Here is a 144,179-nt window from a genome sequence, read left to right as displayed (position 1 = left end):
TTTTTCTTCACTGTTTTCACACAGTCAGAGTGCGCAGGTATCAGCAATGAAATCAAAAAGCTGCGTCTATACACACTTTTAGGTGCATTTCACAAAATAGCAAGAATAATAATTGTTTTAAGGGCTTGGCTTGCAAAATAAGAATATGCAATTCCAGAGACCACATTGCTGGGAGTGGACAGTTTCCCCTGCCTTGGAAATCCAGTCCACATGCTACATCAGAACTGATCTGCAATCTCTATCTATTATTATTATTATCTACTATTGATTGTACAAGGAAAAAAAATACTATGTAGCATTTAAGAGAGAAGCAATTAAGATATAAAAAATAACCAGCAAACAGATCTTGGTATTTCACAGATTAAAGTATACCACCTTTATTTTTGGTCTGACTTGAAATTAATGAGCACCATACCTTATTCATGTCTAGACAAGGTTTCACGGAGACTATTTGAGACCACTGTTAAAAATGTTGGGAGCAGAAGAACAGAAAAACAACTCTTCTAGTATTTTTTTTAAGAAGTCTGATCGTGCCCATAAGCAGAATCCTCCAGCTATGGAAGAAAACAGAACAGTAGAGTTTGCTGGCAGGCAACAGAGACCTTGCGAGCTAGCTGCGTGCCCCCTCCAAATCACTCGCATCTCATAGCGAAGTTCCTCCGGGTGGGACCCAGAGGAAGCAATGTTGCCTGCTGCCTGCCCCCAACTCCCAGAATACCTAGGCCTCATGCTTGTTAGATGCATCGGTATTTCGGTGCCCAGCTGATATCATGACAGGGGCTGGCCACCTCACTTCCACCTCCTCTGCAGTCAGGTGAAAGAACCATGTCTGTGTAGGTAGGCTGAGAAATAGAGGCATGCACGGATAAGTGACTCAAAGGAAACCAACCTTCAGCACACGTGTCTGAGAGACATCTATCTTCCATCTAGAGAAACACGTTGAGAGCCACCAAAAAGAGAATTTATTCTCCTTATGGTTTGCACACAGTTCCGGGATAATCTGGTCCAAGAAAAGCAGCATTTAGGTTTTTGCTTCCCAGGTTAAGCTAGATGCTGTGTGGACCCATTCCCCTGCCTGTGCTTTCAGGCCGCTCCCTTCCTCCATCTCTCTAAATACAGTAAATACTGAACAAGTCACATTTACAATACAGCTACCTCCTGTTCAGAGGCTTTTACCATGAAAAACTCCTTCCATACACTGAATGAGTTAAATTTTACTCTCAGTTGTATTTTGAAAGTGCCTTGTGGTTTGGGCCAACTATCTGAAACACTACATTTCTTTGCCTATCACTACATCAAGTCAATACCTAACTAACTTGGGGAGTGGAAAAGGGACTCAAGACTTGGAAAAAAAAGAAAGCTACATACAGGTTTTCTTAGTAACTTTACTAAAGTTAGTTTAGTTAGTTACTTTAACTAAAGGTTACAGTGAATAGCAGCCTTTAGTCGCCAGTAACACATTGCCCTCACATCACTTTCAAGCATTCAGCAGCTATTTGTTTTTCAAAAAAACAAACAAAAAATACCCTTCTAATGCCTTTTCACGTTTTCTATGTGAAAGCTCTCTTGAGATTATGACACAATGGAACGCTGGCTATATCTAAGTTCACATTTAGTCTCCTCTTCCGTTCACCCACCATAAAAGCATTGCAGATTTTTGATCTCCAATCCTCTTCATTTATCCCTTATCTCCTAGTCTCATCATTTACATGATAACACCCTGCAGTCACAGCCCTCTTCCAACATCCAATTGTTCTTAAAAAGTCACTTAGAAGATCCTGATTTTTATTTAAGCAACTGAATGTCAGCCCTAATCTTCTCCTTACACTATTTATAAATACTTAACCTCAATTTTCAGCAGCAAGAGCAGAACCAGGCTGACGTGACTTACATTCCTCTCAATTTGGTGATGAAAATTAAACACAAACCCCAAGTACTTTTGAAAATACTACCAAAAACATTTTATAGCTAAGGAAAGGTCAGATAGGACAGGTCTTAAAGGTCAGAACTTTTAAGGACTGTAAGCTCTGATGACCAAGGCTCCCTGCTTTTCACTACCTGAAGGAGTCTTCCACTCAAGCTTAAGAATGACTCACAAGAAGCTGATTTAAACCTCATATTGACTTAGTTTTTGGTATTTTACACATTGACTTCCTGGTAGCGATCATTATACATTAGACACAGGACTGAGATATTTCAATGTTAATTATTATTACCATAATTATTAATATTTCAATGTTAATTATTATTTTTTATTTACAGTACTTTTGCCTCATGAATTTAAAGAAGAGTTTGCTAATACTTTTATTACTGTCTTGCCCTTAAGAATTCACGTCTGGCCCTTTATATGAAAATTATATACATCTTTTAATTGAGTTAAAGTAGTTTTAATTGGAAACAGAAATAAAGATTCTTCTCTTTCTTTATAACTTGCCTACATTCGTACATTATTTTCCACCTTAGAGGCAAAGCTTAAAGTTAACAAATTGACACAGCTCACTTACTGGAATTATTGATCCTGAACAACAGAGGGAGTTTTTATAATCATACATTTGAAGACTGCAGTATGCCATCAGGAATATTCAGTGAAGTATCCGCACAACTATGACTAAAGAATAGCTTATAGACATCTTTGAGGTCCTTTTGCTGGCCACAACAGGTGCTCCAGAAGTCAGAGCTATCAGAAAGGCTCCAAGAGCTGGCACCTCGGTGACTGTTACCAACAATTCCAAGGCCTTTTTCAACACCACTTCTTCCAGCAATCAAATTCACTCTGCCCAGGGCTGCCATATCATTCACTTGAACACTGGATTTCCCATACAGGTTGCTTTGATTGTGGCAGAACAGAAGACAGTCTAACATCGTATCAGAAGCACAAACAATGCAGCACCTCCAAACAAAATAAAGCGTACTCTGGTTCTCTTGTTCAGACACACTGAATCCATTTTTCAAACATTTTCTGGTTAACTGCATTATTTACAAGCTCTCATCATTTGGAGCAAAGTGAGTTAACCTCTCCCTATTTTTATACTCCGTGTTCCTGTCTCTCACATCTTCCCTACTATGCACACTGCTTGATGTGTTGACTTACTATAGTCCTTTAAAGGAGTTTGCCTAATATTAATTCAAACTTGACTGATTTTTGGAAAGGGTCAATGTACTCATTACAGGTTGTTCTATTCACAATTCTGTGGCCTTTATCTGCCCCTTGGGACTCGTTACCTGCATTTATGCAACTGTGAACACATTTACAATGTGCATTCTTTATAAGACTTAAAGCCCTGATCAAACAAGGACAAACTTTGTTCCAAGTCATCCAAATAACAATCAATGAAACTAAATATGAACATGACGTTAGGCGTATACCTAACTCTCCTCCTCTTCCCCCCAAAGAGTACAGCATAATCCCAGAACAGAAAAAAAAAGCTTTTATTCAATTACAGAACAATATTTGAGCCCCGTTTTGCCCTTAACTGCCTCTAAGAAAGAAAAGAAATGCAATTGCTGGCATAACTGTGTTATATAATAAAAGGAACAGCAAGTTTATTACCTGAAAGGGACTGGCTAACTATACCAACAAAGGAATTGATTTATTCTCTAAAGGGATAACATACTTAAATGCAATTACATCTTGCTGGTGCTTAGAACAATAGTAAAAAACAGAGAAAATTTATTCAACCTCCTTAGATCTGAAAAAAGAAAAGGAGGGGCAACTGTTCACAGAATAGTACCATAATCAAGTTGAGTTGAAAATATCACAAATAACAAAGCATCTTTACAGTACTACTTCTACAGCACACTGAAGCCTAGTATCTGTCATACACACTTTGAAAAGTGTCAGTTCTTGGTTTCGCTTGAAGTACTTGAGCGTATAATGTTCTGCGGGACCAACTTCTAAATTATGAAATCTGAATTTGAAAGGAACAAACTTCAAAGTAAAAGACCAGATTTAACAAACACATGTATTTCTGAAAACATCAAATCACAGTATGGATTTACACATGAAGTTTGGTCGCAGACTACAATTTGTTCACTGCATTTTATATTCCACTTGCGGTATGTGAAACCTTCCCTTTATCTTAGTTAGCATTTACATTAAGTGTGAAAATAAACAAAAAATAAATTGGACAGACAAGAAATCAAGTTCTATAACAATGCAATGAGGTCCCACCATCAGTGGTATACAATCCTGATGAGTTGTTTTTTAAAATTGATACAAATATTGGATGATACCAGACCATCCTTAGCAAGTTATTTTCTCCACAGAGAATGTCTACAAACTAAAGATCATAGAAAAAATAAAAAGAATTTAATTCAGAGCAATTTACCTTATAAAAACAAAATAACATTGTATGTATGTACAAATATATCATATTCAATAATATTTCATGTATGTATAGTAACAATGTATTGAGGTCTTTTCACAAAATTGTTGCACCAGATGCTTTAATAAATAGCTGCTTCAAATTTTCATTTAGCAAATGTGCATTTGCTGAAACCTGTTGTAGATATATTTCACTACTTTAATATACTTTCAACTGCATTAATTTTGTTTTAGAAATATATGAAATTTTAAAAAGAAGGAAATTCAGCTTAAAGCCCTGCAAAATAAAGCAAATGGAAAAAGCTGAAATATTTAAAATTGCAGGTATTTAAATATTTTTACAAAAAATGTTGCGTTAATGAGTTCTAAGACAAAAATTTTTCAAAACTCATAGAAGCACTTGGGAGATAAAAGTAAAATCTCTATAAGAATTTAAGCCACAAACACTGATTCACCAGAGGCTATGACTGGGACATAGAGACAAAACACAGTATGAACTGCTCCAGGGAGAAGTGACCCCAGGATGAATGCTTTTACCGTCCATTCAGGAAATGGAGAAGGAAAAACTATGTGGGAGAAAGAGAAGAATTTACAAAACAGGTAGCTTGAAAGATGAATTTGAAAGACAAAGTTGTATTTTTTGAAAAAGCATTAATCCAGAAAAAGTAAAAGCTCACTTGGAAGAAAGGAGTAAAGAGCCATTTATTTTTTCATTTGGTTGCTTGCTTACTAGGATTTTTCATAGCAACTGTAGATGAGTATGTGAAACCAGTTAATACAAACCATTGATTACAGGTGCTTTTTTAAAGACTAATAAATAATTTAGAAGTCTAAACCTGACTCAAGCTTGAGTTCTCACATACCGATCAATTTAGAAAACTGAATCAAGGTGTTTTTTCACATTATAGCCTGTCTTCATGTCTACATTTCAGGATGTATCTAATCTAAATGGGATCTGACAGAAGAATCCATCAATGCCACAGAAGAAACGACGAATTGTTACAGTCTCTCTAAACAGAGAAAATAAGTGATCTGTTCAAGAGATAGCACTATACAATAAAAGGTTTGCTGCCACGTTGCCAAGCCATCATATCTTACCTTCCCCTTAGCAAGCCTCTACTAAATGTTATGTATGAAAATCTGAAGCAGCCACTTCATTTCTAAAGGAAATACCTTGGCTCAAGTCAGGAAGATACAGAATTTATAGCAATAACGAAATCTAGGAACCACGTTTGGAAGCTACCGGTAAAATTTCATGTTCATACACCAGGATCATGAACAATGTCAGGCAATCCAGAAGAAGGGACCATTCTAAATTGCAATTTTAAAAAGTTCAACATCTTTAATAGCCAGAAATTTTGACCACCTCGTGTGTTTCACACCACATCTGCTCGTTCCATGAAGCCCTATATGAAACGTTCGGAGGCTGCCAGCAGTGTGTCCTACAGCATCATCAGGTATCTTCATAATCTCCAGACATAATCTCCTCCTGCCCAAGGGTATTCTCCCGGACCCACACCAGAGGCCCAGCCTACAAACAAGCTCTAGGTCCTCAGGCCTCTCAGACAAGTCCCCTGGATCTCACTGACTTCCCATGAGGTACTGAGGAAGAACTAGATTAAGTTTGTGTCTCTAGCTCCTAATTTTGTCAGCTGGGCAGAAAGCAAGTTCAGGGATAAAGCTCAATCGGTTCTGCCTAAAGCTCAGGGGCTGTTTTAGGTATTTGCCAGACAAGCTGCCCAAGAAGCTATGCCATGGAAGCTGAGACCCTAAGAAGTCAGAGCTGGTCCTTCCCTGCCACCACCTTCCCGAGTCCCACTGTGAGGCCTGGAGGGCAGCTCTAGAAAGGCCAGTTCTCCCGGCACTCTGCTGGAACTGCCTGTCTGCAGCTCAGCAGGCACCAAACTGCTTCAGAAATGCAAAACAGTAAAACTTCTTATACAGCAAGGCCTCCAGGCTTGATTTCAGACCAAACACAGCTGTCACACTTGAGGCACTGCTATGTCAGCTCCCTCCTGCCTGGGTCTGGCTGGGACAGATCATCAAACGAAGCAGCTTTGCCATAAATAGAGAGAGTAACTACTGGGAGTTTCAAGTGTCCACTCCAGTCTGAAGGAGGGAGACTTGAATCAAGAGCGTCTGGGCCCACTTAGCATTCGACTCAGTCTAGAAAGGCGTGAAACAAAGATGCGGCCTTACAGCACTGCTTCAAACCTGCTGTTCCTCTCCCGTCTCTAGTTTTCTATCCAGGATGTATTTTACAGTCTGCAAAGTCGAAGATCACAACTGGCCCTGGACACCTGTCTCCCCTGTGTCCGAAATACACCAGCCGTCATTTAAACCTACTCTCATGGCCACGAGAAAGGAAAGGATCAGAATCACGTGGGAAGTTACAGACCTGGAGAACAGAGACACAGGGATCAGCTAGTAAAGCAAAACTGCTTTGAATGTGTTACACGAGTGGGACGTGGTCAAATCTGGGTAACGTGCTTCCCTGCCTCGTGGATCACTGGGCAACATTGCCAGCACCTTGCATGCCTGACAATGCTTGGGTATCTTGAGGAGCCTACAGAGCTGCAGTAGCTTATAATGCAGGCCTGAGCATCCAGAGGACAAAGCTGTATATACAGGGAAATTAGTCCTATAATCAAGAGCAACTTCATCACAACTAAATTCAGACTCAGAGTTTTGGAGTGGCATCAAACTTTTCTCTGGGCAGGAAGATGAATCCCAGCCTTCGTGAGCAGTCACAGATGAAACTCTACGTGCTTAGACACAGTCACAACATCCCGCTTATCTAAATAGCATTTGTGCCTACTGCACAAAGTAATTAGAGGGTTATTGAAATTTGAATAAAATTATAAAGAAACAAACATTCTTTTTGCCTGAATCACATAGAAAATGTCCTCCTCCGCTCCTGCAACAGCAGATTCAGATTAACTGCATTTAACTGTATTGTAGAGAGGAAAGTAGAGCTTAGCACTTTTTCTTAGAGGTGAGGCCACAGTTTCTTCACACCTAAAAAAGTATTGGAAGTGTCCTTCAGCTTCTTTACTTCAGTTATGTAGCTGACTTCAAATTGTCTCCAGTGCTTATGCATTCAAAACCGTAATTGCCTTCTGGGTTAATATGAGAAAAGTGAAAATACGTCCCATTCTGTAACAAAATGGCAGATTTCACAGCCTTACACAGAATGGAGGGCTCTTCTGTTGATCCCTTTTTTGTTTCATGGATTATGCACTGAATATTAAATAAATTCTATTATATTATTAAATTGAATTTATTTTCATTGGGACATGAATGATGACTCTTTCCAATTAAAAGCTCAGGACCAAAACGGAGCGGGCCTTCAGAAATTCCAGGAACAATCAGGCTTTGCTATTATTTGATGCCATTGCCTATCCAGGTATAAGGTACTCAACTCTGTACATCTTATATATTTCCAGCATATGATGTGAATATGGTTATTTTACCAATGACAAAAATGCAGTGACTTTTTTTCCTTTGAGACCCAATTCAATGTTTAGCTGATTTGCTACATATTTATGAAAGGTTCTTTTTCCACCTGCAGTACGTAAGGTGTTGGTATGACTCTTGATATGACTCTTGACCAAGCGAGAAATTAAAGAAAAAAAAAAATGAAACTCGTGAACTGACCCAAAATACTGTGCAGTGAAGAACAGTTCTGTAGAGACCTCTTCTTGCAGTTTCTAGAGTGAGGTTGGAGGCAGAATGAAGATGAAGAATTCTTTGATTGCATATTCACTTCCTATTCCTCCTAGGTGATACCTCCCTGGCAGTAATGTTGGTTGGCTCCGAGTATTTTCTAGTCATCACCAACCACTGTGATCTAGACTAATCTAGTCGCTTGTTACAGCCTTTATATCCAATTCCAAAGCCTCTGTTTTCTTCCAGGAAACATTCACTTCTATTCAAATAGTTAAGATTTTACTGTTTTTATTCTTACATACAAATCTTAGAACAAAACTTGTTTTCTCCCTTTACTACAGAACTGCAGTAAAATCAGTAAAACTTCTATTAATTTTGGGATGCATTGCAAAAGAAAAAAAAAATCAATCAATGTTAAGTGAAATGACAGCTTTCCAATTTATTACCATCAGGAAATGGGAACCACAGCACTAAACAAAGTTGCAGTTACTAAAACAAAGAGCTTCCTCATCTGTTCCAGAGGATAAAAATAAAATATTTTTCATTCTCTAAAACTTCCCTTTATTTTTTCTAGCATCATTACTCTTAGTTTGTAAGCAATAAATTTTGCAAAGCTGGATGCAGAATGAAACATATCTGGTTTCAAGTACAATTTGTTATGTAGCATTAATGCTTACTGCCTTAAATTTTATCTACGTTTATAATTCTAGTGATGGTACAGCCAACGCTACGCTATCCAACAGTAAACCTACAGAATTCAGATGTAGATCATACTTCACAACAGAAACATTATGATTAGTACTTTTCATAACAAAAGGTGAAGCTTCTGTACTCCTATATTATATAATAAAGTTTTGTAATACATAATAAAACAGGTGAAAAACCTATAGTTACACACTGATTATTCACATTAATCAATTAACCACGGCTTTATTATTAGTTTCTGACAAAAGCTCTCTGATGAAAAAGGGAAATTTTATTTAAACAGTGCTTATTTTCCAGAAACATAAATTTTACAGGAAAATTTCCAGCAAATTTACATTATGCATCAGATTTTTACAATTACCCAAAGTATGAGAATCCAATTACTGTTAGAATTCTGAGGTCTGGATGACTACAAGGAGTTAGATTGAATTTAGTATAATTAGACTGAATCTCTAGCTAACACATTTTCAACCTGATACAAGTCAAATTCTGACTTTTATTTACCTTGATGTGTGTCAGTAATATCAACTCCATTAATACCAGTATAGTTAATTATTCCTTTGCTCACCTGAAACAACAATATTAGTGGAAAAAGTCTGCAGACATGAGAATAATTGCTTGCATAAGAAAATCTGTTTTCAGAATGAAAAGTCAGTGCCTTTGCTTTGATTTGTATGGGCATAGCGCATCGTTCAGATCACTTCCTGATGTAAAACTTTAACAAAAGGAAAAAAAGGCAAGTATGAACAAAATAAATTAAATAGATTAGACTTCACTTCTGGCCTTGGCAATCTGTATATACAGTTCCCCTACACTTTAGGATATGACTATACTCCATAAATGACAAATTTTGGTCCTTTTATTATCTTGATTTTAACACATCTAGAGCAGGAAGCTATGTAGTGTTCTCTTTCACAAAGAAGAACAATATAAAATCACAGTATACATATGACAGCAACAGGGACCCAAAGTGAAATACTTTAGCTTACAAATCACATAGCTAACCAATTTCATGCAAGAAAACCATCCTCCATCAGAGTAAGCAAGGAGAATTTAAAGTATTTTTTAATCTAGCTTCCTTCTCTTTTATTTCTGTAGCCTTAAAATATGAAAAATAAGCCTTACCATTTTCTCTCCTGAAGTATTTACACTGAAAACACTACAAAGGATACTTTTTTTTCTTAATATGACAATAAATTGATTACATTGCTTCATTATTTATACATAAATGTATTTTGATCTTTCTGACGTTTCTATGCACAAATCTTAAGTTATGGTCCAAACGTCACCTGAAAAAGGAAGAGGCTCAGTTGTGTCTCCTGTCCCCTCTCCAAGCACAGACAGCGATACAAACATTCCACAACAACGAAAGGAGCGATGAGAAATGATGTGTGCAGATTTCACAGGGAAAAAAAATCCCAGCAACTCTCTCCAGAAGTACAGAGGCCGTTCTGAGAATACGTAAGTGGAGAGGATCCATTGCAAATGACAAGGGTCAGAAATGAAACCCGATTTTTCACTACAAAGTCAATCAGTGCTTTCACGTTTCTCATACACAATGTAAACAGACTGCATAAAAACTGCAGTGAATTCTGGAAGCAGTTGTTTTGCTACTTTACGTCCTGGAAAAAAAAGGATTTAATTTGTCAGGTGCCCAAGAAAGTCTCCCATGTATACCACCAGCACACCCCATTTGCATGTAATCCGAACACACTGGAGCAGCTACAAGCTTGTGTTTAGGCAACAATAAGGAAAAGCAGTGATGGAACAGACAGAATCATGCACACGTTGATGTAGAGAAAATGGTCTTAAGAGCGCATACAAAAATCCTTCACCATTATTTGAAGGTAGTAATTGACAAAAGATAGGAAAGACCAATCATCATGAATTATTTTTATACGTTTTTGTAGCTCACGGGATCACAGAATGGCTGAGGTTGGAAGGGACCTCTGAAGACCATCTAGTACAACCCCCAAGCCCACTGCTTTGGTGGTCTGTCTAAATTAAATCGTTTCAACATTAAATCATTTAGCTAATGACCATATCAGCACTAATTGTCTCTTAACTGCTACTAGTTTCAATCCCAGCTTTTGTGCTCCCTGCCATTTCTGCTGGCGGTTGGGAAAGAGACGACCACACTACAGCCTTCCACAGCACATCTTAAGTCAGTCTGAACCACAAACAGAGCTTTCAGCAAGCATTCTGTGTTATCTTACCTATTTCTCCCCATACAAACATCTCTAGGAAAGATGAAAATTTCACGTGCAAAGGTGACATCCTGACCTCATTATAGTCAATGGCAAAACTCCTCATCCTTGCCCTTTACAATCAAAGTCCTAAGGCTGCTGTGTCCTGCTTAGCAAATCGTTTAGAAGATACCCCTTCCTACCGCCCTCTTTTGTAATGTGCATTTACCTAGTGATGTGAATCAGTATCAATGACATAGATTAGCATATGGGGAGAAAAAAGACTGGTTTATCAGCTCTAAGAAGTGCTAAAAGAAATCTCATCACAGTAAAAGGCTGGTACTGCTCCAGCGAGCACCTCACTGACATGCAGTAAAAACCTAGGCTTACACACCAATTCACCACATTAACCCTGCAGCTTTTTCAGTAGTTTCCGATGAAAGCTTCTTGACCAAAAAAGCAAATACTGACCTCATTTTCTAACCAAAGGGAAGCTCTGCAGTCTCATTCCAAATGATTAAAAGGTAGCAAAACAGCATTTTTGTACCAGGCCTCTAACTTCTTTCTTTCATGGGAAAAAAAAAAACACGTATAGCCAGACAGAGTGGGAGACAAGGCATATATGATAGCACACAATAAATACAGACTCTTTATGTTCTTCCAAGCGACTTTGTGTAAGAAACCTGGATTTACTGAGAGCAGTTGAATATTCCCTTTGATGTTTACGTCACTCACAGATCTTATTAAGAAACTACTATGTCTGAAATAGGAGAACTAACACCTCTAAAGGGTTTTACTCAGCTTTTCTTCATCGCATTACGTTCAACAGTGCTCTGTATTATGTGAAAATCGTCCACCTTTCAGCAACGAACAAGCACATGCGAGAGGAACAGACTGTCATGCTGCTACTGCAGGCTGTATCCGTTTACAAATGAAAATACCTTCCTCTGCCTTGGACCTTTGTTTGGACTCCTCTGACTGTCAGCTCTGCGGCCCAAAGGTTCAGGGTCCCAACTCGACATCTTCACTCTGGTCCTGTTGATGAGATTGAACTCCAGGTGCCCTTGGCTCCCTACCTACTCAGATTTTTATGCTAAGAAAAAACAGATACACAAAGGCCAAATCTAGCTGGCAACCTTCAGCTAGACCCCTGGTGAGGATGATGGAGGTCGGCTGAACAGACCTAAACCGCATTAGAGGACTTTCTAAAATGGAACTACCATTCCTCACAAAGGTCCTGTAAAGATTATTTTTGTGATATTCAGATACTTGCTGCAAAGAGTAAGAAATTATTTTATTATCTCAAATAGGTTGCTGAATTATTTAATGCTCGTGTTTTTGCTGTTTAGAATTTGCAGTGATGGTATATTCTGTCTTAAAACAACTTAGGGGGGACTTGGGAAGATTACACCAGCTGCACTTTGAAAAAGCAAGAAATTCTTTCCTGCCCATTCTATTATTTTCTGCTGAATATGATAAAACTCACTATTCTAATACCAGCTCCTACTCCTTAAGAGACCAAAACCGTAGATTCCATGTGTCCGAACACTGGGAAGCAAGCTGCAGCTCCTGGCGTGGACACTTGTCTTCCCCTGATCACGAATGCAGCAGCTTTCCTATCTTGTCTTCAGTTATGTTTGCAACCATCAATACGTGTAAAAACTAAACAACTTAAACATACATGCAGTTTTAGCTGCTGAATATTACTTCATCTCATCTTGCTGAACTTCCCATCTATAATACATTTTCATGAGATTATATACAGTACGTATTTATGTCCTAAATAAAACAGCTTGGGTTATTAAAGCTTATTGATTATACTGTCTATCAAAAGAGGAAACATGAAAGGTTATAGTTGTACCTGTACCTATTGTATATTGTCAGCAGTATGTACCCTCTATTTTTAAGCTATGAACAACTAAATAGCTATAAATCAGGCAAAATGCCAGTAAGTTGTACACTTTAAACAAAAAATATAGTTACTATGTGCATGCTGCTTAATTGCCATTTGGAATTTAGTGTTTCAAAGTTTTGCCTTGGAAAACTTACTTTCATGCCAGCAGTTCACCCACCTCTTGTTAAAGCAAGGTTTCAGCTCAATATTTAGGCACGCTAGAGACTTAATGATAAAGGTCAAAAATTCAAGTAATTAGAGTTTTGTATAATTGAAACCCTAGATATAGGCTGTTGGTGTCATTTTCTTCATACGTGGCTATAAAAAAAATATTTTAATACATGCAAGGTATGTTAGAGTAAAATTCCAATGTCACATTACTAAAATAACATGATTCAGGAACTTTTCTGATAAGAACTGTCAAATAAACTGTGTTTCTACTATGTAAGGTGTAATAATTTCTTCAAAGCATGTAATAGCTTGTATTAATTGTATAGTCTTAAGACAGCGGAGTTCTGCTCAGTGCCTTATTTGTACATTTTCAAGACCTTGTGCTATTTAGCAATTGGTACATTTACCACCATGGAGTTTTAGGAGTCCCCTTTACTCAAGCACTACACCTCATCTGGAACACTGCCCCCAGTTTTGGTGCTCCCAGTAAAAGACAGATGCTTGAGTCCAGCGGAAGCCACCACAACAGTCAGGGGCTGGAGAAGCTACCCTGTGAGAAGATGCTGAGGGAACTGGGTTTGTTCAGCCTGGGGAAGAGATGGTTTTGGGAGGACCTACGAGCAGCCTGCCAGTGCCTGTGAGGTTACCGAGAACATGGAGCCACGCTCTTCACAGGCGCTCATGACAGAAGAACATGAGACAACAATCATAAGTCTTCAGAATATTTGCAGGTTAGGGACACTGTGATCCAGAACTGGTATTGCTATGCTTTCTAACCCCTGCTGTTTTTCTTCTATGAATTTTTCTAAATAGCTTTTGAACTCATGTTAACTGCATAGATTTCCTCACGATCTTTTCAATTTCCCATGAAACTATAAAAATTTCCTCCTGATCTGTTCAAATTCCCTACTGCCTGTACCCACACATAATGCTGTTAGCACTGATTGGAGCAGTCTTTGATCATGGCCTCATCATAGCAACCTACCTGGCTGTTAAGCTTTGCATATATTACTGTGTAACACTTACCAGACACTCAGGTGACTTTCTCCTAACGTAAACTAAAAGCTGGAAAACAAGGTGCAAGAAAGCGATGGTGAAATGGGGTTGGTCTTACACCAGCAGGAATCACTTCCAGGGGAAAGCTGACAACAGTAGCGTCAGGGTCTGCAGGTCCAAGGCCATGAGAACAGCAGTGTAAGAGCAGCACAAAAAGAATGGGGAAAACCATTGCCGCAGCAGCTTCTGTGAAAACTTACAGAGCTCCAAGTGACAGGCAGAGTGCAGAGCTGCAAATGGAAGACCCTTATCAAACGGTTAAGGCACCTCAGACACTGTGCAGCACACCACCTACTTCATGAATAAGTTACAGCTCAAGTTTTCTCATACCTTGGATGCTCACAAGACTCTGACTTACTCTTCAGGATTGCCAGTTTCTCTGATGGATCTGCGCCGCCTTTTCAAGACACTCTAGATAAGGCTTTCCAGGTTAAAACAGCACAGAAACAAAAGCTGGACTCATGCAGCATGACTACAGAGGCTCATGATTGCTCAGCCTGAGCTAGACAGGGGACTCAATTCTGAGCAAAGCCCCCAAGTCATCCATTCTAGAGGAAGAGCGCTCCATATCTTGAACAGAAACAAACTTAAAACAAAGACCAAGTGCTTCAGAGAAGAAATCAACGGTGACATACAGAATCCAGCATCTTCTTCTCAAAGACTGAAGAACTGGGGGCACACAGAAAAAGTACTATAAGCAGTCATCTTTGTATAGGCACTTCTGAGTTACCTTTGCTGAAGACTCTTTCATTTCCTTGAACAAAAATAGTTTACAGCTATGCAATAACTGTGAAACCGAACTATTTTTATAGTTATTACACATTATAAAGAAACTTCAACAATGCATCATGATTTGCAGGAGATAAACATTAATATTTATATTGCAAAACACCACCACAAAGAAATTACTGGAAAATAAGAATAAATATTTGCTTCCTCCTATCCGCCCAGTTCATAAACTACATAACACATTGAATTAATGCCACAGACAAGTAAATTTCTGAGCTTGAAGGCTGTATAACAAAACTTTTCAGTCTCTTTTCCTCATAAAGAGATTTCTGAGTCGCACAATTTCATCTTGCCAATCTTGACTGTGTAAGAATGCGTGAACAGTAAAACCGAGCTCGTCAAGCCACAGATCTGTTCAGCCCCATGCCTTGCCCCCAGATGCCCAACAGCAGATGAGTGAGGAAGCAGTGGTACCTCCCTGGAATACACTGAAGTCTTCACAATATTTGCAGGTTAGGGACATTCTGATCCAGAACCATTACTGCTATGCTTTCTAACCCCTGCTATGTTTTTCTTCTATGATTTTTTCTAAATAGTTTCTGAACTCACGTTGACATTTTGCATTGACAAACTTCTCCGGCAAAAAGTTATGTAACTATGTTATATAAAAATGGAAAAGTTTGGATATGTGCTCCCAGGGAAGTTAGATCATACCTTAGAGTGCAAAGGATTTTAAGACAGACTCAAGGTATTAAAACAGTATTTTTGTACAGAAGTTAAGCACTACCTCATTTCAATTTTTAAGTTGTTTGAAGAGGAAGATACAGAGTAACATGTATTTACTTCATAATATTATAAATGTTGCTATAATAAAGTCAACACTAGAACAGTCCTAGCCAGCATGGGCCAAAGTTCACAATATAATGCATTCATTCCAGGTAAGTTACCTCAATCAGGAGACAAATTTTTCCATCATATATGATTATACTAATCCACAAACTCAAAACCAAATGGAATAAATGAAAGGTGATTTCATCAATAGATGTTAGCTCTAAAAATGCCTTACTTACATATCAATTCCAGTAAACAGTCTAACCTTAAGTGATTCAGTAATGCAACCTTCTCCGAGAAAATGCTTACTCCTTCAGAAATCATTACTGAAACTTCAAAGCATGACAATATATTTTATCATGGAATAGCCCAATGTTCTGTCTCTAAGTGTGAGTTATCCTTTTTATTTTTAATATAACTCATTGAATGTAATATGCGCCTTCCTACTTAAATGCAGCAACAGACAGAACATTTTCTTGTACAGACTTGGAGAGACTGGAAAACTCTGATACATACCGATTCTTTTAACTTGAATTTCTATTGAAATTCACGTACACCGTATGCATATAGGGAATAGCATACAATTCTCGGTAAATCCAGCCCAAACCTCTTCTCTAAAAGGGAAAAAACCCTCACTCCTGAGAAACAGTAAGCTCACTCAGCTTCATGATTCAGCCATGACTGTAAACCAGACGTACTTTGTATTGCAGCCTGCATACGCATATCCAAGACAGCTTTAAATTAGCTAGTTTGAATGTTGAGGAATATAAAACAATGGTAGTCTGCTAGGCAGTCTGGTCAATACGTGCTTAACTTACCATTTTGGAGATCACTCGGCTACATTCCAACTTTTTTGTCATTTCTCATCAGTTGTAATAGTTCACATACAACAAGATTTGCTTATTTTCAAAACTAAGTCTCTCCTACTAAGCTTTAGGCAAATATGAAGAAACTACATTTAGTCACTCTCAATATTCATGGTAATTCATACCAGGATTCATATCATTTTCATGATGGAAAAATCTGAATTTGATCTATATTTTCAGTGTCCAAATTACATTTTAACAGCAACTTCCATGGGAATATCTAGGGTAGTGAGACAAACAACTGAAAATTACTTTCTGCTTTAAATATCTTCTAGAAAGTAGATAGGTTTTATAACATAATCTCTTTTTAATGTTAGATTTTTTCATAATAGAAAATATACCATTCTATTATAGTATTATTATTTTCTTGTTTTGTTTGTTTGTTTTTTCAAAGAGGAATGGCTGCACAAAATTAAGCATGTATTGGGACTTTCGTAGTTGGGACACTATTTCACTTTTGTATTTGAACTGCTCTCAACACAGGAAGAGAGTGCCAAGGAGAAGACACACAACAGCTTACAAACTACTACTCCAGTTTCAGCACGCAGACTGTTCTTCATTTGTGGAAAAAAAAGGTTAATGGAAAACCAAACACCGCTGGTTTGAAAAGTGGCATTTTTATGTCAGGTTGAAAATATTTGTGTGTATTAAACACAGACTTTGATACCAAAATGAAAAGCAACCTGACACTGAGAGCTGTGTTTTGGGTAGTTTTAACTAACTATGGTGCTGCATTTGCATGAACTTGGTCACCATGAAGTATAATGGCATGGTTTCCTCTTTTAGGAATTCCCAGCTGACAATGCCAATTTCATACAAAGCAGAGCTATTGCAATATTTATATGAAGAAGCTGGCACCAGCACTAGGTAAATATGACTGACTAGCTTTCCTCTGGGGCCATGACATGTTTTTTTCCTAACATTTTGGGTCAGATCTCTGCCAGCATAATGAAAAAGAGGTGTCAAAATAGTGCATAATTGTATCATTGACTGTGGAAAGCTATATATAGTTGAGACTTATATACGTTATACATATAATGATGCAACTAGAGTAGTATGAGGGGATGGAACTGCCTTCCCAGGGCACTCTGGTCCTATGACAGAGAACAAGCCCGCATTTCTCTCTGAACAAAGTGGGTGTTCTGGGTACAAAACAAACGTGGGCTGAGGCCACTGATCCAGGAATGCACTGGACACAAGAGAAGAATTTAGAAACAATAAATAAAAAAATAACTTCAAGTATCGAAAGATCTAGGGAAGCTGTTGGGGAACGGTGGGGGGGGAAGAGGGAGATGAGGGAGGGGAGACGGCAGAGGGCATCAGGAGAGGGCGTCTGAAAAACCTTAATGTTGAAATACCTTCCTTTTTTGTTCATGGAGTTCTCGGCAAAGCGCACAGGCCTTTGTACGCCTGCAAATTATACCCTGAATAACTGTCACAAAACTATTCTTCTGTCACAGAGACGAAATGTCACAGAACTACAGCTGACAATGTGGAAAGACAAATATGCTTTAAATTCCCTGTTTTCTATGCCCGTGCTTATTCCGCGCTGTTTATGACAAAGATTCCCAACAGCTTTGGGGTTAGAAAAGCACATTCATGCATTTTCACGTGTCAAAAGGTCTCCACGATTCGCCTCAGCACTTCATGCTCCGCGTCAGGCTCGTCTTAAATACTTCTTCCCTATTTCACCCCCGTGCAGCTTAAGGATGTTCTTAGACCTCTTCAGAGCACTTCGAACTGCAAACTGCAGCGGGCTCGGGGTGAGTCTCTCAAAGGCGAACACGTTCTGTGTGGTACAAGTAGCGTATTTCTATTTCCCTACAGTGCCGATAAGCACAAGCGATTAACTAACGCTGTGTTCCACCGCTGACTAAACCCAGCTGACTAAACCTCAGGCGAGCCACAGACCCCCCGACCGCCCCCCGACCACCCACCCCCGGCAGCTCCGGGGGGCACCGAGGGGCTGAGGGGAGCCGGGGCCGCCCCGCTCCCCGCCCGGCTCCGGCCCCTCACGGCCGGGGCTGCCCGAGGAGACCGGCCCCGGCCCCGGCCGCGGCCCCGCCGGGGGAAGGCAGCCCGGGCACGGGGAGCCTCGCAACTTCCCCAAAGCTGCCCGAAGCGCCGCGGGCAAAGCCGGGGGGCGCCGGCCGGGGGATCCCGGTGCCACTCACCTTCCCGCGCCGCCTCCTTCCTTATCTCTTCGCTCGCGGGCTGCAACTTCCAGTGCTTCCCCCTGCTGCCATCTTCCAGCGGGGAAGGGGCGGCGAGGAAAAGTTGGCGGTGGCGGTGGGGTCAGGGGGACATCGCCGCGCCGTGCCGGGGCAGGCGGGCGGGCAGGCAGGCAGGCAGGCAGGCAGGCGGGGCGGCGGCGGCGGCAGCTGGCGAGGGGCTGCGCGCTGCGATGGCAGCCCGTGGCGACACGGGGAGGATCGGCTAAAAATAGCCGCCCGGCAGCCGGAGGGGGGAGCCCGCCGGGATGCGCCGCGATCCCCAGCGCCGCCGCTGGGGGGGCCGGCGGGCCGGGCTGGGCTAACGCCGCGGGGAGCCGGCGGTGGGGGCAGCGCCTCGGCTCCGCGGGTACCGGGAGGCGCCCGGGCACCACGCCGGGGGAGGCGCGCTGTGGGGCGGCTGCACGGGGCGGGCGGGGTCCGGCCCCGCTGCGGCGGAGGAGGAGGAGGCGGCCGGGCTCCTCCTGGGCCCTGCTCCCCCCCGCACCCCGGGGCTTCTGTGTCCTCCCCCTGAGGCAGTGACCGGTTCTGGAGGGGTCTCTCGGCGTCTCAGGCCTCTCGGCAGCCTGCCCTTCCTGTCCGAAACTGCACCTGTGCCTCGCCCTGCGGTCTCGACCCTCCCGTCAGGCACGGCAGAGGTGTGCAGGGAAGGGTGACGAGGCGTGGTGGCGTGGCTCTGGGCTGGCATCGTCCGCGGGCTCCACCGCGACATTTGCCATGTGGAGAAAGTTGGCCCGTGTGGGCCTGGCGTGGTGGGTTTGGGCCCCTCGGGCGCTCAGAAACTGACAGTATTGCACATTTCTGCAGTGCCGCTCGGCTGTGTTCTGTTTGACCTCTTGCTTTTAGGTCTTTTTACCGGTCTTGATGTTTCTTGATGTCTTCTACTCGTGATGAGGATCCTCATCTTTCTGAGCCCACATTAGATCTCTTTGGTAATGACTGACAGCCTCCAGAATTCCCTTTTTCTAATACCATTTCATATGGCATTTGAAGCGCTTTAGTCTATTGTGTATTACCTGCATTTATTTGTAATCTACATTTATGGATGGATGTATCTTTGCGAGAGATAGGAGCGTCTCCGTTTATTTGTCCCCTTCCAGGAAAAAGTTAGCTCAACACAGTTTAGTTCTTGGAAACCTAAGCAAACCAAAAATTTGTTAGCTATCTTCTGCCTAGAGGCTTTGGAATTTGTATTTGTATTTATGTATTTCCACTTGCTACTATAGAAATTCCACAGTGTTTTACATAATGTTTTCAATTTTTTAAGACTGACTACATATTCTTTCCAATATAGTGCAATGTTAGGTACGATGTCAGATGTTAGGTTTTCTGAAACAAATGCTTTAAACTGTTGTTTCCAAGAGTGGTGAAGAACTAGCTAAGACTAAAAGGTAAAGCTGGTGGCTAAAGAAGGGGATTTGGAATTTGGGCCTGAATGTCATCAATTGCTCAAGGGACACAACAGGTGAAAACTCCAATGTGGACCGCAATGTCTTTTGTGAGCCTCAAAATAAGTCTCAGTTCTCAAAATTAGAAATAAATATGCGACTGTGTGTGTTTCAGCTTGGAGAAGAATCTCATTATTTTGCTTTGATTTGCATTTTAGCTTGGGGATCAGTTTTAAAGTTATTGCTAGATATGGAGTCATGGAGCACCACATGACAGGTCTGGGTCCAAACTGGCTGATGAAATCACACCACACTGTCTCTCTGACAAATGGATGCTCTTCAACCTGATACATACGTTTGTTTCATTATGTACTCTTGTCCTCTCTCTACTCAAAGGAAGCATAGGCATTATAATTATATTCTAGAGGAGTAGTCACTATTTTAATGCTTCATTGGAAACTCAGGAACATGAACTCAGGCTGGAAATGACAGGCTTATCTGAGACAACTTCAAGTTTTGGTGACTGATGTGCTTGCCCTACTCAGTTCCACTCAGTACTAAGTAATATAATAAAGTGTTGCATGGTAATATTCAGGCAGCCTTTATTTTGCTTTTGCTAGATCCAGTATTCCTATGCCATTCCTCCATTATCAACTCTTAATCCTACTGGCCAAAGATGATTTATGGGTTTGACTGATTTGCTGGAGTGGATATGTGTAACAGTTTTTTCATATGTAGAGTTCCCCATTTTATCACTGTCTTTCTGAGTTATTGCAAACATTTACTGGAAGTCAAGGGGGTGAGAAAAGGATGTGGCAAGCCTGCATTATAATTTGTAAGTTTAATTTATAAAACCCAAGGTGAGGTACTGAATTCCTTCAAACATTTTCATCCCTAAAATGAGACTTACATCATTCTTGTAGCTTCATCCCTGCTGGATTGTGAACTGGTGTCTGCCGACCATTAGAGCCTTGATGACCATCACGTACACCTTAATTTACAGTAACTGGGATTTGGGATAGAAAAAGCTTGTATATTTTTCACACAGAAGATGAGTAAGGTCATTTTTGAGAGGGCCACAAAGGTTTTGGAAACCACACAGAAACAGAAAATTCTCTTCCTCATGGTTCTTCATGAGATCAGAATACTTTTATATGAGACAGTGAAAGAAAATCCATAATAAAAACGTCACGCTTCATTTTACATTCAATTTTATGTTCTATCCAACTACTTCCTCACCTGAAAAGTTTGAAAGGCCTATGAGGAGAAAAAACATAAACATTTTTTTCAGTCAATTAGAAACATTGAAAATATTGAAAACAACGGAAAAGCTAATGTATACAAAATTCTGTAACATTCAGTAAACCATTTCTCACAATGATTTTTTAGTGTCGTTAGTACTATGGAAAAAATAGCTTTCTGAAGTTCCATGACTTCACTGGAAACTACCTTAGGTATTAAAAAGCCACTGAGGTACAACACTCATGAAGCAGTACTTAAAACCAGGAGAGAGATAACAAGCTAGTCTGACTCATTTATCTGATGTTGTTTGCCAGCTCTTTGCTGAAATAATTAGTCCTTTTTCATGTATTTCTTTTACTCAACTGTCAGACAGCAGATCATTTTCGTTATCTCTGGCAGTCAACAATTTTCAGTTGTTTTTCCCCTGGTGCAGTCTTGCAACACACCTATGTTGCTAGTCTCATCCAGAGCAGACTGTCAAGACGTACTTTAGAGAGATGACTTAAATTCATCTTCAAGTTCAAAGAAGCAACCACCTGCTTTCTGAGTAAGAAGAGTAAATACCTTAGACTTAGCTGATGTTCAGGCTTCAAGTTCCTTTCCAGTTTTAAATGGAACTCATGGCTCTCTGATTTTTGTCTTCAGAGTCCTGAGAAGTTCAAGTCATACTGCTGTCCTCTGTAGAAATCAATACCAGCTGCCTCTCATCTGGCCCGTTTTCAGCTGTATCAGTCAGATGCTTCGGGTCCCCCTTTTTTTTTTTTTTTCCAAAGGGATTTTGGTTCCTAAAAAAAAGAAATCAACTGGTGCCTCACATTTCGTAAAGAACATCCATGCACTATGTGCCTAAATTATGTGGTCCCTTCTAACCATCATCGTGCAATTCTTTGTATATGCTTTATATATATATACACTAATGCTTACAAGAGTATCTACTTTTGCAATTAGTTGTATTTTACTAGAAAAGTTTACATTAATTTTCTAAAATGTCAAGATTTTCTTTCTTCTCTAATAAAAATATTGGAATTTTGTTGGGGTCTAACTTACTTGTGGTATCTGTTAGTCTGTCTGAGAATTAGTTAAATGTCTTGTTTTGGGTAAGACTGCTTGCGTTTTAGTAAGTATCTTGCTCAGTGGCTCATAAAGATGAAAATCTTAGGTGTTTCAGATTGGATATACTTGTCGATTTCGTTTGCAGAAACTGTTTGCTTTTTTCCCGAAAAAAGAACATTGGTTTGGCTGATCAGACACTTTTATGCAGTTTGTAAATAACCACTCAACTGCTACAGAAGTAGGCAATGTAAAGAAATCAACGCAGACACCAACATTCTAAATATAATAGAGATACTTGTCCTATTATTAAAAATAATGGTTTTATATATACTTAGATATCTTTAAAAATATATTTCTTGTGCACTGGAGATAATTTAATGTGTGATTAGCTCTTTCAGTGCCTGGGCTTTCAGGAATGTATACACATACCTACATTCGATAGGACTATTCAGGTGGTTAAAATTAAACATGTTATTACCCTTTTTTTAGTGCCAGTGGTTAGCCAGTATTTGGAAATTTGTGGGTTGTTTCTTAGAAACACGATAGAGTCATGTATTTTTTGATCCAAACCTATTTGTATGCAGAGAATATAAACAAATCTTGTCTCCTTGGATGTATTAAGTATGAAATGAATGACAGGACCCAGCTACTTGCTCAGAATGCCAAGCCTTTACACTGCCTTTGCAGAGCAGCACTGTGCCCCCAAACTACTTCTTTCACTCCCATTAAGGAAAGGTTTTTAAGTGCCCCCTAATGCTGTGGGGAACTGGATAAAAAGAGGATCCAAGTCAAAGGCTTGGATGTCTGTTCGAAGATTTCCTGGTAGCTTTAGACTAACCAGAGCTGAGCCCTTTCCTCGCTTTTCTAGGCTGTCCTTCATTCTTGATCCCAAATCCTCTGTGCCCTATCTGCATAATCCTGTATTTTCTTGTTGTTCTAATTATTGTTCTAATTGTCTACTTAATTTTCTGATGTTCATGCTTCCTCCTAGCAAACAATGTACAGTTCCACCAAAGAAGTGCATCTGTATTCACATCTCATTGTACAAATCTTAGTTGACAGGTCTGAGCACCTATTTCAGCCTTGCCATGACTATCCACAATTTGGAAGGTAGTTTCTATTCCTTCTGCCATTACTAAGCTAGCAGGCATTAAAATAGTCCTTCACTTACCCTGAATAGAAAATGGATTTTATCCGAACAGGGATAGACTGTAACTATATCAAGAACTGCCCACAGCTCATAAATATATCTAGCTTAAAAAATTCCAGTATTCATCAGTCTTTCTAAAAATGCTAAATAAGTAAAAAAATAAAAATGCTTGGCCTTTGTACTTGGTAAGTCTTATTTGTTGCTTCATAGTCATTGTTAGAAGACAAAGAATGTTGTAAGTGAATATCTTTAGTTCCTAACTGAACTACTTTTTTTAAAAAAAACAAGCTGCATTTAATTTGAGAAGAGGAACTCTCTGAGGAGCACATTAAAACTGACGTAACCATGCTGGTTGGGGTGGACAATTACATCTGGTTTTGTCATGCACTTATTACAATTAACTGCGTTAGCAGATGTAATGGATTGGAGGAATGAATGAGCCTGAGATTACACAGACCTTTCTTACTGTAATGATTCATCAGGTAGGATTTGTTTCAGCTTTCTGCTGTATCATTATTTTTTTATTATCCCACGCTCTATAGTGCTGACAGCGTTGTGATGGAGAACGGGTGGAAGCTACTACTGGGAGCCTGTGTCAGTAAGCTTTGTGCATGGTGGTGATTCACCGATGTTCAAGCACATCAAACAGCTGCACGTGAACATCTGAGCAGGTCTTCCACCATTCTGGTTGAGGGGAACAAAACAATTCAGTGACATTATTATTTCTTGCTGTGGTTTCTTACCTCTTGTTCTGAAATGCCAATACCCAGTAGTTTTTCTTTCCTGAGATCCCATAGCTCAGCCATGAGGGCATTATGAACCAGGATGTCCATGGAAAGAGAGCTTTTCCTGCACAGTTCTCAGCCATGAAGAAAGATTATTGTTGACATGGTCTTGGCTTTTCCAGCTGGGGTAGGTGAACTGTGCTGTAGATGTTTCTGTTGTCTTGATTGACTGAAACGTTGTGGCCACCCTGTAGGATTTAGCTCCATTGTTAAACAGTTCCTCATAGATAATTATACGAACATTGGACAGTTTCGTAATAACACTTGATATTAACATTAAAGTATGTATTTCATATTATTGGTTGACTTCCATGGCTATGGAAGACTGTTAATGGAATAAAAATTGCCCTGTAACTCCTAGGCAGGTGGTGATGAAAGAGAGGGGCTTAGTTATCTGTTATGAACTTTTGCAAATGCAGTATATGCTCCCCCCCCAGGTATTGCTGTCAGGCTCTGCAGCTCCGCTTTCAATTTAAGATAGGGATGCAGGCAGCCTGCTGTTATCAGTTTCTACCTGGCGATAACCTTGTCAGCTCCCTTTTGGTATTCACATATTACCAACCAAATAACACTGGTTTCTGAAAATGACCAGTTCCACTTACATTTCATAATGTGTTGAAAGGAAAAACGTTTGTGACTGAGTAAGAGAAGGAAGGAGCTGTCAACCCTGTTTTGTGATTACTGCCCACAAATGTTCTCACATTTTACTTCAAAAAAGTGTTCTGACAAAAATATTAGCACTAATAGTACAGTATGCATATGCTCTCAGCATATAAATAGTGCAGCTTCATCTGATGAGATAGCTGAGGGCTCTATCCAATGACTTTAGTGAGATGTGAGGTTGCTAGCGCCGCACGGCAGGCACTGGGCACGCGTGAGGAAGGCAACATGCTACACTTGCAATCACATGAGGTACGGAGCACCATCAGTTCTTGTCAAAACCAACCAGTCACAGAGCCTCAGTGCCTGCAGCACTGAGTCTTTCCTTCTCCAACGGACGTCAAGAAATGTTTCTTTATCACGCTGTCTCAGCATCCTCCAACAGACACATCCTACAAACAGCAATCTGGATCAGCATCTTGCTTTCACACAAGAACTGGAACTCGTTTGCCCTCACTTAGACGACTGCATTACCCAAGGCTCCCTGTTCAGGCAGCAGAGAGAGACCTCAGCAGAGCAACGCTTCATTCAGTTGTAGGTGCCCAAAATGAGGTGAGGTAGATCCCACCTGAGGTGTCTGCTGCTTTTTATTCATTCCTTACAAGGTTTGGTTTTATTACATGAAGGGTTACAGGGGAATTTTTATCAGCCAGGTTGACAGGAAATAGCCCTTCTCATTCATAGGCTGTCAAGGAGAGACATCTCTACTCTGATTCTGAATTACTAAAGTTAATATCCAATTAAAAATGCATATGCCATCAAGGCAATGCATTGTGTTCAAAACTTTCAAATGGATACTCTTTCTATAATTGCATCATTTTGCAATTTTAACACTACAATATGGACGCTGACAATACTAATGCATTTGATTTTGTAACATTGACAGTCTCCTGATGAATCTAAATGGCCTAAGTTATTTCAGTGAAAAGACAAGGGGTGTCTTTTACATGCAAAACAACTCCCATTAGTGATTAGCCTATTTTAAATGTCCCACTCTAATTTTTTTGTGTTCACTACTGTGTATCATTCTTTTATTTTCGGTTGTTTGCCACAATTACTATTTCTCAGCTAAAGAAATCCAAGAAGTGGTGCTGACGAGAGGCCCACATTTAACTTTTATCAGCCTACCATTTCTTTCGCACATAGCCGAATAACTTTGTAGAGGTCACACGTACTTGCTGTACTGCATGAATGCCCAGTTTCTGAAAGATTTCACACAATGTACTGTACCCTGAAGAGAAAAATGTACTTGCTTCCTGAATACCACCTATTCTGTAGAGGTAAAACATTCAGGGGTTTGGAGGTGTAGTTACTCCTTTGTGCTAATGATTATTAAAGAGAATATTTATGAATTGTGCAGTGTAGCATCTTACAAGATCTGTGTCATGTTTATACACAAATATATATTATATCCATATGGTCTGCATCATAGAGGTATATTGTGTATATGTTTGTATATATCATATTTATACATAAGTATATATAACATGCACATAATATTCCAGGTTACAGCTGAGACCTGGAATGCGTGCATGTCTCTGTATGAAATGAGAAATTTTATCTCAACCTACTGCGGCCTTTTTCCTGGAAAAAGGAATTTAGGAGTATAATAAAACTCACCTGTACATAACCTCTGTAACTCCTCCTATTCCATTGAGGTACAGTACTAGAATTACAGAAGCAGAAGAAAAATAGAGAAAGCCTGTTCTTTCTGTATTTGTCTTTTGTATGTAAGGCAGAGGAACTATGATCTCTGCACTAAACCTTTTCTGCATGCAGTGTAGCTACTAGAGAATATTCAGGTCTGTTTGGAAATAAGGCCAATAAAATGGCAATAGCATTATTTGTTACAGAACTCATTTTACACATACATCTATTTGTGTAAGCTTGTTCGAATGTGAGAAATGTTATGTTTTGTTTGTGAGGAATACAACTGTGCCATTTAAGTAGTCACTCTAACTAAAACTCCAGAAAATCTTAAGCTCACCTGTAAAGTTTCATATTAAGCAGTGATTTCTTGATTGGCAAGTTTCTATTCATTTACTGTTATTTGTAAAAAATAAAAATAGAATAGAATAGAATAGAATAGAATAGAATAGAATAGAATAAAATAAAATAAAATAAAATAAAATAAAATAAAATAAAATAAAATAAAATAAAATAAAATAAAATAAATACAAATAAAAATATTTGTCTATGTGAAAAAGAGAAACTGATCAATAATAGTCCCTGTAAAAATATGCAGAATATGCCAGGTCTGCTTGTGACTCCTCAGACACTGACTGAAAAAAACAGGGCTCACTTTGACAACCATGAGGTCCCATTAGTTTGTGGGATTTTGGTGTTTTTTGTTTTTTTTTCCCCTGCTGTTCTGTCTAAAACCAAACTTCACAAATACATTTTTCCTGCGTTTTCTCTATTGCTCTTTATTGCACTGAGATCACCAAGCATCTTGATAAATTTAAGATGTCATCCTGTCCCAGCAAACTGCAAAGATAAGCAATGGCTGTTATATTTTCATCCAGAGCCTGTAGACTAACAAGCAACTCTTCAGGATTTAATTGCATACCGGGCATGAATATCCTCCAACCATGCTGCGCATTTTGGGGCCCACGCTGTGGGTAGCAGTGCAGAAGAAGATAGTATTTACCAGCAATTGCAGATAGTTTTCAATGGTAGGCTGAGAAGCTGAAATACAAAGCAACCTCCAAATCCAGCTGTGGGCAGCTGGAGGGTGAAGAGTTTCACAGTCATTTCTTCAGTGTAGAGTGCTGCTTTGGTTTACACCAAATCCTTTCAAATACAGGTTCACAGAATTAAGTATCCAAGTCTACAGTAACGTGTTTTTCCTCCTGATTTCAATGAAATACAGCAAGTCTCAATCAGATCTTTTTTTGCTCTTGGTTTCACAATGCGAACCTTGTAGGGCTTGCTGAGGAGCAGATGCGAATGCTGGAGATGTGATACCTCATGCTGCCAATTCCATTCAGATTCCTTCACCGAATGGATGGCAAAATCCAACCAAGAGGGCTGGAATGGGGTTCTGGGCAGGGTGGGGGAACCAGGGGAGGGAGGCAGGGGCAGTAGAGCCTGGCAGTGCCCCCAGGGTCCTGACAATGCAAAAGGGCTTCCAGACATCTGTGCCTTCACCTGCTTTAGCACTGACATCAAGGAATGAACTAGAGGGGTTAAATTTCTCCTTCTCATTGAATGCCTTTTTGACCCAGGTGGCCTCTGCCACCGCCCTGGCACTAGGAGCAGAAATAGTGATGGAATGGCATTGTAGCCTTTCCTTTCCCCAGCATCAAAGGCAGTGCCATCAGCTAGGACTTGTAAGTCTTTTTAATGTGAGAATTTGGCAGTCAAGATTTTGAACAGGTTGGGTATAGAAATACTGATATCCCTGGGCTTTAAAAAGATCTGTCTGCCCCGAAGGACAGACATTTATTGAAAGAAGGCTTAAAGTGCATCCATCTAAAGATGAATGTTTTGCTATTGCATTTTAGTTTTTGTCAAGTTCAGTTAATGGATCCATTACAAATATTATCCAAGAATACGCTGCTTATCTTTATGGAGGATATCTTTCTTCTTTATTTTTTTTCTGTAATTAGAAATGCATGAATACAAATAGGAGAACAAGTCTGACAAAGCCTCAAACAATTATAATCCTAAAAATTAGTTTCCTGACACTAAAAGGGGCTGAAATTGCTGGTATTTCTAATTTTCTGAGAGGTGCTATCACAATCAGGATTATTGCATAAAACTGTAAAATTAGATGGTGTGAAACCAATTACTTAAAGATTACCTTTTGAAGTAACTAACTCTTTTATTCTGAATGCATACATGCAAATATGACATTTCCTTGAAGTTAAAAATGCTCCAAAATACTTCTCAAACAGGCAAACTTTTTGTAATATTATCAAAAAGGTTTCACCGGTCAAGTGAGTGAGGAGAAAGACTGTCAGGTAGAATTTATTCACACACAGTAAGTTAACTTCTGAAATCAAGAGGAGACCTAAGAAGTCATCTCAGTTAGGAACTGAACGAATCAAAAAAAGCTGTGGCTGTCTTACATTTTAGCAGCTTGTGGGTAAATTAATTATGTATACCTGAGGCACCCCGTAATCTTTTGCCCCTTAGTATTTTTTAGGCAAGTGAATAGACGGGAGGATGCCTGGGAGTGTATGGCCCTATTCATGAAGAGCTCGGAGATGCAAGACACAGGTCCCTGTCTCAAAACAGTTTTCGTGTAGAGTATAAATGAGCCAAATAAGTCTGTTGTTTTCCCAAATGAGGCAATAAATGCTGATGTCTTGAAGCATAGAAACAGTACATTTATTTTCACATTTGTGCAATAGCAAGCTTTTATTTGGATGCATGTCATTAGGGCTAAGTGAACGGTCTGTAACCGGAAAGAAACAGGAGAGCTACCCATTCAGAATTCAAGGGCTTAAGCTGTGTTACTCAAGGCAGACTTTCACAAATATTTCTGAGTGTTTTATGATCTTTCGGAATGAGCACAAGTTCATCTATCTCTTAGTTACATAACACTGCCACTTTTATGAAAATAGAAAGTAGAAAAACTTCAGCTCTGCAAAAGGTATAGCTGCCCACAGTGTTCCAGTTTATGGGCTCAGTCCTCCAACGCAACGAGCACTTTGGTCCCAGTCCAGCAATCTCAAGTAGCTGCCTTGCAGTATGCACGTGATTAATTCTGCTATGCTACACTGCTACAGCTAAATGGAAGAGTCACAAGGTCCCGATACCGTAGATGACATCTCTTCTTTACTATCTCTCGGAAATGTTAGAATCACACTTACCGAACTCACTGGGATTTTATACGCCATCATTCATAAAAATTAGTCTACAGCCTGCCATATTCAAGTGTGGGAGGACTACAAAATGGGCAAACAGATTTTTTCCTTACAGGAGATGCTGCCAGAAGCTTCAAAGGATTATTAGAATTTGGAGCGGGGGCTAAAGGAGGTATAGTTCCCCTCTCTACTAGCTGCACATAGCGTAGCATACGCCGTACGTCACCTAGCTGGGAAATGCTGCCTAGCCCTTTCCCACCTCTTTACTGAGCTTTGCAGAAAGGGTGAATGCAAAGCTTGTCAATGTCAGTGCTGGTTAGCAGAGTGAGGCTGGTGCCGTCAAAAAGGCTTATGCTGCACTCGGAAAACCTGACATTTAGGCTGCTCCAGCACGCTCTCCCTCGGAGCTTCTAAAAAAGTTCTGTCTGACCCTGCCAGGACTCTTCCATGGCTCTGGGATTTCTCTTCTCTTTCTTCTCCCTATGCCATTGGAGCTGTTAACATCAGAAACACTTTAAAATCCATGTCAGGCTTGGCTTTAATGACACCTGTGTAGTCTATCATCATATGAATTGTGCTTTGTGATGCACATTATTATTACTAATACTTCATCAACATTTTATGCGTCTCACGATGAATGTGGGCTTCTGCATTATCCCATTTTCTGCGTGCATCATGAAGCGGCTCCCTTCAATCATTATTGTTACCATCTATGTTATTTGCTTTCTTACTATCTATCCATCCATGTATAATATGACACATTTCCAACCTTAATCTCAGTATGAAAACACCGAGAGCTTTAAAAATTTCATACATCTCCAGAGCACTGAAGGTTACATTTTACCTAAAACAATGTTCAGATGGCTGTCAAAAAGGAAAGTTAAAGTGAAATGTCAAAAGCTGTAAGGATGAAAAGCTGCACATGGTAGATACAAGATTCAGTGCACGGTAACTCCCTCTTAATAAACAAGCAAAGATCTATTGGAAGGAAAATTTCCTTGCATTTGAAATTTAACTGCCAACCATCCACATCCTACACATAACTGTCATAAAGGATGTCTAAATCTGTCCTCATTTATAACATGTGTTGTGACAAGATTTGACAGTCTCTGAAAGAGCTATAATTGCCACCTAAACATCCAGCATTTTGTCAACTGCGATCGTGTTTAGGGAAAGCATTTATTTCACTTAAAAAAAAAAAAAAAACTAGCATTTTTTCTTTCTGAATGAGATGACAGATTTTTTTTTCTCTTTTCTCATTAGGGGTTGCAAGTCAGATTTAAGGATTTTTGTTGTTGTTCCTTTTTTCTTTTCAGTATTTTTCCAGTGACAGAAGTTGGAACTTTTCGCACTGAAAGAATGATGATTAGCTTGAGGAAACCACAGAAATTGAACAGAAATATTGTAAGCACATCTACAAAGATACTGACACCACTGAAAATTTCAGAACATCAACCTGATGTTGATAGGCACTCGGCTGAATATCACTGCAGGAACCAAGGTGAAAGAGAGGAAAGAGGATCCAAAAGGATCCCAGTATTTGCCATTTTGTTACCCTGAAGAAATGCTATGTAATTTCTGTCCACTGCATATAGTCTTTCTGACGCGCACATAAACATCACTGCAGGATGGAGACAAGAGCTGTTCCTCTAAGAGCAGAAAGCAAGCTTTGGATGAGGGAAATGTGATGCTTTTGGGGCATTAACAGCCTGTACAGGAGGGGCTGCAACCTAAGCTCAACCTAAACTCTTACCAGGCCAGAGTTTGTGTCTTAATTGCTTTCCTGAAGTACTGAGCACTCAAAGTCACCACTACCACAGCAAACACTCCCCAGCAGCGTTGTTTTCATTCGCTCTGGCAGCACTCATGGTTCTTTTGTGTTTATTTTCCTAAAACAATCCAGCAGTCCAATTTGATTCACAGGAACGCTCACAAAAAGTAAACAGCGAGCTGTGCTTTTGTGAGCACTGGTACCAGAACTGGTAGTTTTTCACAGGTGATTGATGTCGCGGTGACACAGAAGCAGGACTGCATGCAAAGAGGTGTCCCCAAACCCTACATGTAGCCTTGCTTGCCTGGCCTGCCCTTCCCAAGTGCACTGGCACTAAGAAATGCGTGCTATGTGGCCTGTTTATACCGTGCTGCGATGGGGCTTTAAGGATGCGCAGGGCAAGCTCTTCCTCTGCCGGCTGCAGGGGTCAACAAATGTACTAAGTCTTTCCTCCTGACCGGAGTTTGACTTAGAACTGCACTGGGAAGCCAAAAGAAAAAGACGTGCTGTTTTGCTGTTGGCTTTGCATCTGTCTCAGATTATATATTCTGTATGTATGAAGAACTTTCCAATGTTCTTGATTCAGTGGTGTTGTGTGCTTAGCACAGCCCGTCTCCTACCCATGTGCTATTGCTCCTCTGTTGCAGATAACACAGTGGAACTTTTTACTTCTATCCTTAGGTGGCTACTGGGCTCAGTGGAAACTGGAAGAGAAAACATTAGCAATATAGGACAGAAGCAGGTGCTGACACTGTGGTCAGATATCCAGCAGCTTCGGGTGTCTGTAACTGAAGATAGACAAATGCCTCAGTTATTTGCCAATTAGTAACACCTTCTAGGGAAACAAGGGTTTCCTCATCTGGCTATTGATCTGCACTACGCAGTTTTTAAGCATTAGCATCCTGAATGGCCTAGAACCACATTGTTGGTAGAGAGAATCTGGAAAAGAGAAAGAGTAGCACAAGAGGAGGGACTGAAGGGACTTTCTGGGGGAGCGAGGATAAGGAAGAAAAACCCAGAACACATGCAGGAACCTTGGCAGGGAAACAAAAGGGATATTGGGCTGGGATTCTGCGAAAAAGGGCGGGGAGTTCTTGACAGGGCAGTAGACAGAAGGAAGCAGAAGATTTCAGGAAACCTTTAAAATGGAGGGGAACAAAAAATGGCATGCAAGGATACGAGGAGTCTCTGATAAATGCTCAGCACCTACCACAACTGGAAAGTGAATGACAGAACCCTTTTGATCTTAGAATTCAACCATTCAGATTTTATCATCATACTTATTGCCAAAAAGTACCCATAAGGAGAATTGATTAAAAAAATGAAAGATATTTTATGTATTCTAAACAGGTTGCCTTTCTCTGGAAGAGAAAGAATATTTCTGCCCTTTACTGGTAAACAACAAGCAATTTTAAAATATTATTTGAGTTTACATTTTTAAACAAGTGTAACAGCTGTGTAGTTATTAAACAAAGCATTGTTTCTTTCCCCATCTCCTTATGATTCCTTGCATTGTCTATTTTTTCAGGTAGAATCCCACCCTGCAATGGGAACAAATCCAGGAGACAACAGCCAGCAGAAGGAATTTTTGTGAGGTCCCTTCTGAGAGCATTTCCCACATGACTCTGTCAAGGTATGCAATTAATATAACACCATAGGTCATATTTCCAGCCTTTCCAGATAATCTGGCATTCTCCCTGGGGTACGTGTGTCTGGTTAGCTGAGTAGGGAGGAAGAGAAAGTCTTTGATGTGCGAACCCGAGCAGCCAGGTCAAGGAACACAGTTAAAAGAAATCCTGCTTGTCCTAAAACAATATCCTAATGACAGCTAAATAAAGGCTTTTGAATTTGTAATGGGAGCTTCCATTAAAAGAAAACTTAAAAAAAAATAATGGAAAATTCCATTCCCTACTCCGGTAGAGTTTTAATGGCTGAAGCCTTCACAGCGACAGAGGGTAAACTGTGTTCCAATGCTAATGTTTGCGTGCTTATTATTCCACTGTAAGAGACTGGTAATCACTATTTGCATTTAGCTTTCTGGATCGGAGGCATATTATGCCATTTCATCTGAGTGCACCTTTTTCTTAATACTGAACAGCAAGCATTTGGTTGTAAGAATAAGACTAAAATAGCTGTTTTTACGCTTAAATGGATGAAGTTGTGCAGCTCTGAATGCTAATCAGCTGCAGGTAAAAAATGTTTCCTCTTGTGAGAGTTTGCTAAATGTGCTAGCTCGAGCTAAAAATAACCAGCTGACCTGCCCTCATCACAATAACCTTGCAGAACTTGTTTCTCCTTGCATGACTGAAGAGCAGGTGTTATAGTCATATATTTTAAGGCAGAAAGAGGTCGTTTTGCTCATCTAGAAATGGGATTAATACCAGAACACGTTTCTGTACCTGATGTGGAAAACCTGCTTTATGAAGCAGCATTTGCACATAAAAATCATTCAGATGCAAGAGTCGATTGAGGAATTCTCTGATTGTTCTTTGTAACAAACCACCACTGTATTATTATATGTGCTTAGCATTCTTGTACGTTGCTATGATACAGAGACGCTACCTTGAGGCAAAATGGTGCCAGCAGGTTACTGACCATCCAAGCAGCAGAGGGCCTGACATTCACTATCTGCTAGGAAGCGATGGGAAGGAGTTTTGGTGCTTGTCAGAGGCTGCGTCCCTGCAACGAGGCTTCTCCATGCGAGGTAAAAGCTGGTCTTGATGGAAATGGAGAGAGGCTTGCTTTCCGATCCTCACAAAGGTGCTGCAGAAAAGCAAGAGTTGGGAAATACATAAAATACAATTAAGATTGTCAGATTCAGACATATACCCACTAGAATGGGCCAATAATGGATTAACAAAGAAGAAATTGCATTTAAACTAGAAAAAGGTTATCTGAAATCCCTGTTTCTCGAGTCCATTTGCCCCCCTTTCATTCCCTCATTACAGGATGACTTAGCTGCTATTTGAAAAAAGTTTCACCCTCTGTGTGCTCATTCTATTGCAGGGAATGCAGCTGCAGTTGTTTATTGCTCTTAAATACAGTGGAGATGGTACTTTGTGACTAGAAAGATGACTACACAAGAACACTGGCAACAGATTTGTTTTGAATCCTGCTCTGCAAATGATGTCTGTAAGGTGAAACTGCATTTCATTGAAAAATAGTGTCATGGATACAGGAGTACAATTTGTCTTTATCATGTTCTTTTTTTATGTGAAACTTGATAAACTTGGAAGTGAATATTTTCATACACATGTCAACAATATTAAGTGGAATGCAATTTCTTTTCAGTAAAATGCTGTGGATGCTGGAATTTAGGAAGTAAAAGATATGATCACAAAAACGGGGCTTCAAGAACCTCAAGATGTTATCTAGCCCATGCTCCTGTTAGATCCGCTGTGCCTTAGCATTGTTGAGAGAGGTTTTGCCTTGCTTTGCTCTCAGAAACATCTAATCACGATGGTTACACAATCTCCTATGACATCTGTTTGATTACTTAATAATCCCTACACTTAGAGTGGACTGGTCTAACTGAAGCTTTCCTCTGACGCCTTGCAGAAAGGCCTATGCAGTTTGGTGACCCCGCTGCAGTCTACAAGACAGACACTGCCCTACACCAAGCAGAAATATCTCAAAGCCCCTACCTGACAAAGTAGCCTCCAGGAGCTTCTGGGAATTATCAGTGAACACTGTGCAGATCCTCAGCTTACAAAGCATGACTTTTACAGCTTAGTCCGTCCAGAATGCCAGCACCCCATTTATATACTAATGTTCTGTCTTTGCAAAGACATAACACAAATAGTGTACTGCTTGCAACACAAGCCACCCACCACGTTACACAAAAAGAGACAAAGCTGATGGTAAAACCATTTAAATAATCACTTACCATTTTTAAAGAAATTGAGACTCAGACTGTGGTTTGAAGGACTGAAAATGAAGAAAAAAAAAGCATGTAAAATAAAAAATATATCTGACCATAAGCTTAAAACGAAATACTCTATTTGTCTTTTTGATTTCTGCATATTTCTCTGCATCACCTACAATCCTAACAGAATATTCTTTTGGAAAGCTGGATATATGTATTTCATTGCTTTCCTCAAGTAACTTCTTTATTCTCTAGATTCTTTCTCTCTGCTCTACATGCTGACATACAGAATGGAGACTCCCAATTCCCACTTTTCATAATATTTTGGATTCAGTCAAACTCTCAGAACAAATCTTAACATTCTTGATGTACTTAATATTCCACATATTAAATACTATAGAAAATATTAATTACAGATACATCTAATTAAGGCTGTCATCTCTAGTGTATTCTTTGCTAGAGAACAAACAGGTCTTGTTTGGCTCCTCTGTGATGAAGGGTATCAGAAAAAAAGAGATAGGCTTTACCAGGCACAACTGTGAAGAGATGCTCCTCTTTCCCGTCTTTCAGGTACATACATGTTCATGAGAGGTCCCTCTCCTACATTTTAAGTCCCAAACTATTTGTCCAATCACCAGTGCATGCGGAGAATAATGCATTCTTTCCTCTCCGTGAGTCTTCTACATCTTTGCAGAGTTAAGTGTCAGTGTATGAGCTTGTGGAGCACAACGATATCTGAACTCTTCCTACTTCTTTGCAGGTTTTAATAATTCTTAGACATTTTCCCCATAAGAGACCCTAAGCCTATTAAAGATCACATTCCCTAAAATCAAGTGTCTTGAACAGAGCAGCTGCTGAGTCTCTAAATACAAATCCCATGTAGATATAAACCCTCCTTCATATTTTCTAGAATTTTATCTGCCTCACAGAAAACTGCAAATTTTGATTAAAAATTACATGTTTGCTTAAGTTTGAAATTTCTGTTTTTTCAAGAGTGTTTAGGTACTCTTTTGAAGTTTGGGATTAAAGTTACTGGCATTTTCATTTTTTAAATTATAAAGGCAAATGACAGTCCTGACCTCTCAGTGGACATGACCTGTACTCCTTGATCCCTTCAGACTCAATAGTGGTTGCCTGTTGCCAAAGTTATTTGAGATTTCTTAGAAGAAATCTGGTATATAGCTTTGTTCAAGCGTGAACCTTCCGAGGAAAAAAGTAATATAATTCCCAGACTCAAACAGAAGCTTTCTGCAAACATGGCAAGTGTTAAAGAGATTGAATGGAAGAAAATAAAGGGTTGAAGATTTTGCAGCTCAAATTATAATTTCTTGAAAGAGAAGGGCACCTGGCCTTGGAAGTTCCATAGTCAGATACGATGGTGGTTCACATACAACATGGGGCTTAGTATGCTTTGATTTATTTCTGTGAAGAGAAACATTTTTTAAAAGCTGTAAACAAGTAACATGATAGACTAATTAGTCATGCAATACAGCACTGCTCTTCCGTAGTTTATTTTCAACAGTAATATTAATCACTACAGAGCAGATGTATTAAAGGTGACCTGAGGTTAAAACAGAGAATACAAAATAATGAAGTAGAGCAGTAGCTGATAACCTGGAGAACTTCCTGATTTATAATTCTGAGAGAGGTTGTTGTGGGTTTCTGCATCAACTTCACCCAAGTCTGTTTTCCCTTTCATCAGACGGTCTCTGATCATGGGGATGTTTACTTTGCATTAATTTTATCTGCCTTTGGAGGTAATGTAACTCTGATAAGAGTCAATTAGTTTTGCACCATCAAGAAGAACAATGAATTGTGACTTGGCAAAACAAAGATAAAATTAACCATTTGCCTAAATGGTGCTTTCTCATTGTTGTTTTCTCATAAGGCTTGTTCTGTAACGTTCAGCTCCATGAACAAAATAGCTCAGGATATGCAAGTTTACCTAAAGTAAAACATGTTCTGAAAGGAACACTACACTAATGTAGCACCACTGCCCAGTAATTCAATGCTAATTTTCCACAAGCCATTAGATCTGTCTACAGATTGTGTTTCACGCACATGAATAAGTGATGCAGTGAGAAATAAGCTAGCATTTCAGTTCTTGTGGCTAAAGCTTTTTAACTAAGAAGTAAAATGAGTTTGCTGGGAGATGCTTTTTCCATACAAATGTAACAATACTATTTTTTACAAAAATATTATTGCAAGTCTTTTGCAGAGGAGTAAGTCAAATTGCATGCTGGAGTGAAGCAAACTCAAATCAACGGACAGAAAAACTCGAAAACATTTTTGCAAAAACAACATTTATGGAGGAATCCAATATGCAACTAGATTCTCTGAATTATAACCACAGCTGTAATACAGGTAAGTTGTTATTCATATTTACAAGAACTATGAAAAGAACTAAGCATTTTAGATGTTAGTTTAGCATAGCGTCATATTTATAAATGGCATTGGGGGAGGCATACACCAAAACACAGATTTCCTAGCAAGTTATTGGAATGTGTGTCAACCATTTTATTTTTTTTAATAGAGAAAATGGAGAAGACAGATAAAGGGAGATTCTTCCAAATGTAATTAGGAGCAGTAAATGGTAACTAGTAAGAATAACACGGTTTCTGTCCTTGTCAAGTTGGATGAAAAAGGTGAAACTGGAGTTCACAATCCTTAGAAAGTAAAGGGTGGAAATTAACAATAACAGGTACACTTCAGTAGACTCAGAGATTTGGTTGATACAATCATAGTGGTGTACGGAAATCTAAGAAAAAAAAGATCAACCTAAGGAATAAATAAATAAATAATATAAAAAGACCCTGGGGGAAAAAAAGGGAAAAAAAATGTAAGCAGAAGACATACTTCCTCAGATAAATGATATTAAACAAATATATAAGCACACATATACATTATCCCAAAGCAGAGGAAATATAGTAAGAGTAGAAAGAAACATACCAGCCTAAATCATGAATTCCTCAATAAACTCAAAAATTTGAAGGAAATATATGATGAAAGAAAGGGAAGAAAATGGAAACTGGGTTAACTTGTAATTATCAGAATAAAAGAACACAGATATGCAGGGCAAAAAACAGGAACACAAAATAAATGTAAATAAAAGGAGAAACCAAAGGTAACAAGAAATAATTTCACAAGCAATAATAAGGTGATGAGCAAGCAAAATATTGGTCTGTTATTGAACAAAGAGGGTCAACATCCTTTAAGTCTTCTTTAATTAAATGTCTTTACTAAGAAAACCAACTGATAGAAAAGGCCTAGAAAATTAATACCAGGAACAGAGGAGTAAGTTTTCAATTTTAGATGAACTTCATCATCAAATACATAAAGACCTGAGCAACACAATTGAAAAACTTATCAAGTATATTTAGAAATTTATGAAAGACAGAGTACTTTCTACGAGACTGGAAAACAAAAAGTACACATAATGCCTATGTTCAAAAAATAATAACGAAAGAGAGCTGATAAACTCTAGAACTGTTATAAACTTTACTGTTCAGGATAATTATGATATAAAGCAAAGGAACAATCTTTAGGATACAGAACTGTATTTCTAAAAACAAATAAGCACAAACAAGATGCAGACAACTGAAGTTTTTACAAAGAACTTAGTGTCAAATGAATTTATTTTCCTTTATAAAAGGCCTTGCTCTTACAGGAAAATAAACTTTTTTTCCTAAACTTGGTGCAATGAAGAAATCCCACTGACCAGCATTATTTTACATGGAAGCAGGGCAAACATGGTCCAGCTGAAACTGCCATAAACGTGTGCAAACTGTTACACAATATACCTTAAAAAAATGTATTTTTCACTGGCAAAATAAAGGGACATAACAAATGTAAAGGTGGCCTGTCTCATATTCCAGTCAATGCTTTGTGCAGCCTGGATGGTTGAATAGAGAGTTATAAAGAGAATTACTGTACCTGAGGAAAAGACAGTCCTAGAAGGAACTGCCTGGAGGACAAGATCAGAACTCAGAAGGTGTTGACAAATTACCAGGAAAACCTGAGAAAAAGGTGAAATACAGTGGTGAAAGTGAAAACATCACGCTTCGGCAAAAAGAGTGCAAAAATACGCAATGTTTAGGTAATGTTACTTTGAAACAAGAGCTAAGAGATATATGCTATTAAAAGGTGAGTATGAGTTAGCAATATCACACTGCTATGAAAAGGCCAAACATCACACTGAAATCAATTAACAGCAACAGACTGCAGACCTGGCACAACATTCCTACTCTGCTCTGACGGATCGATTAACCCACCTCCCAAGGTTGCATCTTTATAACAGAGTACTACATAGTACTCTGTTATAATATTTGCATTAGTTCATCAGAACAACTATCCCTGTGAATCTTTGTGGTGTTGATTTAAGGCCAAAATTCTGAGAAAGGCCTAAATTATCCAACTACTGCAGAATTCAAACAGGTTTGGATGCTGATGGTTTCAGAGAAGTTCCTGGAATGCTGCTGCTTTGTATATCGACAACCCAGTGGAACCATAACTCAACAATAAAAAAAGTCACTTTTGAAAGTATCAGAATATTTTAGTAATTAATACTTGCATTAGCACAGATATTTTTTGCTTAATTACTTCTGTTTGCGATATATTCCTATAGCCCAATTCACAGTCCAGACTTTTTTCATTTGGGAATCTCCTTTTGTGTAACGATTACTACACTTTGGTCTAGTTTTTCTTTCATTAAAGCCTGCATTTCTCTGATAAATGCCACTGCTTCAATTAGACATTTCCTCCCCTTTATCTTCTGTATTTGTAACGAGTTTGGAAATGGCCAAGTCCATCATTATTAGAAGAGCCATTGTCTCTCATTTTTAGTGTGTTATTTTTCAAAAAAAAATAATATAGGAATTAAACTTATTTTTCACAAGTTCTTTGAATTTTTATGTATTAGAAACTTTCATATCTTCAAAATAGTCCTGAGAGCAGTAATAGCTTAAACTAGTAAAGAAAAGTTACATTGCATAGCAATTATTGAATACAACTAATTAATTCACTTTAGAAATGGTAGCTAAAAAAATGCAAAATTCACCCAAAAAACTATGACAGGCTTTATTTTGACATTAAATATTTCCATTTAATAGGCAGATTAGGTCTCTTACAGTTCCTTATTTCCATAATAGAGAACAGAGGATTACATGGAATGGATAGCCTAAGCTAAGAGCAGTGATCTGGGCAGAAGATAACGGTTTCGTAGAAGTCTTTCCATACTGAAGTTTCAGCATGAGAAGAGAAAGCTGTTCTTCTAGAACACAGACTAATTTTTGTTTTTGTTTTTGTTTTTTCCTAAATTTCAATCAGAGCCATGGAAAATGAGTCTGCTCAAAGAATGAGGCTTTTTATTAGAACATCTGGAAATCTATTTGAAGATGTGTGCCTCTGGAGGAAATCTGCAGTACGGGAAAAGGTAAGTACACAGGGAGAAAATTGGAAACCCATTTTGTTGATCTGAGCTGAATTTACCTTTTTGACGATTTCTGAGTATCGATGACAAGTTCCTAACACTTCTTAGAATCATTCTAGTGTGAAGCCAGAGAGTTTGCATGTTAACAGAATGACATTTAGGGGAAAAAGCAAGACAGAGGAAAAAACACAGTAGTATTTAAAATAACTTGGTAGTTATTTTTAAACAATTAGCTGTTCTATGGATATTTGTGCCTTCTCTAGCTAACCTAATTTTAAAAAAAAATCACTCTGTTCTTCATGTAGTAGAGAATATACTGCAACTTCAGCTGTGGAACCAGTAGAGTGTCATGTTGTTTTGAGGTGTCATAGTAGTGACAGAACAAAAAGAGTTGTTATTAATATTAATGTTAAAATAGTTACGACCTGTAACTGGAGTGCTTCATAATGAGAGTGCCTTAAACTACGGAGTCACCATCCCTGGGGGTGTTCAAGGAAAGGTTGGACGTGGTGCTTAGGGACATAGTTTAGTGGGTGACATTGGTGGTAGGGGGATGGTTGGACCAGGTGATCTTGGAGGTCTTTTCCAACCTTAATGATTCTATGAGAGGGCATTCGTGTAAGGGAATAACTAACTTTCTGAATCAGGAAAAGAGATGTTAGAAATGCTGGTAATGAAGCCCTTTTGAGCCAGAAGCCTGTGAGTTCAGGATTTTGAAATTTTCATGGGAAAAAATAAATAAATAAACAAACAAACAAACGAGTGAGTGAACTCAGGGGTGTGCTATTCTATACGGAAAGTCTTTAAAATGCATTGGAACCAAACTTGCTAACCTTGAGATTCCTCATGTTTTACAACACCACTGCAAAAGCCTGCAGCATAGAGTATGCAGTAGGATAGAGAACAGCCGCCGTGATTACTCTTGTTGGTCTCGCAGTCTAGTAGCTTAGTTGGTTGTAATGAAAAAAACAGAACTTTGAAGAGAAAGATATTTCATGATTGCACATAAGGAGTTAAGGACAAAAGCAGATGGCATAGCCTGACTTGACTTCAATTGCCTTAAGTGAGGTAAAAGGTAGGAAAGCAGAGCTTGTCTTAGGTCAAGTTGGTGGAAGACCTTCACCTCTTGGAAGAGATGTCTTTTCCCTTAACAGTCTTGTTTGAGACATGGTACATTTACATGCATTCTTAAGAACTGTTATGTGCCTATAACGAGTAAAGAAAGACCATTTTTAAGCATTCAGAGCTTAAGAATAAGAAGAATAGAGCATATTTTACAGAGCTGTCAGAATTTAGGCATCAATCCCCCACTGACCAGACTTTGGTAATGGAATACATCTAGCTAAATTTACAGAAACACCAAAAACTACGTAAGATTTTAGGAACCTAACGTGTTAGTTTGGTGCTCATGTTCCACTAGTCCACATAGATTGTGCACAGTCCGCTAGGCCTTTTTCAAAAGGAGTAATAATTAAAGTTAAAGCACATATTACTGTATTAACTTATTAAATAGAGAATGTCCTTACTTTATTTAAAGCATTTATATTCTGCGCCTGAGATGTGAGGATTTCAGTGGTCATCCACAGAGAATTTCTAACTCAAAATGGAAAAAAATTATGTAAATGGCTTGGGCTACTTGTATTCTCTTGGTCCTTGCATCAATCTGTAATACTCCTTAGAGTCATCATGAATCTCAATTAGACAAAGGTTTTGAGTTGGATACACAACACTGCATTTTGAAATGACAGATATAGCTTCCCCAAAAGCAGTCTTATGAAGATTACTAAAATGAAAAAAAAAAAAAAAGGAAAATCAGAGATTGTCAGTATTATCAGAAAAAAAAAAGTCACATAAAAGGATTGGATGCAATTGCAATGGAGACAGCGACACAGTTTCTTAGACTCTCAGCTAATCCCTAAACACTTAGTCCCCTCTGAAAGCAATATTATGCTTTCAAATATTTAGCTCTTTTTAGCAATACTGAACATCATTCAAAGTATATTAAGTCTGAATTACTGTCCCAAAAGGAGTCTATGAGTTGTGGCAAGTATCAGGCAAGTATCTCTCAAGCTTTTGGTGGCGCTATATCATCAAATTAATCTTCATCTCTATAAACACAGAATACAGGACTTCTTTCAAACTTTGTGACTGTCATGTATACTGATGTTTAGCTTTTATGTTGGCATAAAAATGTTGACATTGCCCTTTTTCTGCAAATACTTTTCTTTATTAGACATGGTCATGTTAAAAACAAACAAAGAAAACAAAACAAAACAAAACACTTTTGTTAGGCTGCCTCCAAGTAAAACAGTGCTCATGTTTTATTAGTTACTAACCAGAGCTCTGCCTTATCTTCAGTAGAATAGGCTGAGTACTTTGATGTAACCAAAAGTAGAGTCACAGTAATCCAATATCAAAAGTTATCCATAATGTCATCTGGGCTCACTGAGGAACTCCCAATTGAGATCTTTAGCATCAACAGTAAAAACACGCCAGCAGGTGGAAAACACTGCACAAGGAGAATGGTAAGCATGAAAATGACATTTAAGACTAAGCTGGGGACTTTTTCCAATCAACTCTAAACCAAACAGCTAGCATATGGTACACCCTGCATATGGATTAGACAGAGCATACAGACATCTGTTCCCACCTCACTTACAGGTGCTGGAGTTAGTGAGCCTGATCTGGCCACAGCTGAAGTCACTGAATGTGTTTTCACAGCCATTGATTACAGCAGGATGGGATTGTTTGCTATTGAATCAATTAAAAGCAACATTAAAAAGTTTACAGTTTCCTTCTTTTTAATTCCTTCTCTAGTCTCTGCTTTCAAAGTATAGTAAGTTAATACTCCTCAACCTAACTTTGAACATTTTCTTTTAGTTCTGCTTCTTGCCTTTCTATTCACTTGTATTTCTCAGCTACCTGCTTTGCATTTCTTATTTTTCCTCAGGTATCATCAACTTAGATTATTTCATAGAGTCACAGAGTAACAGAATGGTTTGGGTTGGAAGAGACCTTAAAGATCATCCAGTTCCAACCCCCTGCCATGGGCAGGGACACCTCCCACCAGACCAGGTTGCCCAAAGCCCCATCCAGCCTGGGCTTGGACACCTCCAGGGATGGGGCATCCACAGCTTCTCCTGGCATCCAGTTCCAGTGCTTCACCATCCTCTGAGTAAAGAATTTCTTCCTAATATCTAATCTAAATCTACCCTCTTTTAGTTTAAAGCCATTACTTCTTGTCCTATCCCTCCCTACACTCCCTGACAAAGTGTCCCTCCCCAGCTTTCCTGTAGGCACCTTTTAGGTACTGGAAGGCCGCTGTGAGGTCTCCCCAGAGCCTTCTTTTCTCCAGGCTGAACAGCCCCAGCTCCCTCAGCCTGTCCTTACAGGATGGGTGCTGCAGCCCACTGATCATCTTTGTGGCCCTCCTCTGGACTTGTTCTAATAGGCCTGCATCCTTCTTGTGCTGGGGGCCCCAAAACCTGAAGGCAGTGCTCCAGCTGGGGCCTCCAGAATAAACTCCAGAGCTCCAGAATAAACTGGAGTATAGCTTTCGACTAATGTGTTAGAGTAGTAGTCCTGCTTGTCTAATAATAGCATCATCTACCTGGTTGTATATAGGCTCTGAGGACTCTGTCTGTTAAATGACAACTGGTCACCACTGCCCTGCACAATCAAAAGGCAAAGGGCAAAACTGAGAGATCCAAAATGGTGCTGAAAACCCATTATCTTTTGCAATTCTAGTGACAGATAATAACTTTTGAAAGGCTTTGTACATTGGATCAGTCCTAGCTGCTCCAAAAGTTTATCTACTTTTTCACATGATATAAGCATCAAACTTCAATAAAACAGATTTGATCAGAGTTCCTGGAGAACTGCATTGGCTTATCTGTATCTAGGGCCAACGCAGCGTTACTACAACATCACTCACCCCTTATTAATTGTTTATAAATCCTCTGTATTGTGTCTGATTTATTTTTAAAGTCTATGGGGATGTCATATCCTTAAAGAGGAAGCAGTTTTACAAAGAGTTCAGCAAGTGCAAAAAGACAAGTCAGTTTGCTGTGTACACACCGTGTTGGTGCAGTTGGCTTGCAGAAAGCCAGAAGAAAAGGTTGCATCAGAACAGCAAATATCCTAGCAAGGGGCTGCAAGAACAGGTGCAGGCTGCTCAGGAGCAGCAACCAACATCAAGTACTTGAAGCAGCAGCAGCAAGAATATTAGAGAAGTTTTCAGTAGCTACCAATTGGTTTGAGCCCACATTTTTTTTTTTTTTTAAAAAGTGGTAGAGGGGCAGAGGGTTTTTAGAATCATGATCAGGCCATTCCCAGTCATCTCAGATTTATAGGAAAATCTTCAGAAAACAACATTTGCAAGTCATACCCTCTAAAACCCATTTACTCAGTGACCTGATTCTGGGAAAGAATATATAAAAATCATGAGAGTTGTTATGACTGTTTGACTTGCTTTTTCTTTCCGTGTTTATAGTGTTGCATTTATGAAAGCTTGCTAATCAATATGCTGCCGCTAAACCTACATTTAAAAAAATGATGGAATAAACTGCCACCTAGAGTTAAAGCCTTGATATTAATGCTGGTTATATTTATATTCAAGATAGAAAGCATTAGTATTTCAATATTCAGAACCTATGTACCACTAGTCAACATAGTCTTTGAACACTGCCAAAATGGGTACAGATTTGTCACAAATTACAAACTGAATGGGATGATACGCATGACTTCTTGACAGATAACAATCTATTTAAAAATCACTAAGGAACTACAGATCAGCATTAGCATGTTATTCTCACCCTATTTGACAGGAATATTCTAAATAATAACGGAGATCAATAGAATGAACAAGTATTATTGAAAATAAGGTGCTATTTTTCATTTTTTGACAGACTTTCAGTCTGTTGGGACCACATATTCACATATCATTAAGTTTCTATAATTTCATCAGCTGCTTTATTTTACCATCAAGACATTTTAAAGCCAAGAAATTTCTACTGCCCTTTATATTCTGAGTTGCATTTTGACATTTATAAACTAAACTATTACATAAGTAACTTACATGCTGAAAAATTGCATTAACCTGTAGAAAAGTAATCTCTACTTTAGAGCAGTTGTGACAGCCGAGGACAGCAGGTAATCTTGCTATTGAACGTTGTCCAGACAATGCAGAGTCCTGAATGAACAAGTTATCTCCCTGTTGGAGATGCAATAAGTACATTTGAGAGCCATACAAGCCTGTGGCAGAAATCAAAATGGAACTTGGATTAATTTGATACCTTCCCTTATACTAACACTTGTCTCCTTTCATGTAAGAGGCTTATTACATACCCTTTCTAGACTAGTCTTCTGATGCAGTAAGGTTGACTAAGTCATGCTGCATGCCCACAAGTCTGGAAGCCTGTCCCTCAGGAAGACCGGAACCCATTGGCCTCTACAAACTAAACTGGAAAGAAGATAGTTCAATGCCTGCAAGCTTTGTAGAAATCTATGATTGAGTTGAGGGGAGAAACCTAAGTTAATAGGCACTTCTACAGGAAAAGCTAACAAAATTTAGATATTTTAGTTGTTTTTTTTTTTTCTCCTCTTTCACACCCAAATGATCAGCTTTTGCATAACTCCAAATAAGAGCTAGTATGAGATATTTAACTCTAATCTGATTTGCTGTATGGACAGTGAGTTTCAAAAGAATGTAAGAGAACTGGGGCTATTGCAGCAGAGGGAGGCATTAGGGATAAAAAACAAATCCATAACAAACTAGAGAGAATTCTTTCTGCCCTTAGCAGGAATTTGTTTGCTAGTTATTTCCTAATCCTTACCCTCTTTTTAGTTAAGAGATTGTGACCACTCGAATGGCCTATTAAAATGAAATCCAGTCAAGAAAATAGTTGTAAATTATTAGAAAGTACATGAACTTTGAAAAACTGTGTGCATAATATTTTTCTAAATGAATAAACATCCAATAGTTATCTATAAATAGTTCACTTCAACAGAAAAAATCCAGAAATGTTGCACCAAAAATAATCAAAGGCTGAAAAAACAGCCAAGATTGTTTTGACATTCTAGAGAGAGCCTCCGAGAGCTCATTCCTAGCAAAGACAGGTTGGTATGCACCTAGGCTTGACAGCTGAACTGCAGCTGTTGATGCTTGGGTCAACAACTGGTTGTGCAGCCAGTGCTCATGACAGGGATTTGGCGTTTATGATGAGAGCCTTGCCTGTAGTGACCATGACATTAAAAATAAAGAAAGCAAGCCAAAGCCCATCTGGAGTTGAATCTTGCAAGGCACATGCAGCATATGGAGGGCAACAAGGTCTTCTACAGAGATATGAGACACAAAAGAAAGATTTCGGGAAATGTGTGCCTCCTGCTGAATGGAGCAGGGGCCTGGGGACAAAGGACATGAAAAAGGCCCAGGTACTCAAAGTCTTTTTCACAACTCTGTGTTTACTGCTAAGATTTGTCCACAGGAATCCCAAGTCCCTAAGACCAGTGGGAAAGTCTGGAGCAATGATGGCTGGCCATCTGTACAGGAGGAGTAGATGAGGATCAGTTTAGGGAACATTTCTGCAAATTGGACATTCACAAGTCCACAGAACCTGAAGAGATGAACTCAGGAGTGCTGAGGCAGCTGGACAGTGCTGAGGGGAGTGATCCTTCCCCTCTGTTTTGCAGTGGTGAGACATGTCTGCCTCCAGTCCTGGGGATAAATATCCCAGTACATCTCATGTGAGAGGCTGAGACAACCGGGACTGCTCAGCTTGGAGAAGAGAAAGGTCAGGCAAATCTCATTGGCACATGCTCTTGCTTAATGGCCTAATGGGAGTTAAACTGATTTATTTCTTGATAAAAGTGGAAGTCTAAGGTCTTATCTTGCATTTAAGTAAGCAGCAATGTACAGAGGCAGAGCTGTAGGAAGTGTAGTAAAGAAGCCTCAACTTTGTTGGCCTGTTCTGTCTTACTGGTGAAGACAGCCTACTACATTATTGTTAACTATCCCATTAATAAGCCTATTACACTTACCATAATCAGACAGAGGGTCCAAAATAATTATGTCACTTCTTCTAATTAGCAAGTTTGACTTTTTTGAATCTTCTTGGTGTTTGTCTTTGGGTCCTCCCCCCCAGAAAAGAAAATCAGGTTTGAGTGAGTGCTCTTGTGCAAGTCTGCTGGCATGCAATTTTACCATATCTGACTGGAACAGAAGTCTTCAAGGTTTTATTAGTTTCAGTAAGAATACTTAAGATTTTTCAGAACTGATGTCTTTGGAATGAATTTTATATTCAAACTTACTGAATTTGGCCTTTAGTCCACCACCCAAATCAAAACACAAGCAGCATTTATGTCACTGAAAACACTTTTTCCTCATATAAAAGTCTGTCAGTCTAATGTATTACTATATGAGACATTGATTTTTTTTAATAGGAAAAATAAAAAACATTCATTTAAAAGCTTTCATGTTCATATTGCGGAAGCATCTAACAGCCTTGCCACAAGGTATAAGCTCCACAGACAAAATAATATGATCCCTTTCTCAAATACATCTTTTTTTTTCCCCCTCCAGCTTCTTCTGAAGTCTGCTAAGTTCTGTCTGACTGTCTGTACCACTCTCCTTAGCACCTATCATCCTGACCAGCATTCTACGTTCCCCCTTTCAACAGTGGGAGTTAAACCACAGGGAGTTTGTTTCTACAGTTGGCTAAAGATAGCTATTAACTACTTTAAAGTAAGTTAATTTGTGCATATCCACTGTACGGTCACTGTATGCTGGAAGCACAACATCTCTCCTCTGTAATGGCTTACAGTGAACCTCAAAGCCACTTGTAAACTATTTTGTACAGTAGCTGACTTGTTATAACTGTGTTAATTCCTGTTAGAAAGCAGTTGTGCAGCATTATGTCCGTCACCAGCATTTCAGAAGCACTAGCATAAGACATGCTGTCACTGCTGCTGTATCAGTGATCATTGTTTGTGAAGACTTTTCATGTAATCAATATTAAAGCAGTAAAAAGAATGCACAAAGTTCACTACAAGCCCTTAGATGTTCAAAAAGTTGCATCTACTTTCAAGGTTGAAGGATTGAGGGCTAACAGCACAGGGAAACTGTGCAGTTCCACCTATATCATGTAATTATCGTTTATCAAGCTGTAGTTACACAGTAGTAATGGATGGCTTCTCTACTTTAAGCCCACTCTGCTTTTAAGCTCTTCCTGCCTCCCTCATACGCATTCCTTTCCTTTCAGTCCTCTTAATTTTGTATTAATCTGGTAACATTGAATAGACTTAGCGACATGCTAGCAGGTAGTTTTTTCACACATCTGGAAGTGTTTGCTGGGTTTCATTATCACTAGTATTTATTTATTTATTTTGTAAATATAGACAGAGACGCAGGATTAGCTCGGGTAAAGTCTTTGCTTAAGGGCAGAGGTTCTTCCATCTAGCTTCGCAAGCCCAGCTCTGCTTCTCCAGTCACCAGTCAACAAAGTGTGCTCGACTTCAGCGTTATCACCCGATAAAGCTGACCCCGTGCTGGAGGAGGAGAGGGCCGCGGTGCCGAGGCCTCGCAGCCCGGCTGCGAAGGCCAGGCCTGAGGCCGGGCCCCCGCGGTCGCGCCGCGCCTCGGCGCTAGGTGGTGCTGGCGGAGGCCGCAGCCCGGCCTCGGCTGGCAGCCGGGAGCCCGGCCTTTAAGGAGGGCGCTTAGCAATAATTAAGGCAGATTTCTTAGGAACGGAGCAATCGTGTCTCCCGGCCCTCGCCTGGCATTTCATGGGTTCAGAATCTCTCCACAAAGCAAACAAATAAAACACTGTGATCCGGACTTGCACGCTTCGGTGGAGATCAGATGTGTAAAACACCTTGTAGCTTATACTTCTTGGACATGCAGCTGCATTTCTCAGCTGCTCCCCATGAAGTAATTCCTTCCACATTTCCCAGGTCTTTCAACCTTTAGGTTTCACGCCGGAGTTGACCCTTCTTTGATAGGAATTAGTTTTGCTAACCCAAAATGTCCTTGGCACCTACGAGGCCCTTGCGCAGGAAGCAGCGCTCCACTCTCGGACTATTAGGTTCAGCCATTTCACTTGCTTTACTGAAATGGAAAATTCATCGTGTTCTAGAATATTCCACAACAAAACAGTGCCCTGTGTTTTCCAGCACTTCATGCTGAATTCCACATAGTAAACAAATCAGCAGTACAATTCACAGCCACAGTATAAAGCCAACATCATTTGTCAATGAGTGACAAAACACCCAAGACCTTTTAAAACACAAAGAAGCATCCAGTACCTTCGATTCTCCTAGCAAGGCAAGCTCTTGCTGATTTTACTCACACTGCTCCCTTCCCCCCACCTTTCTTGCATGCTCCTGTGGAAATTTAGATCAGGCAATAAATTAGTCGCAGACTTCTAGGTAGGGAGTTTGTTTTATTAGCTCTGTTCTGAGGTGTCAAGCAAGAAGGCTTCAGGAGAAATGGTTTGGTAGCACGCAGGGAGAACTGATGTTTTTGGCATACCTCTGCATCCATTACAGTCAATGACACAGGACTTAATTTTCAAATAAGAGACAAGACAAAGTTATGCCGAGTTTTTCCTTTAGTGTTATACACTTAATAAAATCAGCAGGCCAAAATGAACATTTGTTGTTTCTGGCATATAGAAGTTGTACATTATGTAATCCCTCCACTGCCAAATACTTTCCAGTTTGTTCAGTATAATAGGCTTGAAAAAAACCAACGCTCAGTAATATTAAGCTGATTCTTAAATAAAAAGATGACTAATTGTTACTAAGTCAGGAAAGAAAAGTAATTGGCTAAGTCTACTAAGACTTGTGTATATATCAGCAACTTCTCAGATAAGCAGAAAACTCCCAATACTCTTCCAGAATTAGAAGCATGCCCCTCTTCCTATTTTTAAGTGATATGATGGAGGACTTACTACCTTCTCCTTTTATAGGTGGACTTTGTATTCTAATAAAGAATAAAATCCAAGCCAGGAAGTTATGGTAGTCAGCAGACCGAGCTATAAGCTGTCAAAGAGCAGCAATAGCAGGGCTGCCCCAGGAGCAAGGGGAGCTGGGGATGAGTACAGCACAGGCAGGGCTTCACCCACAGGGCTTGGTCCCACCACACCACAGCAAGGCAAGCAGAGCAGTAAAAACAAACAAACGCCACCTCAACAAACAGGGCTGAAAACAAGTATACTTGCAGTATAGCTCAGGCAGAGAAATCAATAGCCTGGGCAAGAGCTGAAATGGAGGTCTGGGCCAGTAGCAGTGGCCATGTGGGTGAAGGTCCCAGGTGAGGCTTCTTGTGGCCATTGCACCTCTTAGGGCTCTCAGGGCCCAGGCTTGGAGCTTCTGCCTGCATTCACCAGGAGAACTGCCCTGGTTGCAGAATTACAGTTATCTTGCTGAAAAAAATGTAACTAAAAATATTCCCTTGAAATGCTTAACTGATATAATTAAAGAACCAGAGAGCCTGTGACATCCTTTCAGGAAGAGAATTATCCTAAAAAGATAAATGAACATAGGTATATTTGTAAACATTAGCAAGACCAGATGGGACAAAGACTGTAGAGAAAATAACACTTCTTTCCTGTTAGTTATTATCTGCCTTGCAGCAGAGAATGCAATTTTCAGGCTTTAAGAGAGTTCTTACCAAGCAATTCTAGTAACGGATAAAAGATATCAATCTTGAAAACATTTTGTCACAAAATTTATAATAATTGTGTTATTTTGTCATTGTTATCAGTTTAACAGCAACTCTACTAGGTATACTTTCTGACTTTTAAATAATTTTGTGAATTTATACACCTATTTGAAGCTTCCACATTTGATTGCACAGGTTTTTATTTTTAATTTTTAGTCAGTTCCTAAGCTAAGCATAAAGGTAGAGCCGTCACTGTGGAAGATATAATGTATTAAATTAGATCTCCTGGGGGTTGTATGGGAAAGAGAAAGAAGATAATATGATTAAGAAAGGACATTCAGATGGATTGTTATAAAGTTGGCAAAATAAAGAATCTTAAGGTATTTCTGCACTAACGTTAGAAGATTGGGAGAGCTGCAGAAAACACTACAGATTTTCATGAATAAACATAATTATAATTGGATGACAGAGACAATGTAGAATGAGCCTCACAAGTGAAATGCTCCTCACTGACACCCTGTACTCTAAATCCAGGGCCTGCATTACTGTGGAAAAGGCAAGTCTATTGTATTACATCCTTAGAGCCATACATTAACGGGTCATCCCTGAATACATATCCAGGGAATATGATCTGACTTCACATTAGAAATATTGATTCAGAGGCTTATTCTTCTTCAGCATTTGTTGGTCTTCCAATTTTGTACTAATTCAGAATCATAAAAGTAACCCAGTATCACTTTGGGAACCAACACATTATGCTGAAATGAATGAATTTTAAATAAAATATGCTCAGAATTATGTGGATATAATTGTTCGTGTTTTCTATATAAAACAGTATGAGAAAATGCTGAAGAGAGTCAAAAGGTAATTTGACTTTTTTAAACTTGATTTTGGCTCTTTTTTTCTGTGCTTTCCTCAGAAAAGGAGGGTTATGAAATTGTCCTGCTTCTGTAAGCTCCCCTTCTGGTAATTTGCATCTAGCAGCAGCAACTACAGCAAAAGCACTGAGGTTTCACAGTTGGTATATGTACTCAAGTTTAGTGGAAAAAAAAAAAAAAAAGAGAGACGCCTAGAGAGAGAAGACTGATGCTAGTAACGATTCCTTAAAGAGAAAATAATAATAATAATAAGAAGATGTGAAGAATGCAGACATTTTTCCTATGTAACAGAAGCTGCTTGGCTGATCTATGTACACTGGCCACCCAGTCAGGATGTGTAACTGCGCTAGTCATACCAGGTGCTTCATCTGGTACAGTACATAAATGCTAGTCTGCACAGCCAGAAGGTAAAATAAGAGAGATTTAGAATATGCTGGGTGTTTCGGCTACGTTTGCAAATGATGGTGGATTTTGTGTGATATTGATGCAGAGGAGGTTAGCAAAGGTCTTGGAGAAGACCACAGTTCTGCAGTGGGTGTGCTATAGGAACCTAGGGCAACATGAGCTTACTGAGAGAGCATAATATGCAGGACTAGGTCATAAGTCCAGAAGAAACCAAACATTTTCATTTCCACTGCTTTTAGGGCAGCTTATTTTGCTGCTTATCATTTATAACTATGGTTTGAAAGGTGTTCTTTATCAAAAATATCAAGAATATTAAGTTTTGTGATTCAAAGTTTTTAAGACAAGATAACTTTATCTTGAAACTCATACATTAAGTGAAATTGCAGCTAGCTGTATCTTTAGTAGGGTAACTTTTCTCCATTGTGAATTTAGTTATAATACAGCATGTCAATAAATATGTTTTTATGATTGCACTGTGAAATACATTCAAGAATCCTTGAAGTTTTGATTTGAACTCTGATTTATGTATCATTGGTGGTCTTCTGTATGCGATTCTACAGTAAAATACTTTAGAAATGCCAGCATCCCCCAGTAACTCCACAGAAGTTTTAAAATTCTTATATAGGTACATGACTATAGGCACAAAAGTGACCTAATCCACTTATTTTTGACTGCAGTTTACCTTTAAAGTGACATTTTGGTACGGGGATGATGATTATTTCCTAAAATGTCCTCCATAATAAATGTAAAAGAGGTAAATAGTTGGTCCTATCTTTTCTTAGTCCTTTAGAACCTGGAAAATCTATTGCCAAATCAAATGCTTGTCAATTAAAATAAGAACAACAATAAGCCAAACTCTTCTCCCACTTTCTACACTAAATAGTTTCACAGTGAAGAAAATTTTATTTCTTCATCACACATTCTCAATATATTTGTATACAGAATAACTAGAGAAGGCCACATTACAACTTAAAACATTTTTATTGTAGAGTTATTACAGTAATATGCTAATATGCACGTTTCATAGGCTACAGGAAGCAACAATATCTAAAAGTAGCATGTAACGGTATTACTGCCACTCCCATGGGTGTTCTGCATGCCTCTTTTGACTTCTTTGTCCAGTTAAGATACTGGACAATGTTAATATGCAAGGACAATACAAGGACATTCAAAATCATGACTCAAAACCATAAGACTGGTCTACAATCCGAGATTTTTCATGTGTTTTCCTTTTTTTATTTCCTTTGATTTACTTCTTGGTCATTGTATCACATTTTCAAAGTTTTATCTTCAAGCACAAAATTAAGATGCTTATGTCTTGTCTTTGTTGTTGTTGTTGTTGTTGTTTTTTAAGCAAAGATCACATAAGAATAAGTAAATTTAAGAACTTTGACAAAAGTTCCTGAGACTTGTGAGACTCATGAGACAGAACAAACTTTTATACTGCCATATAATATTTTGCTTGGAAGTGTCAGACAAATGAAAAAAAAAAGAAGTTGTAAAATGTCAGGTGGAGCACATCCTGTAGAATTTGATGCACTTTCAGTTCCTGTAAGCTATGCGCTCTGGTGCATTTGAGACTTTTGAAGGCAGCACTAGGTCTCTGCTAGTCCATGTAGATTGGCCTGTGACTTCAGAGTTGAAAATGGTGTGAGAAGCAAATCTTTCTGCTGACAAAGAGCTACACAGGCTGGATGCAAGCACCAGGTATCCTTTAAAACTCAACAAGTAGTTTTGTGAAGTTGAGTATTCTGGGGACTTAGGTCTTTAACGTAAAATGTTGCATCTGAATGGAGGACTCAGAAATACTCCTAGGGTTGGTAAAGAAAGAAGACATAAAACCAGACAGCTGTGAACATTGAATGTATCACAACACGCACCATACAATTTAGACATAGACCAAGAAAGCGCCTTTTTTCCAACATCCGAGACATTTATACAGGTTGTCCCTCCGGGAAGATTCTCTACCGTTGAATAACATGTGCACTTACACTACAACCTTTCCTTTAATCAGGACACTGATGAGATTTTCTTCTTTACTTGGCCATTTTCCAAGCCTTGTAGAAACATATTTATTTTTAGAACTCTAGTCCTAAGTTAATTTGGTTGGAATTAGCCAAAGGGCTCAAAGGTATTAATGAAAAACAGAGAGATAAACATGCATGTGTGGATGCATGCATACTCATACCCATATACATGTATCCATACACACACCTTTGGTACCATATAAAACTCAATCTAAAAATACAATTTAAAACAAACCATCAGTAATCTGCATGCTATACATCAGCAGGAACATAAAGAACAGCTTACTATTTGGTTTGGAAAAATTCCCTGCAGCTTATGAGAAACAAAGTTGAAATATAGCATTAAGCTTATATAGGAAAAAAGATTATTTTACAGTCCTAGTAAGATGGTTTGATTATGTGCAAGTCCTAGCATAATAAAAGACTCCTTGTTTGCCAGGTAACATCATGGTGGTCTGTAACGAACACTAACATGATACAGCATGTCAGGGATCAAAGCCTCATGGAATAACTCATGGAATCATAATTACTGTTTTGATTTAATACAAAAAGTTAATCTAAAGCATTTTTAAAGACATTCAAGCATTTTGAAGTAAATATTTTCTGAAAGCAAAACAGGAAGTCATCTGGTTCCTTGTCCTTTGTCCTTTACTTTGTGGCACACCTATTTTTGATATTGGATAAGAAGCATGTATACAACATACCAATCCCCTCATCACAGTTTACCTTCAGTACTACTACCAGCTGTATCATATTTAAGTGGAAATAAATTTATTTTCCATCAGCATCCTGTTTTGTCCTTAGTATCTTGTACATGATTATAGTTACAACAAGTTTAAAATGTGCAGTCTTTTAAGATGCCAGAGTTGAACTGACAGTTTTGCAGAATGAGGTCATCATTATGCCATCAGTTTAACACGATGAAATGCATGCTGCTGTCAAAAGGGTGGCCTGTGCTCCCAAACTTGCCTGACTGCACCCTGTTAAAAGCCTCAGTGGTTGTACCAGCACAAGGAAGACGATGAAAGTGAGCAATTGGGTGCACGGGAAGACAGTGTCAGGTTAATGTGAGCATGTAGCCTTCGCTGCAGGCCTCTTATTTGCAAGGTGTTAGCAAGAGGGATGTAGTTTCACTTGTTTCTGTGAAATGTTTCATACAGTTGGGGTACTCTTAAAAGTTGTATTTTCCTTATGACAGTTTTCTTTTTATTTACGAAAAAACTTACAAATATTTATCATAAGGAAAGTACATTGTATTAGTCTGACCGGTGGATTTTAATGAGAAAACTGTCAAATCAGTGCTGATGCCTACACACCTCGATACTGACCTGCAGACAATTTATGATCTGCATAACAAGCTGTGTTTTCCCTCCTTCTTCAAGGGGAAGACCTATCCCAAATATCTGTGAAGTCAGTGAAGAGCTAAAACCTACAGCATCTTCAATAATCTATACATATATAAAAATTGGAAGCATGAATAATTTTGGGGTTGTGTCACTCACAACAGTAAGTATTGTCTTACACATTAAAACTGGGAGCAGTTAGCCTACCCTGTGCCTAAACTCCTGAAAATTGTAGTTGGCAATCACAGGAGTAGGCATACGCAGCTGAGCCAACAAAATGTTATCTTAAAAACAGTTCAACTCTGAAAATTAAATGTCATTCCTAATTGGAAAACAAATCACAAAGTGCCACTCAAACTATTTCATTCTGTATGTTTAAAAAGATTTTTTCCACGTCCCTTTTGCAATCTTTTAATCAGCACCTGTGTACTTTACATACATGACAAGAATAGTAAGTACAAAGGAAAAAAAAAAAAGAAAATGTTCTGTGGGAACAGATATAATTCTGCTCTCTCTAGCTAGTGTGCAGCAATCCAATTCATTTCAGACTCATTCCAATTCATTGTAATTCATTCCACAATTGAGCTCTACCCAATGCAAAGATTAAAAAGGGGGTTACAAAAATACAACAGCTTCTGTATAACTATCCCAGTATCAGCTATGTGCATCTCTATGAATTAATGCAACTCTATTCACAACTCTTACCTGAGGTAAGAGAAGACAGGTATCTTTCTTTATTATCTCAGAAATAAATGTCTTGCGGAAACACAGCTCTGTGTGTCTATAGTTGGTTTTGGGTACAGAATGCTGAAGTAATAAAGAAGACTTCTGAGTTCTGGAAATCTCCAGATTTCTCAGAAGAATACTAATGGATTGTCCTTTGAAATACCAATGTGCTTCTGGAGCACTGTTGGAAATAGAGCTATCCAATCCCAATCAATAGGAAGATGATGTCTAAATATGTTTTTGTCACAACCCTACAGATGCTTAAACACATTTCTTTCAGTTCTGCTTGGAAAACAATTGCAGAAGTTATTCCAGTAGTAAATTTAACAGATACAAAGGTTTTGAAAACTCAAAGCTTTAGGAGTAGCAAAGAAATTTTTGTTCAAAGGGATTTCTGTATCACAAAACAGAGATGTATCTTCTGACCTTCCCTGGTTTCCTACGGCTTTAGGATTCACATGCGTAAGCAATTCTGTGTCAAGAGGAAGGAAGAAAACTTGCTTGCCTAAAGCAGAATCTTTTGTCATCACACAGCTTAGACACATGACTCCACAGACAGTGGCTTTCGGTACAAAAAGAAAACCAGCCACAGGACCTGCTTTAGTGATGAAGTGTATCATATATTTGGCATGTCTAATTAAAGCTACTTCGTATTATGAAAAAGCTATACAGGTTAAAGATGCATAGATGGCATTTACTGACCCCATTAGCAAGAGTGACTGACATATTAGATCCAGCAGTGCTTTGGGTAGCTAGCATCAGCCTTATCCCAGAGCACCTCTCCTCAGAAAGATAGAAGCCCTTTGGCTTGAAGGAGAGCCAGAAGATGGACAAGGCCTGGCAGCTTGCTCGCTCCCCTGGGATGGTTCTCTCCCCAGGAGCCAAGCAGGAGTCATGAGCCTGGATTCATGCTCAGCGGTGGGAATGAGAGATATTTCTGGAAGGAATAAGGAAACGTTGCTACACTGGAGGAGACATAGGAAGGAAGCATATTACTGGTATGAAAAGGGAGAAATAGAAGTAAAGAGAGCTTAAGTCTAGGTAAGGGTGAAGAACTCATCACAGGGTGAAGAATAAAAAAATGACAGTGAGTGAGCAGAGAGCATATGAATGATTGCAGGTGAATACCAGGAGACTTTGGAGGACAGATGTTTATTTTCCACAGCTGGATGTAGATGGACTGTGTTAAAAAATATATATTTTAAAATTATGTTACATTATTCTAACTTGATTTTGTTTCTTTCTCCTGAGATTTTTTTCTAAATGTGTTTATAGGGCTGCTCCTGAAAAGTGAAAAAAAAAAAAATCTAATGCAGTTGATTTATGTTTTGTTACTGGAAATTCTCTGTTCCAACCTTGCTCTTTGTCATTGTTGTCAGATACTCTGGAGCTTTAATTAGAGAACTAGCTGCTGTTTGGGTTTTAAATCTGGAAACACTTACAGATATTAAGTAAGTTCTTAACTGCCTCTTGCATTGAGGAAAAACTTCATGTAACTAATAATTTTCTGAACTGGCAAATTTTTAGTTGAATAGATGAAAAAAATCAAAATAACAGTGTTAAGACATCAGTCATATCGGAGTAGGACAGAACATTTTTTTATTTTTATTTTTTAATTTTTCTTCTGAGATTTTCTCTCTTTCCTTATTCTTCTGAGTTTGGAGTAAAATGGGCTTTTATTTATTTTTTTTTTTCTGGCAGCAGCAATTTCATCTCTCAAAAGTGAAATTGTGATCCTTGTAGGAATCTAGCAAAAACAGGTTTGTAGAAAGCTGTTAATCAATCTGTATCATTCCAACATCTCTTATCAGTATGATGACTAAGCAGATCTGAATTTCAGTGCAACGCTGCATTGCAGACTCCTGTGCACAGCTGCTTAAATGAATTTAGCTTAGTCTGTAACATTGCAATCTCAACTTTGACTCCAGAGTAGTCTGGGTCAAGTTATGTTTATATTCAGTGTTTCCAAATAAAATCTATGTGATCATATGGTAAGTTTAACGCAACACTATACTCTGACTGCAGCATCTGTACTGTTTGTAATATGAGGCATAAATAAGCCTGCAGAACTGTGTGCTTAGCCTGAAAAAATGAGATAGCCATTGTTAAACTAACTGACGTCATGGAGGAAGGGAAAGAGGAAACATATTTTAGGCTTACAAATCCTTTTTCAAGTTGGCATTTCAAGAGGATCTATTTCAAGAGAGAATGGAAATTATCAGGAAATTTTGGGATTTACTATGGAGAATTTTACCGTTCTACTTCGGGATATGCCTTTGCTGCAAGGATTAATACTTGAACCACTGTAAAAGCTCAGATTATGTTCTTAACTTCATGACCTTAGGTGTATTGCTGAAGTCATGGCAGCAGCAGTGAGATCATATGTTCCAATTCTTTCACAATAGACAGTGGGTAAACCTGTCTGTCTTTCTGGGAACTGGATGTAAATCATGAGAATGGACAAGTGGCAATTAGCCTTCATGGTAAAGTGAAGGAGAAACCCACACAGAAGAGAAGGCTCCACACCACACCTCCCTGAAGTGGCTCAGGTTGATAGATGAGACACTCTTAAGTGTTAAAGGGAAAGGAAATAATGGCAACATTTGAGTAAGAGTTGAAGATAACAACTCTTTGACTCTTATTTAATCCTAAGTAGCTTGCAGTGGCCTTGCAGTATGTTTACTAACTTGTAGAGGGAGTGTTACAATCAAAAGTAATGGTAAAATAAATAAAATAAATAAACATCTTGTGAAAATCTCGAGGAGAAAAACATGATCTCAATGATAAACCAAACAAACCATAGCACTAGCGAGAGGTATAAGATCTTTAGTCAAGGGCACATTTTGTATATAAAATACAGCCAGTGGAAGATTCTTCATAATGGCCTCTCTGACTATGCATGTAACTATGAGGAAGAGGAGTGCCCAAGGAACAGGTTTTTCTGGTGAAGGAGGGACCTGGTAGTCCTGGTACCACATGAAAAACCATTTGGAGTTGACGCAGGACCAGTTTTCAACCCTCCTTCAGGGGAGCAGCAACCAACTTGTGGTGTGAATTACATAGGAGAAAATATTCTGGGTCTGACTTTAACAGAACTGAGGGAAATGCTGTCATTCGAATAAGTAATGACGGTACTCCTTGGTATTGTCCTCTTGCTAATGTATTACCAGCAGCATTTCAATTTCGGGAATTTGGATTTCCTGAGGCTCTTTTTGATGATTAAATTAAATCTCTACATTTTGTGGTATTTTTTGCATCAGTCTTTGTTATGAAGAAACTGCCATAAGTGTGCAGCAAAACAAACGACTAGAAGAATGAAGCCAATCTGCAAAGTGACCTCAAGGGTCCGAGCAGTGAGAGCTTCAGCTGTGAGAGCATACACAATACTAATAAACTCCTTCACCCAGAGAGAAGACACAAATAGCAGTGACGCACAATGGAAAGCAAGTCTGATAAGCCCTCGAGTATCCTCACGGTATTTGCCAAGTCCTACAAATTTATCAAAACTTACAATATTTAGCTTCTTTCTTTGAGTTTGTGGAGCCATGTTATTAAATGCAAGTAGAAATAACCTTTAAAAAGAGTTTGCAGCCTTTATGATTGCACAGCAAAGTCTGAAAATATGACTTGACTGCTTCTTAAATGTTCAGGAAACAGGGAAAATATGAACAAATTTCGTTTCTATTGTCGTGATTCTTCAAGCCTGTCTAATGGCTCTGAACACCTAGGGTTGTGAGGCAACAGTCAGAAAACACCTCTTAAAGTAAAAAGAAAAAAGTTTTAAGGACAGTTCTAAACCCCTTCGTCCTCCCCAAGATAATGCATATTTATCCTCCACTCAGTTTTTATTTTTTAAATATATTTTCCAATTAAAGAACTCCTCGTGCCATGTGTTAACTGCTGTATAGTTGGGCAGATTTCTCAGACTTCTCAGATTTATAGCTTCATCTGGTTTTATGTAAAGTGGGCAGTTTCCACTTAAATGTCTTAGATATAACTCATTTTGTGTTCTCCACGGTATTCTCCGTGCTATCAGATACCTTCATTTTGATCTTGAGTCACTGGCAAAGTTCAGTATCACTGGGACACTATCACTGTATCAGTATCACTTTAATCACAATTAAAGCAGTATGTAACCTGAAAATTCAGGCCCAAACTCTATCTGATTGTGACATACGCCTGAATGCCTGGAAAGATAAGCATGATATAATGACACAAACGAATTCGTCTTACCAGAAAAGTAAACTGAGTCTCCAGCACTGAAAACAAAACAAAACAAAAACCTCACGTACACAAATTCTGTTTGCAATGTGTTTCAAAACTGGCCATATGCATGTTTGAGAAGATACCATGAGAAGATACTTTTCAGACCTGTGGGGCCTTTATCTAGACTGATCTACCTGCCAGACACATTCAGGTGTTCAAATATCAGAAGAGAAACCATCTAAACCCTTTTGCAAAAGGTAGTTGTTGTCATCAGGCCAAGCAAGGTAATAGCAAATACTTTGAAGAGCAACAGAGATATCTTCAAACCACAGAGATATGTTTTCATGACTTCTGACCCACTTGAAAGGAGGGAATGTGCTCATTTAACCTATTGCAGAACAAGCATTCAATTTAAGTTTTATGTTCAAATTAGTGTCGCTCAAACAATTGTATTGGTTGCTTCTAAAGGAATTTTATGAATTAAGGTGAATTTTCTAAAGATTTTTTTTTTGCTTCCCTCTGTAGCAGCAGTGTGCAAATAGCATCGGAAGCCTCCTGTTTGTGTGCACTGTTTTCACAGAACATCAATGGCCAGAAGCTAAGCAGCTGATGACTAAGTTCTATATTAAATTCTGAGATGATTCTAGACATGTCATTATAGACTTCTGAAAGAGACAACAGTATAATTTTGAGACAGTTTCCTTTGTATTAAGAAATATTGTTTATCTTTATTCTAACAGTTGCTTGGACAATTAAGATTAAGCTGCTAAGGCAAACAGTGTCTGATTTAGTCAGAGACGACTGTTGGAATAGCAGAAAGTTCACTACAACGAAGGAATGTAGGCTAGCAAAGGCTTTAAAAGAAATTTCAGACCCCAATAGACAATTCTGAGAACCTGAACAATGGGTAGATATTGCAAAAGAAGAAGCAGGAACTACACGTGATGCTTCTTCAGTAATTATTTATTTACTGACCAATATTCACATACTATTGTTTATATTGGCCCTTTTGCATGCGCCCTTGCATTTTCTGTCTGTGCTGGACCTAGGCAAATGCTGATAAACCAGAAAGTGAATAAGATCTTTAACTGGAGGTTGTAGAGCTGTGAGCCTGATCAGAAGCAAAACTTCTGGCAGCTCACACCAAAAAGCTTAGAATAGGCAACATCCTGCAATAACAGAATATTCAAATTTCACGCATCAAAGACACTCTGAGTTCCCCTTTCAATCATGTTGCTGTGTAGTCATTTGCTCTTATAGAATTCAACCATAAAGATACAACACTGCTTTTAAACAGTGAGACTGAACACTTGAAACGTTTAATGACAATAAAACACTCCTCAGACCTCCTGTGTCCTACCTTCTCTCCCCTCAAAAACCAATCACAAACCAAAAAACCCTAAGCAAATGCCAACCATACTGCCAGGCTAAGCTATGCAAAGCCAAAATTTGGTTTACATTAGTTGATTGTGGACAATGAAAGCTAATTTATAGTATATGGAAATGATGCTGTGAAAGATCTATTGTAGACTTTAGCAAAAGGTGTAAAACTTTAGGCTTGCTGATGAACCTAGAACAGTCTTGTAACCACTTTAATGAAGCTGCTTAGTAAAGTAAATTGGTCTGTTCACGCACTGTGTCCCTCCCCCAGTGCTGGCTATTGTTTCCCGTTTCCTTGGTCTTCATTTGTCTTCTAGTATAAGACAAGAGGACATATCCTTTTGCCCTCCAAATGCAGCTTACTGCTGTTTCAGAGGGTATCTTAATGGCAATTAGGTCATTGATTTCATTTTTCATTAGCTGGTGAGCTAGCAGTTATTTAGGTTGCGGGACTGCCCTCCTTTTAGTACTGGAAAATAATTTGTGTTCTTTTGCGCTTCCCTGCAAGTCAGCAGAGTTGCTCTTTTATTTCTAAATCTTGCCTGTGCCCCTTCTATATATGTTAAATCCGCCCCCTCACAATTATATTTTTGTCTCCAAGTTTGCCTTTCAACTTAGTGAACTCACTATGTTACACTTTACAAAAATCTTTATAAACTTCTAGCTGGAGAGACTGTCAGTAGTATCCCTATCTCCTCCTGTTCTATTTCTTATTTTAATTCTGCATTCACACATGGTAGATATGCATGCAGTTTCCAGTGTCTGCAGTGGGGTTTCAAAATGTGAATCCAGAACATCACAAGAACTAGGTGGGTTTATAGTCAGTGAAAACTGTAATCAATGTAAAGAACACCAAGAATTTTGGCAACAAGTAGGAGCTGTTTTATAAATATGAAACCCTTTATAGTCATTAGCCTTAAGGTACAACTGTCTCTGACTCCTTCCTTGAATTAAGCATTTATAGTCCTATGAGAAAGAAAATTCTCTGAATACTTTAAGGAGTGACTGGGAGCACAGTCTTTCTGCCAGGTTTGTATTTGATTAGAGATAAATATACTTGCCATAACACACTTCTTTGCAGAGTGCTTGCAGGTTTGTGGAAGTGACAATAAAAATAACAAGCGTACTGCTCTGCCTGGATGAGCACGGTACTCGTGTGGCTAAAAGCCTTCCGGTAAGTATGCAAGGTCATTGCAATGCTGATCCCATGGTATATCTGTAAAGAACGCACAAGGATAAAACGTGAGGAATATGCCTCTTACGGATGACTCATCAAGTTTAATAGCATTATTGTCACTTGAAGATAGTCTCAGGAAAACAAATAAGTGGTCAAGTGTTCCTGGCCCACCAAGTATTACTGATAATCCTTGAAATCATCACTGAAACCTTGTTTCCAGACCTTCTCATACTAATTTAGTAACACTCTCCTCCCCAGAAGAAAATAATTCATACCTGTGTTTTTTCAGTTTATTCCAAGAATGGAAGTAGACAATGTAACTGTTTAATGCCTCAGTGTTGGGCAGCTTCCTTTTCTCTTGCTCCTTTTTGCTACTCCCAGCAGACTACTCTCTCAAGAAATGTCTCATATCCTCTTTCCAAGCTGCTGCTCTCAGCTCTCCTCTTCTGCCTCGAGTCTACCTTTATGTGGTTCTGTCCTTCTTCGCAGCCTCATTCCTGCTGTTGCAATTACGCTACCTTTCCCTCTTGAAATTGATGGTGCTAACCTAAAGTTAAAACAATGGACTATACCATTAATATTTTGCAATGATATTAAGGCTATGCCAACATGTGTAAAAACGGGGAACAGTTTTCAGTACCACTGTCGGTAGGTTTATTCCAGCAACACAAGAATGGAAGGTGCTTCCCTGACTAGTAGGCTGTTGGGCTGCCAAATAGCAAGCAGAAGTAGCTGTGAATTCAAATTAGAGTACAAAGTATTAATTATAACCAAATCTTGGTCAGAAAAAAAAAATAATAGATAGTGCTGGATGTAAAACCATGATCTGGAAATCTATTTTTGGGGGGTGTAGGGGTAAAGGGTGCTGCTAAAGGGAAGGGATGGGATGTGACCCAGGCTTGAAACTGATGCTGAAGGGATGCTGATGCCTCTATGAGGAAAGGAAATATGTTGAAGGACCTCACAGAAACTGTGAATGAAGTTATGCCAGAACTTAACAGCACTGTAAGGCTGAGATAGGTCTCTTCCCATAAACTGATACGCCTTTTCAAAAGTATGTTTGTAAGGGAGTAGAAAGACCTTTGCGATATAAGAATTTTCTTAGTCCCCTCTCCCAAACTGTTTGAAATAACAGCATCAGAGTTTTACAGATTAACAAACTACGTGTTACATGCAACAATATCATTCCTATTATTTGTTCTTAGCTTGTAACCTTTAGAAAAACAAACAGTAACATTTTTGTGAGGTTTGCATAAGATTGTCCTCTTCTAGCATCTACCACACTTAGGACATACACAGTTTTGCAGTAAGTTTTAAAATGGGGTTATGTTTCTTCTGAATAACTCACCTTATGTGCTTAAACATAAAGGGTAAGAGACACTTTGTTTTGCTAGACCATCATCTTGGTTCAACTACAGAAAAGCTATCATTTATTTATATTCATGTAAGTCATGAGACTTTCACATCCTGTTTACCCCTTACATTTTATAAGCTAGGTAATTTATCTTATCACTGTTCCTTGCCCAGAGAATGCATTTATGACTAAGTGACATGGCAAACAGTAAGTGTTTTAAGTATTTTAATTCTATTCATACCTAAATGTGTTTTTGCATAATTACACAACTGATGATTTACTGAGCACTCTGCTATATTATGAGTCCCTTCGGGGTTTCCTCTACCACAGACTGGAGCACAGGGCGTTATTTGGCTGAATTGAAGTGTGATGAAAGCTGTGAATAGAGAACCATAGTAAGGTATGCAAGTGTCTTCCAAATAAGCATCTACAGCATGCTTTATTTCTGCATGTAAATAAATGTCAGGGGACCAAATCAATAAAGTAGATATTTCACAACTCTCATTGCTCAACGGTTTCAAACAATTTTTAATTTATCAAGATGGTGAAATATCATACGCAAGGCCATTGCATGGTTCTGTTATTGTTAAACATATTCCTGAAAAGAGATTTCTGTGTGCTGTGAGATTTGGATTTTCTCTAAGGAATACACTTGAAGAAGAGTAATGCTGACACCAAATATTTAAACATGCAGAAGAATTTCAGAAGTACATAGCTACAAAATACTTTAAAAGGTTAATATTTTGGATTATTTAGAAAAGGCAAATAAACCACAATGAATATCAGGAGACTGTTTTTTTGAAAGTTTGATTCACATGACTAACAGCTGGGTCTCTGCAGGGGAAAAACACTGTATGAGTAAAACTGAAACTTGGTAATACGAATAAAAGCAAGAAGTGGGCAACCTTGAGCTGCTAAGTATTCAAAAATCCCTGTGAAAACTTTTATAAAGCCCAGCAGCCGTAAGAGCACCCTGTCCCCCTTTCCACCTCTGCAATAAACAACACAGGGCCTTTGCTTTTACTTGGTGAGAAAAGCGACTGTAATTGAAGTGTTTCTTTTTTCTTTTTTCCTTTTTTTTTTTTTACCCCCTACATTATAGTAGTATTGCAGCTTTTCTTTCATCTTTTCTGGTAATCATTACTATTTCGTTTGTATGCATTTTCTCTTACTGGCAATGCAGAAGAAAACAAACACGTATCTCATTTCTATTCCTATCAAGCTAGCGCACCTGAAGTTAACTTAGTAACTCTGAAACCTAGTTAAACAAAACCAAAAAGACCATCAGAACAGTGTTTAATGGAAAAGCAACAAATTTCACACAGGAACCTTCACATGTATTTGAATACTGAGCTGCTGGAGTATGCTCTCACACGAGCAGAAGGAACTAGGCTGGCGGTATGTGAGGCGCAGGTTCTGATGTGTTTCAGTTCCACAATTTATGCCGCTACTTAACAATAATATCGGTAGCAAACATATAGAGGTTTCTTTGTAACATCTAGAGCAGGAAAAAGACATGCAATGCTGCATGCCCTACTGGAGTAGAAGTCGTGCTGTTCGGTCAGAAATGTGTAAAAGCGTTTAAATTAGCGACTGCTGCTTGGCACCGAAGAGCTCAGAGGAAAAGTAGAACCGCGTCTCGTCGGGGACGGGGCACAAAAACTGTAAAGTGCTTTTGGAAACAACGCCTCAAGTTCTCCTGCCCTCAACTTCTCCCTTGGGCTGCCGACTATTTGAGGCCGGAGCAGCCGAGGCCGGGCTCCCGCCGCCGCGAAGGCGCTGCCCGACCTGCGCCCTGCCCGGCCCCGCATTCACCGGCTTGCCCCGGGCCCCTGCGGGGCAGCCGGGCTGCCCATGGCCCCCCCTGCCCAGGTACGGACAGCGGCGGGCTGGGGAAGGAGGGAACGGAGGAGGGATCGGGCCCGGCCGGGGGCGGCCCCCATGGGCGGGCGGCGGCGGCGCACGGAGCCCTCGCAAGATGGCGGCCGCTCGGGGCCGAGCTACCGGGGCGGCTGCGGGGCTGGGGGCGGCGGGCGGCCGCTGAGGGAGGCGGCCCGGGGCTCGCCTGGCCGCAGGGTGGGGGGAACTTTCCGCGCGGCCGCCGGCCTTCACCATGCTGCGGGGCTAGAGCCGCGGAGACGCCGCAGCGGGGTAATAATGTTAGCAGAGGTAAGAGCCCTGCCCCGGCCCGCCGGGGTGCGGGGGGGACGGGAGGGCAGGGAGCGGCTCTCCGCTCGGCAGGGCGGGCAGCCCCGCGCCGCGGTCCCCGGGGGACGAGGGACTGCTGTCGGCCGGGGCCTCGGCTGCTCGCACCGGCCAGCGCCGGGCCCCTCTTAGCGCCCTGCCTCCGCCCCTCTCCTCCGCCAGGAGCCGGCAGGGCCCTCCCGGGCCCCTTCACCCTGCCCGGCGAGAGGCCGCGGGGCGGCGGCTCGGGGAGGCAGAGCCGCACCTGGCCGGGAGGCCTGCCTAGGCCGCGCCGGGGGGATGCGCCGCCCGGCCCCCGCCGAAGCCCCTCCGACCCGCCCCGCTGCGGTGGCTTTGCTTAGTCAAGGCTCCGCGTTGTCTTTCCCCTTCCAAAGGCTTAAGCCGAGCAGTTCTGCCCTGGCTGGAGTTTCTGGCTGTAGGCAGTTGGTAGAAGTGAGCTGCATCTCCCTGCTCGGGGGTCTCAGCCCAAAATCAGACAGACGGATATGAGACAAGTCTCTGTCTGAGGGTCTGTGTGGGTCAGGAGGGGCTCCCGTGCCAAAAGGTGATGCCCACGGGGGAGGCTCACGTTGTGTGTCAGTTGCACTAAGCGAGACTTTCCTCTGTACTTGGTTTTCTCTCCAAAGACGGATTGATTTTCTATTTTTAATCAGTCAACAAGGTGTCTGGCATACGGACGCTTCCCAAACGTGATGACTACGTTACGTGCATTATGTGTTTTGTAATTTATCGCTTGATCCTGCAGTGAAGGTTATTTGTCCAAAAATAAATTGTCTTAAAACTTAAGCATCTTACAGGATGAAGACTTGCCTTCTGACACCTGGAAAATTTAGCTTTGCTTTCCTCAGCGATAGCTAAGGAAGTACACTGAAGCTTTGAATTTGCATCAGAGTTTCAGGGCATTAGAAATGTGGCTCTGTGGAGTGATGAGCTCTCAAATCTCCCCAGGAGGGTAACATCTGCCAAGTGACTTAAACATGTAAAAATACATGACCTATTTTTGCACGCGGGGTATGTGATGGGTAGTTGGAGTTAGTGGTCTGCATGAAATAGCCCTGGTAGGGATGATGTGTACAAGCATTAATACTTGCAATTGAGATTATTTTAAGGGTGTCATAGAATGTTCTGGGTTGGTGCCTCACACCTGACTTTTTGTTCTGTTTGGTGATGGCTGTGTGTGCCTATTTCAGGATACTTTATTGTCTTGGACTTGAAAATTCTTGTCTCGTATCATCCACGCTGCTATACCAGTGCCACTTACTCCATTAGCTTTTGGAGGTAAAACCTGAAGCTTGTGTTTGTTATGACCGGTTATGATACTTAGCCTTGGTATCTGGAGGACTGGGTTCTGACGTGCTCTACTTCTTGTTCTCATTACAAAATCTTTGTAGACAAGATGCTTTGAAGCATTGCAGGCTTGGTGTCTTCCAAGAAAACAAATTTTTAAAATTTTGGGGGCGTCTAGCAAAGTTGTAGGCAGGCTTTGATTGCTTGCCTGAACAGCAGTTGTGGGGAGGAGTTATTTAAACAACCAGACAGCTCTGGAACGGCAACAGCAGTGTTTGCAATTTAGAAGCAAACAAGAAAACTCTTCTGACATACAAACTGGAAGGAGTCCTTCTCAGTGTGCTTTTTTTGGCTGCTCTGATGGTGACTTGAGTGACTTGGTAACTAAATCACCTTGTGAAAACTGCGTGCATGCCTGTGAACTGTTTCACACTTGGCAGGAAGATGCAGATTGCCTCAAGCCTACTGATGCATATACAGTATTCTATAAACACTTAAATCTCCTTTTTTTTGAAAAAACAAAAACACTTTATTAGTGAAAAGTTAGTTGGAATGTATGGTGGACTGGCATTAGAGTAGGACAATAGGGAGAACTGCATGCGTCTTTAGGCTGCCTAAATTTATCTGAATATCTGGATGCGGTATTTCCTGAACTATGAAGGCTGTACTAACTAACTTTAGGGAGGGTGAACGCCAGACAGCCAGTAGGTCTTTTTTTTCTGTCACAGAGTAACTGTTTATTTAAAAGCATACAGTGAAGTGAGATTAGAAAAAAATAAAAAACCTAATTTGGTGGATTTTTGTGGACGTGGGTAGTTTGCTATTGCCTAAAATGGCCAAGATCACCGTCAATTTTTGGGTCATTAAAAACTTGGAAAAAAGTCCTGCTATAACTGCTAGTTTTATGAATTCACTATAATTAAGCAAAATATTTAAGTTCGCATTTTTAAGTGCGAAGACGAGGCAGGATCTGGTTCTGCATGTGCTGTTATCATACGGTTAAAATGTAACTTAGTTTCTCAGAATCAGCTTCCTGCATCCTTTGACTGTATCCATATATGCAGACCGCAGCAGATTCAGGCCAGTTCTGATGTGGTTAGAATTAGGGCCTTGTAATCAGTAATTTCAGGGGAAGATCGCACTTCCTGTCAGGAAAAAAATACTGGGTAGTTGGTTGGATTTTTTTTTTTTCCCCTTACTGCAGGTCTTATTTTAGTTGCATCACAAATCGCATTGTTGGATGCCAGACACGTTCTTATTTACCTACCTAGCAAAGGCTGTTCCCCAACTTCTTGTCGTCTTTTTGGCCACTGGAACTCACTTTTGTGGTCGTGGCGATGCGTTCTGTCTGTAGGTGTTCGGAGTGCTGCTGCAACAGCTGTTTCTCTAGTTGACCTTTCTGTGTCTTTTCACTTGTTCCCTTTTTCTTACTCATCAGATGTCTCCTTTGCCATTCAAGACTCAGTGTGGCCTGTTCCCACGCAACTTACTGCTTCAGCACTCAGCGCTGGTTTTCTCCTCCGATGAAGCTGTGATGGACACGAGTTGCCCTTGTCCATCCCGTGTGTTTTCAGGTGGCTGCCTTCACCATTCTTGACTTCTGTGCAGTGGCAACTGTACAGCCCTTGGCACAGCAAGGCAGCTGGTGCTTAACAACTGTGTCTTATGCTGTTTAATTTTATCTTAAATTCAGATGGGGGCAAAACAGGATTTCAGTGAGACTTAGTTTACAAGAAGTTTCAGAGCTTATTTATAATTGACAACCCGCAATTGAGTTTGCAGTCAGTATTGCCTCTCTGGAAGCATAAACATGCTCCTCAATTTTTCGACAGCTTCTTCTCCAATGTTTTTCTTATTAAACTGGTTTGAGATTCTTAGTGATGGCATCCCTCTGAATTTATCAGCAGCTAAATTTTCAACAGTTCAATTCTCGTTTTAGCAGAGAGACTTTGCAGTCACTAGCTAGTGACAGTTGAGAAGCTTTTTGAAATTTGACAAAGTAGGAAAAGTTACTTTTTCTTGTCTGCAACTGAAAATAAGCAATGTAAAATGAGCTCTGATTTGTTGATATTTATTGCAACCAGTCAAGATAATTCACCAACCACAGATAAATTACCTTTCAGTTAAACTACTTTTTATTTATAAAAGATGTATAGCAAACTTTTATTCTTGTTAAACTCTGATGGCTGAGACCACTGAGAGCTGTTTTTGGGGAAAACCAAGGAAATTATCCTGACTTTAAGAACAAAGATTGACTTAGCAGCTTGTTTTAACTTGCTTTAGAATAATAATGAATTAGCCTTACTGAAACAGTAGTACATTGTAATGTACATGTTCCTCCAACCCTGAAAGATGCAGGACACAGTTAACTGCTAAACTGCTAAACACAGTTAACATCTAAACCCTCTGGACTTCATAGCGGCCTTCCAGTACCTAAAGGAGGCCTACATGAAAGCTGGGGAGGGACTCTTTGTCAGGGGGTATAGGGATGGGACAAGGAGTAATGGCTTTAAACTAAAAGAGGGTAGGTTTAGATTAGATGTTAGGAAGAAATTCTTCCCTCAGAGGGTGGTGAGGCACTGGCACAGGCTGCCCAGAGAAGCTGTGGATGCCCCATCCCTGGAGGTGTCCAAGCCCAGGCTGGATGGGGCTTTGGGCAACCTGGTCTGGTGGGAGGTGTCCCTGCCCATGGCAGGGGGTTGGAATTAGATGGTCTTTAAGATCCCTTCCAATCCAAACCATTCTGTGATTCTATGGCTCTTCCTATATAGGTGGTCATAAAGTGATTAGGTCTAATGGAGTTTTGCATCAGTTCTAAAATGTCAGTCTGTGCAGTTCCCCAAAACAGTGTGGAAGAGGAAAAGTGTGAAGCTTCTTAATTCAGTAAAAATCGTAATAGCTTGCCTGGTTAGATAGTTTAAGGAGCTTAAATGTTGATTTCCTCTGTTTGGTAGTGCTCTAGGGAATTATCTCTGGCTTAAATATGTTTGTCCCTTTATCCCCACCCTTACGGAGATGACAAAGCAGGTTTTCATCTGAACTAACATGAGGAGCATTGCTATTATTAGAAATGAGAAACCATTGGAGTTGTATGCGGGCTATTGGCAACACTTTTAAGAACTAATATTTTCAAGTCCCATTAACACCTTTCGCTGTCACTTGGCTGAAAGTACTAAGGCTGGAATAATAGAAAAATCAATTGTAATTGGCACTTTCAGTTACATGAGGGAGAAACTTCAAGAAGCGCAAGACATCATGATCTTGGGCTTAATTGCTTGTTCTCTTTTTTTTTTAATTATTATTCCATAAGTAATCAGTAATCTTTCATTTCTGAACTGAAAAAATGAGGCGTTACCTCATGACGTAACCATATTGGAATATTTTGACAAGATCACTACCCTTGTTTACATAATTTCTATTGTATTACACTTTAATTGGGTAATTGTGATTATGGGTATGAGGTGAAATAGACATTGGCTTATAATGTGAGTAAGCGTGGTTGGTGGGTATGTTCATCTAGGCGACTTCTTTTATAACTGTCATTTATTTTGGAAATAAGTCAATTTCTATCCTGCTAGAGTTCAGGAGTATCTGTCAAGCATTTTATTCTTGCTCAGAAACAGAAATAGCTCTGAAATCCTTAGAGAAGAGAAGTAGATTTCTGAAGGACTTAGTGTTGCTTGGTGTTTTGTATATTGCAGGGGATGTGATCTCAGTGAAAGCTCTCTAAGACAACTTTACTTGTGAATTTAATCAATTGGCATTTTAAAAGCCCCACAAATTTTCAGCTGGTTTTGTTCAAGGAGGATTTTCTAAAAGTGCTTCGTAAAACAGAATACAGAGTTTGACCGCAGTGGTTACTTCAGTAGTATTTTAGTTTGAGGCCATTTCATCAGTGGCCCTGAAACTTCTGGAGTCCTGCAGGTTTGTATAGTTTCTCAGACAGTGAGCATGAGATTTAAGACCCATTTGAACCTCAGTAGGAGTCAGTCTGCCAGGTGCCAGCAGGAGAAGAGAAACCTCTGCAATCTCTGCTTGCTCACTTTGCACTGAAATCCCTTCTTGCATCAAATGGCAAGCGTGATGCACATACTGCAGCTTGGCTTGGTTAGAAGAACTCTTGGTATTTAGAACTGTTATCTATCAAGAACTGATTTTTGTTTTACAGGTGGGAGTAGTGCTATGATTTTTTTTTTTTTCCCAAGAGAGGGGCGATATGGCCAAGCTAAAGGTTCACAGCTACCTGTTGAGAACATTGATGTCTAGAGCGTTCGGTTAAGTATTGCAATCTGAGTTTTGGGTCAGAAGATGGGCTGCACACATTTTCTTTCCAAGAATATTCATGAATTTGGGATCTGGCTTGCTTTGTACAGAATCAGCTGCTTTTATTACCATGTGATTCATATTTATCGTGTCTCTTCCTCTGCCTTTCTTGCCTCAGTTCTGTGTTTCTGGGAGGAACGGTGTGGTCTGAATTCCATTTTATTCAAGTCTGTCAGTGCTATTATTGCATAAATATTGCTATTTTAATATCATGTATTTCTGTTCTTCCATATATGTTTGCAACCCTGAGGGCTAGCTCTGCTCCGTGCTTCTGCTGGTGCCATATAAGGCACTCTAGGTTAGGCTCGAGCAGGAAGTTTGCATTGCTACACATCCTGTGGGATGCTCCGCGCTTCCACTCTTCCTGCTGATGCTGTCAGACGAGGGCCAAGCAGAAAATACTCTCGAAGTTCATCGTGAAATTCTTGTTACAGCTAACCAACTGGTTATGAAACAGTGCCTCAGACTTGGCATAACTCCTGTCATAGCTCATCATCAGCGCTGAAAGCATGGGCAGAACGTGCCTGATGTTCCCGGTCATCCTATGGTCAGAATCTGGCGCTCCAGACCGCGGGGATAAGCTAAAAACCTGGTGCTTGAGGAAAGAAGTATCCAGCCAGTGTAACTGTAGAAAGAATGTTTGTTTTAAAGTATTGCTGATCATAAAAATCATCTTGGAACTGTTTGACTTAAGGGCACGGTGAAACCTTGCTCATTGCTGTTCTAAGAACAGCTGCTGCAGGCTGACCAGAGCTGTCTTGGATCCTTTCTTCTTTGTGAGGCTGACACCTCTTCACTTACACCTCTGTATTCCATTATAACAACTCCAGACTTAGTTTATTTTCAGAGTTTTCCTGAGTGTTGTATTATGGCATCATACAGCATCTTTCTGAAGCATATCTAATGATTTTTGTGATGTCTTGAAAATAATATGATTGGTAATACTGCTAGTTCTTTTGGTAGATAAGGAAAATGTATGTGCTTGAAATTGCACCTGTATTTTTGTGTGCAATTTTTTCCTCAAATGCTATGCTGAGCATTTTTTCCAGCATATGTTGGCATATTTGTTAATAGTTTTTACTTTAATTTTTAATATTGCTACCTATTGTTTGAGGTAGCTAGCTTCTTTTAACATAATTGGAAGAAATACGCTTATTATATTTTGTATATTCAAACAAGCATTTCTGATCACAGTGCTAACAAATTGGAATTCATTTCTGTAAAGAAAAATGTTTTAATATGATGATCTTAAAGCTTGTGATTTAACATCTCATTTACAGATTTAATCTTAGGGTACATTGCAAAACAACGAAAAGGGGGCTTATTATGGTTCATCTATTGCTTATGTATAATTTTAAGATTATTGTGGGGGAGATTGTTTTGTGTGAAAGTGACTGTCATTGTTTTGATACAAAGATGTATCTTTATAGTGCTAGGCTGCTGGGAGAGTAAGTATTTTAAATTTTCATTCCTTTTTTTCTAAACTGAGTACTCAGTAGCTGTGCTAAACGTAATTTACTTGCACTGTTTGTGTACAAGCACTGAGTGCCTTGCTTTATGGCATGACGTTATCTCTTTTCTGCTTCATGCTTGCGTTAATTTGACTTTCTTGTGTTAATGATGAAATAAGTTTTATGTATTTACACTGTCTGGACTTTGGATAGTATTGGTCTTGTCTTTCAGTTGGCAATTGCCCTACTACAGCTTTTTAAAGAGTTCTTGAGAAGATGATGAGTTAGAAATAGAGACCAGAGGCAAACTTTGTTTATATAAATGCTCCAAAGCTCTTCCCTACTTTATTTGAGAATACAGTAAAGGAAAATAAATAACCAATTATTGATGGTTTGCTCTTGCCTATCACTTTCTTTTATTTTTGCTTTATTTTACTGATACCTTCTTTTCTCTTGTTTTCTATTCAAAATTGTTTTGCTGTAATAGTCTCAATATGTTAATGTTTTGCTTGCGTTCTTAATTTTTCTCTTGATTTCTAGAGATTTGGCCTTAACCCTGTTTTTTCGTGTTCTCTGGTTTTTTGATGCATTATGCAAGGTATTTTTCTGATTTCCAAGGATCAAAGTAACCATGCTGCTCTTGTGTGGAATAGTATGAGTTGGTCTGTGAATGCTGCCACTTTGTTATCTGTGTGGCTCTTCATTTATTTATTACTTGTCACTCTCATGTGTTTCCTTCCTCTTTGTTTTTCTTCCTTAAACGTTTATCTGTGTTTTCCTGCTGATGTCACGGGGTAGGGCATACATTTTTCTCTAGATGTGTTGCAGGCATAAAGGAATATAAGATACTGAGTGTCATTTCACGTTAGAATTAATGTGGAATGACACTCAGTATCTTATATATGAGTGGATCTAGTCTGGGCTGCTGCTAAAGGGGGTTTGTCCAGTCCCACCTGGTCCAGCTGGTGTGATGCTGCTTCTTGCATCAGGTCTAGCAGCCACCTGGGAACCATGTGAGGAATTTTTTGGCAGCCGCATGAGGAGTCAGTGGGAACACAGAAATTCCCCAATCAATGGCTACATGATCCAGTGTGAGTGAAGTGCACAGTGCCTTCCTGCATTTACTTCTATTTACATCTAAAATAGAGCTAATACCCAAAATAATTCCTATATTTTTGAAAATGGGGATCATCCTTGTTCCTTCTGTGACTTCTGAAAGCATCTGTGCCTCTAAAATAGTTATGAGTGAGGTGAGCTACATCCACTTTGGCAAGTTCTTTTTTTTTTTTTAGTGTTCTTGATGTTGATGATGGCTGAGGTTTTTAGATCTCTTCTGTAAACTTGCATCAAGAGCTGGGAGCTGGGTACTCAAATTACTCGGTTTCATCTGTTGGAAATATTCCATACTCAGGTGGTGGAAATGCTTGTTTGAGAATGAAGTGTTCCAGGGAGTTCATAAAACTATCTGTAAATTTTATTTGCAGATATTCATGCTTGCTGTCCCCTTCAGTGCCGTGGTGGGCAGTGTGTGCACCACAGAGCCATCCAGGATGTAGCTGGCACAGTAACTCTGGGCCCAGATTGTGCCCGAGAAAGGGGAGGAGGCTGCTGAGGCTGAAATATTCATCAGGATACTCAACAGGCTCTGTGCGTACATAGAGGCCAAGTGGACGGAGGTTATGGGGCAGAGACTTGGAAGAAATTACAGGAGGTCTCTCTCTACTTACACGTACCTTGGTTTCTGAGCTACACACTGCAGCCCACCAGCAGTGTTACATAGCAAATCACTCAGATAAACCCTGCGAAGCTTAAGCACTTCAGATGCAGCGGGCAAAGTGGGTTTGTTGATAACAGACAGCGCTCAGGAAAAAGTGAGAAGTGCACAGAAGACCAGGAAAGAAATGCTCAGAGTAACCATGGTTTACTGAAAGGAATGGTGAATCAAATGGGACTTGGAAGTAAGTGGGTAAAGCAGGCAAGCCATAAGGGTTGAAGGAGGGATTAGGAAAGGGGATTTTAAACACAGGAGGGGGAAAGATTGGGAATATTTGTAATTGATATTCCTCTTACATTTATCCCACTGAAAAAGGCTATAGTATTCAAAAATTCTTTTCCCCTTGTTAAATAGGGAGACTTTTTTTTTTTTTGTTCAGGCACTGTCCGTTCTGCAAAGAATTAGCAAATCTTTTGATGTTACGGACTACTGGAAAATTTGGACGTGCTGATCTCATTTTTTATTTATTTTTAATGCAGCTGGATGATATTCTGTCCGGAAAAACAGTTGTAATGAACTGGAAGTTTAGAGGATTGCTGTAGCTTTGTAAATGTTTTTGTTATTTTGTATAACATCAGTTTTCATGTTTGTCTTCATCTAGAAGCATCCTTCATATAAAATTTGGCTTTCTGAGAGCTCAGATGTAATCTCAGAGACTATTGAGAATTTGTAGTGAAAGCATTTGTATCAGTTTCTTTTTGGTATCTCGGCAAGAAAACTTAGTGCATTTAAAGAGCTGAAGTAAGTTTAAACATAAGAAGGGAATAGCAGAGTAGCAGCATAATTGTCAGAGAAAGGTTCTAGTATTCCTTCAGTGGATTTGAGCTGCTGCTTAAAATGCACTACCTTTGCAGCCTGGATCTGTTATTTGGCTACTGGAAACTGCTTCTTTGAGGTTCCTCTTTTCACATCCATTTAGTTTTGTAGTTGAAGCTAATTATCATCCTGGTTAAAAAGCACTACATATTTAAAAAAAAAGGTTGGAAAAGACCTTTAAGATCATCGAGTCCAACCGTTAACCTAGCACTGCCAAGTCTACCACCAAACCATGTCCCTAAGCACCACATCTACATGTCTTTTGAATACCTCCAGGGAGGGTGACTCAATTACTTCCCTGGGCAGCCTGTTCCAGTGCCTCACAACCCTTTCAGTGAAGAAAATTTTGCTGTTATCCAACCTAAACCTTCCCTGGTGCAACTTGAGGCCACTTGTCCTATCAGTTGAGAACTTCTTGTCCTACCACTTCTTGCTTGGGAGAAGAGACTGACCCCCATCCCTGCTATAAACCTCCTTTGCGGTAGTTGTAGGGGGCAATAAGGTCTCCCCTGAGCCTCCTTTTCTCCAGGCTAAACAACCCCAGTTCCCTCAGCTGCTTCTCATAAGACTTGTTTTCTAGACCCTTCACCAACTTCATTGCCCTTCCTTGGGCACACCCCAACACCTCGATGTCCTTGTAGTGAGGGGTCCAAAGCTGAACACAGTATTTGAGGTTTGGCTTCACTGGAGCTGAGTACAGGGGGACAGTCAGCTTCCTAGTCCTGCTGGCCACACTGCTTCTTATACAAGTCAGGATGCTGTTGGCCTTCTTGGCCACCTGAGCACACTGCTGGCTCATATTCGGCTGGCTATCTGTGAACGCTCCCAGGTCCCTTTGTGCCAGTCAGCTGTCCAGCCACTCGTCCCCCAGCCTGCAGCATTGCATGGGGTTGTTGCGCCCCAGATGCAGGACCCGGCACTCAGCCTTGTTGAACCTCATACAGTTGGCCTCAACCCATCGGTCCAGCCTATCCAGATCCCTTTGCAGAGCCCTCCTACACTTGAGCAGGTCAACACTCATGCCCAACTTGGTGTCGTCTGCAAACTTACCAAGGGTGCACTTGATCCCCTCGTGCAGATCACTGTTTGAAGAGAACTGGCCTCAGTGCTGAGCCCTGGGGGACACCACTACTGACAGGCCTCCGACTGGGTTTAACTCCATTCACCGCAACTCTTTGGGCCCAGCCACCGAGACAGTTTTTAACCCAATGAAGCGTATGCCCATACAGGCCTTGAGCAGCCGGCTTCTTCAGGAGAATGCTGTGGGAAGCCTTACTGGGTCAAAAGCTTTACTGAAGGCTGGGGAGACCACATCCACAGCCCTTCCCTTGTCCACTGAGTGCGTCACCTTGTTGTAGAAGGAGATCAGGTTTGTCAAGCAGGACCTGCCTTTGATAAACCCATGCTGACTGGGCCTGATCACCTGGTTGCCCTGTATGTGCGGTCAAATGCTGGGGGACTGTTAGTAATTTTTTAGGAACAGCAATTAGACATAGTGAAGGGGAGATCATTGCAAGCGGAAGTCCAAACTGGAACTAGATTCATGGTGCTGGCACTGGTTGAGGTTTTGGAGTCAAAAGAACAAAAGATCCCCCCCCCCCAAATTATTTAAAGCGGTCATTATAATGTTTGTAGCTGTTTCCTCAGATTCCAGTGTTTAGACAGTAAACATCCATTATTATATTGGTGGTAGTTGTTTAGGAGACTATTGCTCTTGCTCCTTTTTTATTTCTAAAGATCAAAGTGAGCACTGTTTGGAGGGGAGGATAGTTTCAAAGGTTGTGTTACTTCCCAGTCATATAAATAGGGGCTAGAATATTAATTAGGATCACCAATAAACTTTTAAATCTACCAATCCCATGATGGCTGGTAGAGTGAGTATGTGGCTTCGGTACATGGATGTACTTTGTTTTGGCAGAAAATCCCTTATGTTTGAATTAAATACTGTGTGTTGGTTTTCAAGTTAATTTGTATCTTAATGGAGAGGCCAAAATAGTACAGAGTACTCCAGATGTGGTCTCATGTCCAGATAGAGGATCACTTCCCTGGACCTGCTGGCAACACTTCTGTTTCTTTTCCATAAGGGCTGTCTGCCAACTCGCCTTACTGTCCGCAAGGACCCCTGGATCCCTTTCTGTAGAGTCCTTCCCAGAGAGTTGGCCTCCAGCCTGTATTATGGCATGGGGTTATTTCATCCCGGCAAGCCTACAGTTGTTTTTGTTGAATGTCATGAGGCTTTGTCAACCCATTTCTCTAGCCTGTAGATGTCCCTCTGAATGGCAGCTGTGCCCTCATCTGGTGTTGTATGCAGACTTACCGAGAGTGTACCCTGTCCCCTCATCCAGGTAGTTAATGAAGATATTAAACAGTGGTGGTTCCCATATAGGTCTCTGAAGGTGCCCACCTAGTTACTGGCTGCCCACTGAACTTTGCACTGCTGATGAAGTTTTTGCATCCCATCATCCAGTCATTTTTTTTTCTTTGCTTATCATCCACTTATCAACCCGTAGCTCACCAGTTAGGTGATAAGGAGAATGAGGTATTGTGCCTTGCTAAAGGGAAGATTAGCAACGTTTGAGGCCCTTTCCTTGTTCCCTGCATAATTCTCCTCATCATAAAAAGGAATGGGGTTGTCAGGCATGATCTGCCCTTGCTAAATCCATGTTGGTTGCTCGCAGCCTTCCCAGGGACCGCAATGAGGCTGATGGGCCTGTATCTTCCCTCTTGGCCTGGACTGACCTTCTTGAAGATACCCTTTTGCTGCCAATATAATTTGAGAAGGTGTCTGTGTTGGCCTTCAGCTGAGCTTTGACGTTCCTGATCCAGTACTGCCTGTAGTTAAGGTGCAATATGACATCACAGCTCAGAAATTCAAAGGTTTCCTTTCTGAGCCCTACATTATTGTTTGTAGTTTTCCTCATTTGTAATAAAGGAAAAATTACTTTTTTTTTTTTTTGGAATGGTGGTGGAGCATCTTTTAACCACAAAATAGTTCCACAAAGATGTGACATGAATGTCAGTAGTTAGAGATAACAGACTTGACCACTAGGGAGAATGTGGAAATTAATATTTGGTCTCGTTGAGGTGTCTATTTCTAGAGGAACCCTTCTGGCAATTATGGCAGCTAATATGAATTACCTTTTTTTGCTTATATTCCTTCAAGTCTATAGTCTGACCTAATAAGGCAATTAGAATATCTCATTATATTTAGCCCAGTCTCAGGTAAAATACTGTAAAGTTACATCGCTAATTTAATATTTTAAAGTAACTTTTTATCTAGATAAGGAGTGTTGATTATTTGGGAACCATTAGATTGTGTTACGTAATTTTAAAGTTAAGAAAAACCACAACTGGACAGTGAAATACTGCAGTGCATCCAGAGCAGCTTCATCTTAAAGTAAGAGTTGTAAATGAATGTATTTCAGGGGACTCTGACAATTGTGCTGCAAGTATCAAATAACAGATTTAATACATTACCAGTAGGTTAAAGAAACAAACAAAAAACTTGGGTGACTAATTTTATAGTCAGAGTACTAATAACTAAACCATTCTGGATTGTGTGTGTGTTTGTATATATACAAATTCTCAGTTACAATCATACACATCTACAGATAGGTCATTAAAGCATGGTTTATTAGTTACCTACTTGTTGTATGGAGTTTGCTTGAGAATAATTATATTGCTTAAAGGTGCTTCTATAAAATTGAAGGTATTGTCCATGCTGTGTTTCACACTTGATGTTTCTAGGACATTTTTCAGGAGTTATTTCGGAAAGAGCAAAACAGAAAAAGCACAGTTGGTGCCGTGGCGTATAGTTCCAAAATGTTCATCATCTTATGGAATTGAGCTTATTTTATCCTTCCGTCTTGTTGACAAATTCTGCATTTGTGGGGAAAAAAAAAAAAGCACTTTCACTTCATTTCACTTCCTGTTTTTATGGGCTATTGTTTAAAGTTTTTGAGGTTTCCTGAAGTATCAATTACATATAAACTTTTTGAAGACAATTTCGTCTAAGATTATGCAAAATATTTTCATTTAGGCACTGTTGTGAAACTGTGTGATAATTCCAGGGAAGAAATAAAATATTGGATTTATTTTAAGAAAAATAATCAGTGTTCATTTGATCTCTTATAACCCGTTTCTTTCCACTTTCTTCTCCATTCCTAAAGATCCCAGACAAGAATGGCCTTTGAACAGAAAGCCACATCCTGTGTCATTTTTGTATTAAAAAAAATATTAAATGTTACTTGATAAGAGTGATTGTGATTATCCCTCTTTTCCTTCTCCAGAGTCTTGCACTAGCAAGACCTGAAATAGATGTAATCTGTTTATCCAGAGGCTGAACGTAGAACAGTCTAGATTATCTCACTGGTTCGAATTCAAGCTTGAGTTAGAGGGATTACTTTGTTCTCACATTGGATCACCTAAGGTGATCCTGTCAAGCAATAAGCCTGGTCCTGTTTGTCTGGTCCTGTTGGATCCTTCGTCTGTTTTCCTTCTGGCCAAACTAAGTTAGATACAAGTCAGTAAGGATCACTTTTTTGAAATTAAGCTAAAAATGACTTTGTGTATGTCACCACTTCTTAGATTTAGGAAACTGGCTAAAAGTGGGCTTGCGTCTCCTATTTCTCATCATCATCCAAGATGCTGAACTGCTGCTTTTAAACCTGTGATTCCTTGTCCTTTTGAATTAGATTATGGTTTAGAATTAGGGTATTACCACAAGCCTGTGAACAGAAAGTGTGTCTGTGAAGGTGGCCTCTTGGTTTTCCTAGTTACATGCTAAATATTTATTCCACTTTCAAAATTTGGTTATGTGAAACAAGGCTTTCTGTCCTTTGTAGTTACTTCTGCTGTAGATAAAATAGATGTTAGCCCAGAGAATGAATGTTAGAAAAATGAAGGCTGGTTCAATTAAAATAATTAATTAAATCCACTTCCTAACTTCACATTGTCATCAGGAATGCTGGTGGAGCAGGTGTGAGAAAACAAACAAAAAACAAAAAAAACCCTTGACTCGTTAATCCAGACTGTTTCACTTTGCTTTTTCACTTGAAAAGAAAGTTTTGGGATAAATATTTATTCTTTCTGGTAGAACCAGTGTTAATCAGAAGACTGTTCTTTTTCTTAATCATCTTACGTGCACAAACAAATTTAATCAAAACATACAACATAATTTTGCTATTTTAACCAGTAATATTCAGCAATAAGGCAGTTTTTATTTTAGTAATTTTTCTGATAAAAATGAATTGCAATAACACACACGACAGCTTTTAAACTTTTTATTACATACTGTGTTTCTGTTGTATTGTTGTGTACTTTAAGGTGATGTTAGCATATATTTTCATTTAAAGGCTTTGCACTTTTAAAAATGAATGTCATAAATCACAGAAGCAGTGCAGTGATTGTGGTTTTAGGGTGTAGCAGAAGCTGTTACCTGTCCTGAAGCACTTTGCTAGACCAACTTGTGTAGCTGAGGGGACAGGGGAACACGATCCCCAAAGCTTTCCTGTCTCAGGCAGCGTGAGAAGCAGCGGGAAAATCCGAGCTAAACAGAGCTAGGCATGGCTGCTCTTGGATTAATCCAACTGTTAACCAATTAAACCATTTGACATACGAAGCATGCCGTAAGCAGAACAGGATGAGCTGAGGTGGAGCGGGGACAGATGGACTCTTGTTTAGTACGGAAGAGGGGAGCTTCCAGCCTGCGTAACCAGGAGGGATCAGCAAGAATATTGCACTTACCCAGAAGAAACTTCACGGGCCTAACTTTCTAAAACTTAACATTGTGTAATGTTCTTTATTTAAAAGATGATTTGTTTATATTTACATCCTCTAATATTTTAGGCTTACTTGGGTGAAGGAGGGGGAAAAAACTAAACTTAAAGTAATAAAAGGAGAACAGAGTATATGAAAATCCTTCTCTTTAAAATTTTCCCAAGAGTTTTCTTGTGAGTACTGCAGCAGTAAATTGTTGTATAGATTTCACTGCAATTAGTTTTTACATAGTTTGAGAGAGCCTTTTGGGCTAAGGAAGGAAAGGGCAAAAGGACGAGACAGAAGAGGTTAAAAGAGACCTTTAGTGATGTCAGGAAATAGGGATATGCAGACCTCTTTTCAAAACCCCACTTGATGTGTCTTTCACTTTGATTGCTGTAGATTTGGCATGTAGTAGGAATGTAACTACAAAGATATTAATGGTTTATTTTGTACTTGTTAAATGTTTCTCCTGGTAGTGTAACATAACAATTTCACTGCAGATGAAATTGGTACTCCAGTTGATACTGCTTTCCAATTCTACTTGTCATGCTAGTGAAGACACAGTAATTTGAATCCTAAAATAATGTTTTTAATCACTTGACAAAAATGACACTTGCCTTAATTATAGAAAGGTTTATACATGAACACATTCCATTTACACTTAAAATGGAAGTTGAGTGAAAACGCAGATGTGGAGAATTAACAGAAAATTAAACTTGACATCTACTGTATATGCAGTCTTTGACAATTTTTTTAATGTGAGCCCACAGGTGGCGTTGAATACATTTGGCAAATCATCATATTGAAAAAATACTAAAATAGCAAAGACTAGTTTGCTTATCTAGCTAGGTACTTGTCACCTACTGCCATTTAAAAAACACTAATCAGATATACACGGATATAATCAGATATACACAGTAAAATAATTGCAAGAAAGTGTTTTTGTTTTTAAATGACCCTGTTCTTTCAAAGTTCAGACTATTCTGTTGCAAGCCTTCAATTTGAAAGCGCTCAGAAGGGCAACCAGCAGTAGCGATACAGGCCTTTTGGATGTTACAGCTGTGTGATATGAGTGGTCTTCTGCCGAAGCTGTAGATGGACAAGTAGGTGTTTCCCGAGCCCAGCCTTTCCAGCCGTTTTGTCTGTCTGTTCTGCAAGACACAAACGTGGCTGCTGCCTGGTGGCAAAGGGGAAGGCAAGAAGAAAAGGAGCATCTGTCGGCTGGACACCTGGAGCTGTTTTTGCATGAAAGGAGAAGCACTTAGGTATCTGTCAGTTGCAGTTGCAAATGAAAATTGACCGCACCAGTTTAAATGCAAACTGAGCACAGCTGTACATTCCTCAGCAAATATTCAGTGAAAGCTGTGTCGGGGCTGAGGGTTTTGCTTAAAGATGGATTAGAAGCAAAGCTCTGAAAGCTTGTCCACTGGACTAAATGAACAAGAAACCCGCGGAAGCTACTTTAAAGTATAGTTAAAAAAAAAAAAAAAGCATAGTTACTAGTTACGTATGCTGTTGTAGTAACTCATTGCTGTTGTGGTTGGTACATTAAAACCTTGCCACGCTCCTGCTTGACTCGCTTGAAAAATAATCTAGCTAATTCGTAAGTAGTGAACTATCATATGCATAACTACTTGCATACTAAATTACAGTGGGATATTTATTCTCTTAAACTGTTTTTTTTAAGACTCTGTCTGTCTAGTCTATAAACTGTACATAGTTTCTAGGCGGTGAATCTTACGGATATACACAAAGTCCTGCATGGATGGTGACATAGTCAGGCTGAGCTCAGCTGTATCAGCTGTAGTTGTGCAACAGGAGCCATCGAAATGCTGCATTAATTAGAAATCAGAAGCCAAACAAAGGAAAAGCAGAGGTATATAAGAAAACAAGTTTGTGTACTTCTTTTAGTAGGTGTCTGTATTTTTTTTTGTGGTGCGGGGGACATTGAGTGGGAAAAATGAACAAAGCCCAGTCCAAAACAACAAAAAAAGTCAGGTGTCATTGATAGTGTTATCTGCATCAGCTGAATCAAATTTGTGAATATTCACCTGACTTGTAACTAATGAGTCTTTCTGGTGTGCAGTTTTGACTTGCAGGCAGCCCTTTACTGCATTTGATCTTTATTTTGCTGAAGCAATTCCAGTCCATGGAAGAAGACGACTGTGCCTTCTGTGGTGCTGCATTAGCCCCCTCATGGGTATGACCTTACAAATATGCTACAGAAGTCTTTCTTTGTAAAAGTTAAGACACGAAAGAGAGGGAGCGGTGATGGTGGGACAAGTGTACGGCATCTGTAGGGATGGTAAACTGGTGCGGGTCCAGCTGATGAGGTGGAAGCACTATTCATCTGGAGCAAAGAACCATCGTCTACGTGTGCCTGTGCGCGCACACAGCGTGCAGACATAACTGCATCCCACAGGATTAAGGCCGATATTATCTCTTCAGCCCCAGGCAGTTGACCGGAGTTGCTTGAAATTCAGTAGCTGCAACTTTGACAGTTCGGTTTGGAAGGGTGTGCTCCTGGCAGGGGTCATTTCAGCTTCTTTTAAGGGGTTTTGGGGAGCTGCTACTTAAATGCCATTGTTAAAGCATCTCTTCAGGAGACTGGCTTGTTCTTAATGTTAAGAGTGACAAATACCCTACAACCAGCTTCAGTAAGACTAGACAAAGCTTCATTAAATTTTATTTTTTTTTTGAATTGACATTATAAAAACAGCTTATTTGTGAAGAAGTTCTACGTAGGAGGGGTATGACTTTTTATTTTTTGAATACCCCAGCTAGTTTCACCTTACCTTTCTACTAAGGCAGTACGAGTTGCATAGTCATACTTGAGTAATATTAGGACTTTCTTTGCTTTTCATAGTTGCTTTCGATGTGGTAAAGGAAACTTAGATTTCAGTTTTGTTTGGGAGACATGCTGCTAATGGCCCTTTAAGAAGTGTGAGGTTACAGGAACCTTTATTTGCAGTCAGCCTGAATGGAACCTTTCTCATCGCTGCATCCTTTTGAATGTCTGTTTCAGAAATCCACAAGACTATACACCACGTGTCTAAAGTATATAAGAATTGGGCCAGTATCTGTTGTACTTACTGCAGTGTACTGAGTTGTACGAGTTTTAAGAAATCCTATTAAAATACCAAATGAGATTTGAATCTCTGTAGCCATATGCTAAATTGCAAAGCTAGGGTGTAGGACAAAAGGTCACTGTTCTATCTATTAGAGTTAGAGAACTTTCTTTGTTAATTATGCATTCATCCAACCCTGAATATGCACCCTTCTATCTAGTTTAATTAAGTTTTGTTAAGTCATTTAGAGTTCTTATCCCATATTTGGTACTTCAACTTTTTTGAATAATGCCATTAAGCATACTGATTTTTTGATATGAAGAGATCATGATTAAACGTTATCTTCTGCGTGCATATCTTCCTGTTGTGTGTAGTGCTGTGCAGAAGTTTTAGGATGTACGTATTTCTGAGGGCATGAATTGGAGGAATTGTCTTTGCGTATTAGAATGTAGATGCATAATGAGAATGTATGATGAGACCTCATGGCACTTTCATTGTTGTGTTTGCCATTTTTTTGTATTGGTGTCCCTTTTGTTGTCTCTGTCTTCTCAAAATACTGCTGCATTTCTTTCTTAGAAGTTAAAAGAATCTTCTACTCAGCTTTGGCCGAGATTTTTTTTTAGTTTAACACTGTTCTTTAGCATTTTAGCCGTTTGAATTACATGGTTAATATCACCTAATAAAGTCAACGCACTTTTTCAGCTGAAAGAGAATCGAATTGCTTTCAGTTCAGTTTTTGAGCAGCAACACTTTAATTTAAACAAATAAGTAAGTAGATGAGTGTAATTTTTTCCAGTCCCAAATTCCAAACAAAAAGCCACTATAACTTCTCCATCTCTTGCTAAAAAGCTTTAACTAGGAAGAAAACAGAATCCAATCTCAACTTTCTATTAAACTCGTAATAAAACAGGAAGAATTAAATAATTCTGGTGATTACCTTGTACATCCGTGAAACAATCTCTCCGTAGAGCTATGATTTTGCTTTTGGGCAGCCCGATGTCTTTCTTTCAGAAAAGAACTGAGGCTGCTTTATGTACGAATCTTATTTTTTATTACTGTTCATTGTTTATAGGATTCTGAAAACCTTTTTCCCCCCCCCTCAGGAAGTTTTTTTTTTTTTTTCTGAATTCTGTGCCTAAGAGAGAAAGGTGAAATCTGAATAGTCTTCAGAAAAATAAGAAACGTAGGCAAGCGTCCCCCATCTCTCCTATTAAAAGCTTTAAAAAAGGGCTCTCTGCAAATCTGGTGTTCAATTTCTGCTTGTTTTCTAAATGTCAAACTGCAAGACGAGTTTATTTAAGTGCTTTCTTAGTGTTACTTGTTGACATAGCAGTTGTCTGAGTTTCCATCAGGGTGTCATTTGATCACTGGTAGGAAAGGCGTAAATTAGACACCAGCAAAAAAAGAAAAGTTGAGAAACATAGAGCTGGAACAGTTTTGGTGGCCTATAAATACTTGTCATCATCAGTTTCACACTTTTGAGCCTTGGCTGAAACATGCTTTCCATACTGAACTGTAGACTAGGCTGAATTACATTTATACACTCTCCGGCTGCATTGCAGCACCGTGAGGGTCCAAAGCCGTTGTAGCGCCGCGCAGTCAGGTTTTCACTACCTTGCGTTTTGGACGTATACACACGCATACATTTATATATTTACAGGTATACATCTATATAGAGAGATAAAGATTGTGTGTATATACTTATGTGTGTGCATGTGCTTGCACAGTGTGTAGCAGCACAATGCCCCGTATCTCGCTGCAGGAGGAGTTTTGTCTGCTCAGTTATGGCAGGCACCGGCCCTAAGAAACCACCAAATCCACAGCTGCTCTTGTGGTTGACTTCAGCTGCACTGGGTGCTTTCAAAACAGCTTTTGTCTCCCCCCGCTGCCGATGAATCTGTCCTGCCATGGGATCTCTCTTCTTTTTGGTATTAAATTTCACTATTTCAAAACAAAATCCTTTTTAGATACTAGAGGATTGTTTGGATGCTCTTGATTTCTGTGCTAACAAAAATTGTCGATATAATGATCAGTTTCTTAAGTTTCCCTCTCTCTTTTCAAAAAAAGAGTAAAAGTAAATTTATATCCAATATTTGATGTACTGGCTGACCAGTGCATCATCTAATGAAGATACAGCATTGCTCGGCTGTGGAAAATTGCACGTTTTGTCATGTAAATGTGATTGTAGTGATATTTTCCTGTTCTGTTGCAAAGTCTGTATTTTTCTTGGAAGTAGTGGAGAATTTCACATGAAGAAGGTATTTCAAGAAACAAGTGTGTACAAAAAAAAATGTAGAGAAGAAAGTTGACACTTTATGCATAATAGTTGCATCTGAAGTGAGAGATGCCTAACAGTAGCTAATGGAAAAATGCTCTAATGCTGGCTAAAGCAGACTGCTGGCTCACAATGTAAGTTGGTAGCAATATGCACTTCTTACTTAGTGTTTTTATTTTATCAAGCAAAACGTCTATTTCCTACACAGTTAAAATGTATCAAGTTTTTAATAAACTACAAATATTGCTCTGGAGACTTTAAAGTTGTAAAAAATATCATATTAATAATACTTTTTCTGTGTGTTCTTGTTTACAGACCAGTCTTTCCATATGGGGATGGGGAAGTCTTGGTGTTGTGCTTTTTCTAATAACTTTTGGACCCTTTGCTATATTTTACTTTGCATTTTATATCCTCTGCTTCGTGGGTGGGTAAGTAGACTACTTACAGTTTTTTTTTATAATTGAGGTTAAATTTTAATGCGTGTATTAGCAGTTTGCTGTGAAAATCTGCAGTGACTTCTATTTAATTACATCCTCATTTAAAAAGCTCTTTGTGACCTGAGTTTTTTTCTTGATCTTAAATTTTACTTTTGATAATTTTTTTCTGCTGAATATTGCTTATACTATGTTTGCCAAGGCAAAAAAGATGACTGATTTAAAATAATAATAATAAAAAAAGCAAAAGAGCTATATATAAGAGATGTTAAGAGGACAAACATTCTTTCAGTTCATTACTTCCTATTTCTGTTCTTCTCCCAAGTAATTATGTCTCCTTTCCTTCTCACTATCTCTTTTTCCTACATAAGGTACTTCATTCATGAGGACAGTGAGCGGGTGTTTTTCTGGTTTATTGACATGTCTTGTAACACCTTCATCAAGTAAATCAGATTAGTAACTGTAGATACTTTATTCTATGGACAGGAAGGGAGCAAACAGAATGTATTTTAATTGTCCTTAGCACTACTTTTGCATTGTATATGTCTGCCTTATAACCTTTACTTCTAATGCCAGATCTAAATGAGAGGTGACGTATTCCCCCCTCCTCTCATTCATCTGTCTCTTCTGCAGGACAGCAATATTTCTTGGTTTTCCACAACCTGATTGGCTTCTAATGAGAGTGTTTGGGCTATCTTTATTCTTTTTCTTCGCTTTGAAACACCGTTTTAGCTTTCTTATTGGATACAGTAAAGAATATTAGTACATTTCTCTGTCATTCCAAAAAGTGCAATGGATTTAGTGTCTAGAACTGGAGATGCTATGCTTGGGTTTTAAACTTGGGTTAAACTTGGAATTCCCTGTCTGAGAATGCAGAGTAGTCAGTTTACGAGATTGGTGAGTTAAACTAGTTTTTAAGTAAATGCCTTTGTCTTGTTGAATCTTGATACGTGTATGACTGGCATATTTTGCTGGCTGTTTGTCCATCAATGCAACTTGGTTCATTTTTGTAGCTAGTCATTGAGCATTGATTTTAAAACTAAAATCATCTTGTGGTACTGTTAAATTTTGTTAAAGCAGAATTTGTATCCATTTTCCTATTACATGTTTATGTACTTAGACAGATATGAAGTCTTAGCCCTTCCAGTAGAGTGTTTAGCTTAAAATGCACACCTTCTTGGCTAAGGCTGCAGTCTGGTCTTTTTTTTACATCGTTTATCTTGTCAGACGTGTGATGCATCCTTTAACAGTCAGCATACAGAATCAGGAGTACCAACTAGGTCAAATAGGTTTATTTTAAAGTTATTCTTGCCTGCTTTTCTTTGTGAATTAATTCCCATGCAGAGTTATGCAAAACACTTGGTCCTGTTCCTCTTACCTTATAACATTAATATTTGTTTATAACTTTTTCACCTATGGTTAGCAATGATATAACATCAGTTATGTAAATTAAGATAATAATCTAATTTTGGTTCATGTGTAGCATGAGCATTAAGGAAGCTACTATACCCTTATGTGGAGCAAAGTAACAATTTTGGATGTGGCTTTTCACGCTGTAACTTTATCTTAATTTTTTGAATTGTTATCCAATTTGGCACACAGTTTTCTAGCTGTTTACACTTGTTCACAAATGGTGGCTTATATCAATGGTTTCAGACTTCCGCTAGCTGGGAGGCTACTTTTGTCCCATTTTGCAGTTCAAACAGAAAACATTGGTTGCATCCTTAATAATGACCTTAATGTTTATACTATGTGCCAGTGATTTGTGAAGGAAAATAAAGATGATGCCATAGCTGTATCAATGTTATCTGTTTCTACTGTTTCACTTCTGTTGTGTGCTATCTAGTTGTTTTTTTATATACTCCTAACTGTGTCTTTCCTCCTGCACAATTAGCCTGTAGTAAGCATGCTACTATGTTTGTATGGATAGAAGGATACTGTGTGTCCATACAAAAGCTTTAAATCAGAAGTCGTCTTTGTTTAATTTTGTTTTGTTTTAGGATTGATTTACAAAACAAAACAAAAAAGCTAGAGTTTGGGGTTTGATAACTCATCCCTAAGGCAACTGAGATCTTTCCACCCAAAACAGGAGGCAAGAGGTAGATACTGTCTCTTTAACCTGTATAGCCAAGACTATTACAAGGTGTTAAGCTTCATAAAATAATTGTTGCCTCTACTTCAAGTATTGGTGCAAATCCGTTAACCTGATGCTGGGCCTGTCTTTCACCCATCTTTTCTTTGTACTGTGTATGTTCCATGTGTGTTTCTTACCTTACTCTCTCTCCTTTTCTCTTTGCATTCTAAAGAAGTAAAATAGAAGTTATGTGATCTGTGGTTCTGCCAGCAGCCTTAAGCTTCTGATACTGTCATAACTAAAATTTCTTGGACCACCAATCACTATGACATGTAAAGGAATTTGCTGCATTGTGTAAAAAAAAAAAAAAAAAAATAAATCAATACTTAATAATATCCATGTATATGTGTCTGGCTGCCTACATTGATTATTCTAATTCCTACCAGATTGGTTCTGAAGCTAGCTGCTTATTGACTTCTACAAAGCCATTCAGCTGACGTTGTTACTTTTCAGACTTGATAGGAAAAAGATAAATCTGTAGTCCTCACTTTTCTGCCTTTCACCTTTGCTCTGTTGTTAATCCATCCCTGTGAAAAGCTGGTCTTCCGATAATCTTTGGAAAAAAATAACTGGTTAAATAAATTACAGTCTCGTTCTTTTTCTGTTCTATTCAATTTTAGAAAAGACTAAACTGATTTCTCATTTACTGAATTGAATATCCTCTTGATGAATTGGATAAGCATTTGCACTGGAAGCTTCTGATTAACTAACAGCTATACTGAATGATCATAATCTATAGCTAGTTACTTGCAAGGTTTTGATCCTTTTGAATTAAAGGAAGTAGCTCTCCCCTTCTTTCTGATACAAATTATTAATATATGGTTGAAGTTAAACCATTTTGGGAAAAAAAAGGCATTTTGGGAATACTGTTTTCTTTAAAAGCAGACTGAGATTTCTAATAGGAAATTGACAGATTATAAATAAAATAAACCCAAACATTTAAATGATTGAAACAAACAAACAACTTGGCATAGTGAAACTAATACTGTGGAGTTTTTTAAGCAAGTTTTTGTCCTTGAACTGAATTATGATGCTAAAAGCAGTGTTGGTGTTATGATTTTAAAGCTATCTGGAAGCATCTGGAGCAGAAAAGCAATTAGAGCTTTTAATTATTTTTTTAATTTGTTGTCCTTCATTCACATGTAGATGTAGAAAGTATTTGGGATTGGCAGATAAAGATGATGCTATAGGCTGTAAAGGAATCAGAATATCAAGTGAAATTTTCTTCTACCTTATCAAATTACCCATAATAATTTTGTGTGGCTTTTTTTTTTTTTTTTTCCTGTTCTGGAGTTATTACAGTATAAACGATCACCTCCCTACTTCTGAATTATTGAGCATTACAGTACTTGAAAAGAAAGGTTCCCAGCTTGGGAATTAAAGCTTTCAAATGGAATACTTCTGGCTAATTCAGATGTGTTGGTTAGGAACTAAATTCTAATCATAAGAGTAAGAATATAGTTTAGCAGGAGCAATCTATATTAAAAGAATGTATGATTTCAGCATGTTTCTAGCATGGAACAACCTTGTTAGATGCTGTGACCACAAGCATTGGTCAGTTGTCCTTTAAATGGAATACTTTGATATTTGCTTAAAAAGCCGTGCATGTTTAGCCGTCCCAAGACTAGTCTTAAGCAGCAGTAGCTTCTCATTGTTTTTCATGTTCAACTTTCAAAGGCTCCCTACTTCAGTTATGCTATAATTGGCACAGCCTTTAGGTTTTCATCTATTTCTTACTAAAACTAGCTTTGTTTTTGTTTTTGTGCCCTGTGTCATAAGCCATAAATTATTCCTGTTGCAGCAAAATTGAACTTCTTATAGTGGTTATTTTCCATTGTGCTTTCATTATATTACAAAGAAAACAATAATAAAAGTAGTTGCTGTCCTGCTTAACTACAAGTCATAATTTAAATATTATTGACGAATTTTGAGGGGGTAAAGTAATGAATTTCTAACGTAACATTTTTTTAAAAAATAAATGGTCCAGGAGTGTGCTTGTTTCTAGAATTTATATGCTGAATTAAATAACAAAACCGCAACACCTTGTGTTTAACTTACTTTTTCTTCTAGGAGAAGTTTGCCTCTCTGTTCTTACGTAGCTTGATAGGACTATTGATTTTTACTTTATTTTTCAGCTTAATATAAGTTCCAGATCGAAAACTTTTTACTTCTCATTTAAATCTATGTAATAATGTGTAATCAGTAGTTACTTTCTACACTTACTACATCAGTTTCTTTCTGGTGCTTTTGTGGCTATTACCACAATGTCATGGTCTAAATATCTCTGTAAAGAGGTTATTTCTGCATAGCGTTGAAGTAAAAGCATCTTTGTATAAATGCAACCAGAGTGGCCTACACATGTACCCCTTTTTCACTCTTCTAATACTTGTGAGCATAGGCAGCATGCTCTTAAAGGTTCTTCTACATAGCAGGCTCTGTAGTATAGACTATAGATATTTACCGTGTGATAACATTATATTAAGAATGAGAACAGAAGACTGGAAAACTTCATACTGTATTGTGTCAGTTTATTTGAGTAGCATACTACACTGAAAGAGCCCTGTCGTATGGTAGTCAATGGTGAGAGTCAAGTATTGGCATTTTGTAACTGTGCAATGTTTTCTAGAGGGTGGGGATTAGAAAGATCGTTCTAGCTTGTCTTTCTTTTTCAATTTTAGGGGTTTTGTGGTTACTCTTTTATTTGGAAAAAGCAACTCAGAAAAATACCTGGAGCAGTGTGAACATTCATTTCTTCCTTGTACATCAGTTGGGATCCCTAAGGTAAGGAGTCTTTACTGACCTTAACTTGTAAATCAGGCTTTATAGCTTTGAAACTTAGATTCAAACTGATTAGCATTGTTATTCTAAGAATTAGAAATATACCCGTTTCCCAAAACAAATGATCCTGCTTTTATGTTTTGAGTCAGCTATTACACTGGGTATGAATTTGCAATGCAAGATTTTTCTTTTTTGAAATATAAGCTTTTAAAGCATTTATGGAAAGTCTGTTTCAATTATTGTTTCTGAGTTCATTATGCAAAAAGAGTAAGATGCAACTGTCTAATGCTATATGTTAGAAATTACTAAACTATTCTTTTCTAGACTTCTTTTTTTGGGAGGTGGAGGTGGGGAGGTGTTAGCTCCTTCCGGCGTTTTCTTGCAAGATTGTTGTGACTACTTATGATTCTTCTGTCCTTGGGTCTGTAGTTTTGCCAGTTTTGATTCTTTGTGGTCAGTGAGTTTCTTGATGAAGTCTAGATTTAGAGTACTTAAGGGAGGTAGAAGCTCTTATCTTTGACCAAAATTTATGTAAGGCCAAGCAAAAATCACGAAAATGCATACACAAATGAAGGAGCAGTGTGATCTGGTGACACTTTCCAACTTTGTTGTCTTCTTTTCTGAAATGTTACCAGGTAGATAGACCTAGGCATCCTAGACTAGGTAGACCAGATAGACTTCAGGCATTCTAATTGGCTAAATCTGCATCTCTGTAGTACAGAATAAGTTCTTAATAGCCAAGATGTGGAATTCGTAGCAATTCCTGGTTTATGAATCTATATGTCTTGGCAGGTGCAACTTGGCCTAATTGGTTTGAACTCATTAGTATAGAGAAAACAAACCTAAAAATTGCTAGTTACATTAAGATGCTAAATCTCACAAATGTTTTGTTGAAACATCTTTCAACTGTCAGACTGTTGGTCACTGCACTTCATGTTGTCTGTGATGAGGAGGTTTCAACTTTCTTATCAGCAGCACATGTAAAGAAATGTGCTTTGTGATTCAGCAGCATGTTTTCTAATCACAATTTGTGTGTGCGTGTAACTGAGATGTCTGGGACTTAAGTAGATTCTAAGCTGAGAGTAAATTTATTGGTCCAAATGAAAAATTTAAGGCTTTATTGCCGCTATTGAAAAATGAGTCAGCAAACTAATGATTTGGTTCCATTAATGAAACATGATTTTAGGAGACTAAAGTTCTCGGCGCTATATGGATTACAGTGCTTATAGTGACTGTGAAGTGTTGCTTATGTCTTAACTTTTTTGAGAGCAGATTTACAAACAATTTTTTTTCTGTCTTTTAGACTTGCTCTGAACCTTTTTTTAATGTTTTTTTGACCCCTTTATGTATGTATGCTCCAGTTGCTTTATGAAAGAATAAAATGTCTTTTTCTGTACAATGGTTGCAAATATAGTACTTCTGGTTTTGAGTGTGGATTATTGGTGCATTGTTGTGGTTTAACCCGGCTGGCAGCTAAACACCACACAGCCGTTCGCTCACCCTCCCCCCTCCCTCTCTGGGATGGGGGAGAGAAACGGGAAAGTGAAGCCTGTGAGTTGAGATAAAGACAGTTTATTAAGACAGGAAAATAATAATAACAATAATAATAATAATGGTGATAATGGTAATAGTATTAACAATAATAATGTGTAAGAAAACAAGTGATGCACAATGCAATTGCTCACCACCCGCTGACCGATGCCCAGCCCAGCCCCGAGCAGCCGGCCCCCCACCCCGGCCAGCCACCCCTATATATTGTTTAGCATGACGTCAGATGGTATGGAATACCCCTTTGGCCAGTTTGGGTCAGCTGTCCTGGGTCTGTCCCCTCCCAGCTCCTGCTGCACCCCCAGCCTGCTCGCTGGCAGGACAGAGCGAGAAGCCGAAAAGTCCTTGGCCTGGTGTAAACACTGCTCTGCAACAATTAAAACATCAGCATGTTATCAGCGCTCTTCTCATCCTAATCCAAAACATAGCACCCTACCAGCTACTATGAGCTACTTAACTCTGTCCTAACTGGAACCAGGACATGCATGTATGTCACTTTTCTTAATTTACCAATGTTGACTGATGTATGGATTTTTTTGTAGTAAGTCAGAAAAAAAAAACCCTTCATACTAAATGCTATTTGAAGTTGTCCTCCAGTTAATGTTTATTTGTCGTCTACAGTAGTGTTCTGCGTGTCTTTTTTGTCACTCTGTTAATACAGCATTAGCTAGTTTAGTTGAGCTTTTCAGTTGGAAGAGTAATCTGAAGATGTGGATTCTTGATAGGAAGCTCTTTTTCTCAAAGGCAGTCAGGAAGGCTTTCAGCACTGTCTCCCATAATATCCTCATAGACAAGCTCAGGAAGTGTGGGATGGATGAGTGGACAGTGAGGAGGATTGAGAATTGGCTGGATGGCAGAGCTCAGAGGGTTGTGTTCAGCAGCACGGAGTCTAGTTGGAGGCCTGAAGCTAGCGGTGTCCCCTGGGGGTCAGTACTAGGTCCAGTCCTGTTCAATTTGTTCATCACTGACCTGGACGATGGAACGCAGTACAACCTCAGCGAGTTTGCTGATGGCACAAAACTGTGAGGAGTGGCTGATAACCCCAGAGGGCTGTGCTGCCATTCAGAGGGACCTCGACAGGCTGGAGGGTTGGGCCGAGAGGAACCTCGCGAAGTTCAACAAGGGTAAGTGTAGGGTCTTGCACCTAGGGAGGACTAACCCCAAGTACCAGTACAGGCTGGGGGCTGACCTGCTGGAAGGCAGCTCTGTAGAGAGAGACCTGGGAGTCCTGGTGGACAGCAGGCTGACCATAAGTCAGCAACAGGCCCTAGTGGCCGAGAAGGCCGATGGGATCCTGGGGTGCATTCAGAAGAGTGTTGCCAGTAGGTCAAGAGAGGTGATCCTGCCCCTCTACTCAGCCCTGGTGAGGCCACACCTGGAGTATTGTGTCCAGTCCTGGGCCCCCCAGTACAAGAGGGACATGGAGCTGCTGGAGCGGATCCAGAGGAGGGCTGCAAAGATGATGAGAGGACTGGAGCACCTGTTGTATGAGGACAGGCTGAGAGAGCTGGGCCTGTTTCTCCTGGAAAAGAGAAGACTGAGGGGAGACCTCATCAATGTGTATACATATCTGAGGGGAGGGTGTCAAGAGGATGGAGCCAGTCTCTTTTCAGTTGTGCCCAGTGACAAGACAAGAGGCAACAGGCACAAACTGAAGCACAGGAAGTGCCGGATGAATTTGAGAGGGCAGTTCTGTGAGGGTGACAGGGCACTGGCACAGGTTGCCCACAGAGGCTGTGGAGTCTCCTTCTCTGGAGATATTCAAAACCCGCCTGGATGCCATCCTGAGCAACATGCGCTAGGTGACCAAGTGTGGCACAGGGGCTGTACTAGATAACCTTCAGAGGTCCCTTCCAACCTCAACCATTCTGTGATTCTGTGATTTTGGTACTGTTTTTCTTTTGTTCTGTTTTGTTTTTCTTTAAGTGAAAATGAATGTTCAAATGCTTGATTTTAAAGAAAGAGGTTAAAATTCAGAGCACCAAAATGTGGATAAAGTAATGCGTAGAGTGCAGCAAGGTCTAGAGAACTTACAACACAGGATTTGGTACAGATATGTTTGCATAGATGCTGCTTGTTATATATATAGTGAACGCCGTGCATTAAGGGGAAATTATGTAAGTTTGATGGAAGATTATTTACCTAGTATTGCAAATACATAAAACTTTCACTGGAGAAAAAGGACTGTGTAAGAATGGTCTAACCTTGTAGTTGGCTCTGGTTTGAGCAGAAGGTTGGACTGACTTTCTGAGGACAAGACCCAAACATGAATCTTAAGCGCCTATAAGCATTCAGATTTTACCAACTAACCTTGCATATTCTGTTTCTCTCTTTTTTCCTCTTTCCTTCTGGCTGCTTTTTTTTTTTTTTTTCTGTTTTCCAAATGTGGTTTTGTGCATGCAATCCTCAAATTTCAAACTTCGCTTTTAAAACTATTTTGGCAATTATAACTGTTTAGTAGCAATATATAATCATTCCATTCTGTACTGTTCTGGCATTTTTGACACTGTCAAGACAAAAATGTTTTGCAAATTCATAAATACATAGCTGGAATATTGTTTGAATATGAGTCAACTTTTCACATATTGAAGTAGTATCAAACTGTTTCCTCACCTTTAAAAGTATGTAGAACTTTGCAACAGCAAATATGTCCTTGTTAGTTGAAAAGAGAGATGTTTTCTGGCCTTGTATTTCAGCACCATTCACTGAATGTGAACTTGTTTGAACGAGAGAGACTTAGGGGGAATCATGTAGAATAGAAACACTGGGCATATTGTTTATCTTTTTTTTTTTTTTATATATATATATATTTTTTGATGATTCTATGTCCCCAGTACAGCCATAACTCACTCTCTTCTCTAGAGAAAAGGGGGGAAAAAAAACTTGATTTTTTTTTTGAACAGTAATATAGGTTGTTGTGTTGCTATTTCTCATAAAATAACGGGGCTAGTTGCAGGTTTCACCAGCAGTTTATAGAAGGACACCGTATTAGTCCACTCAATGAAACACTGTCAACAAGTACTTCTTTCAGTCTGTTGCTTCCTGCAAGTTAGCTCTGATGAAGTAATACCTGGAGTAAACTGCTCTAAGTTGCAAGTCCTTCTATAAAGCAATTTTTTACATCCTCATCAATTACTTTTCTAAGACTCGCCTGTCCAATTGTGATGGTACCAAAGAGTAGTTTCTCTACTGGCATATATGATAACCTGAGATGTATAAAGAAACAGAGGGGGTTGGGGGGACAACCTGTACAATTACTTGGCAGAGGCTACACAGGAAGTTCATCATCAAGTATTAAGATGGAGTCTTACCCATGCTTGTGCTGCTGTCTATCTCTGCACTTTTACTGCTATTTATTTCCTTCTGATCTGTTATTTTAGCAAACTTGCTTCTGTACAGTAAGCAAGAAGTAATGCAAGTCATTTTTTGCCGTTATTTACCATATAAAGAAATGTGGATATTAGATCTTATGCACTACATAGATTGCAATCATAAAGTTTTACAGAGTTGCTACTGGAAGTATACAAGTATCATGAGCAGCTATACTTAGAATCCAGCTCTACTTAAACCTGCAGAGTTAAAATTTCCTAATCTCTTTCAAGTGCATAGAAGAAATGAAACGTGAAGCCAGACCTATTAAGATTGACAGAAGACTGACAGGTGCAAATATAATTGATGAGCCTTTGCAACAGGTAAGTTATAACCAGGACTATTTATTATTTTTATTTTTCCAAGTATTGAGCGTGTAATATCTAAGTAGTTGTGAGACAAATAGAAGTTGAGAAATTATAGCTGAGAGTGGTAAGTGGAAAACATCCAGGATGGACTAGGATATTGGGCAACATTTGAGTCCATTTTCTGTATGTTGTAGTTTCTTGGCATAGCAGTGGTGAATTCACATGAATCAATATGAGAAAGAGGTTTTAGCATGAGAGTTTTATTGTTTCACTCCCAGTTTTGTAATGGTAGAGTTCACTATGTGAACCTTTTAAGACTGCTGTTGCATTACCAGGCACAAGAAGCTGTTTTGTGTATTGTCCTGTTTTGTTCATTAGTTTGTCTTTCTTTTCCCTGTTCAATTTCAGGTAATCCAGTTTTCCCTGAGAGACTATGTGCAGTATTGGTATTACACACTAAGTGATGATGAATCGTTTCTTCTGGAAATCAGGCAGGCTCTTCAGTATGCACTTGTTCAGTTTTCTGCCAGGTAAGATTATTTGTATTTTTATCAATACACTGACTAAACAAATGGACAGTTACCTCTGTTGGTTCTATGGTAATAGTTAAACAATTTTTAATTTATCTGTTGGCATAGTTCACTGTATTTTACAGAAAGAACATTAATGTACTTTAAGATTATAATCCAAGAGAGTTACAGTCTTGTTGATCCCTTAAGGAATAAAAGAAGGTGAGGTTTATAGTCATGGTCTTTTCAAAATAGTCTTTTCAAGATTTCGATCAATGCCTAAGATTAGCAAATATTATTTTTCTGCAGTTTAGGCACTGAGCTGCATGAGTCATCACCTTTTTCTGTGCAGGTCTGTTTCATATAAACAGCAGAGCAATTCCCAAGACAAATCAATTTGAAAACCTTAATTCAAATATCTGTATCAACTCGGAAAACTTTTTTTAAAAGGTGTTGCTCTTCAATATGTAAGAGCAGTGAGTATTTTCAAAGGAGTAGTAATCTGGGGAATTAAATTATTGATTTCACGTAATTCTTCCTTAAAAAATGAGCTTACACGGTTCAGAACAAATGGATAGTTTGTTAATTGTCCAATATATTTCAGTTGTTGCTTAATCAAGTAGCAGGGAGTATGTCTAGGAAATTATTTATCTTTAGCATGGCTGATTTCTCAGCCCAGGAAGCCACGTGTGTTTATATCCATATTCTTCTTTACTAAGTAATGATTTCAAGTGTTCATCCCACTGTAGTGATCATCTGTTTTCTCTTTAGAAGCAGTTGTGGGTAACCTAAATAATAATAATAAACAACTTAGCAAGTTTTGAGATGTTGTCATCCACTTCTTCTGACCTTGAAAATGTAGATCAGTATGCTTTTCTGGCCAGAAAGGTCGAAGATGTAGAACTAGGTTTAATGCTAGGAGAAGTACATGATAACAAAATCTTACTGACTGTTTCCTAGGTTTTCCATTATGTCATAAACTTGGAAAGCATAAAAGATAAGCTGAATGAATAATACCATATGGGAAGCAATACTGTGCTTAACTGAAATTGATTTGGCTGTCCAATCACAATGTTTTTGTCTATTTCATGAAGTTAACTTTGAGCATTATCAAGCACTGGTTTTGTGTCAAAGCAGGTCAAGTTATAACTAATTTATTTTTTTTCCTTCAGCATTACCGCTTTTCAAAAATAGCCACCATTCCCGTGCAATTGTCTTTTCTTCCTGTACAAGTCATATCATCTTCATTGACCTGCAGCAATTTATTATTATTATTATTGAGAGAAAATGATATAGTGCATTTAAAATGACTGCAATTGGTTATAGCTGTAGCAGTTTTAAATTAGTTACATAATCTTTAATTTCATCTAGCCTGTGAATTTCTATAGAGAACGAGTAGCATAGGTTTTTCTTTTTTCTTTTGTAGCTGCTCTTACCGAAGAATGCTGCAAGGCTGCCACCTAGTGTTTTTGTGTGATTTGTTTGTTGTGCTGGTTGTGGATCTGGGTTATCGATGATTAACAGGTTAACTGCCTTTTGAGACAGCTCCGCTTAGGAAGGCATGGACAACACATCAGTATATCTGCATCTTTCTTAGACCAGTAATTAAATGGTTTTATGAAAATTAACGGTGACTATTTTCCAACACTTTGTACATTGTTGATTTAGAGATTCATGCCAACTACTTCTCATGTAAGGTATAGAATCAATTGTTGATAATATTAGGTTGTTGGTAGTTTCAAATGAAAGGTATGTTTTCTTGTGCATATCCTGCAAATTTGGAAGAAAATGATTTTATGTGCCTTCTAAAATGACAGAAACTGTGGGAGAAAAAGACCTGGGGAACATTTAGGTTGTAGATGCTTGTAGACAGTTTGTGTGAGGTTTTTTTTTTTTTTTTAAACTAATGATGAGAATCAGAATACCATACTGGATATCAGTGTTAACTTTAAGGTAATTCAAACATAAATAATGTGTAGATGTGGGTTGTAAAATGGTTTTTTACAATATTTGATTTGTTTTCAGTGAATAGGAGATCAGGAGGCTTTTTTATTTCTTTGCTTCTCCATGTTTGCTATCACTCTGGCTCTTGGCAGGGAGAAGTAAGTAGAAATTTATATTTGCTTTTTGTATTCAGGATAAAGTAATTAATTTTCATGGCTCCCCTTTTCTGATAGGTCAAAGGAAACAGACTGGCAGCCTTATTTCACTACACGACTTGTTGATGACTTTGGCACTCATCTTCGAGTTTTCAGAAAAGCTCAGCAAAGAATAGCAGAGAAAGGTGATCAGATGAAAGGTAACATAATGATGGAAATATATTTTTACTTTGAGTCTTAAGTTGGCAAGCGTCTTATATGTGTGAAATATTTGGCTTTTTTAATTAATCGTTTACTCTCAAATTTCTGATCTTTACAGAAAAGTTTTTTTTTCTTTTTTCTTTTGCGTAGACCAAGCTGAGGAACTTGTAGATACATTCTTTGAGGTTGAAGTTGAAATGGAAAAAGAAGTCTGTCGTGACCTAGTCTGCACTTCTCCCAAAGATGAAGAAGGTCTCTCAATATTCTTCTGAAGCTATTTTAGTATAGCAGACAGAATTAAAATGCTATCGAGTTACAAATATGAATAAATACTGAAGCCTTAGTATGTGACTTTCAAAGCACGATTATTTACAATACGTATATTTTTTTCTGATTTGTGCATATTAATATTTTAGGTGTGTATATATGGAGCTATCCATCTTTTCATTAGAGAAAAATACGTTCAAAATGTTTTCTGACAGGGAAGGGTGGCTTTGAAGATGTTTTTTTTTTTTTTTTTTTTTTCTTGTTAGATCTCTCATCTGTTTTACCACTCCATAATCTTCATTTCAGGGGAAATCAGTTTATTGGCAAAATATGCAGGACGGAAAAATAATCTATATATGTTAATGAAGGAAAATATATTGGAATTCCTTGTTTGGTTCTTGTAATTTGGCTCTTTTTTCATGGCTTTATGCCTCTGTAGAGCTACCTCGGTTGGATTTGATGTCACTGCTGCTTATATTCAGTCTGAAAGGTGTAACTATGATGCTTGGACTATAAGAACATATATAGCTGTATGTTTGAATTTTATTTTAAGGATTTATCAGTTGGTATTTATGTTATAAGGTAGGATGAAAAACAATATAATGCAAAATTATGCTGAGGAGTTCGTGTTTGTTTTTTGTTTTGTTCTCCCTCCCTAGGATTCCTAAGGGATCTGTGTGAGGTTTTACTGTATATATTGCTACCTCCTGGAGACTTCCAGAACAAGATCATGCGATACTTTGTCAGGGTAAATACAGTCATCCTAATTCTTCGGTTTAATGCCATAAGAATTTTTAAAGCTGCTCATTTTTTTACTTTATTTTTTAATTGTTCTAACTTAACATTGGATTATTTTAAATGAACAATTTTGAAAAGTATTTAATAGCAGGGAACTTGTCTGAAATGTTTCCCAAGTTTTCTGTAGCTCTAGCAACACTAGAAAAGCATGTTAAAATGGATATTTTTTTTCTTGAGGTATTATTATCTTCCCATTAAATGATAATTGTTATTACATGCTTTTTCTTTAGCATCGATACAGTGATTTTTAGATTGTCGCACTTAGTAATTTTATGAATAAATACATTAAAGTAATTATATTTTTTTCAGGAAATCCTCTCCCGAGGGATTCTTCTTCCATTAATAAACCAGCTCAGTGATCCTGATTATATTAATCAGTATGTCATATGGATGGTAAGATTTATCATGACTTTATATTTCCAGAATATTTTTATATAAGCCTTTACTTATGTTGTTCCCTGTGATCATGGCAGGTAGGTATTGAGTAGGAAAGTTAACCAATATTGGCAGAAGTACTGAAATTACGGCTGGTGTCTGTGTGTGTGTCGGTGTGGTGCGTGTGCATGCACTTATGCTTTATCTGTATTAACTGTACTCTGTATTGTTCTTTGGCAAAAGTTGTCTGTATTACTTAGCTGTTCTAAAAGTATGGTGGTAACTTTGAAAGTTTTTTTTTCCTTGACTTTTTTTTCTTTGTGCATGTTTTCTTTTTTTTAAAGCTGAAGAGACTCTAGAATGACAAGTAGTAAGGTGGCTTTTTGTGCATGTGTTTGTTTTTGGCTTCTGCTAAGGAGTCTCAGGATGTTTCCTAGAGATGTTTATGGCAATTCTTAATAATTTAACTAATGGGAAGAAACAAAACCTTTACTTTGACATCTCTCTAAATATACCTGCAGAAAAAAATGCATATATTAAAACAATGTAAATAGAACATTTACATTTTAATTAATGTTATTGTCTGATAATGCAAGTTAAAACTTTTGCTTAAAGTTCATTTTCCCTTGTTATGTCATTAGTCAAGTATCATTTTTTTTTTTACTTTCTGCAAGTTCTGTCTACTTTTATTTGTATATCTTACTCTTAATGTGTGCGTTCAGTGACTGTGCTGAAAACACCCTTGGATTTCAGAGTAAAAATTCTTATGTATGAAATTGCTTCACGTATACATATACAAAGTTTACTTTGGTCTGGCCACCTTCGTTTTTTGTAAAAGTTTTCATGTTTCTTCTAGAGGAATGTGAAATGGAAAAATTACATGTGCACCAAGCATTTCAATTTTTGTTTCCCCTTTCCTCCTACACATCTTCTTTTTTTGTAACTTGGCCTCTTTCTTTATTTACTGAGCACTGCCCCCGACTGCATCCAAAGATAGAAATCTGAAGCTTTTATAAAGTTTTTCTGTTATGATGATGGCCCAAATATTACTTTTCATAATTTCTTTGAGATGGGGAAGTAAATATTCAGGGAATATAAGGAAGAATAAACACTTTCAAAAATTAGTACAAGCCTTACAGAACGAAGATGATTGAAGAAAATCAAGGTCAGGAGTTGATATGACTGAAATTCTGAAGTTCGTATAGGAACTTTTGACATAAAATCAGATTCAAACAAATAAAAAAAAATATTCTTGAGAATGAGATGTTTAATACCACATTTCTAGGCGTACCATTCGTAGTCTGATACTATTTCTCTTAATATAAAACATAAAGCTTCAGTATAATATTAGAAGTTAAATAAAAATTCTGTCATTATATTCATTTAAAAAACAATTTTAAAGTTCTATTACTTATATTGTTACTTAAAAAAAAAAAAAAAAACATTTCTTAGAAGTTTTTCCATTAACTTAGACCAAAGATATCTGCATTACATTCTCTTTTCTCTGTGCAGCTCATGTCAATGCATTTTGGCAGTGCAGACAGGGTGCTGCATTTCCATACCAAAATGAGCATTTATAAAAGATGGGTGATGTGATTTCCCCCATCCCCCTTTAGATACTAAAGGCAGCATTAGACCTCAGCATTCTGCACCTGTGTGTGCATGCTGTAAAGCTGCTGGCCTTCCTGAAATCCCCATGCTGCATTCATAACACAGTTTCCAATGATGTGAACAGTACAGCAGGCTTCCTGCACTTGCACAAATTCCTGTGAGTCCCTGGAGCAGACTAGGTTCATCTTATGCCAATACTAGGACTGCAATCCTGGATATAATAGTATGCATTGAAATAACTTAATAATATTTACAAAGTATCAAAATTAGGGTTTCCGAGGGGATATTAGTTCAGACATTTCCTAATTTTTATTTCACTAGGTTGTGGTTACATTGTAGAATGTTTTAGTTGCTTTTGTAATTCTGTATCTTAAGAAACCCTTACATGGGGAACATGTATAGTTAGAGGGGCCCTTGGCAAAGTTGAAACATTTTCAGTGGTCTGGTCAATTTCTGCCTACTTGTTTTTATGGGAGTTGGGAAATAGCAGAAGAAGGTTAATGGGTTTGGGGCAGATCTTTAAGTACAATGACGCTTTCCAGGTGGCTTTGCTGTACTTCTTGAAAACAAGAGGAGTGAAACAGATTTTGACTGTACGCATGTTTCTTTTTCCTTGGTCCATTTATTCTACCAAGCGTGATTCTTTTGCCCTGTTCCTTCTAATTTATCCCTACCTTACCAACATTTTTATTGTGTCATTGACAACCTTTATTTAATTCTTCTTTTTTTTTTTTCAATTCCTTTTTATATTTTTTCCTCGTCCATCAATTTTAAAAAGCAGTTTTCCTGTGAGACATGGAAAAAAGTGAACCAGGTTACATTCAAGCTTTTACACTATTTGATGGGAAGGCTCTGAATTGAGTCTTGCTTTGAGCAGGACTTAGATGTCTGTCAGAGATAACTTCAAACTGAATTTTTTTAAAAATATTTTGATAACTTTTTTCTGTGTATTGGGAAAAAGCAGTCAGGTGCCTAGGTGATTGTATCCTAAAACTGGTTACAGAAGAGCAATGGAATGAAGGGCATGTGAGGTTTGGGATCATATTATATAGTGCAGGAAGGAGTCATCTGGTGGTGCTGACTCTTGCTTAGAGGCAGGTTGGTTGTGTTTGCAAGGCAGGGCTGCTCTGTGAGACGGAATGATACCATGAACCCACAGAAGTAGAGGGTATAAATATGTAGATAGCTTACAGATGTCCAGTCTCATTTATCATTTGAACTTCTGAAAAAATTGTGCTTCTCTCAGAGTTTATCTAATTTTGAAATACATAAAATTTTAGCACCAAAGGAAGATTTAGAAGCATCAAAATGTCTTCAAAATTCCACTTTGCAGTGTTGCATTGAAATAATTTATAATGATAATGTTGTGCTTTTACTGGTTTTACATTATTCACACTTTTTTTTTCAGATTCGGGATTCCAACTGTAACTATGAGGCCTTTATGAATATTATTAAATTAAGTGATAATATAGGAGAGTTGGAAGCAGTGAAAGATAAAGCAAGTGAAGAACTGCAATATCTTCGATCTCTAGATACAGCGGGAGATGGTTAGTACTGTATTATTTAACAAAATATTGAGTGTGTTTACCAGCATGAACCCTGAGGAATATTCCAAAATTTCAGAAAATGCAAACTGATAAAATATAGTATAAAATAGTTCGTTGTTAAATTGTTTTATATATTTGTGTATGTATATAAAAGTGGTAGACCTTGGATGCTATGTTTAAAAACAGGTCTCTTACCATCTGTATTTTATTTCTGTAGGACTTAGCTAGTACCTGTTTTTTTCATTTGTTTTTGGTTTTTCTTTTCTCGTCTCTTTTTAATGTAGACTAATTAGTTATATATGTATACTTCTGCTGAATTGAAACTTACCTGACAGATGGTTCTAAATTTCAGTAATACTTTGGTTATTAATGGGCAGTTACTTAACAGTTAATCTGAAAATGGAAAGAGAAGAATTCTTGTTCATTTCTATTGGTAAAGTAGTTAAACTGAAAAACCTTCTCTGCAAAGCTGATGTGTTTTGTATGTGATGTCATTGCTCTGTATGTTTTTTTTTTTTTTTTAAAGTAGGATCATAGAACCACAGAATGGTTTGGGTTGGAAGGGACCCTTAAGTATTGTCTAGTTCCAGCCCCCCTGCTATGGTCACCTTCCACTAGATCAGGTTGCTCGAAGCCCCATCCAACCTGAATTTTAAGTATTTTATGAAAGTATTTTAAGTATTTCAGGACAACAGTTTGTGTACTCATCTGCATTACTTTTTTTTTCTTTCTTTCAGATATCAACACTATAAAAAATCAAATAAACAGTTTATTATATGTTATTAAAGTATGTGATTCAAGAATTCAGAGGTTGCAGTCAGGAAAAGTAAGTATTTTAGAATGATTTTTGGTTCTGAAAGAGAGATGTTACAGATGACTTACCAGTTCTGTCTGGCTTTTTGCTTTTGGATTCCTGCTTTTTGAAACATGGCTTGAAGCATGCAATTACAGGCATACATTGTAAAACTCACTTTTTTTTTTATTTACAGTTTTAATATGGAGACATTTTCTAAAGGTTCACATGTTTAGGGAGCTTTAGATTCTGGCTTTAGTAGTTTAGATATGCCAGTACATCTTAAACTATTCCCATATATTCAGTATAAGAGTTGAATTGAAATGGTGTGTAGATGACAAATCTTTGTATTTCTACACCTATATTTAGTTCTTTTTTGCTGCTTCAGTGCATACCTCTTGTGTCTCAAGCTTAGTCTTTGCCAAAGTTATCTTAACTTGTTGATAAAGGTACCACTTCGTGATTATTCTGTGGTGCCTTATGGAGTCTACGTATTGTATTTTGTCAGACTTTAGGTTACAAAAAGCCTAAGGCAGATTGGATGTTAAATTTGAGAACCTAATCTTGTTCTGCTTACTTGTTTGTTTTGTTTTATATTTATTACAGAGTCAGTATGTTTGACTTTGCCTAGTTTCTTGACTCTCTTAGTTGGACCTCAGTGTGGCTCTGTGATAACATATCTTGTGCATATTGACTGTTAAAATGTTTAAAATATTTTATGGCTGGACCCTGAAATGCTACTATAATACCAAGAAATGTCAAATTAGCAAAAGAAAGTTGGACAGAGATGAGTTTAAGTTGTGGTGACCTTCACCCCATCAAATTCTGATATTAATTAATATCAATTCATTTACATTCTACCGTAACCAGTATGGAGATATTTGGGGTTAATTTGACTTGTATAGCATTACATGAATGTTACATTAATGTGTTAAAAACCAGCCCCTCATATAGCAGCAATCTCTCATGTTTTAGTTATGAGAAGTAGAATAGTTATGAGAAGATGACCTTCTTATTAGTGACGGTAAAAATAACTAAGCTTTGAGAGGCTGCTTTATTGTCTATAACATAGATAAGTTTTTTATTATGTCTGATTTATGGTAAGCTAATTTAAAAAAAAATGAACACACTGAACTGTGTTTTACAGGAAATAGATACTGTGAAACTGGCAGCAAACTTTGGAAAACTTTGCACAGTCCCTCTGGACCATATTCTGGTAGACAATGTTGCACTACAATTTTTTATGGGTAAGTATTAATTTTTTTCTGATCTTTCAATTTAGAAAGACCATCCTAACTCACAGGTTTGTATACTTGTACTTAAATAATAAGTATCTATTGAAAGCTAAATATATGTAAGCCAGAGGGAACACAAAACCTTTTTTGCAAATGGTTCTATAATTCAGAGCACCATACTCAGTGCTTCTGAATACTTGGATTAAGCTTATTTCAATACTGATATTTCCTTAAGACTGATCTTGCAATCGCTCTTGGTCTGTTAGTGAAGAAGTTTGTTCTGTTTAGAAAAGAATCACTGCAAGAATTGCACAGTTTCATAATTGGAATGAGTCTGAGTCTTAATCGCTATTGCTTGCCTTTCTCTGGCCTCAGTGAAACTAATGGAACGAATGACTAGACTGAAGTTCGATTACTGCTGTGTTTTAAGTTCTCGGAGAACCTTCAGCAGCCTTGTAATCAATGTACTTTTTTAACCATATACAAAAGAAATTGATGGCTTAAAGGTTGTGTAATTCGTATTTAATATTTTGTAGTGCTTTAGTGCTTGATGCTCTTCTGTAAATGAATAATGCTGCTGATGGTCATTGCTGAGAGTGTCAGTTTTTTTTTTGTTGTTGCTGATAGTCCTTTTAATGTAGTAGATGTATGTGATTGATTAGAATTCCTGTTTGAATTTCTTCTCAACTCCTGTCATGCTGCACAAGCCTGTTATATCCACATGATAATGATTGATTCGGTTTTTACGTGTGCATTTTAAGATTAGTTGCCTAGTTCTAGACTTTGTTCCCATTTTTTTTTAATTATTATCACCAATATCATCCATATAGTACTTTCTGTTTTTTTCACTCCAGATGACAACTATTCTAGATGTATAACCAGATCCTGGAGTCCAGTATTTTGTTCACATCTTAGAGAATTCTTCCTTTTAAGGTGTGAAATTATAACTATGCCTGTATGTTGCCTATTTTGTGTTCGTGTAGATTACATGCAGCAGACTGGTGGCCAAGCACATCTGTTTTTCTGGATGACGGTGGAAGGATACAGGGTTACGGCACAGCAGCAGCTGGAGGTACTTCAAAGCCGGCAAAAAGATGGAAAGCATCAAACTAATCAAACCAAGGGTCTATTAAGAGCAGCTGCGGTTGGAGTTTATGAGCAATATTTATCAGAAAAGGTAGGAATAATGTATTTCTGAATTGTTTGAAACTTTTTGTATGAATAGTTGTCTGGCTACATTAATGTGAAATGGATTTGATATAGTACAATTTGTTTACAAACTAAAACTTAAGGTATTACCTGCATATCTTCTCTTTTCTTATGTCAAGCGGTCAATGTCTTGCTTTTTTTTTTTTTTGACTCTCTTATAAATGCAATGTGTTCTAGAAAGTCTGCTTTTGAGGGACAATATAGAGGAAAAAAGAAAACGTGAAGACAGAATAGAAGATAAATTCTTAGAGTGTATGCTGTCCTCTCTCCCTTCCCATCCTTTTACCCTGCCCTCTCTCTCACCCTGCTGCCCCCATTCTCCCCAGATTAAGAAGAATTAAAAAATAAATAAGAGAAAGAAAGAAAGAAAAAAAAATAGTATGTGTACAAACACAGATTCAGGTTGGGTTTTGAAACAAAATAAATTCTTGTGCCTCTGCAAATACCTGTATATGTTGCACAAATATCACAAGTATCACAAATATCTTTTGACAGGCAAAGCTTTAATGTTCCCAATAGTATTGTAACATTGAAGTGTTCAGTAAAAGAAAACACTTGTCAACTTCTATGAACAAAGCGTCTTTTTCTGAATTTGTGTATGCATAAAAATCACCAGTCAGCTCATTTTAGAAGCTTCCCTCAGCAAATTATCCCTCAAATCTGTTGTAATGTTTCTCTTTCTTCATAATTTCTTTCACTTTGGTTTTTCACCTCAATAGCATATCAAGAGGGTCTTCTATGGGACTGTCCAGAACTTGCTCTACTGTTTTTGTGAGCTGACTGAACACACACCAGTTCAAAGTCAGAAGCCGCCTAATCCCAGAGTTTATTCTAAAGCCAACAAACTCAGCCTCTCAGCTGGGCTACATAGATCAGCTGAGCAGCTAGCTATATTGGGTCTGGTTCAGTGCTGGCTTCTGTGTCTGTTGCAGAAAATGGGAAAGTATGTGAGCTTGGACCAATCTAAAAGAATGCTTAATGGTCACTAGTTTGAAATGTGTCATATCAAAGGATGACTGAGAATCTGCTGGATGCTAATACGTTGTCTCTTCTGGTAGCTGTAATACAGTCTGTATAAGAAGCTACTTTGATTACAGTTCCTAGTAGTCTGCAGGAATTAGTAGAACTGGCAAGCTGTTAGTCTTTCCTTAGACACTTTAGAACTCCATCCATTTACCTTTTTTTTTTTCTTTAACTGTGTTGTTCTTCATTTCTGAATCTGGAGCTTTCTGTTCATGAATAAATAAAACTTGTGTTTAAGTCTGAGTAAATCTAGTTGGGATATTGCCTTGAACAATTAGGATGCACAGTTGGGATGTGCATAAATTGTTTTTGAAGTGTTTCTTAGTATTCTGAAAGTTCTGAGTTTTAATACACAATCCAAATTTTGTCTTTTTTTTCTTCTGACTCCTGTTTTGCGTTCTAGACAGTTCATGACCTGAATATACTCATCAAGCAGAAATGCATTTTGCTTAGAGAATTGCAGAATTGTATTGGATTTTGTTTGTGGGGAAAAAAATGCTTATTTTCATTATGTGAAAGTTGATTTAGATCTCTTGACAGGCATCTCCGAGAGTTAATATTGATGACAACTTAGTAGCAAAACTGGCAGAAACACTGAACCATGAGGATCCAACACCTGAAATCTTTGATGACATTCAAAGAAAGGTATACTCTATTCATCCTGTATTTCATAGGAGTTTTTAAGGCTATAGTGTGTTAAACTTCACTACAGCCATTCAAGAGGAGCAAGAAACTCGATCAGAAACCTAAAACCTGTTTTACCACTTTCATATTCTATAAAATCATATTCTAAATTGTCATCTTTTGCTTGGCCATATGTAGTCCGTGGTTTTCAAAGTAATGGGTAGGTTAAAAATTATGGGATGATTTGTGTTTATGCACCAATCTAAGAAAATGTGCCTATGCAGAATAACAGCTAAGTGGTACAATTTTGGTCTGCTTTGATAAAGCTTTCTTTTTCAAAGGAGGTATAAACATATTACTGTATTTGGTTTTATTTCTTTTAAGAAATTTGACTGCTCTGTTTCTGCCAGGCTACACAGTGTAGCACTCAAAAGCAGCGAGTATTGAAGATAAAATCATATCAATACCTTCACTGAATTATCACTCAAGTCTAATGTATATAGATATTAAAAAGTGAATGATTGATGTTCTTTCAGTAAATTACATATCCAGTCTAAGAGGTTTTTATGATTTTTAGGTCATTAACTTCATGTACTCATTTCTGTTAAAAATTAATGAAATGAGCTGTAGAACTTAGAATCACTTTGTTGTACTTCATTTAATAATAATGAAAACATGTTGTAAAAACTGCATTGCTCAAAGTAGATTATTATAAGGGCCTTGCATGTGATATCTGCTGAAGAGAACATAAAATTTTCATGTATCACAAAATCGACATCCTCAGACCTGCATGATTTTTTTTGCATTCTTACCAGGTGATTGTACTTGTACAAATTTGTTCCTACTACGCATAAATATGTCTGTATATGTGTATATATATACATTGATTGCTGCAAAGTACTGCTTAAAAAACAATGAGTGAAGAACATAGTCACTTAAGACAATTTTGTAGGGGATTAAGATATCATGTCCTATCTATTTCTCCTTTTAAAATTCATATGTACTTAAACTGCTAGTTACCTTCATGATAAAGCTTGTTTTAGTAACTGGTTGGGTAGGTAGTTGGGGGATTGGATATGATGACACTGAAAAAAAGAATATGTCAATATAGCAGGAAAGCAGTATGTTACTCTTCAAGCTACACAGATAAATTCTTGAGATGATGTGATTAAATCTTTGTGATGTACAATTATACAGTATTGGCTGAACTGGAAATCTTCAGGAAAGTAATATGTGGTGTCTTCCTTCCTCTTCTGTATTATTGATGAAAGCTTGTCTAATTAAAAAAAAAATAAAGTACATATATGTATTTCTAACCTTATTTTTATTTCAATAAGGTTTATGAATTGATGCTGCGGGATGAAAGATTCTACCCTTCGTTCAAACAGAACGTATTGTATGTGCGCATGTTAGCTGAGCTGGATATGCTGAAGGATCCTAGTTTCAGAGGATCAGATGATGGTGAAGGAGGTGAGCTCTCTACCTGTAAGGGAGATTTTCTGGGCATATTCTTTTTTCTCCTTTAAAATGAAATGAAGAACATTGTCCACACTGTTTTTGATAAATCAAAAGGTTTGTATAGGATTTTAAATTAGTGTTTTTTTTGTTTGTGTTTTTATGTAAATTGTTCTGGAAGTTAAACAAGTTTTTCTGTAGTAACTTTATTAGCTTTGTGTCAATTTTTTTTCCAAGTCTTAGTCACAATTGTGTCACTAAAATAAGTGTTCAACTCTTTCACTTGCAATTTTTTTTTTCCAAAATACTGAGGTACTTCAACTTTTACTGGGTTGTTTTAATATGTAACTATATTCTTCACCTGGAAATAGAAATAAGAAGTACATAGGAGATGTGGATTTTTAAAGCTTTCTGGAAAACTGAAAGTCTGTGAAGTCTTCTTGTTGTTGTGAAGAATTGAGCTTGAAACTTCAACTTCAAGATGTGTAGTTGCCCCCCCCTTGGTCTTACGTGCTACTAAGGAGCCTTCACTTCTGGAAGTTTCATTTTATACGTTTTTCTCCACGTTTTTTATCAACTCCTCTGAAATTTTTTATTATAAGAGCTTTCCTTCTTTTTTACTACTTTAAAGTAAAATCGTGGATCAAGAGTAATTGTAACGCAGAACCCTTTATAAATAAAATATTTTTTTCCTCTTTAAAGCACAGTTTTATATGAACTTAGTTATTCTTAAGAAAAATTTGGAAGATGGAAGGAGGATTGTGATCTTTACTACCCTCTAGCGATACATTTTGTTAACACCTGAAGAATCTAAATTAGAACTGTAAAGATCAGCTTTGTTCTTCTCACTTAAGTTACTTTCAATATAATGTGTATTTACTACACCATATTCTTTAAGTTTTGAAACAGTCCTGTTGATGGAACTCCCTCCAGTGTCTCTGCAAAACCTACATTAATATACAAAATATCTAATAACACTTCTACAGCCTGCTTTATTTGTTCCCAAATTGTTCTTATCTACTTGTTCTTTTGCCTTTTTTTTTGTTTAGTAGTTTTATTCTCTATAGTTATTTTAACCAACTTTTGTGAATATAACTATTAATTTTCATATGTTAGTTTTGTTCCATAATGTTTGATTTCTTCCTGTAATGTTGGGGTTTTTCTTGGTCTTCTAAGTTCTTTAACAAATCCCAGAGAACTCTGACAAAATCTATCTTGGATCAGATACAGGTCAGGTTATTCACAAATTAATACCCTTGAATGCATAATTTAATGAAGTAGTTAATATATTGGATGCAGTCCTGCCACTAGAAACAAGAAGCTGTGTAAATTGAATAATTGAATAAAAAACTAATTCACTCTTAGAGTGAGTAGGGATGAAAGCACCTGCATCTGTCCATCAGAGAGCATGGGCATTTTGATATTTTTTTTTTTTTTTTTTTAGATTAGGCAAACTTTGTGATGAAAGGAATTAAAAAAGTAAAAAAAAAAAAAAAAAAAACAAAAAAAAACAAACGTACAGGCTGCCTGGTGGTATTTTGGAATTTACTGCTAGCATCATTTACCAGCATTTGGTTGCTTGCTAGTATTCTGAAGAGCACCACTGACAACACAAACCACTATCTTTAACTATTTTTGTCCTGGTAGGGTGAGAATGATAGAAATACTAGCTTTATTTCACTTTGAGAATGTCAACATGGCTTGTCCTTCCTATCCATGTTATCCTGGAAGGGGAGAAGAAGAGTTTTTCTCCTCAGTGTCTACCACATTTTCTCAAAAGTTGCTGTGTATTTTGAATTAGTATGCTGTCTGGTTTTGTTAGACATAGTGGACAAGACATAGAATGCATCCTTTTTGAGCAAATTATTAGCGGTCTTATGTTAATTAAATTGGTTTTGTATAACTTGTTGCTACAGTTAGCTTAACTCTTGACCTTTTTTATTCTGTTTCCTTGAGCACTCTCAAGTCTTTGTGCTTTTTCTTATGAACACTTCTGGGTCAAAGAGCAACCAGGTTACAGTGCATATTGAATTGGACTACAGTTTTTTGGTTTTTTTTTTCTATTTTAAAAATCAGTTTAATAAAAGAACATTTTAATATTCAGCATGAATTATAACTATTTTTAAAATCTGATTTCTGACAAAACTAGGAACCATTTTGTCACTCCAGACTTGTTTTTAGTGGAGGTGGAGGGTATTTGAGTGTAGTGTGGTCCCAAAGAAGTCAGTAACTAAAATAGTTCTTTTCATTAACTGAAACATCAGTCTGATGGAAAATGTTCAACTATTACACTGACTCCTTAGTGAAGCAATTTCATGTGGTGATACAAGCTTAAAGTAAAAAAGAAATGTTCTCTGGAGTGTTTATTTCATATCTATAGTTGTATAAACTTCCATACATCTTCATTTAGATGTCATTTTGGGGAACTGAAAGTATTTATATGTCAGGTGCAACTGTTGTGCAGTATCACTTGTCTAATTTTCCATAAGGTTTTGGCTTCACATTTTTATTTCTTCTATATGGGCCCTGTATTGGAGAAAATTTTCTGACCTGTTTTTTCTTTTTTTCTCCCCTTCCTCGCTGCTTCTAGAATCCTTTAACGGGTCTCCTACTGGCAGCATAAATCTGGTACGTACTTTTTTTTCCCTCTTCCCAACAGTAGAGAAAGTGTTATAAAATAGTTTAAATTATGTTATTGTTAGGGGGTTTACTTCGTTGCAATTTATCTTCTGAAAAAGTCTGCCTTGCTCTTGAATCAAATTGAAAGACACATAAGGGATCAATTAACCTATAAGATAAAACTGTCCTTTTTGTACTTTTCCCTGAATTTAATGAATTGCTTACATAGTTTCTCACAGAAAGAATGTATTAGTAGACTATAGTAAACTTAAGAAAAACATACTTCCTTATACTTATTCTTTTTTTTAAATAGACATGAATTTCAGAGTTGGGTAACAATAGGTGAAAACAAATCCTTTGATACTGAAATCTCAAAGGATTAAATTCCAATAGACTGTAAAACAAGGCATTTCATTGCATTTTAAATATTTTTTTGAATTAAGACTTGATTTGGAAACATCCAAGTATTTGGATTTTAGCCATTCAAAATATGAATCTTTGTTTCCTATTCTGACCATTTTCAAGTTTGCATTTTGGTATTAATTTTTTAAACAATTTTTTAAGCATTTCCTTCCCTCCCTCTTACTTGTTTCTTCTTAACTGAGCCACAAGATAAACAAGGCTTGATGGTGCATGTGAGAGTATTTTTTCAAAGTCTTACAGTTTTAGAAAGGCTTGCAGTCTGCATGCAATTTCCTGCCTTATGTAATTCATAGGCCCTTCTAATTCGTTCTTGGAGGATTATGTAGCTCTTTAAGAGTTCCTGTGCATTAGCTAGATCATGCTTAGCATGCAGAGGAATATAACTAATTTTGTAATACAGTTTTGAATACATTTACTGTCAATCTAAACATGTTTCCATGTAGGGTTTTTTGTTGCTTGTTTTTTTTTAAGCTGGGATATTTTCTATTGTTTTTATCTTGTTTACGTTTTTGAAATATAAAGAGAAGATTCAGCAGATGGAACTTACACAAAATCCTGTTGATGCACAAGTAAAACTTATGTTTTTTAAATTTTTATAAATTTGCATACAATGCTGATAACATTTCACAAGAGATTGTTTCAATGGACTATTCTCTTAAAAAGATCTTTCAAACGTCTCAAGTATTTTTTCTAAAACTAGCCTGACATATCAGAATGCTATATTATGGGTAGGGATTTCTCTTTGTTATAGCTCATCTGGCAAGCGTTTATGGCCTGCTTAATTTCTTGGCTTTTCCAAACTAAACTAGAAAGTCTTAAAGCCTCTATCAAGTACTGTTGCAATATAAATAGGTATTTGCATACGATGCTTCCAAGTCTTGATTTTTGTTGTTATTGTTCTGAAAAGTATAGTTGCCTAATACAACATTTATTATTTTTATAAAGAGTGAAAAACATTCTAGCAGAAATGTCTAACAAAGCCCTGTTTATGCAGAAGAACTTTTCCTTTCTGTAGTCCTTATTCTTCAGGGCTGTTTGGGGTTTTCAGTGCTTTTACAGGTGTTTGAATACTGATAGATTAGTTTTTCCTGGCTGAATTCCACATCAAAAGTAAATTTCTGTACAAATAGTATAGCTCCCTTGTGTTAGTTAGTTACATGAAGAAAAATAGAACTTGGAAAGGTTACTTTAAAGGTCAGGGAATTTCTGTACTTTCACCTAATGACAGTGCATTAAGAAAGATTAGGTTGTCGTGTGATATTTTTGCATTTTAATTAACTTGTGTGCATTTAATATATGTGCATTTTAATTAAATTGTTCCTGCGAACGTACCTCATGTCAAAGATACTGGGGCACACTAAATGCAAACTGTCCATTGCTTTATCTCAAAAAAAGTCTCAACCATTTCAATTATTTGCAGTAATTATTTCTGTATAATGCTTTGCCACAGAAGTTGAGTGTTTGCTAAAGTTTCCATTTTAAAATTTATCTCCTGGACCTTCATTTAGGAATGCATTTGAAAGAGGCTGTTTTGAGGAAAAAGTTTAAAAACATCATCTTAATTTCTGTGTTTAATTTGACACATTCATCTACTAAACTAGACTAGTAGGGCACATTGTAGTATAAAATAATTGTAGAATATTTGCTCTTGCAGATTTCATCTAAGTGGATCCATAATGTGAATTTTACTTATTCTTTCTGCATTGAACAAATAGAAGCAGTTACACAGGTATTATACCCAAGACCCTGAATGGCAGCAGAAATGTCTGGGTTGAACTTCTGGAGGTCATTAATATCCATTAGCTTGAACCCTTGCAGTTTTCAGGAAAAAAAGTCAGGTTGGTAATGTAGGGAGGCAGGAAAACAATAACCAATGATGCTTTAAAAACAAAACAAAAAAAATAATTTAACATCAATATTTCATAGCAAGCAAAGTATTAGGGCAGTTGACTCTTACTTATCTTCTGTAATAACTCCTCTATCTTATAGAATCATAGAAATATCTAGGTTGGAAAAACCTTTGAGATCATCACGTCCAACTGTCAACCTGACCTACTGAGTCTCATCACTAAACCATGGCCCTTAGTGCAATGTCCACACGTCTCTTAAATACCTCCAGGGATGGGTACTCCACCACTTCCCTGGGCTGCCCATTTCCAGTACTTGGCCACACTCTCTGTGAAGAAATTCTTCCCAATATCCAATTGAAACCTCCTTTATTGCAAGTTGAGACAGTTTCCTTGTGTCCTTTCATTTTTCTTCTGGGAAAAGACATTGTCCTCATTGCAATCTCCTTTCAGGCAGTTGTAGAGAGTGATGAGGCCTCAGCCTCCTTTTCTCAAGACTAAACAACTCCAGTGCCCTCAGCTGCTCTTCATAAGTCTTGTTTTCTAGTCCCTTCACAAGGTTTGTTGCTCTTCTCTGCACACGCTTGAGCAACTCAATATCTTTCTTGTAGTGAGAGGCCTAAAACTGAACGCAATCTTCAACGTGTAGTCTCACCAGTGCTGAGTACAGAGGGACAGCATTTCCCTGGTCCTTCTGGCCATACTATTTCTGATGCAGGCCAGGATGACATTGGCCTTCTGGCCTCGTGGGCACACAAATGATCTGAAATAATTGCAGAACATGGAGACAGATGTTAACCTAAGGGTGTGCCTGTTTATTTGTCACATGGAAAAATATTTCTGAGGAAACTGCTGTTTTTTATGTAGAGTGGAGAATTTTTTGGACTTTTACTGCACTGTAGCTTTTGTGTAATTTCAAGTCAGTTGAAAGAAACAGAACAGTATAAAGATATAACCAAAAGATCTGTTATACAATATTTGCATCCCAGTAGCTGTTCTTTTTGCATTTTTTTTTTGTTAAATGTTCAGTGAAAGACTGTTTGCGTCTGTACTTCTATTAAAACTGAGATATCAAATGAAAGTAGTAAATATATTAGAGTGGTCCTCAGACTATGTGAAACTGTGTAGGGAGGGAAATGAAGGGCCCTAGTGGCTGTGGGAAAAAAAAAAAGGCTTTGGTAACCAGGTAATAAAAACTTAGTTTTATTATTACAGTGCATTAAGCTATTAGCGTATGCTGAACTGAAAGTTTGAAAATTAATTAAAGTAATCAGAAAAACCTCTCTCAAATGAGATGTGTCCATGATCTTATTCTCTCTTGCCCATTTCTTCCTTCTTCCCTGTCTTCCCCCACCATGCAGTCCTTAGATGACCTTTCAAATGTCCCTTCGGATGAGACAGTTCAACTCCATGCATACATCTCAGATACTGGTAAGTTAATCCATTACAATGGCTGCTTTTTTTCAACATTAATTTTGAGTTTTTTGGTATTGCAGGCCCTTGAAATCTGAAACTTTTTTTTTAACATCATAAACATTTGAATTCATATTTCCCATTAAGTCCTTGTAATGGAACTACATACAGAATTAGTGCAGTAGCTCATAGATGGTATATCCATACTTAAAATGTGATTTAATTCTTAATGTTTATAGCGTTATTATTTTTCCTGTCTGTGAATAAATGTTAAATTTAATACTGAGTAGTATTTATTTTGACAGTTATTTAAAGAACAAATTCTAAAAGTGGACTCTTTTTCTAGTCACATGATTTGAATTCTTGACTGTTTACTTCTCTTGCTATGTCACCCCATAATTCTCTATGATTTGTGAGTGACTTAGCTTAATTTAAGGTTGTGACTTCAGTTTTTACAGTGGTGGCACTTTTGGTTGTTTTTAACAAACTTTTGTTTAGAATTAAGTTAAAAAATGTATTACATGAGAGCAAATAATAAACGTTGGGTATTATTTACAAATATTCCAGTTCGACAAGATTCCACTAGGAAATTAATTTGTCAGTGGGTCTTCAAATAGTTGTTTTGTGGAGTTTAGACTCTTAAAACTCTGCATTTATATAGTGGACATAACCTGTGAATTCAACTCGTTGACATTTTAATTAAACTCTTATTACCCAAACCCAGTGTGAGAACATGGTGCAATCCACGTATTGTAGTCAGCCCTCAGAGAAGGGGAAAAATTATTTTAAAAGTTAAGAATCACAATTTTGCTTTTTTAATTAAAATTACAGTTAATGCTTGTTTTCTGAATTAAACTTAGAAGTTTCATTGTTTTGATCTCTTTAAGGGGAAAAAAAGAGAACCTAAACCCACAGAAATTGTTTTAAATTTATTATCTACTAGCAGCACATATTGATAACTATCAGCCTGACTGTCAATCCATAATACTCCAGTTGAACTGAGGGATTCGTACAGATTCATACTGTAAGATAGGATTAAAGTGGATGTCTCCTTTCTCTTCACTTTGTATTTGAGCAAGAAATATAAGTCCTTGCCTTCTGGACAGCAGGACTTACAGGCAGCATTCATATGCTGTTCATTACCTTTCACTGTGCTTGTTGATAGTACATGAGATCTCCTTAATTTTTGAGGAACTGATTTGCTTTGTGTTGTAAAATAAGTGCTGGTTTAGAAGAAACAATGTAAGGGGCAATCAGAGCTGCTGCTTTCTTTTTCTACCACTCCTGGCCTTGCTGTGTCCCTGTATGGTGGCTGCATGGCAGAGTGGTCAGTGTAAGTTTAGAGGATAAGGTTTGCTTAGTGCTTGTGGGGCCGTGGCTTCTTGTCTCTTTTCTCTTGGGTTTCAGCACTCATCATTCTTCTAGAGGGTAGATACCAAAGAAAAGGCTGATGATGCTACGTTCCTAGTGTGCATTTTATTAATGTGTAATTGCGTTGTCAGAAGCTGCCCCTATCCTAGGGATGCTCAATGTCTGCTTAGGCATCAGCCTTGCTCTTCAGAGAAGTCAAGAGATTAGAGTTGATGATTTGGCAGAAAAGTGTGTTTTATGGAGCACAAGTGCATTAAGAAATTCACAGAACTTAATCAAGAAGTATTTTCAACGAGCTACTGGCTGTTGGCTCAATAATTAGAGTTACGGCACATTAATTTAAATGTGTGCAGTGTATGCAGTGTTGGTTTTAGGTTAGTCTGTAGTTTAAACGGAAGTTTTTGAAACATTCTGTATGGGGGTGGGAGGAATGTGGGAGAGAATTTAAATACTCGATGAGGAAAAAAAAGATGTTTGTTTCTATTTCAGATAAGTGTCTCTTCTTTCGATTTATTTTATGGAGAAATCAAACTGAGTGCGCATGTGTACACATACACAGTACATATATGTACACACATGCAGAAGGCATGCATTTGTGTATGTTTGTGTGTATATAGTTCCTGTTGACGGAGAAATAGTGTGGGGAGGTTATTTTCTATCTTGTAGCCAATAACTGCTGATGTTAATAACAGAACTGAATGCTTACAGTGTTAGTACTTTTTTTTTGTATTTGCAGACTTTTAAAAATATAATTAGAGAGTACTTTGCAGACTGGAATTTCTTTTGGTTTCATGGTTGTCTTTCACCTGTATCTTGAATTCTTTAGAGTAAAATTATTCGTAAAAGATCTGTTCTCTATTCTTTAATGTTGAAACCTTTCCTGTTCTTTTTTTTTTTTTCCCTTCATGTTTTGCATGTGATAGACAAGTTCGAATCTTTAAGGCTGCTTAATATCTCTAAATTAAACTTAAGTTTCTGGAGGGTATCACTTATGCAGTGTTTTGAATAAAGGATTGGCTTACTCTTCTGCTTGCATGTCCATTTTAGTCTCTCAAGTCTGTCATTCCAGACATTTCTTTACTTCACGTTTGTGTCCTCTCGTCTTCCTTCTTTCTGTTTGTTCCTTTTTTTGTTTTTGTTTTTAAACTACTAGTCTATGCTGACTATGACCCATATGCTGTGGCAGGCGTGTGTAATGACCATGGCAAGACATACGCACTGTATGCTATCACAGTCCATCGGCGAAATCAAAACAGTGAAGAGACATGGAAGACGTATCGGCGTTACAGTGACTTCCATGACTTTCACATGAGGATCACTGAGCAGGTAATTTGTCTCACAGAAATCCTTTAAGGTTTCTTCGAAAGGTGTTTTTTCTGTGTGATGGTATGGCATAGGTATTGGCTTTCTCAAAGTGAGTTAAGATGCAGAGTTCCAGCACTATATTATTTTGCATTAAGGTATACTTTTAAATCATTAATGTAATAAATCATTTGTACCAAGCAGTTTACAGGTGCACCTGTTTAGTTCCTGATGCTGAGGCATTAGATTGCTTTAATAAAAGGATATGGTACTAAATAAACTTGTTTTCTTTCTTCCCTTTGCTCAGATTTACTGTGAAATGTTTGTATGGAAGTGCTATTGGCCTGGAACAGTGGCATAGTTCATCTGTTATATTTGTCACAGAGATTAAGAAATAAAAACTCAGTTTGGAAAATACATATTTAGGTTTTAAGCAAAATGTTACGGATTGGTGGGTTTCAGAAGGGACAGATGTTGGCATTTCAGTGTACTGGCAGACATTCTTTTATTTGATATACTTGTACACTCATGTTCTTAACTTATCCTTAAATGAAAGAAAAAAAAATGTGCAAGATGCTTGTAATTCACTGAAGTACAAAGTAAAACCTAAGATTTTTTCTCTTTCTTTTTTTTCAAAACTAAATTAAAATTAATAATAATCCCTGGCCTGGTGAAACAGGTATGGGTTACCTGATCTTATTTTTGTGCTTCATTGTAGCATCTCCGAAACTCCCAACCAATATTGCGCTGTTTTGAAAGTAAAATCGAAATTCTTACCGAGTTTGCAGACACAAGAATGTCACTAGTGTGGTGAACTTTCTTGTGTGCATGTCTGAGATACTTTTATTGACATCTTGTGGGTAAATGTTAAAATCTTTATATAAAATTTAATAGAAAGGACAGGGATTTTTTTTTTTTTGTGGGGTGGGGTGGGAAATAGGCACTCAATCCAAGATTAAATTGAAGTTGTCTCTGTTTATAGTATCTGTATGGGCTTTTTTTTTATTATTTTTTGTAGTACTGAATTCACAGAATCATAGAATGACTTGAGTTAGAAGGGATCTTAAAGATCACCTAGTTCCAACCCACCTGCCATGGGCAGAGACACCACCCCCTAGATCAGATTGCCCGGGTCCTTGTCCAACCTGGCCTTGAACACCTCCAGGGATGGGGCATCTGCAGTTTCTTTGGGCAACCTGTTTCAGTGCCTCACCACCCTCTAAGTGAAGAATTTCCTCCTAACATCTAATCTAAATCTCCCCTCTTTTAGTTTAAAACCATTCCCCCTTGTCCTATCGTTATCTGCCTGAGCAAAAAGTTGCTCTTCATCTTTTTTATAAGCCACCTTTAAGTACTGAAAAGCTCCAATGAAGACTCACCAGAGATCTTTTAGGAAGATGTACAAGTTATCTTGATGTATAGTCATAACCGTACCAACTTCCACCCAAATAATAACGATAAATCTTGAATCCAATGTTTTTGAGTGGGTGTGATGACATATGAATAACTTGTAGACTATTCTAGCATATGTCTGTATTTCAAAACTCAATATCACTTGGTATGTTTGGAAATTAAATTTTGCCCTTGACTGTCCTGAGAGTTTGCATGTACTTATTCTTGACAGCCTACCTTCATTTTGGCATCTCCAGGGAGCCTGAGTTCTAGTCTTGATGCAGAAATTATTTGCCAGGTATTATATGGTAGATGGGAACAGGTGATATGAAATAATGACCCCTATAATTTCTGAGGTTACATGGTCATTAGAACCTCCTTTGAACACAGAACGAAAATCTTTTTTTTTTTTTTTTTTTTCTAGTTTGAAAATCTGGCAAATATACTGAAACTTCCTGGCAAAAAGACATTTAACAATATGGACAGAGAATTCTTGGAAAAGAGGAAAAAAGATTTAAATGCATATTTGCAGGTAAGCTGTTACGTCTTTTGGTTGGCATTTTTTTTTTCCTAAGGTAGATAATTTGCTAGCATTTTTTGTTGGTGGTGTGTTTTTTCTTTTTTTTTTAAAGCACGAAACAAAATGCTGTTTTAAGTTTCCCAGCTGAAACTAAATGCCAAATTTAATTTTGAATAAACAGAAATTTCATAGAAACATCATCAGTACTTCCTGATATTACTACAGGAGGGTTCAGGAGTTCAGTTTTGAGATAATGCTAGCTAAAATTCAGATAATTTTCTAACAGAATTCATCCAAATAAGTAATGGAGATAAATACTCAATAGTATACCATAAGAAGTTTAAGCTTATTATTATCTAGTCAGTTGGCCATCTCTGTGCTCTTTTGGTTTATTCTCAGCTGTTTCTGCCCTCATTCCCCTTGAGCTGGTGAGGTTACCATTGTGTTGTTTGTTTGTTTGTTTGTTTTTAGCACTACACCACTTAATTTTCTTTCATTCACTCATTTTTGTGGTTACCTTCTCTTGTGCCATTGCGTAAGGATTGGCACAGCACCCACTCTGCTCTGTAGCAGACCCACACAACTTCTCCATTCAGATAAGGCCTAGCTTTGACTTCACAGGGACTTCCCGTTGACTGACTTGATGGACATGTTAATAAATAATGAAAGCGTATTTTTCTGTGAGATGTAATAATTAACATAAAAGTTAAAATTATAGAAATTACCAGGCAGCAGATTGTTTCCATCTTTAGAGTAGTGTTGGAATAAAATTTAGAGAATGAATGAAAAAATACATTGCAAGATACGGTGTTTTTGGGCATGGTAAACTTTTGCTAAACTGCATGAACTTTTTCATAATTAATTAAAAAGTGCCCTTCAACAATTATTTTACTCAGCTCCTGTTAAATCCTGAAATGATGAAAGCTTCTCCAGCTCTAGCCCATTATGTGTATGACTTCCTGGAGAATAAAGCCTACAGCAAAGGGAAGGGAGATTTTGCACGGAAGGTAAGAATGTTTTGCACTATTAGGGAAACTTTAGTAGAGCATTTATTAGTGTGACGACTGCATTAAATGGAGATATTTAACCAATATTAAGCAGCTTTATAGCACTTTCAAAAAAGATTTCAAGTGAGTTGTTTTAATATTTGTGAATAACAAAGTATTTCAGGGTACACAGAACCAAAAATGTACCATTTCTATAGCAGGTACATTTATTTGTATGACAATAAAATCAAAATTTTGAATTGGGCACCACAAATTGCACTAAGAGTTTATAAAACATGTTTTTGTTGCAAATTACTTTGTCAGTGACATCTGTGATTTTTTTTGTTAGTCTCATTCCTTCTAATATCCTTTTTCAAATCTTTGCTCTGTATTTGCTATTGTTACCATGCTGTCCACTCTTCAGCCGAAAAGATGAAATGCATTTCCCTTCAGAAGCAGCTGCTGTGTGTTTAATTGTTGTAAACATTCAGAGCCATTGATCATATTCAGAGCTCTGAGCTGTGCATCGTTTTTGTTAAGCTACCAGAAATATTCAGAGAACTGTTGGCCAGTCTCTGCATTTTGCTGCATTTTGTAATGAACTTAAGCAACTGGAGTTGTTCCTTATATTATTGTTCTCTAGAACAATGTGATACTTCTCATAGTGTATTAATTTACTAGTGTCCTCACAGATTATACAATTCTGGTTAAACATCTTCCCCTTCAGATGGACACATTTGTAAACCCACTGCGTAACTCTATGAGAAATGTATCAAATGCAGTCAAGTCTCTCCCTGACAGCCTGGCAGAGGGAATGACTAAAATGTCAGACAACATGGGTAAAATGTCAGAGAGATTGGGACAAGACATAAAGCAATCATTTTTCAAGGTAAGAAAATATTTGGTAGTTAATGCGTACCAGTGAATTAATAGGAGACTAGCTATCAAGTCATTTAAACTCACGTTGTGTGCTATAATGAAAAGTTACATCAACAGACAGGAAAGCAATCTGTTTTATACCTATGCACTTCTAATAAGCTTCAGCAGTCATTATAACACAAATGTAGAGTTCTCTTTGGTATTATGTAACATATTTGAAGATGGAATTTATGCAGGGACCCGTTAATTCAGGGCAGCCACTTGAGAAGAATATGGTTGGTAAAAATTGAATGCTCCTCCATTCTCATAAAACTAGGTTGTGGCATTTGCCTCTTTCAATAGCAAAAGAACATATGTATTGAAACTTAGAATAAGGAGAGAGCTTCTTTTCTGCTTATACCTTGCTGAATTCTGTTTTTAATCAAATTTTCTTTCTGCCTGTCCTGTCATCTACAGCTGTTATCTTTTCTTATCTGTTGTATTCCTAAAATACAACACCTTAAAGGTGTGGAGTAGTAGCAAGGCATGCTATCCAGAAGTCCCATAAAGTAGTAATCTTACCCTCTTTTCCCTCACCCTATTACTTGTCTTGCTGTACGGTCCTGTGGTCAGGAATCATTCCATTTTATAGTAACAAAACATTTATAGTAGATGTAGAACTGTAACCAAGATGAGTTAACCCTTAAACTATGAAAGGGAAGAACAAATCTGTGATGTATGGTTTTGTTGCTTTTTTTTTGTTTGTTTGTTTTTTTAAATGTTGCTTGTGAGAGAATGACCACCTCTGGACTTTCTCATTGCTGGTAGCTTCCCTGGTGTGTATGTCTGCAGTTATACTCACTGGGAATTCTTGTGATAAAAAGCAATTATCTAAAGAAACATCAGTCCAATATGGATTTATAGATGTTTTTCAGTTGAAGCGCTAGGCACTTGGGAAAATATGTGGACTGTCTGAATGGTATTGATAACTTCAGCAGCTACTGGAGAATACATGCAAGACTTGATTTGTTGGAAGACAAAAGGTCTGCTTTATGTTTATCCGCTTCACTATATAACTGACTTTTGGCCAGTTTGGTTTTCATTTTCATAATCATTTTGGTTAGAATGGCAATAAATCAGGTTTGTTTTCATACAGTATTTTCCTTCATAAACATTACATTTTTGATTTCATTGCAGGTGCCTCCTTTGATCCAGAAAACCTATTCAGACCCTGACCATTGCCGTGTTGCAGCACCAATTGATGACAATGTGAGTCTGACACTTGTCCCTTCAAAGATGAATCTTCTAAAACCAAATTAAAAATTTAGTTACTTTGTTAAGCAATGTATTTATCTTCTGACAAATAAACCACTTAAAAACTACTTATTTTTTAAAAAAGAAACTGATACACTCCCTTTTAAAATTAACATTTTTTAGTACTAAAATAGCTTGCATGACAGTGCAGTAACTTAAAATTCATGAGACACTGCTTTGGTGTTTTGTATTTTTTTTTATATATTTGCATTTTTTTTCTGTCTTCTTCCTATTTCTTTCTGTTCAATGGTAGTATGATACCAGACTGTTATATTGTATTACATTATTTCAGTTGTCTTTTTATAGAGTCTGGTTTCTGAGGTGACCTTTTAGGGAGCATTCATTTAATGGATCAGAAGTAGTGTTTGGTATGTTTTGAAGAGAGGGAAGAAAAAAAAAAAAACTTCATATATTCCTGAATAATAAACTTTCAGTATGTGGATACCTTGAATGTATGAGGTAATAATATTAGGAAACTTGATGGTGAAGTCTAAGCTCTTGATGTTATCATAACTATGGTATTTTGCTGTTGTTTTGATTGAAACATTGATCATATATGTGAAAACAGTTGGAGAGGGGAAAAAAAACAAAACCTTCATCTTTAAGTAGGACAGAAAGGCCATAAGATTACCAGTGATTATATGCAATTTGCTATGGTCATAAGTCTGCACCTGTTCTGCCTTTCACGTTTCATGTTTTTCAGTCACATCAAAGCATTCCAGTTTGTCTTCCTGTGCATAACTGCTATGATGGCTTGGTAGATGTATTTTTACTCAAATAACTTAGATTTGTTCTTCTGGGTTTTCTTTTTACCTCATTGTTTTTCATTAAATCAGACTATTTATCTGTAAATTTGTAATTACAAATGTGTATCTTCTAACACTCCTGAAGCTGCTATTTTTTGCATGGGAAAAATTAATATATTTCAAATATATGAGCAGCTTCTCCACAAATATTTCACTGATCTTCTGTAAAGTGAATAGAAGCTTCAATTCTTGATAGCTTCTAATTTAACATACCATGTGTTTCTGAAAGGCAGATTTCAAATGTTTTAAAACCCTTCAGTTCTGAACTGCTCTGAATTCTACACAGTCACTAAATCAGACAAAAATATGTTAATTTGAATAGAATTTTACATTTCTTATTTCTTAAGCTAGGGGAAACAATACTGTAAAAGTGAGGCATGGATCCATGACACCTTCAGCTGAATGATGAATCCGCTGCGTTCCATTTGTATATAAAAATGTTCTTGGTACTCTTAACCACAGTTCTAGCCTTAGAAACTCACTCTGAAGTGAGATGTACCTGTGTAGCCCACCAAGTAAAATAAAAATTCTCCGGTAGCAATGAGGTCTTGCTACTTCTTCTGTGGTAGCATTAACAGCGTAGTGCAAACATGAGTAAAATGCAGGTGAAGTTGCACCGCTTGCTGAAACCAGTCTTCCAGTTAGAGCATTTCAGATTTAAAATAAAACACCAAACCATGAAGGTTATATGTGGAATGTAAAAATCCTAATCCAAAACCACAGAAAAGGTATTGAGTCTTTATGTTTTTCTGAGGATATAAGATAATTTTAACTTTTAATTTGCTATTCTATAAAGTTTTAATAATGAATATAAAGTTTAGGTAATGACTGAGTCAAAAAATCACGTTCATTGTATTTGAGATAAACAACTGTGGTCTTTTGTGCAGTACTGTGCAATACAGTAACTCCAAATGCTATGTTTTTACATAATAGTTTAAGATATGCTATTAACATAAAGTTTAGATTGCTGTAGTTTGGCATATAAGCAGGCTTTGTTGTTAGCAGCTACTGTAGGATACAAAATAATAACAGGAAAAATTAATACTCTTACTAAAATTTAGTAAACTTCCTCAAACTTTAATATTTTAAAAATAATGTAGATGTTGACTGTCACTACAAATGTACACTATCCATCTTTAAAAACAATTTCACTTAGTTACTGAATCCCCTATATTAGGATTTCAATATTTTTTTTTGTCCTGTGAAGTAGCTACTAAAAACTGTACCTTTCTTGAGCTGAAGTAAGTTTACTAATTGATCCTATTTTTACTCGGTCAGGTGGATGACAATATCCCGCTTAGAGTAATGCTCCTTCTGATGGATGAAGTCTTTGATTTAAAGGAAAGAAATCAGTGGTTAAGAAGAAATATAAAAAATCTGCTTCAACAGCTTATTAGAGCAACATATGGTGACACAATTAACAGGTACTGTTTTTCTTGTAGAGAGCTATTGTGTAAGTGAAGCTATGTAGAATGTGTCTAGAAATCCTTTTTGGTATTGCTCAGCTACTGTGTTTTATATCTTCTTGCCTTCCCCTTTAAAGAGGATTGGGAAAGGAAGTGCAAACATGCTGTAAAAAGGTGATGCACACAATGTTGCTGAAAGACCAATTCTGGTCACTCTTACATGCCAGAGAACTTCCACAAAAGTTTTCACATATCCACAAGAGTTCATGGCTTTTGTGAATGGAACTTAATACTAATGGTATAAATTTTTTTCACCTGTGTTTTAACATTATGCTTTTTGCTGTTAATACTCTTCATTACTTTCTGCCATATTTCTGGTTTCATCTCTTTGGTGCTACAAATGATACACTAGCACTATCAAGTTGGGTGAACTGTATTTGTACTTAGTTGGTATGTTACCTTTTTCCTCTCACTTTAAAAGATGGAGGAGAGAAAGGTAAAACACTACTGTGGGATCCCACAATTACGTCTCTGTAATTCAGACATACCCCTTTCATTCATGTGCAAAGCAAATTAGTAGTGCTAAATAATTAATGTTTATTGTTAATCTACAGACTTAGAATTGTACTGCTTCCAAGTTTTTCCTTTCTAATCATTTATTTTTGAAAAGTAAGTCAAAATAAAGAACAAAGTCTTCTAGAAGCAATTTAATTGACATTAAGTTGTCGATTTGGTATGGGGCTGTGAATCAAAACTTGATTTCTCTCAGTGAGAAGTGCGCTTTCTATTACAATGAGGAAATTCCCAAAAGAGTACTTTGTACCATTCATGAGTATATTTGTAGTGTTTTTGTTATCACTATTTCAGATAAACAGTTCTCATGGTACCAGTAGTGGTGATGCCTTGTAATAATATAGCACCGGATTGCTTTCAAATACTTCCTAGTGGGAAGATGATAATTATGTTGAGACCTGTGCTTCTAAAATCATGCTAATCTATTGAACAGCTCTGTGAACAATTTTTGCTGTTTTCAGATTGTGATATAACAAACTAGCTGAGTTTGTACACAGACGACAGCTTTCTTAATGCAGAGATATGTGCAGAACTATTTTCCTTCTGCATTTGGGACTATTCCAGATGTTTACAGCTTCTTCTGGTTCAGCAGTCGGGCCTTGTTTTAGCAGATCCTTAAAATTTAATGACATTCTGCTGCAAAGTTCTGTTTTTACTTTTTTTTTTTGAAAATTAAATTCAAATTTTTTTTTAGGAAGTCAATCCTGGGATTTCGATGATGCACAGATGTTTATAGCATTTCTGTAAACATGCCAAATCTGAATATGGAGCTGTGTGTATGTATCGAAGAAAGAAGGTCAAACTTTATGATCAGTCAATTTGTGTTCAAGATTACAAAGTAACTTCATATATAAGTAGGATAATTTGAAATTTTAAGTCAGTTCTTTGCTTACAGAAGCAGAATTTGAAGTATACTTCATGAAGAGGAGAACTCTGCAAGCAGAACATCTATATAACGCCGAAGGGAGATGTAACGTCAGTTTTCCAACCTGCTTAGTCATCATGCATTTGCTCAAATGGAAAAAGTCTTTAATTTTAGCAGTGTTCAAAGAGTGATCAGTGAGCTTAGATTTTTATCTTGAGAATTGGTGTTTGCCTTCCTGATATGCAGCTTTATAGAACCTATGTACGGAGTTGGAGAAAAGCTGAAGTTACACTTTGTTTGCACCAGAATGCTTTTCAAAATGCTATGCTTTTTTTTTTCTTTATGTTGTAACAACAAAATGAGACTTTGTTGCTTTGATTTTAGGAAAATAGTTGATCATGTTGACTGGATGACATCTCCTGAACAAGTAGCAGATGCTGTAAAACGCTTCAGGTACATCTTTTATGACACATGTTAAATATAAAGTGCTTGTCAATTGATATCTAATATCTGCGTATCACTTCCATTCATTTTGTGTGAGGAAATTATTACCGTATAGAAATACAGTTTGAGTAAGTCCTGCTTCTTAATTGTTTTAAGTGAGTGAAAGTATTTGTGACGTGGAGAAAAATGTTTTACAGTTTTCTCCTTTTCCTTAAAGTTCTTTGTTAACTGGCCCTGAAGAGCTGTGGTGTTGTTATATCTCTGAATTCAGGATGTGACTGAATGAAGTGTCTTGTTTTCCTTGATGAAGGCATGTGCATGCCCAGTCTTAAAAGGCAAGCAGTTGTTAATACTAAAAACCCTAGCTCTATGCTAATACATATTCCATACAAGATGGAACAATTGAACTGAAGTCTGAGTTTGAATTTGTCAAAGAACCTCGTGCAACAATCTGCATGTTACATCATTTTCTTTCTAGAAGTCTTCATGGCTTCTGCAAAATTTGTTGAGCAATAGCACCCCCCCCCCTTGCCTTTTTCTTGGGGTGCGGGGTGGGGTGAAAGATGTACAGTAGGATAACCTATTAGCCAAAGGGTCATACTTTAGAGATACTCTGTTATTCTTTAATAAAGTTGAGTAAAAACACGTGTGTCTTACTCAGAAAAAGAATGCGTCATTCACTGAGGAAAAAATAGCTTTTCAGACAGAGGTATGTGTTTTGCATGGGGCATTATAGTATAATGAAATGACCTCATCTCAGATTTAGCGTGTTCATAGATTAACTTCTGTCAGAGATCTGTTGAAATAATTGATAGACCTAAGGCTACAGTCTGTCAGTGGCAATGGAGACTGATTGGTAAAAGCAAATTTTAGATATATGTTATGCAACAAGGTATGTGGTATTTGGATGTTCCTGCGCTAAAGTAGCGTGAAGTTAACCACGAATAGATTGAGTGCATCATACTTCCTGCTTTGGATTATTACTTTTTCACCTTTCTTTTCCCTTCTCTGATATTTAAAGTGTGTTAGGTTCTCTATAATTACTTTCTTGTATTTATTTTATGAGATAGCTTGGAAGGGATTAAAAAGAGCCTTTCACTTGATTAAAATGTTAATGTATTTTGACAGATTTGCTTTTGTTACAGAGATGCTTTTTGGCCCAATGGCATTTTAGCAGAGACTGTTCCACGGAGAGACAAAGCTATTAGAATGAGAACAAGAGTGGCAGGGAAGACCAAATTACTGGAGGTAATGCCAGGTAAGTGGGTTTGTGTTTGAAGCTAAATAATCCTTACCATCTAGTGGTGCTGGAGCTAATGTTAGTGTTCTTGTTGATTTACTGAAACGTTGACTTATTAACTGTGTCCAAATGAAAGTGGTTTTAATTATTAATGCACTGAAAATCTTCACATGTGGTACCTTTGCAACTGTAGTTCTTAGAACCAACCCTCTAGTTTCACTAGAGGATTTAAGCTTAGTACATTAAAAATATACATTCCAATGCAGCATGATTTCACCATAAAAAAGCATACTCATTTTTTGTATATTTTCCACATATACAGTGTGAAAGAGAAGTAATTTTCAGAGATCCTTTCTGCTGTAAGAGAACTGTTAGCTTAATCGTGTTATATATAACAGAGGTACTGTTACTTCAGATTTCAGGTGACATAATTTTTGAAAAATTTATACAAATTACTCAAAAAGACTTAATATTCAGTTTAAATTTGTTGTTATCAGGTAGAATTTAATTTAAACATGTAATTTTTATTTTTGTAGATGAGCTGAAGCACATCATAGGCGCTGAGACAACTCGAAAAGGCATTCTTCGGGTCTTTGAAATGTTCCAGCACACTCAACTGAATAAGAGAATGGTGTATGTCTTTCTGGAGAGATTCCTAGAAACCTTATTTCCACAAAATAAGTTCCATGAGCTCTTCAACAAACTGCATTCACGGTCAAAGCAGATGCAGAGGTACAAACAGAGACTACACACTACTCAAGCGCCTTCCTTGCAGAAAAGGTGACACTTCAAACCTATTAAGCTGGTGTATGTTTGTCCAGGACTAATTACTTGGGCAGATTCTCTGGGGCTTCAAACTCACATGCTGTTACTTCTGCACCAGTCTTTTAGTGTCACATATTAGATTATTAATGCATCTGTAAGACCTGTGGATCTTCTCATCTTCACTTGTAATTCAACCACTACCAGAAGGGTTCGTGTGTCTTAAATGATTTGGTGCGTCTTCATGCAACATTGAGAAGAATACTGGCCCATTATATAAGAATGCTGATTCCTTCCGTTCCTGAGTTGATGTTTGCCAGCAATGAAAAGTGCCAGACTGTCTGAGTGAAGCACAACAGCTATGGCGATACAGTGGAGGAAAAGAATGTTTTGGCACTGGGAGATAGTGCAATGTGTGAGAATCAGGTGGAATTGTTCTACCTTATGGCTGTTGAGACTCCGTAGGGCTTATTTAACATTCCTGTAAAGGCTGAGCTAACATGAAAAGCAGTCTCTGGAACAGCAGATTCATAGGGGAGGGGAGATACAGTTACGCCCCCATCATAAAAGTATATTTATTAAAGAAAAGTTGGGGTAATGTGGTTTTTATGCCACATAAAGTTTACCTTTTATGTTTTGAAAAATAAACTAACATCTATCGGGGGGTTTAGTAAAGGCAGAGGTGAAGTAGAAATAAACCCTTTATTCTGATTATTCTGTAGCTCTAAGGGCCATACTCTGCTCTTACAGCACCTGGCATACATTTTGCATGTAACTTCAGTGGAAAAGGGGCATCATATTTATGTTCAATTGGTGTATTTGAACATATGTCAAGTTGATAGTTGTAGAAGGAAGGGGGTACATGTTTCAAAGAGGACAGACATATCATGTTAGAAGATGAGGAAATGGCACGAAGAAACAGTTCTCACGCAACTCCCCTCTTAAAATCTGAAACACTTCGGGTGTAAAAGACTGTCCTACCCAATTGAAGGATTCCTTACCTTTGGGTGTGCAAGCCTCATGGAAAAATGTTCGAATTAGTTGGTTCCTTACAGATAAAAGATTTCATTAGTCATATGCAAACATTTGGAAATTCCTGAATGCATCTCAGTGTATATATGAAAATAAAAAGGAGATAAAACTACAATATTTTTTTAAATATTTTTTTTATTTTTTTGCATAGTGTAAAATTTTAATAAAAATTTGACATCAAGGCCCCACATCCATCTGTTTAGTTTCATCGAATAATTTATGTCCAACTAAAAATAAAGTAACATGAGTAATCCTGTTTGGCCACAGCATATCTCAGTTTGTGTTTTCTTTTTCATAGTCCCCTGCTGTTTATGAGCACCACTATCCAGGTGAATAGAAAGATCCTGCAGAGTCCATATTTTTTCTGAACACTAAATACAGGGTAAGATACAGCTATTGATCAAGGATCCTTATAGCAATTCGTGTCGAAATGGGAACAAATGATCCTTTTATGCAAGGGGGGAACACAGACTTTTTACGAAAGTGTTCTAAGAGAAGATAGAAAGCTCTTAAAGGACTTAGTTAAATTGACTGAAGCCTCTATATAGATATTTTTTTCTTACGGACTCTATTCACACAATGTAGCCTTTTATCATACTACTTAATGGTGATCATATTGTACTGTTAACATTCTCATACAGTATGCATGGGCTCAAGTGCACTTGTTTTTTTTCTTTATTGCAGAACTAAATACTGTAAATTAAATCCCTTTCTTTTATAATTTCTAGGAAGACAAGTTGGCAAATATGTACGAATCCTTCCCCCTTCCTCTCTGCAGGTTTTGTAGAAACGTGATGATTAAGTGCTGTTGAGTTTAACAAAATTCTTGAGTTCCTGTGTGAAGTAATCAATAGAGCCAGCTACTATTGTTTACATGTCTGTATTTTCCTCTGATGTCAGGGTATGCTCTGTTATACCTGATATCTGACTGATAAAGATCATTCAGCAATTGTTCTTGGTGATATAGTAAATATATCATTGATACTACCAAACCTAATTTATATCTTTTAAATCACTGAATTAGTTATGCAGTATGAAAATGGGAAGTTTAAATACTGTTTTGTCAAATCTGTGGAGCCTCTTTTCTATCTGCAGGTACCATGAAAAAAAAATCAAGAGTGATCGTGTGCAAATTTGGGATTTTCTTAATTGTCTGGTACATTTCTGTACAAAAAAAAAAATAAAATAATATCTCTAGGAATGTGAACTGAACATAATACAATGTGTTTGTTAGTCATTTTACTTAATGAATTTATTACGTATATATACTTATACACACATTTATATACATGTGTGTGCATATGTATATATGTACTAAAGTTTTGTCTTCTGTATTTAATTACAGAACTTGGCTTCCTAATTCAGTGGTGCCTGTTAGCTGGCAAGAATGATCAGAAATGAATATTTTTTGTTTAAAAGTTTGTATGTATCTTTATTTAAGTGGTTTTCCTGTTGACGATTTAAAATATCTGCCCTGTCAACCCATGCAGCCTGTTATCCTATAAAGTCTCCAAAACTGAATGTTAATATACAGCACTTAAGTTTCTGGATGTATCTTCTGGCCTTCGGGTGCTGTGACTGGCTGCTGAAAATTGTGCCATTGTCAACAAATGCACTTGTTTTAGCCTTAATTATTTTTAAGAGAAAATGAGCAATTCAATTTTTCATTTGGTTCATCCTCAAGCTTGTGCTGCTGGTGTTTGCTAGAACTAAACAGTAAATTTTAAGTGCTACCAGAATGTGTACCAAAATAAAAATATATGAATTCCACAATCTAAATTTTAATTTTGTGCAATATTTTCATTAAATGCATGTGTATTTGAATAACTGTAAAATAAATGAATTTTTAATGTTTTGAAGTCTAGGTTAAAAATGTCTTCTCAGCTAAACAATTTTGCATTCTGTTGTTGCGTTAGTTTATTTAAGGACTTGTTTTAAAAGTCTTATTTGTTATTCCTCTGTTAATTCCCTTGTTCTTAATGATCATTGCTCATATGAGCATAGCTCATACATTACAAGGGAAAAATCTGAAGAGCACATCTCATGAATATAGCTGTTATAAATTACTTGTGCATATCATTGTACAGTAAGTGTCAGCTGTGTGCCTGATTGTTCTATTAATGCTTTTTCCCTCCCTTCCCCATCCTGTCGTTTCCGTAACAAAGAATGAACATGAAACAGACTGCCAGGGTCACTTCTACTGGAAGGCTGAGGACTCTGAATTATTTTTTTTGGAGTTTGCATTTATGTTCTGTCCAAAGCTAAAAAAAAAAAAATAAAAATAAAAAATTACACTAATAAAGTATTAACAGGATTATTATGAGTCTCACTGTTTGTTTGAAAAATAACTTTCTCACTAGCAGGTATGAAAGTTTCTTAGGTCTGGGAGAAAAAATCACTGAAGATAAGTATTGCTGCTAAGTGCTGCTTTAAAAAAAAAAAAAGGTAATTTCCTGATTTTAAAATGCTTTATAAACTGGTTTTACTTTTAACAAGTGAATCACTACATTCATTCTCAATCAGCATTTTCAGTGTCCTGTATTCTAAAAGGATATATACAGAAACTGTAATTATATGGTGCATGTTTTTTTTTTTAACTATTTGGCTTTTTTCCCCTGGGTTTATTTTTGCAGCAGCTGGATCTACCATGGGAGAGCACAATTGTTACCCTTGATATATTTATTCCAGCTGTTTCACATTCATCAAAAAGATGTCCTGAGCTACAGAGATGTTAGTTCTTTGACCCTAGGGTAAAGTGTTTACTGTTTTCACTAACTTGCACAATGTTGCTACAGGATATAGACACATGTCAAGAATTTCATTAACTTTGCAAATTCATATTTATTGAGGCTGTTATCCTAGGATAATTTCATGACAGGAAATTCACTCCATTATAATTTTTTTATAAAATTCTTAAAAGTATCTGCCGTTTGTTGAATGAGGGTCATATGTGCCTGTGGCTTATTTAATTCTCCAATCTATCACGTTATCTGGTTTATATTGTTTGTGGTGTTTAGTGTGTGTGTGAGGATTGCTGAAGATTTTATAATGTTTGGTAATCAGCATCACTCTGAATTATTTAACTACAATTTTCATGTTTTTTCTCTTGGAAGTAAGGAAATTATATAATGGAAACAACAAGTTTACTTCTCTTAAGGATTTAAAAAGAAAGTAAGCTTTCTTTTCATGAACACTTTGAAACACGCCTCTGCAGTTCCCCCACCGCGGACACAGCAATATGCTTGAATATTTCTGAATGTAGGTATCTCAAATAACTGTTTCCCATGCTGTGTCTCTGTAAATTACTCTGGCATGTTGGGGTTTGGATAGGGGAAATCTGCATGTTAAATTATTTGACATCTAGTTTAGAAAGGACTAACTGGAATTCTTCTTTGACATTTTAGAACTGAGCTGGCCCATAAGTTAATTCTGAGGTTGATTTAACTACAGAACTAGATTATACTGAATTTACTGGAAATCAAGAGCTATTTATTGGGAGGAAGGAATACAGTTTTCAAAAATGTCCTTGGTCTTAGCATAGCACTTTTAAAAAGCAAATTCCAAGTAATCTTTTCAGTCATTGTGTCCTGGATTTTCTCAGCTTGAGGTTGAGAAATGCTGTAATTCTGCATTGAATCAAGAGACACAGAATTTTCAATTAGCACTGGAATCTTAGGAGCTTCTGAAAAACTTGTGGGAATTGGGAACATTTGTTCATTCAGAACATGTGGAAGATTGTGCAAGTGATCCAGTTACTCCGTGGGCAAAATAACTAGAACTTTAAAAACTTGTTCTTTTTACCAGTGCTAGGATAAGTACAAAACTTCCTTTGCACAAGTCAGCTCATGTTAGCAAGCTATAGGTTTCTTATTTTTCAGTTTGAAAGTGAAGTTAATCTGGATTATGAAAGAAAACATTTTCCTCTTGGTTTTCAAGGACTTCATACAAAACATTGGAAACAAACAAGGTGTGCTTATACCTAATATAAAAACATTAAGAGGTATTTGGGGGGAGAAAAGGATAGGAGGCTCATTCAGTGTTCTGCGGTCTTGGGTAATCACATCAACACAATGTGGAACTTCGATATCACTCAGTTTAGAATTCATTAATTTTGCTGACTATCTGCAGTGCTGGGAAAGGAAACAGTGGTCTGGATTCTCTAGTATATCACATATATTTAAAAACAACAACAAAAAAAACCACCGAAGGTATTTTTTATGTGTAGGTTCTAAGGGCTGCTGAAGCTTCCAGTTAACAGCTGTGTTAAATGTCTTTTAAATACATTCTTACTTAGCAGGACAGGATATAAATACAGCTTGCAAAACTGGATTTCATTGACAAGGATGCTTTAGGACCAAGGTGCAGGCTTGTTCTTGTACTAGAAAAAAATCTTTCTGAAGTACCTGAACTATTAAAAGTGATTCTGTGTATTAACATTTGTGCTAACTAACTTCTTCACTTGCTATAGAGTCCGTGCTATTTTTTTTTCCCTCTTAATAGTACTGAGACTACCAACAATGTATTGTCTAAAGGAAGTTGCCTTGAACCACAGCAAGCACGCTAATATTCAGTAGATAGCTGTTTGGACTCTTTCAGCTGCTGATATTGGGGACAAGACTAACATTCATGGGTGGTACTGTGTAGGGTATTAATTTGTAGTCTTTCCAACTAATCCAGTAATTTATTAAAATAAGAATACTAAATAGAATGACTTGAGCAGTCATTTGGTTTCTCAAGTTTAATTTTTGATGTTACGGTACTTTATATAGCAAGACTTCCGTTGTGGCAAAGGCTTCACTGATTCAAAAAACCAGAATCACATCGTAATCGTAGTGACTTGTCATAACAGGTTATCACTAGTTCGTATGAATGGAAGTGCGGGTGAATACTGGACAGGAAAGCATTTTTCAAAAGTTTTCTGATTATAATGAAAGAGAATCTGCATCTTCATCCAACTCACCAAAACAAAGAAAAACTACCACCAACGACAAAACTGATTAAGGGAGGTATATAAAGCTGTGCCACTGTCAACAATCCGAATCTTTGTATCAAAAAACTTTTTTTCTGTGCTGTAGCTGCCAATATTGATTGAGCAGTGGTTAAAATGATTTGGTGTTTACTAGCTAATTAGAAGAGTAAACAGAAAAAAACTACTTAAGTCTAATTCACTACCATTTGTAGAATTTATATGTAAAACTGTGTTTTATAACTGTGTTTCTTATAATCAAGGGAAGAATTTGAAGGAATTGGTATGGGCAGTTAATAAAGGGAGATCCTCTGCATGTATTTGATTGATGCTCTCTCTCACTGGGCTATTTGTAATCTGAAGTCTCAGGGATGTACTACATCCTTGTCTGCATTCCACTTAATGTTGATTTGAGAGCACTAGATAATAAGGAATGATGTAATACAAACAGAACCTGATAAACTATAGTGTTTTTTTTGTGTGTATGTTTTTTAACTGCAGCTGGAGAGTGTGGGGGAGAAAAGTGTTGCTTCTTATTTATTTTTCCACCTTTTTTAGAGGATTTGAGTGCCCGACTTCAGAAGAGGTACGAGTACTACTTAACTGTTTTTTCAAAGCTAATATAGTATAGCAACTAAAATTACACCCAGTATCTGAGCATAACATTATATAATATTAGTTTCATGATTGAATGTGCTTCTTTGCTTGCAGCCTACAGTACAAGCGAAATTATTTTTTTACTCATCCACTTTTACCACCAAAACTTAAAGTCCAAGTTTCTTGCTGCAAAAAACAACATTCATGAGACTTCCTTGCCATCAAAGCTCAGAATTTGTCCCAGGTGCTTCTCTCTTGAAATACTGCTAACTACAGGTCTTCATTGATTGATACATGAGCATAACCATTCGTAACGGTTTGCTCTCTTGTTTGAAGAATCATGAAAGCAAAATACATTATGGTAAGTTCTGGCAGATTCTGCTCGTTCATTTTTGTAGTCATCAGAGAAAGCAGACAGCAGTATTTTGCACACACACAAATTAAATCATTAAGAAATCCACACATCTTTATGTGCCATTTTGCACAGCAGTAGCAAACATCTAGGTAAGAAAAAAAAAAAAGACTCGTGTACATCCATGTGCCTTTTTTGTTGATGCTGAGAGTGTTCAGAGATTCAGGAAGTTTTCCTTGAAGTTGCCCTTGAAGTATGGACAATGTAAACACCTTTGTGGTTAAGTGGTGGCGTGGATTCATCCATTTCTCAAATAGCACTGGCCTGGCTTCAAGGCAGAGGGGTTGTGTGTGGAGAAGGTGTGAGCAAGGAATCCTGTGCTGTTGGAATTACAGATGTTTAGAGCACAGAAATATCAAAAAAAAAAAAAAAAAAAAAAAAGACGCTTTTTATTTATAAATAAAGGTAAGGACGTGGAATGAAATCTTGGTTAACAGAAGTTGGAACAAAATGCCAATGCAAATGCTAAATTAGTGAGTTTGCTGTCTTTGAAGCTGATTTGACCATGTGTGCTTTTCCCTCCTGCATTGTAGCAGTTTCTCTATAAGGTGAGGAAAAAATCACATTTAGGACTCTTATTTCTGGATCTGTGTTTTGTGGGCCTGGAATAATATAATTTAAAAGAAACTTCTCTTTGCTATGGACAGTTCCACATGCAAGATAAATTCCATTGCTTAATATTAGTAGTCTGCTGCATCTTTTGAGTCATTTTAATTCACAAGACCTAAGAAGAAAATCTTGCAAAGGTAATTACCTGAGATGTTTTCAACATTTGCTTAATATATCATGTTTAAGGAAAAATGTTATTGATTCTCTTTATTTATTTATTATTTTTATTATTTTTAAGTAGTGTTTGAAGGAGAGTAGTTATAGTCTTTTTTGTGCTTAGTAGGTTTTTCTTCATCAGCTATTCTTTAGTCAGTGTAGGAATATGCATGAAACTTTTTCGTTTAAATTTGCAATAAAAAACAGTTACAAGTTCCAACAGTTCATTTAAATCAGATACAAACGTTATTTAGAATATGTTCTCTTTCAGTTATAAAGTCAATATTTAACCATTTCTTATTCCTTGGGTTGATTTGTTACAAGAACAACATGGGTAACATGCTTCTAAAAGCAAATTTATTTTGAAGGAAATTGCATATTGTGGGTGTTAGGGGGTTGAATGACACATGGGATAAGGTACCCGGGGACAGGCTGTGAAGGTACTGAGAGCAGTGAGGAAGATCTGGGACAGAGGAGCTGAATCTCCTAATGTACCTTCCCCCTCCTGCAGTTCTAATCGCGGGGTTAAGCAAGAAGCCAGGCAGCAGATCTTGGATCTGCACCCCCCCATCCATCCTTCCTACTCCCTGCAGAGTGTTTGCGTTACATTTTATGGCTTCAAAACTGAAGGAGCCCACCTATTGGCTTGGTTTGCTGCTGACATTTCACAGGAAGAGTTTTCATATGAGACAAAAACAAATACCTCAGAAATATTTATGAATTTTGATCCAAAACTTGATGACAGAATTCCAGAACTCTGTTCTCATTTAATCTAATCCTGAACCACCTCCATGGACTACATTCCTCTCATAAAATACACAGCACATAAAATACTTTGTGATCGGTGTGTGATGGGCCAGCACTGCCTGAGATCTGTTTGGTACAAAGAAGGTGATGGAGTATGTTGGTCTTGGCAGTGCCTTGTGGTGATATAGCTGCGATAACAGGGAACTGACACACAGCAGGTGTGCAAGGAATAAGCAAAACCATTTTATTATGCTAATGATCATGAAACTGAAGGCCAGAGAATGTGAACTATTTCTAAGGCCCCTGACACTTTCAAGTGGTCTTATGGTACATGCTTGCCATCATGTGTTCAGCTGTGGGGAGTGTTGAGGAAAAGATGTTAATGCAATGCTGTAGTTAACAGAGACCCAAAACTTCATGTTATTGTGTAAAAGTTACCTTAAAAATAAATGAGTGGAAGGTGTAGCTTGAAGTATTTTCCACTGAAGCATTTAGGATCTGTACATCATAGCATACTTGGCGTTATGTGGGAGTGGTTTATGTTTTCTAGTTGGGTTTGGGGGTACAGGAGTGAGTGGGGGACCGAGCCCTGCAGGATGGGGCTGAACATATGCTGCAAGCCAGTTCTTGGGTGGCATCTCCTTATGTTGGTGATGGAAAGCAACATCAAAATCATTTGTTCTGGTAATTCTGGTCGTTTTGGGAAAGAGGGAAGGATCTACTTTGAAAGTTCCTCTGTGACCACAGACATGCCTAACAGACACGTAGATCCTTTTGTTTCAATGGGGCTTCTCTGAAATTACTGGGGGTGGAGGTATGCGAGGAGGTCACCCTGGCTTCAGCAGGTAGGCCTGGCGTATCTTCTACATCGCATCATCCCCCTAGAAGGGCTTGTTGTGCCAGGGACCTCCTTGCCATCTGAACCAGGTCAATAGAGAAGGGCATTTTGTTTGCACGTCCATTTGTTGAGAGCAATCCCCTCCTGCGCCCTCCCAGCTCAGGCCTCTCACTCACGGAGCCCCGCATGGAGCTGGCAGGAGACAGCGGTGCTGCTTGCAGAGGCACGGGGTCAGCATGGGTCTCCTTGGGGAATAGTGGGCCCATCACGTGTCACTGCTGTCCTCGTGGGCTTCTTCAGGACTGCACCCACAGGCTTCAGCTTATTAACCAAGTGAGAGCCTCTAAGATGGGCTTGAATGATAACTAAATCCATCAGTATGCCAGTCTGGTGCAGGTTTTAAGTGCTGTGTTTACTGCTACTTATTGCTTGGACTAATTTAAAATATAAAAATTAAAATTTAATCTGACTGTGGTCACCCAAACGCTTGGGCTGAACTGCATTACCCTGGGGCTACGGGAAGCATAGCAACGTTTTCAGAGGTCCCGTGGGAAGGTTATGCTGACAGCTTGCACCCTTAGACTATTATACTACATTTATAAATATTTACCAACCTACCACTATATCTAACATTTGTTATGTTATTTATCCTTTTTATCTTGAACCTCTGCCTTTTTACATTATGCTGAGATTTAGTAATGATTCCTCAGAGAAAGACAACTGGCAGATTTTGCCCTTAGTGTGTCAGTCCTGCCAACCCAGCTCTGCAGTAGTTGGGCACTTTTACCCCTTAGCAAAAAAACCCTTCTAGCTACAGGTGTTTTTCTTTTTCTGTACGGGGGTTCTGGAAGGTCACAGAAGCATGAAATCTATCCTAATTCGGCTTAGCTGCTAATCACATATAGAGAAAGGAAAGTGTGACTGAGTATTGAGTAAATGTCAGTTGGCACCTGTTTTCACAATCTCAATTTGTTTTTCTTCTCACAGCATATTACACCTCCTAATTTAATTTGTGGCTGCCCTTTTCTCCTCCCAGCTGTCCGGGGCTGCAGCGCACACGTTCCAGCTGGTGTTATCAGGGTTTAGCTCGGCCCAAGGACCGAGCCCAGCAAATTGCTGGCTCCCGGGGACGTGCGGGGTCTCAGCACTCTCTTGCTGCCTTATCTCGCTTACAAGCTGGTAATTTGATTCTCGGGACCTGAAATGGGGTATGCATATTTCGAATACCTTTAAAACGTCTCCCATCCTAACTATGTTGTTTTGGGATTAGAACAGACTTTCGGTAACAGAGTGGCCCATTCAGCAGCTTTACAATAATTACAATGCTAGTGTTGGTTTAAGTTTGTTTTTTTTGAGCAAAGAAGTTCCTAATGGTATTTGCAGAAGGGCAGGCCGCCTGGCAATTATGCTGTGGATGCATCATGTGTTGGGGTTATGTTCTCCTTCCCTCCCATGTGCAGACACACAAAAACAGTGGGTCTGGAGAAATCCAGCATCCCCACCCCCGTGCCCCAGAAAAGTTTAAGGCAGTCCCCAAGTGACGTTCATTGAAGTAGCAAATTTAATTTCTTGGACCTCAGGCTATGATAGCTTAATCCTTCCTCTCTTTAACAGCTATCTTCAAAAAGAAGATGCATGGCTGTCTGGCGAAGTTAACAGACAGACTGGAAGATGATGAATTTGCAAGATACAGAAGCAAAGTGTTATCTCCAGAGCTTCCCTGGGAGAGGATCTGGGTGTTCCAGGTCAAGAAAGAAAATTGCCCAACCCTGTTCTCCCTGAGCAAATGTTTCATCTCTTCTGTCAGCTCTGTGAATTTCTAAAAATGACAGAAATCATATGTGGTGGTGCATGTTATGAAATAGGCTGTTAGTTTGTTCTACAGAAGCTAATCTAAATTACCAGCTCTGACTACCACTGAGACCTGCAAATTCAACATATTTCCATCCTGATAAGCTCACCGTTCAGCATCACTATTACTAGTTTGCTATTATTGTTGCAAAGGTATGACCCCTGTTACCAAATTTTGCAGTTTTAATGTGGGAGAAGCCCTGTATGGTAACGTATTCCCTATATTAAATGGTTTCTTTTCCTTTCCATACTTTCCATAAAGTGTTCCAGGGACTGAATGTTAGCAGTTGTCTTTGAATAATAAATCAGATTAAATCAGATTGAAAACACATTTATGAAAATGGGTCCTACTAAACTAAGGAGTGTTTTTAGTTGTTTTGCTTTTTTTATTATTATTTTTTATTTTATTTTATTTTATTTTTTGGTGTGTGTGCCTTCATGGGAAAATATTTTGTCTGAAAAACATTTTGTTCAGAGGCAGTTCTGGTCAGTCCACCCTGTGGCTGCAGATGGTGTCAGCAGAACAGGCATCAGGCATGGGGTCTTGTAGCTGGGAGGGCAAAGTCCTGACTGGAAGCTG

At 37.9% G+C, this 144,179-nt stretch overlaps 2 protein-coding genes and 1 long non-coding RNA gene across 11 annotated transcripts in view; 2 read left to right on the top strand and 1 right to left on the bottom strand.

The window, feature by feature from the left end:
- The window catches only part of HDAC9 (histone deacetylase 9), a 480,503-nt gene extending 461,657 nt beyond the window's left edge, over positions 1-18,846 (bottom strand). For both annotated transcript variants that reach the window (XM_080581240.1, XM_080581243.1), the window contains exon 1: positions 18,606-18,846. The gene's annotated coding sequence lies outside the window, so the exon portion shown is untranslated. The remainder of the gene's footprint in view (positions 1-18,605) is intronic.
- A 231-nt stretch (positions 18,847-19,077) lies between these two features.
- Positions 19,078-37,556, top strand: LOC308190207. The gene is made up of 4 exons (XR_013947008.1): positions 19,078-19,300; positions 33,054-33,158; positions 34,079-34,229; positions 34,532-37,556. It is a non-coding gene; the product is annotated as an uncharacterized lncRNA (long non-coding RNA).
- A 28,741-nt stretch (positions 37,557-66,297) lies between these two features.
- Positions 66,298-135,737, top strand: SNX13 (sorting nexin 13). 8 transcript variants are annotated; one of them, XM_080581498.1, is made up of 27 exons: positions 75,119-83,855; positions 84,677-84,790; positions 88,249-88,361; positions 93,180-93,282; positions 98,430-98,519; positions 98,913-99,034; positions 101,191-101,312; positions 101,464-101,565; positions 102,240-102,328; positions 102,688-102,771; positions 105,773-105,911; positions 106,649-106,737; positions 107,852-107,951; positions 108,923-109,116; positions 110,712-110,816; positions 112,133-112,265; positions 114,841-114,878; positions 118,501-118,570; positions 121,077-121,249; positions 123,042-123,149; positions 124,034-124,144; positions 124,851-125,012; positions 126,179-126,250; positions 128,380-128,525; positions 130,330-130,398; positions 131,535-131,647; positions 132,166-135,737. In XM_080581498.1, exons 2-27 carry the CDS (start codon positions 84,740-84,742, stop codon positions 132,411-132,413), a joined length of 2,946 nt encoding a protein of 981 aa, XP_080437624.1. In that variant the 5' UTR covers positions 75,119-83,855; positions 84,677-84,739; the 3' UTR covers positions 132,414-135,737. The 8 variants fall into 8 exon arrangements, 6 of the variants coding, with proteins under 6 accessions (XP_080437625.1, XP_080437622.1, XP_080437621.1 ...); XM_080581499.1 differs by lacking the exons at positions 75,119-83,855; positions 84,677-84,790 and adding an exon at positions 66,298-66,846; XR_013947062.1 differs by lacking the exons at positions 75,119-83,855; positions 84,677-84,790 and adding an exon at positions 66,920-67,143 and having other exon boundaries at positions 121,110-121,249; positions 131,518-131,647; positions 132,166-132,305.
- The last annotated feature ends 8,442 nt before the right edge of the window (positions 135,738-144,179 follow it).

This window comes from Anser brachyrhynchus (assembly GCF_964034855.1).
Source record: "Anser brachyrhynchus genome assembly, chromosome: 2".
NCBI lineage: Eukaryota > Metazoa > Chordata > Aves > Anseriformes > Anatidae > Anser > Anser brachyrhynchus.
This window is presented reverse-complemented; position numbering and strand designations above follow the sequence as displayed.

What these genes read in the sequence shown, in the direction of transcription:
- SNX13 (XM_080581498.1), top strand. Translation starts at nt 84,740, where the DNA reads ATGGAAGAAGACGACTGTGCCTTCTGTGGTGCTGCATTAGCCCCCTCA. An exon ending in CTTGTTCAGTTTTCTGCCAG is followed by an intron (nt 99,035 to 101,190) that starts GTAAGATTATTT and finishes CTTTTCTGATAG; the next exon opens with GTCAAAGGAAACAGACTGGC. An exon ending in CTACTGGCAGCATAAATCTG is followed by an intron (nt 114,879 to 118,500) that starts GTACGTACTTTT and finishes CCCACCATGCAG; the next exon opens with TCCTTAGATGACCTTTCAAA.